Source organism: Aquarana catesbeiana, linkage group LG08 (genome assembly GCF_042186555.1).
Source record: "Aquarana catesbeiana isolate 2022-GZ linkage group LG08, ASM4218655v1, whole genome shotgun sequence".
NCBI lineage: Eukaryota > Metazoa > Chordata > Amphibia > Anura > Ranidae > Aquarana > Aquarana catesbeiana.
In genome coordinates, this window is record NC_133331.1 from 142,903,144 (window position 1) to 143,047,322 (window position 144,179).

Genomic DNA, 144,179 nt, shown 5'->3' on the forward strand with positions numbered 1-144,179 from the left:
GATAGTGCGAGGTACTAGTTGTATTTGGGGACATTGTGGATAGTGTGGGGTACTAGTTGTATTTGGGGACACTGTGGATAGTGTGACGTGCTGGTTGTATTTGGGGTTATTGTGGTTGGTGTGAGGTACTGGTTGTATTTGGGAACACTGTGGGGTTCTGGTTGTATTTGGGCACACTGTGGATAGTGTGAGGTACTGGTTGTATTTGGGGTACTGGATAGTGTGGGGTACTGGTTGTATTTGGGCACACTGTGGATAGTGTGGGGTACTGGTTGTATTTGGGGACACTGTGGATAGTGTGGGGTACTGGTTGTATTTGGGGGCACTGTGGTGTGAGGTACTTGGTGTATTTTAAGACACTGTGAGGTACTGGTTGTATTTGGGGACACTGTGGATAGTGTGAGGTACTGGTTGTATTTGGGGGCACTGTGGTGTGAGGTACTTGGTGTATTTGAAGACACTGTGAGGTACTGGTTGTATTTGGGGACACTGTGGATAGTGTGGGGTACTGATTGTGGTTGGGAACACTGTGGATAGTGTGGGGTACTGATTGTGTTTGGGAACACTGTGGATAGTGTGAGGCACTGCTTGTATTTGGGGGTACTGGTGTGTAAGGTACTGGTTGCATTTGGGGACACTGAGAGGTACTGGTTGTATTTGGGGACACTTTGGATAGTGTGGGGTACTGGTTGTGTTTGGCAACACTGTGAGGTACTGGTTGTATTTAGGGACATTGTGGATAGTGTGGGGTACTGATTGTATTTGGGGACATTGTGGATAGTGTAGGGTACTGGTTGTATTTGGGGACGCTGTGATGTACTGGTTGTGTTTGGGGATACTGTGGATAGTGTGGGGTACTGGTTGTGTTTGGGGACACTGTGATGTAGTGGTTGTATTTGGGGACATTGTGGATAGTGTGAGGTACTGGTTGTATTTGGGGACATTGTGGATAGTGTGAGGTACTGGTTGTATTTGGGGACATTGTGGATAGTGTGAGGTACTGGTTGTATTTGGGGACATTGTGGATAGTGTGAGGTACTGGTTGTATTTGGGGACACTGTAGATAGTGTGAGGTACTGGTTGTGTTTGTGGACACTGTGGATAGTGTGGGATACTGGTTGTGTTTGGGGACACTGTGAGGTACTGGTTGTATTTGGGGACACCGTGGATAGTGTGAGGTACTGGTTGTATTTGGGGACACTGTTAATAGTGTGAGGTACTGGTTGTATTTGGGGGCACTGTGGTGTGAGGTACTTGGTGTATTTGAAGACACTGTGGATAGTGTGGGGTACTGGTTGTATTTGGGGACGCTGTGGGGTACTGGTTGTGTTTGGGGACACTGTGATGTAGTGGTTGTATTTGGGGACACTGTGGATAGTGTGAGGTACTGGTTGTATTTGGGGACACTGTGGTGTGAGGTACTTGGTGTATTTGAAGACACTGTGAAGTACTGGTTGTATTTGGGGACACTGTGGATAGTGTGGGGTACTAGTTGTATTTGGGGGCACTGTGGTGTGAGGTACTTGGTGTATTTGAAGACACTGAGAGGTACTGGTTGTATTTGGGGACACTGTGGATAGTGTGAGGTACTGGTTGTATTTGGGGGCACTGTGGTGTGAGGTACTTGGTGTATTTGAAGACACTGTGAGGTACTGTTTGTATTTGGGGACACTGTGGATAGTGTGGGGTACTGATTGTGGTTGGGAACACTGTGGATAGTTTGGGGTACTGATTGTGTTTGGGAACACTGTGGATAGTGTGAGGCACTGCTTGTATTTGGGGGTACTGGTGTGTAAGGTACTGGTTGCATTTGTGGACACTGAGAGGTACTGGTTGTATTTGGGGACACTTTGGATAGTGTGGGGTACTGGTTGTGTTTGGCAACACTGTGAGGTACTGGTTGTATTTAGGGACATTGTGGATAGTGTGAGGTACTGCTTGTATTTGGGGACATTGTGGATAGTGTGGGGTACTGGTTGTATTTGGGGACATTGTGGATAGTGTGGGGTACTGGTTGTATTTGGGGACGCTGTGATGTACTGGTTGTGTTTGGGGATACTGTGGCTAGTGTGGGTACTGGTTGTGTTTGGGGACACTGTGATGTAGTGGTTGTATTTGGGGACACTGTGGATAGTGTGAGGTACTGGTTGTATTTGGGGACATTGTGGATAGTGTGAGGTACTGGTTGTATTTGGGGACATTGTGGATAGTGTGAGGTAATGGTTGTATTTGGGGACATTGTGGATAGTGTGAGGTACTGGTTGTATTTGGGGACACTGTAGATAGTGTGAGGTACTGGTTGTGTTTGTGGACACTGTGGATAGTGTGGGATACTGTTTGTGTTTGGGGACACTGTGAGGTACTGGTTGTATTTGGGGACACCGTGGATAGTGTGAGGTACTGGTTGTATTTGGGGACACTGTTAATAGTGTGAGGTACTGGTTGTATTTGGGGGCACTGTGGTGTTAGGTACTTGGTGTATTTGAAGACACTGTGGATAGTGTGGGGTACTGGTTGTATTTGGGGACGCTGTGGGGTACTGGTTGTGTTTGGGGACACTGTGATGTAGTGGTTGTATTTGGGGACACTGTGGATAGTGTGAGGTACTGGTTGTATTTGGGGACACTGTGGTGTGAGGTACTTAGTGTATTTGAAGACACTGTGAAGTACTGGTTGTATTTGGGGACACTGTGGATAGTGTGGGGTACTGGTTGTATTTGGGGACGCTGTGAGGTACTGGTTGTGTTTGGGGACACTGTGATGTAGTGTGATGCACTGGTTGTATTTGGGGACACTGTAGATAGTGTGAGGTACTGGTTGTATTTGGGGACACTGTGGATAGTGTGTGTGTGTGTGGGGGTGGGGGGTACTGGTTAGCTTTTGGGGATGACGGGGAACACATGATATCTGGGGTCACTGTTCTACCCTCCGCCTTGGTACTAGTCGCACATACTCCCCACAATCCTTTTTCTCTCTCACACTGAGCTGTATAATGATTTTACATAATCGGACTCTCCTCGTTCACAGCCTTCTGGGCTAATCATCAGTCAGAGCGCGTGACATACCGCCAGCCATCTACCTGTGTGTTAGAACAGGTATCCCAGCCCCCTCCCCGTCACTATACTGTGCACTTCCGGGATGCTGGCAGGAGGTGAGGCACTTCCGGTTTGTAGCTCCGTGGCCGGATGACGTGGCTGAGCGGCCGCTGAGGAGGCGGCGGGTGTCGGAGAACGGGCAGCTTGAGTAGTAGCGGAAGGAGAATCGAAGAGCCTCCGAGACATAAAGCCGCTGGGTGTTCCGAGCCGCCGGGACAGGATGAGGCCGCTACGACTGCTGCCCTTGTTGTGCGTGTTCGTGCTGGGTGTGCGGGCGGATGAACACGAGCACACGGTAAGGCGGAGAAGGGGACGGTGGCCGGTCAGGGGAGGGGGAGAAGCGGCCTGAAGGCTGTGCGATGAGCGCTGTATGTTCGGGCCTGCCTAGTGCGGAGGAGCCGCTCCGTCCAGGCCGCTGTCAGTGCAGCGTCAGGCCTAAGCCGGCTCTCCTCCCTCATACATATCTCCTCATCAGGAAGTGCCTAGTCTGGGAGATGATGGAGACACCGAGATCAGATCGGCTCTTCCTACTGACAATCTCAGCTGTGCTCTGCCCGGTGATAGAGAATCCCGAGGCTGGGTGTCCCCTATATGTAGAGAATCCCGAGGCTGGGTGTCCCCCTATATGTAGAGGATCCCGAGGCTGGGTGTCCCCTATATGTAGAGGATCCCGAGGCTGGGTGTCCCCTATATGTAGAGAATCCCGAGGCTGGGTGTCCCTATATGTAGAGGATCCCGAGGCTGGGTGTCCCCCTATATGTAGAGAATCCCGAGGCTGGGTGTCCCCTATATGTAGAGAATCCCGAGGCTGGGTGTCCCCCTATATGTAGAGGATCCCGAGGCTGGGTGTCCCCTATATGTAGAGAATCCCGAGGCTGGGTGTCCCCCTATATGTAGAGGATCCCGAGGCTGGGTGTCCCCTATATGTAGAGAATCCCGAGGCTGGGTGTCCCTATATGTAGAGGATCCCGAGGCTGGGTGTCCCCCTATATGTAGAGGATCCCGAGGCTGGGTGTCCCCTATATGTAGAGAATCCCGAGGCTGGGTGTCCCTATATGTAGAGGATCCCGAGGCTGGGTGTCCCCCTATATGTAGAGGATCCCGAGGCTGGGTGTCCCCCTATATGTAGAGGATCCCGAGGCTGGGTGTCCCCCTATATGTAGAGGATCCCGAGGCTGGGTGTCCCCCTATATGTAGAGGATCCCGAGGCTGGGTGTCCCCCTATATGTAGAGGATCCCGAGGCTGGGTGTCCCCCTATATGTAGAGGATCCCGAGGCTGGGTGTCCCCCTATATGTAGAGGATCCCGAGGCTGGGTGTCCCCCTATATGTAGAGGATCCCGAGGCTGGGTGTCCCCCTATATGTAGAGGATCCCGAGGCTGGGTGTCCCCTATATGTAGAGGATCCCGAGGCTGGGTGTCCCCCTATATGTAGAGGATCCCGAGGCTGGGTGTCCCCTATATGTAGAGAATCCCGAGGCTGGGTGTCCCCCTATATGTAGAGGATCCCGAGGCTGGGTGTCCCCCTATATGTAGAGGATCCCGAGGCTGGGTGTCCCCCTATATGTAGAGGATCCCGAGGCTGGGTGTCCCCTATATGTAGAGAATCCCGAGGCTGGGTGTCCCCTATATGTAGAGAATCCCGAGGCTGGGTGTCCCCCTATATGTAGAGGATCCCGAGGCTGGGTGTCCCCCTATATGTAGAGGATCCCGAGGCTGGGTGTCCCCCTATATGTAGAGGATCCCGAGGCTGGGTGTCCCCCTATATGTAGAGGATCCCGAGGCTGGGTGTCCCCCTATATGTAGAGGATCCCGAGGCTGGGTGTCCCCCTATATGTAGAGGATCCCGAGGCTGGGTGTCCCCCTATATGTAGAGGATCCCGAGGCTGGGTGTCCCCCTATATGTAGAGGATCCCGAGGCTGGGTGTCCCCCTATATGTAGAGGATCCCGAGGCTGGGTGTCCCCCTATATGTAGAGGATCCCGAGGCTGGGTGTCCCCCTATATGTAGAGCAGTATTTCTCAACTCCAATCCTCAAGGCACCCCAACAGGTCATCTTTTCAGGCTTTCCATTATTTTGACCAGGTGATTTGATCAGCTTCACTGCCTTAGTAATTACACAGCTGTTTCATCTGAAGGAAATCCTGAAAACATGACCTGTTGGGGCGCCTTTAGGACTGGAGTTGAGAAACACTGATGTAGAGGATACCGAGCATGGGTGTCAAGGCTTCCAATTTACATACGGGCCACAGTCATCACCTGCTGCATTTATCTGAATCTGTAATATTCTCCATGGTTCCTAACTTACCAGGCTGCTGTCCTAGGTCTGATTAGTGTCAGAAAGAAAGCCCAGGCAGCATAACCTTCTGGGCTTTACCCAACCATTCTTAAAACTGCTCTATTCTAACACCTATGCTAACCTACCTTTGGAAGGATCTGTATTCTTACTTATTTTTAGTCAGGAGATTCAGCTCTCCTGTGTCATCCAGAGGTGGCTGCAGGGGAGAAGAGGAAGTACCAACAACAGATGGGCCATTGCAGCCTACTGTTGAGCCTACCTACTGTTGAATGCTCTGTCCTTTCGCCTGCATCTGGCTGACACAGGAGATCACATAACCATAGCGGCCCTAAAATAGGGTACGTTTACAGATCGATCTTCCACTGATTAGAAACTATAGGTGTTGGGATAGAGAGGAAGCAGTACGCAATTAAAAGGGATTTATACTCGCCTTTCCTATAACAGTCCCCATCCAGTGCTGGCATTATCTATTGTCAGGATTCAGCCATCTTCATTGGCTGGTGCGGGACAAGGGCACGCCTGCTTATGTGTAGGAGGCCATCAATCTGGCATACAGGGATTGGGGCAGCTGCTGTGAACTGAACTGCACATGCCCGGGGATGCTGCAACAAGGCAGATGAGTGTATCTTATTTTAGAAGAGATATTTTGGTGTCTCTAATACAAAGAAAAACAACCTGCCTGCAGTGAACAACAGCGGAACTTTAATTCTGCCTTAAGAATACCTATATCCCGAAAATTGCAGGTACTTCTATAGCACCATCAATTTACACAGTGCTATACATATATAGTAAAATCTTGGATTGCGAGCATAATTCGTTCTGGAAACATGCTTGTTATCCAAAGCACTTGTGTATCAAAGCGAATTTCCCCATAAGAAATAGTGGAAACTCAGATGATTTATTCCACAACCATTTATTCATAAATCCTTCTGTTTTTAATCCATATAAAAAGATTATAGCAATGTGATAGGTTGTGTAACCATAAAATGTCCATCCACAAATGGCAGCCTCCACAAGGGGATTAGACGCAAAAGCCAGCAGGAGCTCCAGAGTATAAAAGAGAAGAGAGGCGCCTCTAATATGGTTACATTTAATGAAGATACAACATTTACCAACTCACATGGTTGATTGAAGAGGCTCATCTAATTTATGCAGGCATCCGAGGTAAAGCTGTCCGCATAGACTGTCCTCCGCACCGCCGGCTCTCGCCACTGGTCTGTCTGTAGTCATGACCAGGAAGACTACCCTGCAGTAGAGCGATGTGGAAGGGATGACATTGATGGTGGTGTGGAGGATGATGTATTTACCCCAGATGCCTGCATACTTGGATGTGCCTGTTTTAATCATCAACCAGGTGACTTGCTGAATGTTGTACCTTCATTAACCACTTCTTCCCTACCGCGCATAGTCATATGACGGTGGCAGCAACACTTTGTCCCTCCGGGCCGCCATCATATGACGTCTTTTACTTCCTGATCCTCCAGGGGGCGCAGGCGCCTACCGCTTCACTAGGCACCCGATGCAGGTGCCTGGCGGCCGTGATGTCTGCTAGGGCACCCTCGATTGCCCGTGAACACAGCAGGATCGTGGATCTGTGTTTACATCCTGTCAGAGGAGAGGAGACCGATGGTGTGTTCTCAGTACAGAGGAACACCGATCGGTCCCCTCACCCTACAGTTTGAATCATTCCCTAGGAAACGTAATTAACTCCTCGATCACCCCCTAGTGTTAACTCCTTTCCTGCCAGTCACATTTACACAGTAATCAGTGCATTTTTTTATAGCACTGATTGCAGTATAAATGTGAATGGTCGGAAAATAGTGTCCGAAGTGTCCGCTGCAATATCGCAGTCACGATAAAAATCGCAGATCGCCGCCATTATTAGTAAAAAAAAAAAAAAAACAATAAAAATGCCATAAATTTATCCCCTATTTTGTAGACACTATAACTTTTGCGCAAACCAATCAATATACGCTTATTGCGTTTTTTTTTTTTTTCCAAAAATATGTAGAAGAATACACATCGGCCTAAACTGAGGAAAAAATTTGGTTTTTCTTTTTTTTAATGGGATATTTATTATAGCAAAAAGAAAAAAAATTGTTTTTTTTTTCCAAAATTGTCGCTCTTTTTTTGTTCATAGCGCACAAAATAAAAAACGCAGAGGTGATCAAATACAACCAAAAGAAAGCTCTATTTGTGGGGGAAAAAATTATCAAAATTTCAAATGAGTACAGTGTTGCATGACCGCGCAATTGTCATTCAAAGTGTAACAGCGCTGAAAATTGGTCTGGGCAGGAAGGGGGTGAAAATGCTCTGTATTGAAGTGGTTAAATGTAACCATATTGCTACACTTGGAGGCGCATCGGTTCTGTTTTATACCCAGTTGTGACATGACGCTACTTGTATATCAAGTCAAAATTTGTTTAAAAATTTTGCTTGTCTTGAAAAACGCTCTCAAACTAAGGTTTTACTGTATATTGTACATTCACATCAGTCCCTCCCCTCAAGGAGCTCACAGTCTAAGGTCTTCTCGGTGACTGAACTGTAATTTCCCCACCCCAGTTACACAAAGGGACATTTAAATGTATTATTATTTCTAATACCGTTTTTGCAGCTCTGGCCCTGCATCTCTAACTTACTCATCTAGGTAAAGCCCCATACATACTATTAGATTTTCTGCAGATTTTTATCAGATTTACCAAAACCATATAATGTGAGGTCACAACTTAAGAGTTTCATTTTGTATGCAATCGGGCAGGCACTTGCACTACATGGTTTGGGTAAATCTGAAGACAAAAATATGCAGAAAATCTAATAGTGTGTATGGGGCTTTAGAATGCCCCCTACCCTCCATTGAACATCTCCTGGAATGCTCACTTTGTGCATGCAAGCAGACTTTGGGACAATCTTTTCCACCACATTGCAAATCATCAGGGAGCCAGCAGCAAGAACCAAGAATAGACAGCCATCCCTCTGATGTAAGAAGAGAAGATGGCAATGCAGCACCCAGGGTGCAGCAATGGAGTGGTTGGTTTCACCAGACAATGCTGGATTCACGTATGCCTTGTTTCACTGAGCGGTTCGGGTCGGTACAGTTTGAATGGCCTAGAATGGTCCGGTCTATTCTGGTGAGCGTTTCCACTGCAAGTGGGACCACAAGGGGCCATACAGGGTTTAGAAAAAATGCCTCAGCATAGCACAGCAGAGGGTTTTCTGTCAGCCAATCAGTGGAATGTATCGTAGCTCCGCCCTAACCGAACCATTTTCTATGGCCCCACATCTGAAGCAGGACCCTGAATGGAACAGTTCGGGTGTATGGGCCGCTTTCATAATGGAAACACCCAAAATAGCATACCGAACCGATCCACTCAGTGGAAACAAGGCATTAGTATTTGAGTATTTATTTCAGGGGAATGAAAAAAGTATACACGGGTTGGTGGGAGAGTGACGTTGTTTCTTAAACTAATCACCATGGAATGTGTGGGTGATAGTTGTCCAAGAAAAGGCTGGGAGGTGTGAAACTTGTGGAACCACCATAATCTAGTTACATCACCTCCATAGTGCCAGGAAGTCTGCATAGGTGTTAAGGCTCTGATGGCTGAAGGTGTTTTTAAATTATTGGTAAAGATGTTAAACGGCGTTCTATCTGGAAGAGGAAATATGGTGTTGAGGGGTCAGTAGCTCACATAAAAGGCAATATACAGTCTCACAATGATATGTGGCACTTATATTGAAGCGTCATCACCATGAGAGATACATGTAAAGTTTAGCCTTTACCCTGGTGTAGATTTTTAAAATTTCAAATTGGTATTAAACCCTCCTCAGCTTTTTTTTTTTTTTTTTTTTTTTTTTTTTTTTTTTTGGCGTAACACATTGAGCACAGTAAAATAAGCTTTCTCAAGTAAACTATTTGTTAAAATTCGTACCCAAAGCACTTGCAGTTTACAACTTTCAGTGCTGCTTCCCAGAATTTCTGGTCTTCACAGGAACGTATCAAAATTGGATAGAGCAGTCTTGAGTTTGTTAGTCAGTTTGTTAGCTTGGGAACATGGAACTAGAAGTAGGAAAGTGTCTTGCTACTCTGGGCCAAGGGGCTGTTTGTTTCTATTGAAGCATGCAGTTTGGGAGACACAACTCTAGTTCCTGCATGCAAGGGGTAGGTCCATAGGATGCCACAGGAGAAAGGGACCACTCTGAAACTGGAACCCTGGGGCAGCGTTCATGGCTCCAAATTAGACTGGAATATAGGCAAAAATTGAATGATAAAGAAGCTTTTGAAAGTGCCTAAACACAAAGGGTTTAATACCCCTTTTAAGGTGAGAAAGGTCAGTATACACTTTGCGAGTTACAATATCCCTGGGCTCAAGCTGAACAACTGCAATCCCCAGCATTCCTCCGGTCTTGTAGCAGGGAAGATGGCACCACATGGGGAGAGATCCCTGTTGGTCAGAGTCACTGAAGCCCTTGGTGAATACATAAATGAGATGAAATCATGCAAGTACAAGGAGCTCTGATGAATAACAGTCAAGCTTTTATTTAAAATGTATAAAATCACAATACATATTATTGCTGTCACCCTGTGAGTTGCACAGCACGGAACATCAGAACCTCTGGTCTCTATCCACTGCATTTAGTCTTAACGCTTGCTTACTCAGTGTTCCAAAATCTGTCATGTCCTAACAATCATGCTTTTATTGGCAGGTAGTTTTGCATGTGCTCCAGTAGAGCACCTAGTGTCTCAGCAATGCAGATTGAGCAACACTGACGTGTAGAAGATTGTTGTGGACGTTTCCTGATACTAAGTCTCATAAAACAGTTGTCAGCCTTTACTCTATAGCAGAGGTCTCCAAACTGCAGCCCGGGGGCCGGATGCGAACCTTTGCTTGCCTGTATCCGGCCCTTAGGGCAACTTTCCTTCCACTGATACAAGACCCTATTTCTCCCATTAACACCAACAATGGCGCACTAATTCTCCCAATGACACCAATGATGGGGCACTATTTCTCCCACTTACACCAGCGATAGGGCACCATTACCCCCCCCCCCCCCCCCCCCGCAAACCTTTAGTGGAAGATTAAGGCTAGGTTCACACTATTGAGGACTGGATGCAGGTTCCTCACATCCAATTCACAATAGCAGGAGATTTTGACCGGATCTCTTTGGAGCCTGTTTACATATCCACGGTAAGAATTTGCACAGGGGTCCTGTGCGTCTTTTGGTCCGTTTCAGTTCCGAATTTGGGCTGAAATTGGACCTGAAACAGTGAACGGGGACGCACCAGACCCCTGCTGTGAACCGCATGCGAAGATAGTGTGAACCCAGCCGAAGGGCTTGTTCGCACTGTCTGCGTTGAGTTGTACACATCAATGATAGAGCACATAGAAGTCAATTGTACAGTGCAACTCCCTTTACTGTATGTTACTGCATCAGAGTATGTTGCATTCCGCTGTGGTGTATAGAATTTATTGGGGTGTCGTTTTGTTACACTTGAATGAAGTTAGACCGGCCATACACTGTTCGAATCTCGGCCGGTTCAGGAGGAACCAGCTGAGATTCGATCCATTAATGGGCAGGTTGAATGTACTTATAGCCGCTAGCAATAATCCCTGTCTTCTCCCGACTAGGATGAATTTTTAGACATTAAGACATTTACCAGGTGCATTTCAACAGGGCACACGTTTTTTATAAATAAATGCCTGCTCTGTGCAGTGGTATTGCACAGAGCGACCCCGAACCTCCTTTTTCTAGGTCCCCTGCCAATGCTCTAGGCTCCTCCTCTTCTCCGGGAGCCACTTTAGAAAGTTGCTTCACAGGATTTGGCTAAAATCAGCAGGAGCCAGTGGCTCCTGTGAGGAGAGCGCATTGCTGCTGCACTCGGGCACAGCACTGGATCAAGATAGGCTTCAGGTAAGTATGAGGGGGCGATACCACAGGGACTTTATTTGTCCTACCTTTAGAACCACTTTAATGTGTATAAATACATACCTGCACTATTTTTGACAACTGCATGTTTTTTTGCATTATAACAGGTGCATTTTATTTTCTTCTCCGTATGTACATTGGGGCCCTAGAACATGAGTAGGCTAAAGTGTGACTCCAGACCTAATTGCCAGTTTATCTTTTTATCTGGATGGTTCCATTGGAATACTTTTTTTATTATTATTATTATTATTATTATTATTATACAAGAGTTATATAGCGCCAACAGTTTGCGCAGCTCTTTACAACATGAGAGCAGGCAGTACACTTACAATACAAATCAATACAGGAGGGATCAGAGGGCCCTGCTCGTTAAAGCTTACAATCTAGGAATTATCATGCCTTTAGATGTCTCTGCAGTAGGAGGAGTAGATATTTGGTCTAAAAGATTCTATTGTAAAGCTCTGCGCAAACTGTTGGCACTATAAATCGTGTATAATTATAATAATATATAATATTACAGGTAATAGCCTTTCACCCAGTAGATGTCTTATACCATTGTAGGTATTCAACAGACAGCTAAATCGCTGGCCCATGTCAACAAAATTGCAGGTGGAGTCTATGTTAAAGTGTACATAAAATGTGAATAAAGCATATCCCTTCTATATTGTGTACAACCACTTTAGGCTATGGCTGGCTACCTCCCTTTTTTATTTGTAATCCAGCAAGAAGAAACCCTATATTGCTAGATTATAATGGATTGGAGTGGTTGTTTTGCACATAACTTTTTTGTGCTTGTCATCACAATAAATCTGTGTGTGTGTGTGTGTATATGTGTGTATATATATATATATATATATATATATATATATTCAGGTCCATAAATATTGGGACATTGACACAATTCTAATCTTTTTGGCTCTATACACCGCCACAATGGATTTGAAATGAACAAGATGTGCTTTAACTGCAGACTTTCAGCTTTAATTTGAGGGTATTTACATCCAAATCAGGTGAACGGTGTAGGAATTACAACAGTTTGCATATGTGCCTCCCACTTTTTGAGGGACTAAAAGTAATGGGACATTAACTATCATCCATCAAACTTTTCACTTTTTAATACTCAATTACAGCCTGAAGTCTGGAACGCATAGACATCACCAGACACTGGGTTTCATCCCTGGTGATGCTCTGCCAGGCCTCTACTGTAACTGTCTTCAGTTCCTGCTTGTTCTTGGGGCATTTTCCCTTCAGTTTTGTCTTCAGCAAATGAAATGCATGCTCAGTCGGATTCAGGTCAGGTGATTGACTTGGCCATTGTTAGGGCTGGGGAAAAAAATCGATTTTAAATCTTGAATCGAGTTGAGAGGTCAAATCAATTCAAAATTTAAGTAAATCGATTTTTTTTTTTAGATATTATTATTATTATTATTTTTTTTTTTTTTCACTGCGCCGGTCCTGAGGAGCTGCGGGCAGGAGTTTTTAGGTGAGGCCACGGCTTTGGTCTAGTCCACGAGGCCGGACGCCGCGGCCTCACCTGAAAACTCATCCTGCATGCAGCTCCCCAGGACCGGCGCTGACACCGCGCCGGTCCTGAGGAGCTGTGGGCAGGAGTTTTTAGGTGAGGCTTCGGCCTAGTCCGCGAGGCTGGACGCCATGGAATAGGCCGAAGCAGCGGCCTCGCCTAAAAACTCCTGCCCGCAGCTCCTCAGGACTGGTGCGGTGAAAGGGAAAAAAAAAAAAAACTTTTTTTTTCAGAAAATCTCCCAGCCCTAGCCATTGCATAATATTCCACTTCTTTCCCTTTAAAACACTCTTTGGTTGCTTTCGCAGTATGCTTTGGGTCATTGTCCATCTGCACTGTGAAGCGCCGTCCAATGAGTTTTGAAGCATTTTGCTGAATATGAGTAGATAATATTGCCCGAAACACTTCAGAATTCACCCTGCTGCTTTTGTCAGCAGTCACATCATCAATAAATACAAGAAAACCAGTTCCATTGGCAGCCATACATGTCCACGCTATGACACTACCACCACCATGCTTCACTGAGGAGGTGGTATGATTTGGATCATGAGCAGTTCCTTTCTTTCTCCATACTCTTCTCTTCCCATCACTCTGGTACAAGTTGATCTTGGTCTCATCTGTCCATAGAATGTTGTTCCAGTACTGTGAAGGCTTTTTTAGATGTTGTTTGGCAAACTCTAATCTGGCCTTCCTGTTTTTGAGGCTCACCAATGGTTTACATCTTGTGGTGAACCCTCTGTATTCACTCTAGTGAAGTCTTCTCTTGATTGTTGACTTTGACACACATACACCTACCTCCTGGAGACTGTTCTTGATCTGGCCAACTGTTGTGAAGGGTGTTTTCTTCACCAGGGAAAGAATTCTTCGGTCATCCACCACAGTTGTTTTCCGTGGTCTCCTGGGTCTTTTGGTGTTGCTGAGCTCACCGGTGCGTTCTTTCTTTTTAAGGATGTTCCAGACAGTTGATTTGGCCACACCTAATGTTTTTGCTATCGCTCTGATGGGTTTGTTTTGTTTTTTTCAGCCTAATGATGACTTGCTTCACTGATAGTGACAGCTCTTTGGATCTCATATTGAGAGTGCAAATTGCAAATAGCACACTTGAAATGAGCTCTGGACCTTTTATCTGCTCCTTGTAAATGGGATAATGAGGGAATACCACACCTGGCCATGAAACAGCTGAGCAGCCAATTGTCCTATTAAAAAGTGGGAGGCACATATACAAACTGTTGTAATTCCTACACCGTTCACCTGATTTGGATGTAAATACCCTCAAATTACTGCTAAAAGTCTGCATTTAAAGCACATCTTGTTTGTTTCATTTCTAATGGACCTGACTTTTATTTATTATTATTCAGGATTTATAAGCTCTGCGTAAATTGACGACGCTATATAAGTACCGGAAATAAATAAAATTTATATAGCGCCAACAGTTTACACAGCGCTTTACAATATAAAAGGGAGACAATACAGTTATAATACAATAAAATACAAGAGGATTAAGAGGGCCCTGCTCAGAAGAGCTTACAATCTAATAGGGTGGGGCAGGTGATATATCAAAGAAAAATTTCTAAAACCTTAGCAGCGCTAGTGCAAAAAAAAAACATCAATACTATGTCAGTCGTGCATTCCCCTCTAACCTCTCACCGTTCTCGCGGTGTTCCTGGGAAGGACTGACGAGGATAAGCCGACTCTGTAGATAGCTGCGTATAAGGGCGTTGCTACGCAGCTATCTACACAGTCGGCTTATCCTCGTCTGTCTTTCCCGGGAACACCGCGGGAGCGGTGAGAGGTTAGAGGGGAATGCACGACTGACATAGTATTGATGTTACATGCCCTTATATTATGCAAACATTGTGAGTGTTTTTTTGTGGGATAATTTTAAATTAATAAATAATTATTGTACTGGATTACGCTATGTGGAATTTTTTTATCTATTGCTTGCAATGAGCAAAATACAGATGAAAAGTGTCCAGTGAACAGTGATTATCCCTTATGATTGATAAGCGTGTTAACCAGCAGGGTCTAGTAAGTGGATTACCTACAGGGCTGCGGCACAAGTGGTGTGGTGATAGAGACTTGGGATCGCTGCTAATATTTTCTTCCACGATCGTCTAGTTTATACTCACCTGCCTTTTCTTAATGGACTTTCACTGAGTGGATCACCATTTGATACTTTGTTTAAGTGGACTCTTAAGCAATTTCATTGATATTTTTAAATATTTGCTATTTTTGCACTAGCGCTGCTAATGTGTTAGAAATTTTTCTTTGACATATATTTGATGCATCTCATTTTAGTATAGCAGCTGCTGACTATTGTTTTATCAATATTTTCTCTGTGTGCGCTGAGGGAGGGATACTGAACAGTTTTTTATCTCTCATTTATATATATATATATATATATTCGTTAAAGTAATCTACGGCTGCCAGTGTTGATTGTTAATCTCAGTATTGTAAGACAAACGTTGATTTTGTGTTAGTGCTTTCAGTGCCCTCTATGCTTTAGTAAGTCTGGTGAAGTTGTAATGTCTTCAGTCTTTACTGTAATTTACAAGCCGGTTTATAATCCTAATAATTATGCACATAACAGACACCCTAGTGCTCAGTTTTCAGTAGTTGGGCAGTATGACCGCAGGGAGAGGATATCCTACACACCTGAACTGATGCACTTCCTGGTTTAGTGTAATAGGAACTGCCACATGCACAAGTCTCAGTCATTCATTTTCGACACTGCAAGCTAGTGTTGAAGTTTTTATATTTTTGGCTCTGTACTGTAGTTTTTTTTTTCCTGCCTTGAATTCATTTGTTTTAGTTGACTTATTTGATATACATATTGGGTGATCAGGTTACCATTTAGAATATTGTTAATGTTTGGGAAAAATAGGCTCTTCGTTGTACCCATGTGTGTTTCTTGAGGATTTTTTTATTCTATTCAAATGTGCATACATTCTATAATTCTGTTATTAATAATTATGTATGGGGGAGGTAGATTAAATTCTGTATTTGGGGGCTACAAAGTCAAATCGAGGAGCCATAGAACGTTTTAGTGAACTGCATACTGTATAATGCTCACTTCAGCTTCATCAACAAGTAAATTACTTTTAAAATGTTTTTCATATAGTGAACAGATAAGTTCGTTAGACCACCCAAACATAATTAGAGGTATATAACTGATGGTCTGCAAGTTTAACACGCCCACACTTGAAGCCCCACCACTGCGCCAATAGGTGTTACTCTAATTCTTCCACCACACCGCATGTGAAAGTGCTTCCGCCCCCCTTAAAAAACGCACTCTCCAACTTCAGGTGTCTTGCACTCTCATGCTGGACATATACACTTTTACCCTCAAAGGGTTAAAACATCCCACCGATATCCAACCATGCATAGGGTAAAAGTTCGCTCCACATGAAAATAAAATAAGTGCTCCAATAGTGTGATATCATTGAAAACAATTTAACCACTTGCTGACCATCCGCCGCAGTTGTACTGCGGCAGAATGGCACGGCTGGGCTAATTGACGTTATGTAACGTCGCTTCGCCCTGTGGCCACTGGGGGGGGGCGCGTGCGCCCCCTGCTCGCTCATGGAGCTGATGTGAGTGCCCGGCGGTCGCGATCACTGCTGGGCTCCCGCGATCGCTTGGGGCACGCGGAGAACCGGGATCTGTGTGTGTAAACACACAGTTTCTGGTTCTCTGAGGGGAGAACAGAGTATGAACAGACGATCTATCATCAGTCCCCTCCCCCCTTCAGTTAGAACACACAATAGGGAACACATTAAAGCGGGGGTTCACCCACACCGCCAAAAAAAAAAAAATATTAAAAGCCAGCAGCTACAAATACTGCAGCTGCTGACTTTTAATAAATGGCCACTTACCTGTCCCGGGGTCCAGCGATGTCGGCAGGGACGCCGAGAACCTGCTCGGTTCTCGGCAGCTGCCGCCGCCATCCTAGGTGAGGGAATCAGGAAGTGAAGCATTGCGGCTTCACTTCCCGGTTCCCTGCTGCGCATGCGCGAGTCGCGCTGCACGTCCCTAGTGGTCCCCGCTCTCTCCTGGGAGCTGTGTGTTCCCAGCAGACAGCGCGGTCGGGACGGGAAGAGGCATAGACTCCCATGGGAGTCTATGCCGGAAGTGGGTGCAAATACCTGTCTTAGACAGGTGTCTGCACCCCCCTCCCCCCTGAAAGGTGCCAAATGTGACACCGGAGGGGGGGAGGGTTCCGAAAAGCGGAAGTTCCATTTTTGTGTGGAACTCCGCTTTAACCCCTAATTGCCCTCTAGTGGTTAACACCTGTAGTGCCAGTGACATTTTTACAGTAATCAATGCATTTTCATAGCACTGATCTCTGTAAAAATGCCAATGGTCCCAAAAATGTGTCAAAATTGTCTGACGTGTCCGCCATAATGTCGCAGTCCCGATAAAAATCTCGGATCGCCGCCATTACTAGTAAAAAAAAAAAAAAAAAAATGTATAGTAATGCCATAAAACTATGCCCTATTTTGTAGACGCTATAACTTTTGCGCAAACCAATCAATATACGCTTATTGCGATTTTTTTTTTTTTTTTTTTTTTACCAAAAATATGCAGAATACATATCGGCCTAAACTGAGAAAAATATTTTTTTATACATTTTTGGGGGATATTTATTATAGCAAACAGTAAAAAAAATTGCGCTTTTTTTTTTTTTGTTTAGAGTGCAAGAAATAAAAACTGCAGTGGTGATCAAATACTAGGGCTGCTGAAATTAATCGCAGCATCGATGCATCGCGATTCGGGTGTCCCCGATGCGGCATCGATGCATGCGACCCGAAAAATCGATGTCTGGCCCCGCCCCCTCCCGGGAGAGCGCTCCGTACGTAAAGCTGTTACTAGTGTGTGTATTTTCCGCTCATGTGACTCTCGGCCGCGCCTCCCTCCTCTGAGTCCCCTGATTTCAGCCCCGCCCACTGACTGGAGCTATCAGGTCAGAAGAGAGGCGGGCGGGGCTGACATCAGGAGAGACGTGAGAGGAGGGAGGCGCGGCCGAGAGTCACATGAGCGGAAAATACACACACTAGTAAAAGCTTTACGTACGGAGCGCTCTCCCGGGAGAATTCCCTGCTCAGGAAAGATGTGACAACCGGCGGAACACCGGCGGCTGGAGTGGAGATCGGGGGGAGATGGTGAGCAGGCAGATCGCCCTGCTCATTACAGGTTGCCACCAGCACCGGCGGAGCAGCATGTAAGTACAGAGGGGGAGGGGGGGCGCTGTGACACAAGTCCATATCATACAATTGTCTTCTATGTGCATTCATCACACCACAACTCTGCATTATTGTCCCCAGTCTGTGACCATCTCCTGTGCCATGTCCCCAGTCTGTGACCATCTCCTGTGCCATGTCCCCAGTCTGTGACCAACTCCTGTGCCATGTCCCCAGTCTGTGACCAACTCCTGTGCCATGTCCCCAGTCTGTGACCAACTCCTGTGCCATGTCCCCAGTCTGTGACCATCTCCTGTAGCATGTCCGCAGTCTCTGATCATCTCCTGTAGCATGTCCGCAGTCTCTGACCATCTCCTGTAGCATGTCCGCAGTCTCTGATCATCTCCTGTAGCATGTCCGCAGTCTCTGATCATCTCCTGTAGCATGTCCGCAGTCTCTGATCATCTCCTGTAGCATGTCCGCAGTCTCTGATCATCTCCTGTAGCATGTCCGCAGTCTCTGATCATCTCCTGTAGCATGTCCGCAGTCTCTGATCATCTCCTGTAGCATGTCCGCAGTCTCTGACCATCTCCTGTAGCATGTCCGCAGTCTCTGACCATCTCCTGTAGCATGTCCGCAGTCTCTGATCATCTCCTGTAGCATGTCCGCAGTCTCTGATCATCTCCTGTAGCATGTCCGCAGTCTCTGATCATCTCCTGTAGCATGTCCGCAGTCTCTGATCATCTCCTGTAGCATGTCCGCAGTCTCTGAACATCTCCTGTAGCATGTCCGCAGTCTCTGACCATCTCCTGTAGCATGTCCGCAGTCTCTGACCATCTCCTGTAGCATGTCCGCAGTCTCTGATCATCTCCTGTAGCATGTCTGCAGTCTCTGATCATCTCCTGTAGTCATTTGGGGGCAGTCTGGAGCTCCTCTTTAAGTTGTCTGCACTGTTTACACTTTGCTACATGCAAGGAGTGTTGTCTTTTTTTTAAGAACAGATAAAATTTAAAAAATGGAGTTCTTCTGACTACTTAAATTTTTTGGATGAAAACCGCGCGCAGTAATCGTGATGCATCGTTAATCGTGGACCTGATAATCGTAATCGAATCGAATCGTGAGGCCAGTGAAGATGCGCACCCCTATCAAATACCACGAAAAGAAAGCTCTATTTGTGGGGGGAAAAAAGGATGTCAATTTTGTTTGGGTGCAGCGTCGTACGACCGCGCAATTGTCAGTTAAAGCGACGCAGTGCAGAATCGCAAAAAGTTCTCTGGTCAGGAAGGGGGTAAAATCTTCCGGGGCTGAAGCGGTTAATGAATAAAAACAAACCTCCAACTATTACACTTGCATAGTTCCAAGTAAAGCAAGCATAAAACAATCCTCCTGTTACTAGCAAGTGATGGTGTATTGTGGTCACAGCGGACCTGCGGTGTTTGACCAGAGTCTCACCCACACTGACTCATCAGACTCGGATCGTCACTTCTGGTTTGACGTCAGATGCCACTGCTGGTTGCCGTACAGCCACTCTCTGACGTGTTTCGTTATCACGACTTATTCATGGTATTGGCTGTATGGCACGGCAACCCTTCCCTTTATAGTCCTCGCGTCCATTACTGGCGGAAGTGTTTTTACTGCGCATGAACACACTACATGTCCCCGCAACCACAATTAACCAGCCTTTACATTGTTTAGTGTGTCACACCAAATATGCAGCAGAAATCTCCCTCCACTAAGTCTGACTGCAGTCATTTTAACTGTGGGCAGCTGAAGCTGCTGCCTGTTCAATTCCTGGATTTAGAGGCACACCTCTAGCTTTCATTGGCCCTCTTTTGACTCATCCCCCTCCCTTCCTGGCAAACTCTCACGAGAGAGAGAGCTGTGCATGATGTCATTAATCCTAGGCTAGTGACCCTACAAGAAATAGGAAGTGGGCTGTATAAGGTATTTAATGGCAGAAAAAAAAATGTTTTACTATCCAAAGTTAAAACAAGAAGGGCAAAAGATTTAATAGATGAAAAAATGACACAAGGTCCATTTTAATTTGTGGTTTGGAAATGTTAAAGTAAGCCTATCGCACCCACTAACCTGCGTTTAGGAACAAATGTCTGAGCCTACCGCTGCTAATCGCAAGCTCTGGTCATCCCAACTGCAAGAATCTGCTGATTCTCCCCCTAGAATCTGGTGGCTGCATGTAACCGGCTATGTGAAAGAGAGGCCTAAAGCCCAGTTTTTTTTTTTTTTTTTTGTTTTTTCAATACCTTTTAATTACCCTTCCCCGTTGCAGTGGGGAAAAATACACCCAAAAGCAAACATTTGTCGTGTTGCAGTTTACCAATTCTTGTGATGGCTGCATTTGTTTTCTTTTTTAGGCTTTCTTTTATTTATTTTTATTTATTTTTCACCTTGTGATCCCGCCAGTAAGGCTGGTCATATATGTTCAATTTTCTTGTACAATTTTTCCTTTAGATTTACCAAAAGACATATATAATAATATGAGGTCAAAACTAAACAACTCCCAATTGTATCCAATTAGGCAGGCCCTTGCACTACATACAGTGGATATAAAAAGTCTACACACCCCTGTTAAAATGCCAAGTTTCTGTGATGTAAAAAAAAATGAGACAAAGATAAATAATTTCAGAACTTTTTCCACCTTTAATGTGACCTATAAACTACAACTCAATTGAAAAACAAACTGAAATCTTGTAGGGGGGAGGGAGAGTAAAATTAAAAAACTAAAATAATATGGTTGTATAAGTGTGCACACCCTCTTATAACTGGGGATGTAGCGGTGTTTAGAATTAAGCAATCGCCTTCTATCATTTAAAGTACCTCTGATTAACCCCAAATAAAGTTCAGCTGTTCTAGTAGGTCTTTCCTGACATTTTCTTATCTTACAGCAAAAGCCATGGTCTGCAGAGGGCTTCTAAAGCATCAGAGCGGATCCCATTGTTAAAAGGTATCAGTCAAGAGAAGGGAACAAAAGAATTTCTAAGGCATTTACATATACCATAGAACACAGTGTACTGTAGACAGTCATCAAGTGGAGAAAATATGGCACAACAGTGACATTACTAAGAACTGGATGTCCCTCCAAAAGTGATGAAAAGACGAGAAGAAAACTGGTCAGGGAGGCTGCCAAGAGGCCTACAGCAACGTCAAAAGAGCTGCAGTAATATCTGACAAGTACTGGCTGTGTGGTACATGTGACAACAATCTCCTCTATTCTTAATATGTCTGGGTTATGGGGTAGAGTGGCAAGACGGAAGCCTTTGCTTACCAAGATACATTTTCCAAAAACACATCTCAAGTCTCCCAAAAGCATGTGGGAAAATGTGTTCTGGTCTGATGAAACCAAGGTTGAACTTTTTGTCCATAATTCCAGAACACCATACCCACCGTGCAGCATGGTGGGTAGCAGCATAATGCTTTTGGGTTGTTTTTTCTTCAGCTGGAACAGGGGCCTTAGTCAAGGTAGAGAGAATTATGAACAGTTCCAAATACTACTTAATATTGTTTATAGTTTTGCAATGGCCCAGCCAGAGCCCAGACCTGAATCCGATTGAAAATCTGTGGGGCTTCAACAACGTATTAGTTTAAGGGTGTGCACACTTATGCAACCACATTTTAGTTTTTTATTTTTACTTTCCACCACCCAAAAGACTTCAGTTAGTTGTTCAACTGAGTTGTACAGTTTATAAGTCACACTAAAGGTGGAAAAGGTTTTGAAATGATTTTATCTTTGTCTCATTTTTTTTTTTTTTTTACATCACAGAAACCTAACATTTTAACAGGGGTGTGTATACTTTTTACATCCACTGTAGTTTAAGGTAAATCTAAAGGAGCATTGTACAAGAGAATTGAAAATGTATGGCCAGCCTTAGTCTGGTTTTTCAAAAGATCAAGCTGTCCTGCAGATGTAGCAATTTGAAGGTTGAGACCACTTCTCACTGACGGGTGCTTACAATGGTCAGGTAAAACCTTTATGCTGAAAAGAACAAAACTGTTTGCTGTAACTTCTTAACCACTTCAGCCCCGGAAGATTTTACCCCCTTCCTGACCAGAGCACTCTTTACAATTTGGCACTGCGTTGCTTTAACTGACAATTGCGCAGTCATGCAATGCTGTACCCAAAAGAAATTTGCGTCCCACCCCCCCACCCCCCCCCACAAATAGAGCTTTCTTTTGATGGTATTTGATCACCTCTGCAGTTTTGAAAAACAATATTGGTGGCCGAAGAGGGGAAGCACGTACCCATACGGGATTTCTCAGCAGGGGATCTGTCCTCTAATCCACTGATGAGTGGAGCGGCCAAATGACAGGTCCGTATCTGCTCCACTTATGCAAAGCATGTAATGAAATGTCAACAGCACACCAAGGATGCCTTAAAATTGGTCCAAAGCTTTACTTTCATGGTAAACATAAGGCAACGTTTCGGGGCCCATCAGGGGGCTGACAACATTTCTTCACTTAGACTGTCTACGGTTCCCAGCCTGTGGTCATTACAGCATCCAGCAATACCAAATAGCCATTTTCAGAAACATGTACATGGGTAATATTACACTTACACAGAGCAGACACGGACACAGCTCACTCTCTGCTCTATGGACAGTTGAATGTAAATGGACCAGCTGTCTGTTTACACTTGACTGCCCTCTGATTTGATACAGCCAGACTGGGGGTGGGGAAACGGATCCTCTTCCGTTTTGTTTTTATGGGATCTGAGGTAGCGGGGTGTAAATGGTCACAAGTCAGTTTACATCCGACTACTCATAGAGGAGAATGAAGGGTTCCGATCGGTTCCGCCTGAAATACAGACAGGTGGACCCGTTTGGACCGATCGTCTGAAAGGGACCCTAATAAGGAGGTCTGTTACTAGAGATCACCAGGTGAAAACAGAGGGGTAAAAAGCCTAAAGAAAATGAATGCATCCACCACACCTAATGATTGGTAAGTTGCAATATAAAACATTTTTGTTTAGTACTGTTTTAAGCACTGCTTGCCCTCTTCATGCTCCATCATTGCCCTCTGTGTCATGCTCTGCTACTTGGTGTCATTCATTCATTACCTGTGCATCATGCAGCTACCATTAACAGTGGAATGTATATAGAACAGTGCTCACATATCAAAATATGAGTGTCGTACTCGCTGGGAGAAGACAGCGACTATTGTTACCGGCTATAACAGCCGCTAGCGATAATCGCAAGTGAATCCAGCAGGCTGGTTGTACCCAAGTTGAGCGATTAATAAACTTTGTACGTTCAGCCTGCCCACAAACAGTTCAAATCTCGGCTGGCATAAGTGTCTCTAATTTTAAATGTAACCTCCCCCTCCCTACCACCTGTTCTGCCTAACTTGCTCAAAAAAAGATGTGTACTTATCTTTAATTTACTCCAGTCCATTCACATGATCCTGCAACTGGCTCAGGGAGCGGTTGAGAGCGCCAAGAAGTCCCATGTGCCGTGACATCACCCATAGGCTTCCATGGCCCACCTGTTGGCACTCCCTCCTCTTCCTTGCAGCAGCCACTTGGTGACGCCTGGTTGCTGGAGCATACTTACCTAGGTGGATGCAACATACTTACCTAGGTGGATGCAGCATCTGTCCCCCATTGCCTCTTCACTGAGAAAGGAGCCATCGAACATCACCGATGGCTCGGTTCTCACAGATCCCCGAGCAGAGAGCTGCTGCCTATCAATCACCAGCTCTCCTGCTCTGCTCCTCCACGCTCATTGGAGCGCTGAGCTGTGGAGGGGCGGGGAGCGCCTGTCTCAGCGGTTCGCTGAAAGGCTGAGACTGCCAACAGTCCAGGCACCTGGCGGATCCAGACTTCCAGAGTCGGGATGGCGCGGTGCCTGGACTGATCTTGGTGCTGTCAGTAGACTTCAGTCCGCTCTATGCTGAAAACGGGTCACAGGAGTGCAAAGCGTATTACACTCCTGTGACCCATAGGAGAAGCCCAGCTGAATGAGCTCAGGCTTTACTTCTCCTTTTAACATAGCATGCATAGTATACAATTATCCACTTATCAAACATGGCCTTATTATAGGCTTACCTGTAGGTAAAAGTGGTGTGTAAGGGTTTACAACCAGTTTAAGGCCTCGTGCACACTGGATGTTAAAATAACATTATGAAAACGACAGTAGGTTTGCAGTGAGCTTTTCAACGTTTTTGCAATAGCGTTTATTCGTGTTTTTCCACAATAGCGGGTTTTTTTTTTTTTTTTTTTTTCTTTTCACTGAATCAAAAACGTTAAATGCTGGTGAGCCACGTCTTTTGGCGCTTGTCTATGTTTATTAGCGTTTATCGATGTTTAACGTTTTTAAGTGTGTTTTGTGGTCATAAAAAACAGCTCCTGAATGCGATTTTAGGGTGTTCAGACAACAGCTGATAAACATCCAAAAAAGTCCATGTGTGCACGGACACATAGGATAACGTAGAGGGGAGTTTATGGGCTGTTAAAAAAAAAAAAAAATAAAATAAAAAAAAAATTAAATTAAATTAAAAAAAAAAAAAACACCCAAACTCCCAAAAATGGTTGTTTGAGCTTCAGTGTGCATGGAGCCTAAGCCCACAGAGCAAGAGAACTGGATTTCTGACAGTGCTGAGAACAGATGTGGATAAGTTGGACGCATGCATTTTGGCACATTAAAGCGTGTACGTTAAAACAAATGGGCCCTGAGGGTTTACAAGTGAACCTGTTGTTTGCCTGAAATGTGCAAAACACTGGGGTTGATTTACTAAAGGCAAATCCACTCTGCACTATAAGTGCAGTTGGAAGTGCAATTGCAAGCTAAAATGCCGTTTTTTTTTTTTTTTTTTTTTTTCCTTGCATGTCCCCCTCAGATCTACAGCGACTGCACTTCTAAGTGCACTTGTAGTGCAAAGTGGATTTGCCTTTAGTAAATAACCCCCACTGTGTTACTAACGGTAGCCATAGATGGATCGAAATTTGTCCGGTTTAGCAGGCACCGCACACATTTCTATTCATGTGTGGTCACTGCAGTTTAACAGAAGTCGATCTACCAATCAACTTCTCTTCAACTGCCCTATCGTATAAAAGCCGCTCATTGGCTGCAGTGTGTATTCTGACAGCGGGAAGGATTCCCCCATTCACCTCAAATGTGTGGATGGGATAATCGGTTCAGTTTTTTTTTTTTTTTTTTTCCTTCAGCACAGTGACTGATCAAAAGAAACTGATGCATGTTAATATATCCTTTTTAACTCTTTATCTCTTATATGCTTGTATGTAATCATAGCAGTTGTGATGGCTGACCTTTTCTAGACTTGCTTAAATGAAGCTTGCACATTTGGCAAAGTTTCTCATTCTGTGTCTGATATCGGCTGGCTGGCACACAGATCTTCAGTTTTGTATCCCTTGTGCAGCTTTTGGAAGAGTTAAAAAAATATTTGAACACAGTTGGGGTGGAATTTTGTGTGCAGTGCATTAACTGATTATAATTCTAGGTAGAAAGTAAATAATATAAAGCTAACATCAATGAGTATTACTGTTGGCGAACTCTAGCTGTTCAAGGATGAATAAAAAATAGTAGGAGGTAAACTTTGATTAAATATTGACCATGCAAATGAGCCCAGTAGGGGTGATCTGAACTACCTTTTATAGCAAATCATTTTGTGAAGGTTTAAATATAGCTGCACTACCATCCCTCATGTCAATACGGTGATCCCTCCTTTTTTTTTTTTCTTCAATCGTTTAACCTGCTGGGTTGAACGAAAAAAAATTCTAGTGCATACCAGGCTTTAGAATAAAATGCTCCATGTCTTAAAATGGACCTTTCACCTTTCACTAAAACTCATATCGGCATGCAGTTCTGCACACTTAGGTTCTTAAGAAAAGAATAGCTTTTACATTGTAATCCCTCTTCCTGTTTGTTGTTGGGCACTGGCAAACAATCTCATACTCTCTCAAAGACCTTTACAGTTAGTTGAGTATGTTTACCACTTGCCTCCTGCTGGCATTAAAAATATTCTGGTTTGGTAAACGAATACTGTGCTGCTTTGTAACCTGGAAGTTAAAAGTTGAACTTTGAGCAAGCAGCCAAATAATCATATAAGGAAGCCAAAAGGACTTTAATTTATGTCCATCCAGTCCTAGAATGTACACATGTCCTGCCTGTCAGGTACCTGATCTTTTTCTGCTGCAGGTTTCCTTTTTACACACAGGTCTCTTTCCTTGCACTGCAACACAACCAATTACTGCCTTGTGCTGCTGCTTCTTCCCTCTTTCTGAGCTCTGCTGTACAGGAACTTTAGAGGCTGGTGTCAAGTCAAATTAAGCGCTTACACTTCCTTGCCTTACCTCAGATAGATGGTATTAACTGGCTCTAACAATTTTGTCTTAATAGAGTAATCAGGGAAAAGTAGCAATTTCCCATTGTGGTAGGATCTATCACCAGCAGCATGGGCAGCTCTAAAGATCTTGTGCTGGCCCCAAAAGTTCAGCAGGCAGAGTATCAGGCAATTCTTACCAGCTTCACGTCATGCCACGAGTTTGATGCATTCGGAGCAGGCACTTCACCAAGGGAATGAGGAAGGTCTCAGTAAAGGAAAAAATGTAGATCGCTCTCCAACAGAGCTCTGGGCGATGCATCAGCTTAGCTTGCCATCTTGGCCATGCCCCAAACTATTTTGGCTTAGAATTCAGTTACTGTGGCTTTTGGCTTGTACATGCTGATTACTGAAATCCAACATTAACCCTTTCATGACTAAGCCTATTTTTGAAATTTGGTGTTTACAAGTTAAAATCCGTTTTTTTTTTTTTTTTGCTAGAAAATTACTTAGAACCCCCAAACATTATATGTATTTTTAGCAGAGAATCTAGAGAATAAAATGGAGATTGTATCAATATTTTATATCACACGGTATTTGTGCAGCAGTGTTTTAAACGCACATTTTTGGGAAAAGGGACACTTTCATGAATTTTAAAAAATCCAAACAGTAAAGTTACCCCAATTTTTTTCTATAATGTGAAAGATGATGTTACGCTGAGTAAATAGATACCAAACATGTCACGCTTTATAATTGCACACACTCGTGGAATGGCGACAAACTGCGGTACCTAAGAATTTCCATAGGCGATGCTTTAATTTTTTTTTTTTTTTTTTACGGTTACCAGGTTAGAGTTACAGAGGGGGTCTAGTGCTAGAGTTATTGCTCTCGCTCTGACGATCGCGGCGATACCTCACATGTGTGATTTGAACACCGTTTACACATGCGGGCGCGACTTCTGTATGCGTTTTCTTTGCTGCACGAGCTCGCGGGGACGGGGGCACTTTAAAAAAAAAAGTTTTCTTTCTTATTATTTTTATTTATTTTTATATTTATAAATTGTGTTAAAAAAAAATAAAAATTTGATGACTTATATTGCTGTCACAAGGAATGTAAACATCCCTTGTGTGACAGTAATAGGTGGTGACAGGTACTCTTTATGGAGGGATCGGGGGTCTAAAAGACCCCCGATCCCTCCTTTGCACTTCAAAGTATTCAGATCGCCGTTTTCGGCGATTCTAAATACTGTGTATTTTTTTTTTTTAAATCCGAGTAAACAGGAAGTGACGTCATGACGTCGCTTCCGCGTTTACAATTAGAAGGCTAGACCGAGGCCGCCCACAGCTTCGTTCCAGCCCGCCCCCGGAGGCAGCCGGTTGGTCACTGGGCCTCCCGATCGAACGGGAGGCCCGGTAAGAGCGGCGGGAGGGGGGACGTTCCCTCCCGCTGCTCCGGTATAACAGCCGAGCGGCTTTTAGCCGCATCGGTTGTTATACCCGGAAAGCCGATCGCCCGCTGTAAAAATTGGTACCAGGATGATGCCTGCAGCACATCAGAAGCGAACAATAGCAGTTAGGACAGGTCTTCTAATTTTTAATTTTCTTCTGAGAGCCATTGGCTGATGTGTTCAGAGACTTCCTATACCCGTGAGCTTGTTGTCATCTGTCTGTGCGTTTGCAGACAGTGTACATGTATGGATTATTCCTTGCATTAGCCATACGCTCAATCATAAAGGGAAGGATGTTTGTCACCCATGTGACTGTATTTTCACCCCTTTGGACTCTGAACCCTGAAAATAACTGCCACTGAAAAAAGGGATACCTTCCTCCTGATTGGCTGAGGTGTAAATAGTGATGTCAGCCACCTGCCTCTCCACCTCCAACAAAAAGAGGAAGCCCTGGTATTTGTTAGGGCTGAAACAACTAATCGATTAATCGACAACTACTCGATTATGAAATTAATCGATTACTATTTTCGTAATCGATTAATCGGCCAGTAACATAATGGAGTTAAAAAAAAAAAATGAGCCCTTTATAGTAAAAAAGAGCAAATAATCACTACTATAAATATTACTTTCACAGTTCTACAGTAAACAAAATTAAACCCTTACAGTAGTGGTTATCTGCTTTTTTTTTTTTTGTTTTTTTTTTTTGTTTTTTTTTTGTACTATAAAGGACTAATTTTATTTTTTTAACCCCATTATGTTACTAAACGTCTTAGACCTGGTTAACATCTATGTGTTTTTTGGTGTTTCTTTGAAGAAACACACTACAGTTCATTTACATGGCTTCCTATGGGACACGTTCATCTATGCTTTTTTTTTTTTTTTTTTTTTTTTTTATGCAAAACTGTGCTTTTTTTGGTTCAATATACTTCAATGGAGAAGCTGCAGAAAAGCATGTAATGCGTTTTTGCAGCAATTTGTGTTTTTAATCTGCCCAACAAATTTGCCAAAAAAAAAAAAAATTGAAAAAACGCAAATTGCAGCAAAATCACGTGCGCAAAAAGCAGTGCAGAAACAGATCACAAGCAACCTGCATAGGTGTGTACCAAGCCTTATGCTGGCCAAACAGATCTATTTTTAGATGAGAATATTCAAACCGGAAATCTTTGTACAGTCGCTGAATGAAAGAATGTTTGAAATTTTCACTATTTTTTAACGTTCTGTTTTTAAAATGAATGGAATTTCGGAACGAAAACCGCATACACTGTCTGAAAATTCCTTAGACCAAGAAGTTTGCTATTATTTCCATATTTTCCCGTCACTGTGGTTGAAAATGAACGTTGATTTGACCCCACAAACGTTCTTAAAATGACATTTTCTTTGAAGGAAGACATTGTTTTTTAAATAAAAAAATTTGATCTCTGAGTCTGATGATATTTACCAGATTCACCCTTAAATAGTGTGTACAGTATATCTCCCCTTTAATAGTATATACAGTATATCTCTTCTGTCTTTTATTCTCAGAGTGAATTAGATATTTTGCTCCCTAACGATATAGTTGGTTATTTATATTTACCACTGAATAGAGATATTTAAGCATAAATTGCCTTTTTTTAAAAACTTTACATATTAACTAAATTATATCACACTTTTTAAGGTTATTAATCGAAACAATAATCAGCCAACGAATTGGTTATGAAAATAATCATTGGTTGCAGCCCTATTCGTTGATGAAAAATACAAGGGTTCTCCTGAATGGCAGAGAGGCACGCTGCCCACCTTCTTAATTCCGGCAGCAGGAATTTGCACATACTAACACCACACCTCTTACTGTACATAGCTTATGCTACCAGTGCAATAAGCACACCCTAGTTGGCTCAAACTATTTAGGCTACATTCACACATCTGTAAAAAATTTACAGATGCTTCTTTGGCAAAAGTTCCTGTGTAAATGTTACATTCAAGTCCTGCATCACTTGATAGCTCGCATATGCTGGTTGCTTATATTGGTTTTCAACCAAACTTTCAAGTCTTCAGATGCTTGGTGTCATAGCTGATCACACGTGCAGCATGTAGATGTAAATGGGGACTAAAATGATGCCATTTTTAGCCACAAATGGATGGGAGGGCTTCCTTCTACTTTAAAAGCTGTGTTAAAGTGGAACTACCCCCCCCCCCCTTTTCATTCATTACAGCCATGGAAGCTGCCATCTTAGCATTTGTTTTTGTCATGATGCCGCTCATGTGTGGTGTGTTAAGCAACCAGCTATTTGATGGCTTGGCAGTTCAGTTGAGAGCACAAGTAACAGTTGTCATTCACTGCATTCCTATACTGTAACCCAGCCATAAAACTTGGAGTGCCACTGCAGGATGTCCTAGTGTCGCTCACAGCATGTGGTAAATCAGCCACAATACACAAAAGGCGAGAGATGGCTTCGGCCTGGCTCCCCTCTGACTATGCTGTCTGATATGGGTGGGGCAAAATGTCGAGGTTGCACCAAGTTTTCGCATTCCTCTGGATCAACTGTGGGTATAGGATTATGTATATGGGATTGTATGATATTTTTTATTTTATTTTATTTTTTTTATGGTTGAACTAGATGGGCTTGTGTCTTTTTTAAACCTGACTAACTATGTAAGTAAATCTATACCCAATATGTCAAACCTTATGTAGCAAAGTCCTGGGCTTCTTTAGGCCTAATGGTGACCTCCAGAGTTGGGGACAGCTGACATACTTCTGTGTATAGTGGGTTACAAGGAATGGTGGGTGTAATGCAAGATGGATTGATGGGCGCCAGACACTTCTTGAATGCAAAGAGATTTATTCTCTCTTAAACAGAACTGTGGGAGAGAGGGTTAGGGCCAGGACACCCTTAAGTAGATGCAATGTTAATTGGCAGACTGAGACTTCTATAGGCAGACAGTCACTCAGGGAAATGTATCCAGCCAGACACCACATCTGCATGAGTAGGAACGCCGTCTCCTGTGGCAACAATTTCTAACAAAGGTTGCAATGAACTCTTTCACTTCAAACTTCTATTGTAGAACTCAACTCCATAGAGCTCTGTCTTTCAATAGACTCCCTGATCCACTGCCAGTGGATCCCCTGAGCTCTTCCAATCTTCTCACTCAGTATCTTCCTCAAGCATCACCCCCACTTCCCCGCTGGGTCCCTGGCTTGACACTCAGATACTCTTCAAGATTCACCCTTGCTGACACTTTAGGTTCCTGGCTTGGCACTCCACAAGAGGCAAGGGCTTCCCCTCTACCTCCGACCACAACTGGTTCCACAGGCTGGTGTAACCGTTGCTCCTGGTTGGACTACTAGCCCCAGTCCCAAACCTGCACTACTTCTGGATAGGCTCTCAAATAGCCTAGCAGCCAGACGCCCCCGGGATAGGTCTTAGGTTTCTGGCCTAGCAGCCTGGAGCAATACAACACACGCCCACCCAGACAGCTGTCCAGGTGGCACAGAACCCCGATCACCTGACTCCACCCAAGTAAATAGGGTCTCCCAGCAGGCCAAGGGACCCAAGAAAATCCCTGCCTATTGGCTGAGACCCCCATTCATTCCTAATCTGTCCTTACAGTGCCCTAGTCTTATCTAATGTCACCAGACACCAGGCCATCTAGTGACAGAAGTGCAGCAATTCCAGAATTGGCGTGAAATCAATTGACCTCCTAACAATTGGCCAAGGCAACTATCACTTGGCAAATAAATTTAATAGCAACCCTACCTAAACATCAGGGTGCTACACTTAAATTTGTGTGCGCCCATGAAATGACCACTAACTTCAGTACCATATATTTTCTATAGGCGATGCTAAGCCCTCTATAGGTCATCAGTTTAGCGTTACGAAGGAGATCTGGTGCTAGAATTATTGCTCCCATATTGGTATGCGCAGCGATATGTAACAAAAATACTTTTTTTATTCCCTATGACATAGGGGACAAAAAGTCCCATGTGTTTTTTTTTTTTTTTTTTTGGTGACAGATTCTCTTAAAAGACCCTGCATGTATCCCAGGGAAACTGTAAATGGGGACCAGAGGTGACGTGTGACAACAACAAGACGGGGAGGAGAGCGGACGTCCGCTCTCTTCCCTTCCCTCTACCTGTCAGCACCTGCTATTCCGGTCCCGGCTCCGCAGATAGGCAAGATTAGCTTGGGATACATGGGGGGGGGGGGGGGGGGGCACACGCAGAGTGTGGGGAGCACTTGGGTGGCCGCTCAGGCACCGAACGAAATCTCTTGTTGCAAATGGAGACCTGGCGCTTAGGATTTGTTGAGCCCTGCTGTAAAGGATACCTCTGTACACTAGTGATCAGTAGTAGCACCATTTCCTTTGGAGTTTACCTCTGCTTGGTGCAAATATATCCATAACAGACAAATGGAGATAAGGGAGAGCTTGAGACCACCTGAATTGTCATGACAGGTTGATTGACTTGAAGCTTCAAGAACAGAGTTGTTGCCATTTCAGTCCCCAAGAGATAAAAGAATGTAGCAGGAAATTCACCTCGCCCACAGTAACATAAAGCCTGAAATACCAGTTTTTGTTCAAAGTGACAATTTTCAGTTGAAACTCTGCTCTTTAGAAACTGAGACAGGCCCTTCTAGATTAAAGATACTGAAAGACTGCTAAGTGACATGGTCAGTTTGCTATAATTATATGATGATGTAATAAGAGAGAAGCAACGAACCAGTTACAAAATGGCTTGTGTAGCAGTATTTATGAATAAAAGTATTTTTTCTTTTATGTGGTAAATGGATACGAAAAAAAAAGGTGAACACTGTTCTTTGTTACTGTCCAGTAATGAAGTCATATTTTGTTTTTGTTTTTTATCCAGAAGGGTTTTATTTAAAGTGGTATGCCAGGCAAACGGCTAATACTTGAAATGTATGTTTACCATTTTATTTATTAGGATTACTAAGCTCGTTCATTGAAATTTACACAAATCTGCTGCAATGCACAGCCATTAAGATTTTTGTATTTTTGGTTTTAGCTTCACATCTTCCTAAATCACCTTTCTGCACAGAGTTGATAATGGGGGCTGGACAATTTCCAGTCTTCATGTCAGATTAGGGGGGACCGGGACTTTGTTGGTAGGGAGGCTGGCACTGAGCTGTGAATTCACAGGTAATTAAAAGAGAGGTATGGGTTTTTTTTTTTTTCCTCCATTTTACTTACCTAGATGGATTCTGCATCTGTCCCCCCCCCTCCCATCTACACTGAGAACCGAACAATCAGACCTCGCCGATGGCTCGGTTATCACAGATCCCTGAGCAGAGAGCTGCTGACTGTCAATCAGCAGCTCTCCGCTCTGCTCCTCCTCGCTCACTGGAGCGCTGAGCTGTGGAGGGGTGGGGAGCAGCCGTCTCAGCCTCTCAGCGGCTCGCTGAGATGGTTGTTAGTCCAGGCACCTGGCGGATCCAGACTTTATTGACGTGGTGCCTGGACTGATATCCGTGACATAAGCAGAGAGGGGACTTGCACTCCTGTAACCCATAGAAGCCCAGCCAAACGAGCATTGGCTGGCCTTCTCCTTTAATCAAACAGCCTGTATGGAGGAGGAGCTCACATGGGACAACTGGCCACCTGCAGGTCCCAGAGCTTCTCCGCCTGCTGCTCTGCACCCACTTGGTGATTCATCAAAACTGGAGCAGCTGTGCATGGTGAACAATCGGCTTCTATCCACAGCTTGTTCAGTAAGAATCCTTTCACGTGACCACAGCAATTGTGAACCCAGCCTCAGGGAAGGTATGTCCACAGACAAGTTTTATAAAGATATGCATGGGATCACACAGCATGTTTTATCATGATTTGCATCTACCCAATGGCATGTTTTACACTTGTACAGAGATCAGCAGTTTTCTGCAGTAGAAAACTACCAGTCTCTGCAATCTTTGGGTGAGCTATAGTAGCAGCATGGAAATTTGCAACAAGTCTGCAGTTTTTTGCCCCATTCCACAGCTCACCCGTAGATCCATTTCCGTCTGTATTTCTGCACCCCGCAGCTCCGTTACGGTGCATGGGAAAGAATAAATGTCACACTGTTGTGACACTTCATTAAAAAATAAACAGTTCTGCCCTTTAAAAGCAGAGCAAATTAGTGGTGAAATAAGTACCTTGATTCAATAGATTACAATAGCAGATTTGTTTACCCTTACTGAAATCTTGCTTCTCTGATCACATATAGCTTGATATCACATTACTGCTACTGTAAAGCAGGATTCCATTAAACAGCCTTTTGCTTTTCAAATTCGCCTTCACAAAGTGTCAGTTACGCTGCTAGGAAATGTGGACATTAACATGGAGTGTGGCATATGCTCTACTTTTTAGGGTGCGGCCATCCTGATTTGGTTTTCCTTTTGTTTTGTTCCAGCTACCTGATATTTGCAATAGGTGGGAAGAAACCATTTTCATGTCACACATGTGTGTTTGTTTTTTACCTGAACTTCTCTTTTAAATAGTGTAAGGGCATGTGTCCCACAAACACAGCAATGACATTTTTCTTAAGAGGATAGCCGGAATGATTAAAGTTGAACTCCCTTATGCAATTACACATAGGTAGACTGATTTATTTGAAGTTAGACCAGTCCTTCCTTTTCACGATCAAGGCCGGACTTTCAAATAACAGCTTTTGTGTCCCTGCAACCGAACATTATCTTGCTATTCTATAAAATCTCTAAATAGTTAAATCCGTTTTTGTTAAAATGTTTGTCAAGGAAAAATTAAGTCAAAGCAAGTGTTGTACATCTATGGAATGCTTGCAAATTCCCCATGTCTTATCCTTTAAAACATGTGGCAAGTACAGAAGAATAACTGATGTGTCTGAACAGGGTGGATAAAAATCAGTGATTTAAAAAAAAAAAAAAACAAAATACGGATTTGTTTGATTTTAAATCGGTTTGGATAAAAATCTTTTTTTTTTTTTTACATAAAAATCTAATTATTTAGGTTTAAATTTGTATTTTTTTTTTTTTTTTTTTAAATAAAATGCGGATGGAGTAAAAATCCATGTCTAGCGAATTCTATTTAAGATACATTAGTTTACTCAAATGGATATACCGTAGTTTTATATAAATAGATATATTGCTAGATAGATAATGCGCTGGAAAGGAGATAAGGGAAGGGATGGAAAAAGGGGGAAGAAAGAAGAAATATGGGCAAAAAAATAAAGGAAAAGGGAAGGAAAAGGAATAGGGAGGGGAAAGGGAAGGAGGGAGAAAGAGGGGAAAAAAAGAATATAGATAGTCCAATAGTTAATGTGAAAACACAAACTCACCTGATACAGGTGGTATAAAAGGTTGGTTCAAGATGTGCGTATGACCTCCTTAAAAGAGAAGTATGGGTTGGTTTTTTTTTTTTTTTTTATAAAGATTCACACTTCCCGATGTGGATGCAGCATCAGACCGATGCTGTATCTGTCCCCCGCTGTCTCTGCACTGAGAATCGAGCCACCGAACAAAGCTGATGGCTCGGTTCTCACAGATCCCCATTAGGAGAGCTGCTGACTGTCAGCACCTCTCCTCTGCTTCTCCACGCTCATTGGAGCGCTGAGCTGTGGAGGGGCGGGGAGCGGCTGTCATAGTGGCTCGCTGAGACTGCCATAAATCAAGGCAGCTGGGGATCTAGACTTTGAAGTCGGGATGACGAGTTGCACTCCTGTGACCCAGAGGAGAAGCCCAGCCTAAAAAGCTCAGGCTGGACATCTCCTTTTAATGATCCAGAGAAAAGGAAAGCTGGTTGAAATAATTGCCAGATGCAACAATGTATCAGCACGATAGCTGAACCATCAATTGGGATATACAGATATACATATACAAGGCTAAGTAAGGATAGGCAGCGGTAATGTACTGCTGTCCTAGTACGTATTAACATTAAGAATAGTGGAGGCCATGTGCCAAAATAAAAGCTTGCTTGAGATATTGATACACAGAGTATGCCCCCCTGGTGCAGGCATCCATTGTGCTTACAAGCAGGCTGTAGCCTGCTTATATGCTCCCCAACCGATTAATGTAAACACGCGGACGGAGGGCAGTTTGTGACATCATCGGGTCTGGCTCCCCACACTGCGCATGCATGACAATTTGCGTGCTGGGCACAGCCATAGGGCGGAGATAGCCCAAGATGTGGTCGGTGCAAGTGCGGGGCCATCCCCGACCTGACAGGGAAAGGCACGCCCCCACCAGGGGAGTCCCATATCTGCCAAGAAATACAAGGTATTGCTGGCCATGCACTCTGAGCACAGAGCAGCCCAGGAACGCAGATGTGCATTCATTACTGAGTAAGAGCCCTATCACACTGGGGCATTGTGGACGGTAGCGGTAAAGCGCCACTAGTTTTAAGCAGCACGCTTTTAACCCCCGCTAGCGGCCAAGGAAAGGGTTAAAAATGCCATGTCCACTGTCCACACCGCTCACAATCCACCTCAAAGATGCTGCTTGACTGACTTTTTTTCCTGTCCTGCAAGCACACCGCCCCAGTGTGAAAGCACTTGGGCTTTCCTACTGGGGAGGCATGAGAGGCGCTTTTCAGGCACAATTTGTAGCGCTAAAACGCCTGAAAAGTGCCCCAGTGTGAAAGGCGTCTAAAATGTAAAGTGGAGTTCCACCCAAAAGTGGAACTTCCACTCATTGTACTCCTATATGTACAAATTTTCCCGTCACTGTGGTTGAAAATGAATGTCGATTTGACCCCACTAACAATTAGAAAATCGAACAAACGTTCTTAAAATAACTTTTTTTTTTTTTTTTTTTTGAGGGAAGGCATTGTTTTTTAAATAATAAAAAAATGATCTGAGTCTTCTGATATTTACCAGATTCACCCTTTAATAGTATATACAGTATATCTCCTCTAATAGTTTATACAGTATATCTCCTCTAATAGTATATACAGTATATCTCCTCTAATAGTATCTCTTCTGTCTGTTATTCTCAGAGTGGATTGGATATTTTGCTCCCTAACCATATAGTTGGTTATTTATATTTACCACTGCATAGAGATATTTAAGAATAAATTGCCTTTTTTAAAAACTTTACATATTAACTAAATTATACACCACACTTTTTTTAAGGTTATTAACCGATCAGCCACCTAATCGATTATGAAAATAATCGTTAGTTGCAGCCCTAGTTCCCTTGCTCGCAATAGGCGGCGTGCACCCGGCAGCTGATGGAAACATCCGCTGCGGTGCCGACATCGCTGGACTCCAGAGCAAGAAAGTGGCTGATTATTAAAAGTCAGCAGCTGCAGTATGTGCAGCTGCTGGCTTTTAGTTTTTGCGGCATTGGGCGGACCTCCAACAATAAAGCAAAAAATAATTAAATTATTACTAATATCAAACCAAAAATGTGGGGTTTCGGTGAGGCTTCAAGCGAGCTTTGCTATAGACTTCTATTGAGGTTTTGAAGCACAACTAAAGTGACATTGAGTATTATTTTTGAAGCAAAGCAAAAGCAAGATGTAAACAGGACTGTAAGCTAACCATTTTATTTAGTGACAGGAGCTTTGACTAGCATTCATAGATCTTTTAACAAAGCCTGTTTGAAGCAAGTGTAAACTAGCCATTAATGTGTGTTAAAGCAGAAGCAAGTGTAAATGAGACCTTGAAGGGAAGGGACCGTATTTACAGGTAATTGAAACAGGCAGATATATTTGTCCACCATTGATGTATGACATGTCCACCAGTAGCAGGTAGCAATAATGCCAGTACTTACCTTACACTTGCGTCACAAGGGTCAGTGTCATCAGGTTTTTATCCCCTTTAGATCTGACAAGTCCATTAAGCTGGATACACACTATACTGCTTTTTGTTGTGAGATTTCCTTTAGATTTACCTTTAACGATGTGGTCCTGTCTGATTGCATACAATTGAAAGTGTTTAGATTTGACCTTAAATTATATGGTTTTGGTAAATCTAAAGGAAAAAAATCTAAAGAAAATTGTATAGTGTGTATCCAGCTTTAGAACGCAAAATCATGACAAACACAGGTCAACTGCTTATGCAATTCAGTCTGAATATTCTCAAAGGCATCTTAAACTGATTGCAGACGCTTGCTGCTTTGCCTATTAAAGCTTGTTGACACAGACCCCCTCAGTATGTTACGGCAAAGCAAGGCCTTTTGGGCACCTTGACAACCGGATGGGATCCTTGCCATTAAAACTAAACACTACAGTTTTGAATGACTGTTCAGGTGTGCTAGCATATATAGCACCAGTATGATGACCTATAGCGCAGGTACACTAACTTAATAGGAAGTGCTGCAAAACGTGTGCAGTATTAAAGCAGACTTTCACACATGCAGCCCCTTGTATATGAAACCATTCAATATGCAAGTTGTGTTGAAAACAAAGCATCCCCTTAAGACTCAAATATTTTCTGATTTTGCTTATTTCGTATGCTTAGAACTAAATAAGTTTTCCTTCACATTACCATGTGTGTCCACATGTTTGTCTAATCAGTCTCTTGTTTAATTATATTGCAGTATCAAGAAAAAGAGGAGGTGGTTTTATGGATGAACACAGTGGGACCCTACCACAATCGGCAAGAGACATACAAGTACTTCTCCCTTCCATTCTGTGTTGGAACAAAGAAAAGTATTAGCCACTATCATGAAACATTAGGAGAAGCTCTGCAAGGAGTTGAATTAGAATTTAGCGGTTTAGATATTAAATTTAGAGGTGAGTATTTGTCCTTTTTTCTGATGTCTGTTAGGTCTCTCAACTGATTTTTCTTTTGGGAATGATAAACCGTGAACATCATGTGGAACTCCTGGTAATTTGAAAGAAAAATATCTTTCGTGTTTTTAACTGCATGTTATGTTGGGGGTTAACCACTTACCGACCGGCCACTGTATATATACGTCATTACTTTAAAGATGGATATCTTGGTAACGGCAGCAGCTGCTGCCACAACCGAAGTATCCATCTTTAGGGCCGGCGGTTCTGTATACGATAATGGTGGTCTCTGCGGCGGGTTCGCCGCGAGATCACCGTTATCGGCGGCGGGAGAGGTGCCACTCCCCAGCCCCCCCCCTCGCCGCTCTCCTGTGCCCTCCGCCGCTTACCGGAGCCGTCGGTAGTGGCGGAGGCGATCGGGTCCTCTCACTTCCTCAGTATGGAGACGAGTGAGGCTAAGATGGTGCCCACCCGTCTCTATACCATAGGACGGCCGGAGCGACATCATTACGTCAGCTCCGCCCACTTGTCTTAAAGGCACATTTTTTTGTGTCATTTTTTTTAAGTGACTTTTTTTTTTTTTTTTTTTTTGCATTAAAGTCTAAATATGAGATCTGAGGACTTTTTTTGACCCCAGATCTCATATTTAAGAGGACCTGTCATGCTTTTTTCTATTACAAGGGATGTTTACATTCCTTGTAATAGGAATAAAGGTGATCCAATTTTTTTTTATTTTTTTTAAAACAGTGAAAAATAAATAATAATTAAAAAAATTTTTTTTAAAGAGCCCTGTCCCGACGAGCTCGCGCGCAGAAGCGAACGCATACGTGAGTAGCGCCCACATATTAAAACAGTGGTCAAACCACACATGTGAGGTGTCGCCGCGACCGGTAGAGAGAGAGCACTAATTCCAGCCCTAGACCTCCTCTGTAACGCAAAACATGCAACCTGTAGAATTTTTTTAAACGTCGCCTATGGAGATTTTTAAGGGTAAAAGTTTGATGCCATTCCGTGAGCGGGCGCAATTTTGAAGTGTGACATGTTGGGTATCCATTTACTTGGCGTATCATTAGATTTCACAATAGAAAAAAATTGGGCTAACTTTACTGTTGTCTTATTTTTTTATTCAAAAAAGTGCATTTTTTCAAAAAAAAAGTGTGCTTATAAGACCACTGCGCAAATACGGTGCAAAAAAAATTATTGCAATGACCGCCATTTTATTCTCTAGGGTGTTCGAAAAAAAACAATATATAATGTTTGGGGATTCTAAGTAATTTTCTAGCAAAAAAAAACCTGTTTTAAACATGTAAACACCTAAAATCCAAAACGAGACTGGTCTTTAAGTGGTTAAGTAAATAAAAGGTGTCTTTATAGAACTGTTGGTGCCACATTTGCTTTCATATGGCAAGGAAAGTTACTCTATCCTCTGAGAACTGATATAAAGGCATCTCTAAATATGTAGGTCCTTTAGTTGCGATTCAGTTAGCAGAATGTACACAACCTAAGATAGTCACACATCATTCTAGCTGTATTGATTTATTAATTTTGAGTAGTATAGCAGTCTCGACACATTTTATACCCAAACACCTAATAATGTATGAGAAAAGAATTCGCAATCTTTAGATCCCTAACCAAACTCAAATCCTACAGTGAGCTGAAAACGCCCAACAATTAACCCTTCTAGTGATGGCGCTTCAACTTTAACCTTTTCTGGACCAAGCATCTTTTTGAAGTTTGTTGGTTACAAGTGAAAATCATTTTTTTTGTGTGGAAAAAATACACTTTTTTTTAATTAAAAATAAGACGACAGTAATGTTGGCCCAGTTTTATTTATATATTGTGAAAGATATTGTTACGCCAAGTAAATTAATTCCCAACATGTCATGCTTCAAAATTGCGTCCGCTCGTGGAATGGCAATTCAACTTTGGCACTTAAAAATCTCCACTGGCAACGTTTAAAAATTTGAGTTAGAGGAGGTCTAGTGCTAGAATTATTGCTCTTGCTGGACAGGACACTTTAAATTTTTAAATTTTTTTTCTCATTTTACTTTTAATTTAATAAAAAAAGTCACTTTTATTTCTATTACAAGGATTGTAAACATCCCTTGTAATAGGGAAAAAAAGCATGACAGAGCCTCTTTAATGTGAGATCTGGGGTCAAAAAGACCTCAGATCTCACATTTAGACTTAATTCTTCTGGGAGAAAAAAAAAAAAAATCCCCTTTTTAAGAGCATTGGGCAGAAGTGCGTTTGACGTTGCTTCCGTCATCCAATGTTATGGAGCTGAGTGGGGGCAATCTTTCTCTCACTCGGCATCCAGTCTCATAGGGTAGAAGACACAATCGTCTCCGCCGCTACCGACAGCTCCGATAAGAGGCGGAGACAACCGGAGAGCAGCGGGGGGCTTACCTCTCCTGCTGCCAATTAAAAGTAATCTACCTGCGAATCCACTGCAGAGACCACTCTTATCTGAAAGCCAGTCGTCTGCGGTTAAAGAGGATACCGGGGTTATGGCAGCTATTTGCTGCTATAACAACTGTATTCCACGTCAAAGTACCAGCATATAACGACAGCGGCTGGTCGTTAAGTGGTTAAAATAAATCTATATACAAAATAACACATTGGTCTTTATCTGTCTCCTCCCATCATTTCATCATTTCCATCTATGCGAAAATGTTTTTTTTGTCCTAATCGTACAGTATGGGACACAAGACTTTGTATTTATTGACAAAGGGTTATATGCAGGCCTGGATATTTAAAAAAAAAAAAAAAAAAAGTTGAGGCTGCTCTTAAGCTGGCTATACATTATACAATTGTCTTGCTTAACCGCTTCAGCCCCGGAAGAATTTACCCCCTTCCTGACCAGAGCGTTTTTTGTGATTCGGCACTGCGTTGATTTAACTGATAATTGTGTGGTCGTGCGATGTTTTACTCAAACAAAATTGACATCCTTTTTTTCCCACAAATAGAGCTTTCTTTTGGTGGTACTTGATCGCCTCTGCGGTTTTTATTCTCTGCACTATAAACATAAAAAGCGACAATTTTGAAAAAAAAAAAAGCAATATTTATTACTTTTCTTTCTTGTACATCACGGGACACAGAACCTCAGTAATTACTGATGGGTTATATAGGGTATCACTAGGTGATTGGACACTGGCATACCCTAAACAGGAAGTTCAACCCCCTATATAATCCCTCCCCTTACAGGGATACCTCAGTTTTTTCGCCAGTGTCTTAGGTGTTGGTCACATGTAAAGATGTCCTGTGCTGAGCTCCAAAGGGAATATCCTATATTCTATACTGGGGCAAGCCAGGCGAACCAGATCCATTTCAAAGTGTCCTTTCTAGGCCGAATTGGATGGTACTCGGGCCTCGTGTCCGAATGATTCCTCCTCTGAGGAATCAAGTGGAGAAGGGCCCTCTTCAGCTTCTCAGGATGAGAAGGTGTTAGTGCAAATTCTTGCTGGATTGGTCCGCTCCACATTTAAATTACCCGTATCTGAGTCAGTTAAAGAACCCTCTTCTTCCTTAGGTTCACTGAAGCCTCCTCAAACAATACATGCTTTTCCTGTTCATAATTTACTAGAAAAGCTCATTTATTCTGAGTGGGATCACCCAGATAAACGTTTTTTTCTGCCTAAAAAGTTTTCAACACTTTATCCTATGGAAGAAAAGTTTATAAAGATGTGGGGGATACCGGCTGTTGACGCCGCCATTTCCTCCATAAATAAAAGTCTGACTTGTCCTGTAGACAATGCTCAGAGATCCTGTTGATAAAAAAATGGAATCCCTGTTGAAAGATATTTTCTCCTTTGCAGGTTCAGTAGCTCAACCTGCAGTGGCAGCGATCGGAGTCTGTCAATACTTAAGAGACCATGTTAAGCAGGTCATCAAAGTTCTACCTGAACAACAGGCCCAGGGGTTGGCTAACCCAAACCTCTCGTCTTTCACTTGGGTTGGTGCATATGCGTAGAATCTTATGGTTGAAAAATTGGTCAGCTGAAGCACCATGTGAGAAGCTTCTGGCTGTATTTCCATTTCGTGGTGCAAGGCTGTTTAGAGAGGATTTGGACAATTATATCCAAAAGATCTCTAGTGGGAAAAGCACTCTCTTTTCTGTTAAGAAAAGGAGTAAGCGTCCCTCTTTCAAATGGACTCTTTCCCCAGTGCCAGGGGCATCAGCCTCCAGCCAGTCGCGACGGCCTCCTCTGTCAGGGTCCAGAAATACATTTCAGAGTCGACCCCAGGGACAAAAGAAGTCCTGGGGGAAGAAGCCTACTAGACAAGACGCTAAAGCCTCTCTATGAAGGGGCGCCCCCGCTCTCTCGGGTGGGGGTAAGACTGCTACGGTTCTCAAAGCTCTGGCAGGAGGATTTCCAGGACAGATGGGTAATCTCCACGGTAACTCTAGGTTACAAACTGGAGTTCCAAGAATTCCCCTCTCCTCGTTTCCTCAGATCAAATGTCCCCAGAGATCCAGAGAAAAAGCAGTCGCTCCTTCTAGCATTAGAGCGACTATTGTCGCAAAAAGTCATTGTGGTGGTTCCCACGAAAGAACAAGGATTGGGATTTTATTCCAACCTTTTTACGGTTCAAAAACGAAATGGAGATATCAGACCCATCCTGGATCTAAAGGATCTAAATCGATTCCTAAGGATTCGATCCTTTCGCATGGAATCAATCCGGTCAGTAGTCTCCATCCTACAGGGAGGAGAATTTCTGGCATCAATAGACATCAGAGATGCATATCTGCATGTACCCATATTTCCTGCTCATTAAAAGTACTTGCGCTTCGAAATAGGACGCCATTTTCAGTTTGTGGCCCTGCCTTTCGGGCTAGCCACTGCACCTCGAGTGTTTACAAAGATCTTGGCTCCTCCTCTGGCCAGATTAAGGGCTCAGGGTATAACTGTCATAGCATACCTAGATGACCTGCTCTTGATAGACCGGTCGGTAGCCTGTCTGAGCTTGAACTTGATGACCACAGTCAACTACCTGGAACACCTAGGTTGGATTCTCAACCTAGAAAAGTCTTTCTTAAAACCAGTAAGAAGACTAGAGTATTTGGGCCTGGTCATAGATACAAGCCAAGAGAAGGTATTTTTACCTCAGGCAAAGATCAGTGCCTTAAGAGAGCTGATTCAGGTAGTCCGGACCAAAAAGGGTCCTTCTGTCCGTCTTTGTATGAGGCTGCTGGGAAAGATGGTGGCTTCATTCGAAGCAGTTCCCTATGCTCAGTTTCATTCAAGATTGCTACAACACAGTATCCTGTCTGCTTGGAACAAGAAGGTACAGGCATTAGGTTTTCCGATGCACCTGTCTCCTACAGTGCGTCAGAGCCTCAGTTGGTTAATACCCGAAAGCCTGCAGAAAGGGAAGTCCTTTTTACCGGTTACCTGGACAGTGGTAACAATGGATGCCAGTCTTTCGGGTTGGGGAGCAGTTCTGGAGCAGTCTGCAGTCCAGGGGGAATGGTCCAAAATGGAGAGGACCTTACCCATCAACATTCTGGAGATCCGTGCAGCGTATCTAGCCCTAAGGGCCTGGACTCTCAGGCTACAGGGTTGCCCTGTCAGGATCCAGTCCGACAATGCCACAGCAGTGGCTTATATCAATCATCAGGGAGGCACCAGGAGTCATGCAGCTCACAGAGAGGTGAACCAGATTTTAGTCTGGGCAGAAAAGCATGTGCCATGCATATCGACAGTTTTCATTCCAGGGATAGAGAACTGGCAGGCGGACTATTTGAGTCGCCAGCGGTTAAATGGTCTCTTCACCCCGATGTCTTTTCGGCCATATGCCAAAGATGGGGGGATACCAGATGTAGATCTCTTTGCGTCCAGGATCAACAACAAGGTCGACAAGTTTGTGGCAAGAACAAGAGATCCTCTTGCATATGGGACAGATGCGTTGGTGATTCCGTGGCATCAGTTCTCACTGATCTATGCGTTTCCTCCGATTATGCTACTGCCACGTCTCCTTCGCAGGATCCGGCAGGAAAAGAAGTCGGTACTTCTGGTGGCCCCAGCGTGGCCCAGAAGAGCTTGGTATGCAGAGATAGTAAGAATGACAGTGGGTTCCCCGTGGACCCTACCGTCACGTCCAGACCTATTATCTCAAAGTCCAGTATTCCATCCTGCCTTACAAACGCTAAATTTGACGGTTTGGCTGTTGAGACCCACGTTCTGAGGCATCGTGGGCTTTCAGGTCCTGTGATCTCTACTTTAATCAATGCTAGGAAGCCAGCTTCCAGAGTGATTTATCATAGAGTTTGGAGGACTTATGTATCCTGGTGTGAAGCCAGGGGTTGGCATCCCAAAAAAATATGTCATTGGTAGAATTTGCGACTTTCTACAAATGGGATTAGAGATGAAGCTGGCCTTCAGTACCATCAAGGGCCAGGTCTTGGCCTTATCAGTGTTATTTCAACGACCACTTGCTTCTCATTCTTTGGTCCGAAGCTTTATGCAAGGGGTGACGCGTCTTAATCCTCCAGTTAAAGCGCCCCTAAACCCCTGGGACTTGAATTTGGTTCTGTCGGTTTTACAGAAACAGCCTTTTGAGCCCATACGTCAGATTCCCTTGGTCTTATTGACAAGGAAGTTAATTTTCCTGGTAGCCATTTCTTCTGCTAGAAGAGTATCAGAGTTAGCAGCCCTTTCCTGTAAAGAGCCTTATTCGGTCATGCATAAGGATAGAGTGATATTGCACCCTCATCCTAGCTTTCTACCAAAATCTGGTTTCAGATTTCCATCTAAACCAAGATATTCTGCCTTCCTTTTTTCCAGATCCCTGTTCCACGGAAGAAAAGTCACTACATTCTTTGGATGTAGTTAGGGCAGTCAAGGCCTATCTGGAAGCAACTGCTCAAGTTCGCAAAACGGATGTTTTGTTCATACTACCAGAAGGTCCCAATAGAGGGCACGTAGCATCAAAGTCTACCCTTTCTAAGTGGATTCGACAAATGATTATTCAGGCTTACAGTTTGAAACAAAAGATTCCACCTTTTCAAATCAGGGCACACTCCACAAGGGCGATTAGTGCCTCTTGGGCGGTGCATCACCGGGCCTCCATGGCTCAAATCTGCAAGGCCGCAACCTGGTCTTCAGTCCATACATTCACCAAATTTTATCAGGTGGATGTGGGAAGGCATGAGGATATCGCCTTTGGGCGTAGTATGCTGCAGGCAGCAGTACGAGGTCCTCAGGTCTGATTACACCCTACTTGTGTGGTCCCCTCCCCTCAAATAGCATTGCTCTGGGACGTCCCATCAGTAATTACTGAGGCTCTGTGTCCCGTGATGTACGAGAAAGAAAATAGGATTTTTTATAACAGCTTACCTGTAAAATCCTTTTCTTTTGATGTACATCACGGGACACAGAGGTCCCCCACCCCTCTTCTAATACTTATATTGCTTTGCTACAAAACTGAGGTATCCCTGTAAGGGGAGGGATTATATAGGGGGTTGAACTTCCTGTTTAGGGTGTGCCAGTGTCCAATCACCTAGTGATACCCTATATAACCCATCAGTAATTACTGAGGCTCTTTGTCCCGTGATGTACATCAAAAGAAAAGGATTTTACAGGTAAGCTGTTATAAAAAATCCTATTTTTGCTATAATAAACATCCCCCAATAAAATATAAAAAAAATTTTTTCCTTGGTTTAGGCCGTTACGTATTCTTCTACATATTTTTGGTAAAAAAAAAAATCGCAATAAGTGTTTGGTTTGCGCAAAAGTTATAGCATCTACAAAATAGGGGATAGATTCGTTGCATTTTTATTATTTTTTTTTTTTACTAGTAATGGCGGCGATCAGCGATTTGTTTTTTTTGTTTTTTTTTGTGTGACTGCGACATTATGGCGGACACATCGGACACTTTTGGCGCTATTTTTGGTCCATTCACATTTATACAGCGATGCATGTTTGTGGGAATCTCTTGATGACTTCATCAAGGAAGTCACTGGGAAAAAGGTACTCCTATCCCATGAGAAAAAGCTTAAATGAAAAATAAGGGAATTTTTTTTTTTTTTTTGCAGTTTCATACTTGCCTAGGTGGATACAGCATTGGTCCGATGCATCTGTCCCCCCGATGCCTCTGCACTGAGAACTGAGCCATCGAACACTGCCGTTCGCTCGGTTTTTAGAGCTCCGTGAGAAGAGAGATGGTGACTGTCAGTCACAGCTCTCTGCTCTTCTCCCTCCTTGCTCACTAGAGAGCTGGGCTGTGGAGGGGACATCTCAGGCTCTTAGTGGCTTGCTGGGAGGCTGAGCTGGATGTCAGTCCAGGCACCTAGCAGATTCAGACTCCATGGTCTGGATGACACGGTGCCTGGACTCACATTGCTGACGTTGGCAGAGAGCAGACTTTAGCCCGCTCTCTGCTGAAAATGGTCACAGGAGTGCACTCCTCTGATTCATAGACGTACAGCCAAACGAGATTTGGCTACACTTCTCCTTTTCAAGTCTCCTTCAATTACGGCTACTCCTACTTGACAGGACCTTTTCACTCTTCTCAGGTTTAACACCTCCTTGTGTCGCAAGCCATGGACTTACAAGCCTGCTCAGAAGTAAAGGAGTGCCCCCACTCTTGGGGGGGGGGGGGTGCCTAATGGCTTCTGCACCCATCTGGATCCAAGCTGTCCTGGTCCTTTGGGTTTTTTCAAATGGTTATTCAAGATGGAGTTTCTAGCCCAGCTTCCTCCTTGTTTTTTTTCCTTTACCAAGGAGTGGTTGTACCAGTTCATTTAGAACAGGGATATGCAATTAGCGGACCTCCAGCTGTTGCAGAACTACAAGTCCCATCATGCCTCTGCCTCTGGGTGTCATGCTTGTGGCTGTCCGTCTTACTATGCCTCATGGGAATTGTAGTTCTGCAGCAGCTGGAGGTCCGCTAATTGCATATCCCTGACTTTGAAGAACCTTACTCAAACATATCCACAGTCCCAAAACCAAACGGGGGCATTTGTCTTACACTGAACTTAAAATTTCTAAACCGATTTCCTCATGTACCAAAATTCCAGGTGGAATCGTAAAGATGTCAGTGTTTCTGTTTGACAAGAGAAATTTCTGGGTCAGTAGATATACAAGATGCCTAGCTACACATCCCACTTTTCCCCTCGTATCAATGCTTTTTGCGTTTTGCTGTGAGAGACCATCATTCTGACTCTCTAGTGCACCCCGAGTGTTCCAGCCCTTCTGCAAAGCCAGGACATTCATGTCATAGGTTACTTTACAACCACCTACTGAAGGATTTGTATGTCACAACCTTGTCTGCCAACATCCAAAGGACGATTCGGTTCCTTCAAACCTTTGGCTAGATAATTAACTTTCCCTCAGGAGAAAGTTGCTTCCCAGTGGTACTTCTAGTCAAAACTTCCCTTCTCAGTTTGCTTATGTATAAGGGTTCTGGCCCTAACGGTAGCCTTCTTTCTGAAGCAATTCCCTTTGCCCAGTTTTACTTGGACCTATTCAATCCAACATTCTCATGAGTCGTCAATGCCTAGAACAAACTGAACAAATTAATTGCAAACACCAGGGATCCTCTAGCTTTTGAAGGTAGGGGCTCTGTTGATTACTTATGACTCAGTTCGAGCTGTTTTAATGGTGTCCCTTTGGTTAAGATTCTACTTCAACTGCTATGCAAGATAGAGGAATAAAGGGTTGTGGTAATTTTTATTGTACAAAATTGACCCAGAATGAAGGGGTACAAATCTCTTGATGTGATTATTTGCATCTGCAATGTCACATGCTTGTTCTGCAGTTTCCCTGTGACTAGCAAGCTTCCTCTTTTGTGTACTTGAACAGTAAGGTTAATTGGTTTGTAGCTCACTATTTCTGTTTTCAAAAAACCTTATTAATTTGTGATGCAGTAGTCCTAAATGAAATGTATGAGGGCTGTAGACCCTTCCACACAGAAAAAAAAATCTAGCAATGAGTAAAGTAAAATAGTTAAAGTGGAGCTCCAGTCAGGTTTTTTTTTCCCCTCAAAACCACGTGATAGTTGCAGCTTATCTAATGCAATCTGCTGTATATGTAATCGTTTTAGTTATTTAGTTATCTAATGTACTCGCTGCACCCTCTGTAGCACGCAAGCTCCCATCTTCAGTGTGAGCATCTGAAGCCCATTTGGAGTTTCTTCTTGGATATGGTGCAACTGGCTAGCCTGCTATAATGTTACTAAAAATAAAATGGTCAATTCTATTACAACTGCTAAAAAAAAAATATATAAGTAGTCTTGTCTCTGCGCTACCGGTTGCTGCCATATTGCGGATAAGCCACCACTGGAAGGGTCTTCTGAAGCCAAAACTTCATAGAGTGCCATATTTCTGTAATCCTCCCCCACACATGTGCTCTGTGGTTGCTCCCGCTGGCCCCTACATCACTCCTGTGTCTTGTTGCTACAAGCAGGCTAGCAAGAGGAACCACAATGCCCTGTTAAGCCCCTTTCACACTACCGTGACTTGACCGCGATTCTGACACGATTTCAGGGAATGTCTGTGTAAACTTGAGGTCTATGGACCTCAATTCCATCAAAGTCGGACCAAAGTAGTACAGGGACTACTTTGAAGTCGGTGCGACTTGCAGTTGCACAGATGTGAATGGTTATCATTGGGAATCGTGGGGTACATCTTGTCATGCGACGCTGATGTCCAAAGTCGCAGGAAAAGTCACACAAGTGTGAAAGGGGCCTTAGAGACTAAGCATTCAGCACTCCCAGAAGTGTCTGATTCAGAAGATCCTAGTTGCAGCTTCCCTGCAGTACAGCAGCAATTGGTTGTTGCTTTCAAAACTAGGATGAGGGTACTGCAAAAGAAAAAAGTAAATTTGATTTCCGGAAATAACTAAAGTGCAATTTTAAGAAGAAAATTATTCATAGTTATCTGATCTATGTTGTGAGCATGCATTTGTCTAAGATTGGTTATAAGTTTAATGGTAATGTATAGGTTCTTTGTTTTTTTTTTACCGTTTAAAAATGTTGAATTCTAAGACTGCTGGTATATTTAAAAAGAAAATTACTTTTGGTTTAACGTAATCATTTTCAATGTTTGAGAATTTGTTTTCTTTTCAACAGAGGATGTCATGCAAGCAACATATTGTGATATAGAGCTGGACAAGGCGAAGAGAGATGCGTTTGTTTACGCAATAAAGAATCACTACTGGTACCAGATGTACATAGATGACTTGCCAATATGGGGTATGGATCTAAGCTTTTTAAAACATTAAAGCATGAAATACAGTTTTATTTGTTAAAAGTATGTCATAACCAATCTGGTAGATCAGAGTCTCATGCAGTATTCTCAGTATACACAAGCAAGGCCCGTTTTGCTGATGATGGTGTTCTGTCTCTTGGGGACTGTGTTGGTGAGATCCCCGGATATTTACACATGCCACAGGAGTTACATGGAGCACTTGTTCTACCTGCTTTTGCAGCAGGTAGACTAGAAGCAGGAGCAGTGTAAAAGCAAGGTAGTTGGGAACAACTAGAACCTGGAGGAGGAGGATCTAGCTCCTAGGATCTCTGAGAAATAGTTGGCTCCGCCAGTAACTACAATGGTTTTCCTGACACCAAGAGATAGGTGACAGGGGAGGGAGCTCCAGCTGATTGACAGCCTCAGCTGTGTTCCTGTGTGTTGTATGAAAGGGGGTGTGTCCCTTTCCTACAATCAGCTCTCAGAGCTCTCCTCAGCCCTCCGCCCCCTTTTTTCAGACAGCTCAGACAAGCTTTATAAATTGTGGACTTTGAAAGGCTGTAGAGAAGAGAAGACTTTAAACGGGTACAGCTTATGTAGGAGGATCTGTTTCTGTGTATCACCTAAGGATAGTCACTTCATGGGGTATATTTAAAGGTTTACACTTTCAGCAGTACGTCATTTGGGATATTGACTATACGACGTTCAATACTTTAATACTAAACCTCACTGCCTAGATTGAGTATTTGTTCTACTTAAGTTGGCATGTAATACATAAAAGAATTGTGATAGGAAGGGAGATTATAGAACAAGACATAACAGTCTGAAGGCAGAGTGTTTATTCGTGATGAGCAGTTTAAAAGTTTGCTCTTTAATAATCACATTAATATCAAACCTTGTCCAGTGGTATTGAAAAGTTAAGGTAGTTACATGTGGTTTTCATCAGGGAATACATATTGCCACAAGCTCTGCAGGGAGCAAACAAATACATGAGATTTATTTGCTGAATTTAGCTGTACTGTAGTAGCTTGTGCTGCCTACCTGCCTAGGAGAAGCTGTGAACCATTTAGCAAGCTACTATAGTATATTACAGCCTATGCAGCAACCAGTTCGTTCTGGCGTGTGTAATTATTTTGTCCAAGCTGGCCTAAACAAATAATTTAAAGAGGAGCTTCAGGCTCCTGCAGAAAAAGTTAAGTCAAAATTAAATACTGTAGCTGCTGATTTTGAAATTAGGACATTTACCTGTCCAGAAATCCAGCGGTGTCTTCACCCGAGCTGATTTTTAAAAAAAAAATTTTTTTTATCGACTTTCAGGTGCTGCTGCCTCCATCTCTACTCAGGGAAACGGCAGTGAAGCCTTGAGGCTTCACAGCTGGTTCCCTACTGCGCTCTGGGCCTGCTGCGGGGGAAGGAGGAGGGGTGAACTTCTGGCTGAGTTGTGAAAACCAGGGCCCCCCCCCTAAACGAGCAGCGCTTCCCCTTTTGGGTAAAGCTCTCCTTTAAAGTGCTAGGAAGCCTATAATAGGATGCATTAGCAAAAGTGTGCCTATTTGTTGAACAGGCTGAATACAAAGGGGTGCATCACTGCAGTGGTTGGAAGCGCAAAAGCATGCATTGGTTTAGTGGTGGCAAGAGAGTAGAGATTGGTGGGTGGGGGTGAAGGGGCAGGGGGACCAGCTGTGTTGGTTAGAATAGGAGAGGAAGGGGGGGGTTGGCTTGCAGGCGGGACTGCAGGCTTTTAGGCATGGTGCCCAGGAGACCTTTGCCAATCTAGTGGAGTGTGTTCCTGGATGGGAAGGGGTGGCACCTGATCCTTGAGACCATAAGATTTAAAATTGGTCTGTCTGACCAACCCAGAAATGGTGTAATGCGCAGCTGGGTCACCATTGGGAGAAATGTCAGGAATGACAGTTTGGGCCTCAACAGCACCTTTTCCCTGTGTAACACGAAAAAGTGGTTTTTATAGGATTGGACTGCTAGCTCAGAAACTTGCCTCAGATGTGAGGCAACCCATCTATGACCAGCTTAAAGGATGACTACGACAACCTTTCCATGCTCTAGTTATGACTGCAGGCATTTCCAAATGATCTGTGACCTAAGGATCAGAGCTTTGGCCCTACTTCTTTAAGGAGTGATTTAACAGGAATATTGAATGCAGAGAAACTTGAGAGAAGATTAAACTTAGCCGATGGAAAACTGAGATATGCTGGGAGTTGAAGGGTAGTCTGAACTGACTTCCAATTTTTTTTTTTTTTTTGCTTAGAACCCCCAAACATTATACTTTTTTTTTTTTTTATATATAACGCGCACTTTTTTTAAAAAATACACTTTGAATTAAAAAATAAAACAGTAAAGTTACCCCAATTTTTTTTTTATATTGTGAAAGATAATGTTACGCCGAGTAAATTGATACCCAACATGTCACGCTTCAAAATTGCGCCCGCTCGTGGAATGGCAACAGTTTTGCTCTTAAAAATCTCCATAGGCGACATTTAAAAAATTCTACCTGTTGCATGTTTTGCGTTTACAGAGGAGGACTAGGGCTAGAATTATTGCTCTCACTCTACCGATCACGGTGATACCTCACATGTGTGGTTTGAACACTGTTTTCATATGCGGGCGCTACTCACGTATGCGTTCACTTCTGCACGCGAGCTCGGCGGGACAGGGCGGGTTTTAAAATTTTTTTTTTTCTTATTTATTTTACCTTTTTATTTTTACACTATTTTAAGAAAAAAAAATGTCACTTTTATTCCTATTACAAGGAATGTAAGCATCCCTTGTAATAGAAAAAAAGCATGACAGGACCTCTTAATTATGAAATCTGTGGTCAAAAAGACCTCAGATCTCATATTTACACTAAAATGCAATAAAAAAAAAAAATTGTCATTTAAAAAAATTTAAAAAATTAAAATGGCCCTTTTAAGAGCTATGGGCGGAAGTGACGTTTTTGACATTGCTTCCGCCCTGCAGTGTCATGGAGATGGGTGGGGGCCATCTTCCCCTCACTCATCTCCATGCACAGCTAGGAAACAGACCCGATCGCCTTCGCTGCTGCCGACAGCTGCGGTAAGCGGCGGAGGGCACCGGATCGCAGCGGGATGGGGCGAATCCTCTGCAGAGACCAATTTTATCTTGTAGCAGACCGCCGGCCGAACACTGGCATAGAGTGCATTAAGATAAAAAAACCTTGTGCCTTTGCAATCACATTAATTCTTGCCAGTTCAGCTCTCTGTTCCCTGAGTTGAGATTGTGATGCAGACAGGTGTGCAGAGTCCCTAATCCTTTAACAGATAAACCGATATACAAACAGTGTGTGTGTATTTAGATGTTTTACCCAGAGTTTCTATTTTGTTTTATCCCATTGTGGTTATGCACAACTGAATTTTTTTTTTTCTTATCCAAGTTTGTTCAGCTCTTAGCTATTGTGTGGTAATTGCAGGTATTGTTGGAGAGGCTGATGAAAATGGAGAAGATTACTACCTTTGGACATATAAAAAGCTTGAAATTGGTTATAATGGAAATCGTATTGTAGATGTAAATCTCACCAGTGAAGGCAAAGTTAAGCTTGTCCCCAATACCAAGATTCAAATGTCTTACTCTGTAAGTAAACTATACAGCTTACATACCTGTTGTATTTCTTTCTAGAACAAATACTTGTTACATTTGGGTGTTGAGTATTTGCTAAATGTGAGACATATATTTACCTAACTCACCAGTCCTTCTTTTTTTTTTCTTCTTCTTTTTTTTTTTTTACTAAGATTGTTTGCTGGAATAATTTTATGGAGTAGAAGTGTATTTTATGCGTTTGCACTAATTTTGTGCCTTATTAGGCAGTAGATGATAATAGTTCAGGGTTTATCAACCAGAGTTTCATTTAAACCCTAGGGTTCCTCCAGAGGTTGCTAGGGGTTACTTGAGCAATTTATCTCTTTTTAAGATACGTTCCCGCTGACACCATTGATTTTTTTTTTTTTTTTTACCCATCTGTAATGGGGTAGTTACTCCCACTAACCATCACACTAATGTATCACGAGTTGTAGATATAGTGGTTTTTAGCAGTGTTAATTTTGGCAGCAAATTTTGATTTAGTTCTTAGGACTAAAATGGCATTTTAGTTTTAGTCTCATTTTAGTCTTCTGCAATTGTTTTAGTCCTATTTAGTCGACTAAATCTCCAGTACATTTTAGTCGACTAAAATGTCCTACGTTTTAGTCGACTAAAACCTCCAGTACATTTAATCGCCTAAAACTCATTTTAGTCTTCTAAAATCGAATGGGTGTAATTAACCACTTCAGCCCCGGAAGGATTTACCCCCCTTCCTGACCAGAGCACTTTTTACAATTTGGCACTGCGTCGCTTTAACTGCTAATTGCGCGGTCATGCAATGCTGTACCCAAACGAAATTTGCGTCCTTTTCTTCCCACAAATAGAGCTTTCTTTTGATGGTATTTGATCACCTCTGCCGTTTTTAATTTTTGCGCTATACACGGAAAAAGACCGAAAATTTTGAAAAAAATTATATTTTCTACTTTTTGTTATAAAAAAAAAAAATCCAATAAACTCAATTTTAGTCATACATTTAGGCCAAAATGTATTCGGCCACATGTCTTTAGTAAAAAAATGTCAAATACTATACTATACTATACCACTAAGAGTGGCGTATGCTGCGTGCGTGGGTGTTAGCGGTACTGGCGCTAATCTGACGCTGCCTGGGGCGACGCATATCACCGCCGGGTGATCAGGGGGCTAAACCTTTATTCGGTAATAAACGGCGGGTGCCCTGACACTGAAAAAAATAAACGAACTAACCAGCGTCACCCGTAACGGTTATACGGTGATCAGTGGTGAAAGGATTAACTAGGGGGCAATCAAGGGGTTAAAACATTTATTAGGTAGTATATGGGGGTCCCTGTCGCTATAAAACACTGACGGCGAACCTAAATATTTACCTCCCTAACTAGCGTCACCAGCGACACTAATACAGCGATCAGAAAAATTATCGCTTAGCGACACTGGTGACAGGGGGGTGATCAAGGGGTTAAAACTTTGTTAGGGGGGTATCCTAGACACCTAAAGGGGGCTAACACTCACTGCCCTAACACGCTAACTGTCACAAACTGACACCATGCAGTAATCGGGGGGGGGGGGGGGGGGATTGATGGTGTCAGTGTGACGGGGGGGGGGCTGATTGAGTTGTGATCGGGGGTGTAAAGTATGCCTGGCATGTTCTACTGTGAGGTGTAGTGTTGTGCAACTCACTCAGATGTCTTCTCTCCTCGGCGCCGGAACGGAAACTGCTGAGCCGAGGAGAGATATCACATCCCCTGCCTCTGTGTACTATACAGAGGCAGGGGACAATTCTCATTGGCTGGGAGCGATCGCGGGGGGGGGGGGGGGCACGAATGGATGGCCTCCCCCTCATCTCTGATCGCTGCCAGACCAAAGCCGACCGCCTCTGGCACCAGACCCCCCCGCCCGCGGGAAGACAATCACGTACCAGGTATGTGATTTTGCCTGCCCGTGCCATTCTGCCGCAGTATATCTGCGTTAGGCGGTCGGCAAGTGGTTAAATTGTAATGCATTAGTTAACATTTCTCCACAATTTCCAAACTCATTATATACTGCTGGAGTGAAAAATGTAATATGCTATTATTTATGGTATTGCATTATGAACATGCACTACAGACCACTGTTAATTTTGAAGTCAAATTTAAATTTAGTTTTAGTCTTAGTCGTTTGACTAAAATGCCATTTTAGCTTTAGTCGTATTTTAAATGACTAAAATAGTATTCATTGAGTCAACTAAAATGTTTTAGTCGACGAAATTAACACTGGTTTTTAGCAGGAGTTCCTCGAGACCAGAAAGTTATTTTAGCCACTTCCATACTGGGAACTTTCACCCCCTTCCTTCCCAGACCAATTTTCACCTTTCAGGGCCGTCGCCCTGAATGAGAATTGCGCACTGTACCCAAATTAAATTTTTATCATTTTGTTCACACAAATATAGCTTTCTTTTGGTAGTATTTACTACTTTTTTTTTTTTGAGAGTTAAGCGGAAAAAAGAGCGACAATTTAAAAAAAAAAAATTCTATTTTTTAAATTTTATTGGATTTCTTTTAATTTTGTCATAAATATAGGCCAAAATGTATTCTGCTACATGTCTTTAATGAGAAAAAAAAAAAAAATCCTGATAAGTGTTTAATAATTGGTTTGTGTGATCACGGACAGATGTACGCAGATAATGTACAGATGTGCGCAGATAACAGACATATGGGGACAGATAATCACTGGGACAGATGATTTTACTGGGACATATGTGGGACAGGTGTTTTTTTTGTCTTTTGGGGATCGGTGTGTAAAAAACAGCTCGTACACACTGATCACCACTGGCTGCAGCGATCCGCTCTCCCTCTCCTCACTGACAACTTCTGTGTGAGGAGAAGAGAGCCCTTCGTCTAGCAACTGGCTCTCTATGTGCATCACATAATGGCTGTGATTGAACACAGCCATCATATGATCAGGAGAGCCAATCACAGAGCCCTCCTGCCAATCTGAGATGTGCCGTGCCCGGGTGACACAAGCACATCGGGATCACGCAGCTGCGTCGGATCCCCCTCCTTCTGAAGGACGTTCCTGAGTGTCCACTCAGGAGGAAGCTCCCACCCAGCCGTTTATGTGCAGTGGCTGGATGGGAAGTGATTAAGGGGGGTTCTGTGTTTATATAAGTTGAGCGGCTGAGTTTGTTGCTGCTGGCACCCAGTGCAAACTTATTATGATAGTGTTGGGTGCTAGGGTAACATGTAAACAGTGGCGTTATGTAAACCCGGCAAGCGTCACACTGCCCTAATCCCTTGATGAAGTCATGTGATCTATTATGCAATGTGTCGGACAGAGCCGGGTAGCGGCATTTCTGGTGCGGAAATTGAAAGTGAAACGGTGTGTTCTCAGATTCCTCATGGTATTCTTTAAATGCTGACACGTTTTTAAATAGATGTTAACGCATTATATTTTAAATAAAGGGCAGATGTATGAACCTACTACACTATGGTGGCATATTATGTGCTTGGAGTTTGAATTTATCTAACAAATAAAAGGGTTGATACCTTAAAGGGAACCTACATTATTCTGATAAATTCAGTGGGGACGGAAAGTATTCAGACCCCCTTAAATTTTTCACTCTGTTGTATTGCAGCCATTTGCTAAATCATTTAAGTTTATTTTTGTTCCCCTCATTAATGTACACACAGCACCCCATATTGACAGAAAAACACAGAATTGTTGACATTTTTGCAGATTTATTATTAAAAAAACCTGAAATATCACATGGTCTTAAGTATTCAGACCCTTTGCTCAGTATTTAGTAGAAGCACCCTTTTGATCTAGTACAGCAATGAGTCTTTTTGGAAAGATGCAACAAGTTTTTCACACCTGGATTTGGGGATCCTCTGCTATTCCTTCTTGCAGATCCTCTCCAGTTCTGTCAGGTTGGATGGTAAACGTTGGTGGACAGCCATTTTTAGGTCTTTCCAGAGATGCTCAATTGGGTTTAAGTCAGGGCTCTGGCTGGGCCATTCCAGAACAGTCACGGAGTTGTTGTGAAGCCACTCCTTTGTTATTGTAGCTGTGTGCTCAGGGTCATTGTCTGTCTTGTTGGAAGGTAAACCTTGGGCCCAGTCTGAGGTCCTGAGCACTCTGGAGAAGGTTTTCGTCCAGGATATCCCTGTATTTGGCCGCATTCATCTTTCCCTCGATTACAACCAGTCGTCCTGTCCCTGCAGCTGAAAACACCCCGACAGCATGATGCTGCCACCACCATGCTTCACTGTTGGAACTGTATTGGACAGGTAATGAGCAGTGCCTGGTTTTCTCAACACATAACGCTTAGAATTAAGGCCAAAAAGTTCTATCTTGGTCTCATCAGACCAGAGAATCTTCTTTCTCACCATCTTTGAGTCCTTCAGGTGTTTTTTTAGTAAACTCCATGCGGGCTTTCGTGTGTCTTGCACTGAGGAGAGGCTTCCGTCGGGCCATTCTGCCATAAAGCCCCAACTGGTGGAGGACTGCAGTGATGGCTGACTTTCTACAGCTTTCTCCCATCTCCCGACTGCATCTCTGGAGCTAAAGCTACAGTGATCTTTGGGTTCTTCTTTACCTCTCTCACCAAGGCTCTTCTCCCCAGATAGCTCAGTTTGGCTGGACGGCCAGCTCTAGGAAGGGTTCTGGTCGTCCTAAACGTCTTTCGTTTAAGGATTATGGAGGCCACTGTGCTCTTAGGAACCTTAAGTGCAGCAGAAATTTTTTTGTAACCTTGGCCAGATCTGTGCCTTGCCACAATTCAGTCTCTGAGCTCTTCAGGCACTTCCTTTTGACCTCATGATTCTCATTTGCTCTGACATACGCTGTGAGCTGTAAGGTCTTATATAGACATGATATGTGTGGCTTTCCCAATCAAGTCCAATCAATATAATCAAACCCAGCTGGACTCGAATGAAGGTGCAGAACCATCTCAAGGATCATCAGAAGAAATGGACAGCACCTGAGTTAAATCAGTGTCACAGCAAAGGGTCTGAATACTTAGGACCATGTCATATTTCAGTTTTTCTTTTTTAATAAATCTGCAAAAATGTCAACAATTCTGTGTTTTTCTGTCAATATGGGGTGCTGTGTATATGTTAATGAGGAAAAAAAATGAACTTAAATGATTTTAGCAAATGGCTGCGATATAACAGTGAAATATATAAGGGGGTCTGAATACTTTCTGTCCCCACTGTATATATAAATTATCGTACATCATGGGACACAGAGCCTAAGTAATAACTTAATGGGTTATAGGCCACCTTCAGGTGTTGACATTTTAATAGCCTCCATAAAGACCAGATCCATCCAAAGTGCCACTAAGGCCTAAAAGGATGGTACCTGGGGCCTCGTATCCGAAGCACGAGGTTTTGCCTGTAACGCCTCTTTGTAGGGCTGGACCCCAGGAACCCAGGGCTTTGGTCTTGCTACATTACGTAGCTTTCTTGGTGGGGTGCTTTACAGGTCCAAGGGAGTTGGAAGCCCGATATTTAGTGACCCGGTCCTTGAAGGTTTGCTAAACGCAGCCCGCCGTGATGGGTGAAGGTTGGATTGTCTGTTCAGCAAATCCTGCAGCGGGGATAAAGTAAGGGAAGAAATTTAGTTTTTAAAAATACCTATGTATTCTTCCTTTAGGGAAAAAGTGTTGTCATGTCTTAATTCTCCACTAGAGGGAGTCTATGCATATACCTTACTCTGTTGTCTTCACTGTAAAGCTCAGTCTGTGGTCGCAGCAGCGTGTGCAGGGACATTTTTATCAAGGTAAAAGAAAAATGCAAAACGTTCTCTTCTTTCCCTCCTGGAGGGACATCAGCACTGTACCCCCCTTACATTAATCATTCCCCCACCCCCCCCCCCGAAAAGAGCAGCCTGCAACACAGGGACACAGGAGCTGTGGGACACGTGAGGGTTGCAAACTGGCATTCCTGATACAGGAAAGACACCTTTTTCCCAGCGCTAGGCTGAACTTTATAGCGGCTTTAAATGTCATGACTATATTCAGCGATTAAAGCGGGGGTCCACATATCTATCGTTTTTTTTTTTGTTTTTTTTTTGGAGTTCATTCACAAACTTTTCTTCTCATGATTATCTACTCACATGTTCTGTGTAATAAGTCCGCCTGTGTCCGATTTCGTTGTAAAGAATAACTTATAAAATTCACTGAAGGCGGTTTCCATCTTCATTGTGGGCATTTGAAGCCCACAAGCATGTATTTCCTGGATGCGGTGAATGCTGTGCTCCCAGCATTCACCGAGATGTTGTGATGATGCTGTTGCACAATGCATGCTGGGAAGCCTGAGACTAGCTCCCAGGGGTCTGTGGGAGGTCTGGGAGAGGCTAGAAACACGCCTACTCCCATGGGAGGAAAACCAGGAAGTGCTAAGAAGATTAGAAAAAAAAAAGGTAATTACAGCGATTTAAATTTTTTTTACACAGCATGTCAGCATCTAGGCAAGGAAAGAGAATGCATAGAGATAATGTTCAAAATTTGGGTGGAACCCCGCTTTAAGTGCAATTTGTATAGTGCCTCTGTTTTTGTACTTAGGACTATGCCTACCAAAAAAGACACCATAAAAACCAAAAAAGTAAAGGTTTCACCCCCCCAGGCATTAGGATCTCGAGTCGCATTTCCACGCTCTCATCCTCGCCTGAATTACCAGTTATGGCAAGCCAGGGTAAGCCATTGGAACAAATTAATGGTGCAGCTGCTTCTCACATCTCAGCCCCTGTATACGTGACTGAAGATGTCCTTTCCTCCTCCCTGCAGGATCTGGAAGGAAGATTAGCGGCTTTAATCGCATCCTCCATTCAAATGGATAGGAAGCGTGCTAGATGTCCCTCCCCACTTCAGAACCTTTGCAAAGGGAACAGTGGGACCAGGATGAGGTGTTACCCTCAGTCGATCAGGAGGAAAAACAAACCGATGATTCCTCTGTGGAGGAAACAACGGTAGACGAACCTTTTTCAGCCTCACAATCTGAGAAATTGCTGATACAAACTCTTACAGAGATGGTTTGTTCCACTTTCATGCTGCCCCTAACGCAGTCTCCTGAAAGCTCGATTTCTTCCTTGGGTTCCTTAAAACCTTCTCAGCTTCATGCATGCGTTTCCTGCAGATGCATTACTAGAACAGATTATTTTTGCTGAATGGGATCACCCGGATAAGCATTTGCTCTCTCCTATCAGATTTTCAATTATCTGTCCCCTGGAGGAGAAATTCTCCAAAAAATGGAAAGTACCACGCTGCGATTTCCAGTGTGAATAAAGGCCTAACTTGTCCTGTAGACAATGCAGAAATGCTTAAGGATCCAAGAGATAAAAAGTTGGAATCTCTGTTAAAGTCTACTTTTTCCTTGGCAGGTGCCGTTATTCAGCCTGCAGTCGCTGCAGGCACTAAAGGATCAATTTAAACAGGCCCTTAGAGAGATTCCTGCACAACAAGCTAAGGAATTGGCTGAACTGCCAAAAGCATTATGCTTTGCCATAGATGCCTTTTAAAGATTCTATTCGCCAGGCGTCCCGCCTTAGCCCCCTTTCACACGAGGCGGACTCGTTTCTACGGAGCCTGCCTCGGTCCGCCGGCTCAGCGAGGGATCAGTCCGTTGATCTCCGCTGAGCCGGCGGATGACAGGTCCCTCTCTGCTCACTGAGCGGGGAGGGGCATGTCAGGCGCCGCTGCGGCCTATGGAGGGATCAGACGAAAACGGACAGCATGTCCGTTTTCGTCAGATCTCATCCGATCCGCCAGCGACGGACCTGGACGTAGGGCCATCCGTCTGCTTTTGGCGGATCGGACGGGGTCGGATGTCAGCGGACATGTCTCCGCTGACATCCGACGCTCCATAGGCTAACATGGATCGCCCGTTTAGGTCCGCCATCAAAACTGACAGGCGGACCTGAACGGTCCGATCGTGTGAAAGGGGCCTTAGGCTTATGCTTGTGCATATGCTTATGCTTAGAATCCTGTGGTTAAAAAATTGGTCAGCTGAAGCACCATGTAAAAACCTCCTAACTGGGTTCCTTTTCATGGGGAGCGACTATTTGGAGAAGACTTGGACAAATATATCCAAACAATTTCTATTGGGAAAAGTACTCTTTTCCCAGTCAAAAGGAGGTATAAACGCCCTTCATTTAAACAGGCTCTTTCCCCTGTGCCAGGGGCTTCCTCTAGGCAGTGGCAACGGCCTCCGCTGTCAGACTGTAGAGGAAAACCTCTGGGTCAGACCCAGGCTCAAAAGAAGTCCTGGGGTTGGAAACCTGCAAAGCAGAATCCTAAAGCCTCATCATGAAGAGGCAAGCCCCCTCACCAAGGTGGGGGGAAGACTAATGCAGTTTTCAGAAGTCTGGAAAGAGGACATTCAGGACAGATGGGTCCTCTCCACGGTAACGCTGGGGTACAAGCTGGAATTTCGTGACTTTCCGCCGTCTTGCTTCTTGAGGTCAAGCGTTCCCAAAGATCCAGAGAAAAGACAATCTGTTTCAGGCACTAGACCGATTAATATCTCTGCCGGTGGTGCTATTTGCAGGTCCAGGATTGTGGAGGATCCCCGGCTCCTGAAGGTTTAACGGAACCCACCGTGAATGTTTTAAAATTTAAAATTTTCTTATGAATTGTCTCCTTTTAAAGTAAATGTTATGCCTAAGTGTCACCACTGGGTGCTGTATGGAGCACGTACCTTCTCATGCTTTGATCAGAGATCACGCTGTGTCACAGAAGCAGCAGACTTTTTTTTTCTCCAGCCAGCAGGCAGACCTCCGGTAAGTTTGGGGGGTTTTTGCTTCCTCCAGACACCCCTACCTGGGCTGAACTCTTCCCCTCTTCATGAGGCTGAATATAAGGGAGAACTGAAAACTATCAGCAATGCCGTTTCCTTTCACCGCCTCTACACGGGGTGGCTTCCAGGTCTCCTCCACGCCATCCCTCCCTCCCTCACAAGCCGATCCCGTCGGATCGGAGGCCCTTGCTTGCGCAGGAAAACCCTTTTTGAGAGAGAAAGGAGGGGGCATAATGCGAGGTGGGGGCGAGGCTTAGCGCGGTGTTGGCGTCCTGCAACGCAGGAGTGTGTTTTAAAAAAAAAAAAAACTCCATTTGTGCTGGCTACAAAATTGTTGCAGAGACATGAGAGCAAAGGGAGCGTGAAAGAGGTTTTGGTGACACCGGCATTTCCTGCTTAACACATTTACTATTTGCATGAGGCTGAGCATTGATAGCAGTTGCTTTACCATTGCTCAAGCAGTGGATGCGATTTCTTCTGATAGTACCTCCTGCTTTGTGCATCAGGCTAAGGTCAGAAGGGGGGTTAAAACGCCCCCAAAATAGAACTAAAAGGGTCCCCCTCAAAACTCTGGAAAGCCTACTCATCTCTACAAATGGCATTTAGCGACTTTTAGGTTCTCTTCCATTGCCCAGGACCCTCAAACTGAGGAACCTTCTGAGGTGTCAAATGTGGGAGAATCAGCTGGTTTCAATCTTAAGATTGATGGTGCAATTTCTTGCTGTATGGTCCGCTCCATATTTATGCTCCCTTAACTGAGTGTTTGGGTTCACTAAAGCCTCCTCAAACTGTGCTTGCCTTTTCCTGTCCATTATTGTTGGAAAAGCTTTTTTGTATCTGAGAGGACCTCCCAGATAAACATTATTTTTCCTCCTAAAGTTTTTTACGCTTTATCCTATGGTGGAGGAAATTCACCAAGTAGTGTATACCAGCAATTAATGCTGCTATATCTGTGAATAAAAGCTTTTGTTCGGCAGACAGTGCTCAAATGCTTAGGCATCCAACTGATAAAATGTTGGAATTCCTGTTAAAAAAAACAAAAAAAAACTTTTTTCTCTGGCAGATTGAGCAGCCTGCGCTGACAGTAATTGCTTAATCATTGTGATGCCAGTTTAACAGGTGTTCAGGTATCCTGCTCAGCAGGCCCAGGATCTGGCAGCTTTGTTTGCAATAATTGCTTTGTGAGTTTCTATTGTAGAACCTCCACACGGTCCTCATGCAGAGAGAGTGGGGAGAAGGGCCTCATCCCCACAACCCTTGCTCGGTGGTTGTGGGGCTGTGCGCGCGGGGGGCTTATCGGAATCTGGAAGCCCCCTTTAACAAGAAGACCTCCAGATCCTGCCCCCCCCCCCCCCGTGTGAAATGGTAACGGTGCACCCCCCCTTGCCCCATCCCTCTCCATTCGGTCCTCCCTGCACAGTGCCCATTTTAATCTCTGCCTCCCCTGCAGCCTATGTCTATTCTCTCATGCTTCAGCAGGAGGTGAGCCCTGTCACGGACTGTGGTATAGTTGGTAGTCTGTGTCTCCTGTGTGTATGCTGTCATTTCTCCCAAGCGGCCGCTGCTGTCAGCCTATCGGCAAGGCAGGGGGTGGGACGGCTGCAGATCGTGACAGAGCGAGAGCTGCCAAAAATACACACAGGCTGCTAACTAACCTGTTCTGATGGCGACCCGGTCAACAACAGGCCACGTACCGGTCCGCGGCCCGCAGGTTGACGACCTCTGCTTTAGAGTGTAAAATAACTTCATTTTAGTTTCTGTTTTGAAACTACATTGTTTTTATCAGCAGTTTTCTGCTGGAGCCAATGATGGACAGAATTTATATTCAGAGCCCTTTCACACCGGGGGGAGGGGGGGGGGGTTGGGGTCGAGGTAAAGCTCCGCTAGTAGCGCCCGTGTTGAGCTGTTGCCAAAGCAATTTGCAGGCTTTTCAGCAGCGCTGCTTGCAAGACTTTTTCTAACGTCCTGCAAGCGCACTGCCCCAGTGTGAAAACACTCAGGCTTGGGAGGGGTTTTTCAGGCACTTTACAGGCGCTAAAGCACCTCAAAAATGACCCAGTGTGAAAGGGGTCTTTTGGCCTTCTGATCCTGCTCCAGAGTCCTGTTTAAGCTCTTTGCAGCAAAGTGTCCTTGCATTTCCAAGTTGTGGTTACATGAGAAATCTTAGTGATGCCTTTTCTGACATCCTGAATTTTCTCTGAACTTCAGAAACCATCTTTGGGGTGAGCAGGGCTGATCCAATGTAAACTTTTATTAATCAGTATGGGGACTGTAGATGTGTGAACACTTATTAGTCTGTGACACAATCGAGTGGGGCAAATCCCAGGAGTGAGGTAGCTAATTGGGACTGTTGCTTTGCACAGTGCCCTCTGTTTTAACTTGTGAGCATGCCGGGAGGAGATGTCGTCTGTGTGTTACTGGTGCAAGTCCTAGTGAAACTGTACTGCTCACTATAATAGAGGTCAGGCACCTTGCATTTACTGTCTGGCATGATGGTCTGGCTCCACAGAATTGCACATCTTTTGGACAGTATGACCGTTTAAACTTTAGGCCAATGTTGACTTAGCTTTTGATATGCTAAGAACCGCTTCTCTCCCTATATACGGTATGTCCTTGGGAATAGAAAAGAAGCTTGAAGCAGGACAACTGCCTCCACAATGAGTTCTAAATTTGCTCAAATGAAATTCAAACTTATGTCAGAGGCACACTGTATTTGCCCATCAAATTTAGTCAACATGGACCCCTTGGCTGTTTGCCAGGAATTCAGACTTAAAATGGAACTAAATCCATTTTTTATTTTTTTTTTTCATGTTGGGTCCCCCAGGAGCTTTTGCCATAATGTGCAAGCATGCTGCGCATATATGAATATTATGGCACACTTACCTTGCATTTTCATCTTCACCCGGTCTCCTGAGTTTTCAGACATATCAATATGGTGGGTGGTGGAACTCCTGCACATGCGCATGGGAGTTGCTTCGTACTGGCACAGCACAGAAACATGACAAGTAAGGATGAGCTCGGCTGTGTTCGCAGCTCCACTTTCCCGAACCCGCCAGGAAGCTTACACTGCACAGCGCTAATCACAGGTAGTGAGACATTTCTCAATCTCTGCAGCCGCGGATCGGCAAAGGTCTCACTGCCTGTGATTAGCAATCTGCAGTGTAAGCTTCCTGGTGGGTTCAGGCATGTGGAGCTGCGAACACGCCTGAGCTCATCCTTAATGACAAGTATGTGCTCTGAGCTTCACATGTGCAGCTCAGTGTACACTTGGGGGGGAGGGGGGATAAAAAGCTGACCAGCAAAGAGAAGCATTTATGATAGAAGAGAAATCCAGAGAGTAGTCAGAACTGCTTATTCCTTAGTTTTTTTTTTTTTTTTTTTTTTTGATGGAAAAGAATTTGACAAGCAATTTTCCACAAAGGTGATAATATTCCCTGAACTTTATTCTGGGATGAACCACATCATATACCTCCTGGTGTAAGTCTTTTTTATTTATTTATTTTTTTAATTATTTCTAGTGGCGTGGAAGCGACTCCCCCTTTTTTTTTTTTTTTTCCTGGCAAATTTCCCTTGCTCTTCATCTCCCCATCCCTTGCTCTTCGCCTCCCCATCCCTTGCTCTTCGCCTCCCCATCCCTTGCTCTTCGCCTCCCCATCCCTTGCTCTTCGCCTCCCCATCCCTTGCTCTTCGCCTCCCCATCCCTTGCTCTTCGCCTCCCCATCCCTTGCTCTTCCCCTCCCCATCCCTTGCTCTTCCCCTCCCCTCTCCATCCCTTGCTCTTCCCCTCCCCTCTCCATCCCTTGCTCTTCCCCTCCCCTCCCCTCTCCATCCCTTGCTCTTCCCCTCCCCTCCCCTCTCCATCCCTTGCTCTTCCCCTCCCCTCCCCTCTCCATCCCTTGCTCTTCCCCTCCCCTCCCCTCTCCATCCCTTGCTCTTCCCCTCCCCTCCCCTCTCCATCCCTTGCTCTTCCCCTCCCCTCCCCTCTCCATCCCTTGCTCTTCCCCTCCCCTCCCCTCTCCATCCCTTGCTCTTCCCCTCCCCTCCCCTCTCCATCCCTTGCTCTTCCCCTCCCCTCCCCTCTCCATCCCTTGCTCTTCCCCTCCCCTCCCCTCTCCATCCCTTGCTCTTCCCCTCCCCTCCCCTCTCCATCCCTTGCTCTTCCCCTCCCCTCCCCTCTCCATCCCTTGCTCTTCCCCTCCCCTCCCCTCTCCATCCCTTGCTCTTCCCCTCCCCTCCCCTCTCCATCCCTTGCTCTTCCCGTCCCCTCCCCTCTCCATCCCTTGCTCTTCCCGTCCCCTCCCCTCTCCATCCCTTGCTCTTTGCCTCCCGTCCCCTCCCCTCTCCATCCCTTGCTCTTTGCCTCCCGTCCCCTCCCCTCTCCATCCCTTGCTCTTTGCCTCCCGTCCCCTCTCCATCTCTTGCTCTTGCCTCCCCTCCCCTCTCCACCCCTCCCCTCCCCACCCCTCCCCTCCCCATCTCTTGCTCTTGCCTCCCCTCCCCTCCCCTCCCCATCTCTTGCTCTTGCCTCCCCTCCCCTCCCCATCTCTTGCTCTTGCCTCCCCTCCCCTCCCCTCCCCACCCCTCCCCTCCCCATCTCTTGCTCTTGCCTCCCCTCCCCTCCCCACCCCTCCCCTCCCCATCTCTTGCTCTTGCCTCCCCTCCCCTCCCCACCCCTCCCCTCCCCATCTCTTGCTCTTGCCTCCCCTCCCCACCCCTCCCCATCCCTTGCTCTTGCCTCCCCTCCCCACCCCTCCCCATCCCTTGCTCTTGCCTCCCCTCCCCATCCCTTGCTCTTGCCACCCCTCCCCTCCCCATCCCTTGCTCTTGCCACCCCTCCCCATCCCTTGCTCTTGCCACCCCTCCGCTCCCCATCCCTTGCTCTTGCCACCCCTCCCCATCCCTTGCTCTTGCCACCCCTCCCCTCCCCATCCCTTGCTCTTGCCACCCCTCCCCATCCCTTGCTCTTGTCACCCCTCCCCTCCTTCCTTTCTTCCTTCCTTCCTTGCTTCCTTCCCTACTTTACCTGGATAAGACTTGTTGCCAAACCCAATCATTTTGCGTATATTTTTTTTTGAACAGCAAAGCATTCCTGTTTGCAATACTGACTTAGGAAATTGAAATCCCTTTTGCATTACCCAAACATGGGGAAAACAAATTCTGGAGAGCAGTAAACAAAGGCATTGGCAAGAATTTACCATAGGCTAGCCTTGTGATCATTACTAATACTTTCTTTGTGAAACTTCCTTCACTAATCTATTCTTTTTTTAAATTTTCCTAGTGATTTCTTTTATGCAGTCTTCACAGATCTGATGAATCTTACATTTGTATGTTGTTATATTGTAGGTTAAATGGAAGAAATCTGATGTCCGGTTTGAAGATCGATTTGACAAATACCTTGACCCTTCATTTTTCCAACACAGGGTAAGCCATTTTTACTTTTTCCTCATACAGGCAGTCCCCGGGTTACAAACCAGGTTCTGTAGGTTTGTTCTTAAGTTGAATTTGTATGTAAGTTGGAACAGGTGCATTTTTAAGTGCAACTCCAGCCAAAAAGTTTTTTTGGATAGCATAGGGAAGGGTTAACACCCCTGTAAAATTTTGTTTTGCTATCTCTGCCCCTGTTCAGAAAATTTCACCTCACTTTCTGTCCCTGTGACAATTGAATTTTGAACATTTAGGGTTGTCATGGAAACAGAGTGGTGATAAAGCCTCAGTGGAGACACTTTTTTTCTCATGATAACTTACAGGTGTGAGTTTCCCTTCCTAGGGGTAGATTTCCTCTCACTTCCTGTTTCCCTCCATTTGTATGAGTCGTATATAACTCTGATGTTTTTAACTCAGGGATTGCTTGTATAAGCCATTGTTTTACCAGTGATTGCATGTGTTTATGTAGTGATCAGTGTGTGGTTATCAAGGTTTTGCATACCTCTTACAGATTTATATTGAATAAATACAGGGGCATACATAGTCATGTTCAATTTTTAAATTGTGATTCCAGCCAAATCCTGTGTGTTTTGTTTTTTTTTTTTTTTTTTTTTTTTTTAAATGTACTTTGCAGTGTGACCTACAAATTCAGTGTGTGAATTTGTGTTCCTTTTCTGTTTCCATTTGATAGTTTCCTCATGTCTTCCAAATTTTTTTTTCCCCCCCAGATACACTGGTTTTCGATCTTCAATTCTTTTATGATGGTTATTTTTTTGGTGGGATTGGTATCAATGATTCTTATGAGAACCTTAAGGAAGGATTATGCCCGATACAGCAAAGAGGAGGAAATGGATGACATGGTAAGAGCTTTGTATGTCTTGCATATTCTTCTGCTAGTACATAACAGCAGACTACATTTAATTCTCTTACTGCTTGCTCTTTGCATATACCCATCGCTGGTCAGTATTCATGGAATCAGATTGTTTTAATTTTTTGAACACTGGAATATCACAGTGCAGCCGGCTCTACAAAACCCGTACAAGCTGATGGCTGCTACTGCAGATTAACACTGCAATCTTCAGGATGTACATAGTACCCCAAAGAGCTGAACTTGTTAAAGGAAAAAATGGTCTTAAAAAACAAACAACCTCCCATACTTACCTGCTCTGTGCAGTGATTTTGCACAGAGTAGCCCCGATCCTTTTCTTCTCGGTCCCCTGCTGGTGCTCTGGGTGCTTCCCTTTTGGCGAGTGCCCCCGTAGCAATCCGCTTGCTGTGGGGGCACTCATGCATGCTCACTCCCAGTCTGGCTCTCTGTGTCCATAAGAGACAGCGCAGCTCAGCCCCGCCCCCCCTCCTGCCTCACTAGCTGTGATTGATAGCAGCGGGATACAATCAGGAGGAAGAGACCCGGGAGAGCGGCGGGTCTTGTGCACATCTCGGGATTGGGCTCCGGTAAGTATTAGGGGGGAACTGCACACTGAAGGTTTTTTACATTAATGCTTAGAATGCATGAAGGTAAAAAACATTCAGCCTTTACAACCACTTTAAGGTTGCCATTGCACCCTGAAGATTGCAGTGTTAATCTGTTTAATACTTTAAAATAGACATACATACATACTACTTTGCAAAGATTTTAGGCAGGTGTGAAAAAATGCTGTAAATTAAAGTGGATGTATACCCTCACATATACCCAGTGAAGTGAACAGCTTCAGATGATACACAGAGATGAAACAAATCTCCCTAATATAAGTTTCACTTGTATATCTGCTGTCTTCAGCTTTATATCCTGTTAGAATTTTCACTGCATCATTCAGCAGTATGCGTGGATTCTTTGCTTACATTGGGAGACAGCTCATTGGAGGAAAGGCGCACCCCTACCCCCCTCCACATAGGCTAATACTTGCAGAACTGTGCTGTGACAAGTCAAGCTCTCTGCTAATCTTTTTTTATAGCATTCACCCTGACACAAAATTCAGCCTGGATTAATCAAAGTTGACAGAGAACTTGTGAGAATTTATCGTGCTGATAACAGAAGAATGGAGCAGGAGAAAGCCATGGGACTTAGTGCTTTGAAGGGATATAAGAAAGCATTACAGAGATATGTGCCCAGCTCAAATTTCATGAATCGGATTTACATCCACCTTCAGAATGCTTTTAGAAATAGAAGTGTTAAGTTTTATTTTTATCAATAAACAAAGTAGAAAGTTAATCAATATTTGGTGTGATCACCATAGTTGAGTCGCTTAGCCTTGTTTCCATGTCATATGCACGAAAACCTACAAACTGTGGCGCAGAATATATATTTAGTGTGTATGTGTATATAGTGGATATAAAAAGTATACACACCCCTGTTAAAATGTTAGGTTTCTGTGATGTAAAAAAAACGAGACCAAAGATAACTTCAGAACTTTTTCCACCTTCAATGTGACCTATAAACTGTACAATTCAGTTGAACAACAAACTGAAATCTTTTAGGTGGAGGGAAGTAAAAATAAAAAAACTAAAATAATATGGTTGCATAAGTGTGCATACCCTTAACCACTTCAGCCCCGGAAGAATTTACCCCCTTCCTGATCAGAGCACTTTTTGCGATACAGCACTGCGTCATTTTAACTGACAATTGCGCGCTCGTGCGACACTGTACACAAACAAAATTGACGTCCGTTTTTCCCCACAAATAGAGCTTTCTTTTGGTGGTATTTGATCACCTCCTGTGTTTTTTTTTTTTTTTTTGCGCTATAAACAAAAAAGACCGACAATTTTGAAAAAAAAAAAGTTATAGCGTCTACAAAATAGGGGATAGATTTATGGCATTTTTATTCATTTTATTTTTTATTAGTAATGGCGGCAGTCGGCGATTTTTTTTTTTTTTTCTTTTTAATTGTGGCTACCACAATATGGCGGACACTTTTGACACTATTTTGGGACCATTGTCATTTATACAGCGATCGGTGCTATAAAAATGCACTGATTACTGTTTAAATGACACTGGCAGGGAAGGGGTTAAACACTTGGGGGCGATCAAGGGGTTAAGTGTGTCCTAGGGAGTAATTCTAACTTGGAGGGGATGAGCTACCACTGACATGACAGCGATCACTGCTCCTGATGACAGGGAGCAGTAGATCTGTCATGTCACTAGGCAGAACGGGGAAATGCCTTGTTTACATAGACATCTCCCTCCCCTTTCTGCCACTCCGTGACAAGATCACGGGACACCCGTGGGCCTGGTCACAGAGTACGCAGCGTGCGCGCACCCACAATGCCGTGTCTTAAAGGGGACGTACCTTTACGCCCATTTGCGCAGCCGTGCCATTGTGCTGACTTATATCATCGTGCACTGGTCAGCAAGCGATTAAACTAATACTTTGTTGAAGCACCTTTTGATTTTATTAGAGCACTCATTTTTTGGTATGAGTCCATCAGCATGACACATCTTGAAAAACGCTCCAAATCTGTCAAATTGCAAGGGCATCTCCTGTGCACAGCCCTCTTCAGATCACCCCACAGATTTTCAATCAGGTTCAGGTCTGGGCTCTGGCTGTGAAATTCCAAAACTTTAATCTTCTTCTGGTGAAACCATTCCTTTTGTTGATTTGGATGTATGCTTTGGGTCGTTGTTGCGCTGAAAGATGTTCAGCTTTCTAGCAGAAGCCAGAAGGTTTTGTGCCAATATTGACTGGTATTTGGAACGGTTCATAATCCTCTCTACCTTGACTAAGGCCCCTGTTCCAGCTGAAGCAAAACAGCTGAAAAGCATGATGCTGCCACCACCATGCTTCACTGTGGGTATTGTGTTCTTTTGGTGATGTGCAGTTTTGTTTTTGCGCCAAACATATCTTTTGGAATTATGGCCAAAATGTTTAGACCATAACACATTTTCCTACATGCTTTTGGGAGACTTCAGATGTGTTTTTGCAAAATTTTGCCAAGTTTGTTTTTCAATTGAATTGTCCAGTTTATAGGTCACTTTAAAGGTGGAAAAAGTTCTGAAATTATTTCTTTGTCTCACTTTTTTTTTTTTTTTTTTTACATCACAGAAAGCTGACATTTTAACAGGGGTGTGTAGACATTATATATATTTTTCAGAGAATATGAATAACACGAAAACTTTTTTCTTACTCATGGTTAGTTTGGCTGAAACCTTTTATTAGTCAACTGTGTTTACTCGTTTTTTAAATCATAATGGCAGCAGAAACTACCCAAATGACCCTGATCAAAAGTTTACATACCCTGGTGATTTAGGCCTGATAACATGCATACAAGTTGACACCAGGGGTTTGAATGGCTATTAAAAAGGTTACCATCCTCTGAAAAATGGTAAGGGGTAAAAAGGGTAAACACAGTTGATTGTTAATAAATGGCTTCAGCCAAACACTAACCATGAGTGAAAGAAAAGTGTTTGTGCTTATCATCCATATTCTCTGAAAAATGACCAGGAAAGCCATACATTTTGCCAGGGTATGTAAACTTGTGTGTATGTGTGTGTGTGTAAGCAACTGTGTTGCTTTAGCTGACAATTGCGCGGTTGTGCAAAGTTGTACCCAAACAAAATTGACGTCCTTTTTTCCCAACAAATAGAGCTTTCTTTTGATCTAATTGATCGTCTCTGCGGTTTTTATTTTTTGCGCTATAAACAAAAGACCGAAAATTTAGAAACAAAAGCAATATTTTTTTACTTGTTGCTATAATAAATATCCCCCAAAAATATATATATATAAAAAAAAATTCTTCCAGTTTAGGCCGATATGTATTCTTCTACATATTTTTGGTAAAAAAAAATCGCAAGTGTATATTGATTAGTTTGTGCAAAAGTTATAGCCTCTACAAAATAGGGGATAGATTTATGGCATTTTTATAATTTTTTTTTTTTACTAGTAATGGCGGCAATCTGCATTTTTTTTTTTTTTTTTTTTTTTATTGGGACTGCGACATGGCGGACAGATCGGACACTTTTGACATTTTTTTGGGACCATTGACATTTATACAGCGATCAGAGCTACAAATAGCCATTGGTTACTGTATATATGACACAGGCAGGGAAGGAGTTAAACACTTGGGGGCGATCAAGGGGTTAAGTGTGTTCCCTGGATGTGTTCTTACTGTAGGTGGGATGGGCTCACTACAACATGACAGAGATCACTTCCCCCGATGACAGGAGCAGTAGATCCCTGTCATGTTGCTAGGCAGAAAAGGGAAATGCCTTGTTTACATAGGCATCTCCCCGTTCTGCCTCTCCTTGCTGCAATTGCGGGCCCCCGGCAAACATCAAGTTCGCGGGACCCACGGGCAACCTCCCCCGGCGTGCGCACCTGCTATGCGGCAAATTTAAAGGGACGTACAGGTACGCCCTTTTGCCAGCCCGTGCCATTCTACCGACGTAAATCGGCAGTCGGCAAGAAGTCGTTAAAGAATTGGATCACGATTCTCCCCCCCCCCCACGATCTTATCAAAGCATTTTCCCAATTCTATGCAGTGTACTTTGCTCACAGCCGGCCAATTTTTTGACAACATCGCTTAGACGGAGATAAGGAATAACATTGTAACACTTCGTCCTTAGATCAAAGGAATGAACTTTGGTCTGTAAGGCCACTTCCACACTTGGGCTAGCCCAAGCGTTAGCGGTAAAGCCCTGCTAGTTTTAGCGGCGCTTTACAGTAGTTTTAGAAAGGTTTAAAAGCGCCCAGGTTGCACTTCGGAATCGCGGCACATTGTGTTCACAGCGCTCCCAAACCACCCCAAAGATGCTGCTTGCAGGACTTTTTCTAACGTCTAACTCAGGGGTCTTCAAACTATGGCCCTCCAGTTGTTCAGGAACTACAATTCCCATCATGCCTAGTCATGTCTGTGAATGTCAGTTTTACAATGCCTCATGGGATGTGTAATTCCGCAACAGCTGGAGGGCCGTAGTTTGAGGATCCCTGGTCTAACTGATATGAATGGGAGGTGGTTTTCGGGCATTTAGAGGCTATTTTTAGCGCTAAAACACCTGAAAACCGCCTCAGTGTAAAACTTGCCTAAAATGAGGGATGTTTAACCACTTAAAGACTAAACCTTTTCTGACAATTGTTTACAAAAAATCAGTATTTTTTTCTAGAAAATTACTTAGAATCCCCAAACATTATAGATTTTTATATATTTTTTTTTTTTTTGTTAGCAGAGACTAGAGAATAAAAAGGCAGTTGTTGCAATAGTTTGTCACACTGTATTTGAGCAGCAGTCTTTTAAATGCAATTTGTTGGGAAAAAACACACTTTAACCACTTCCAGCCCAAGGGCATCATATGACGTCATGGATTTTGAGTGGGGATATCTGAATGATGCCAGTAGCTACAGGCATCATTCGTATATCCACTTTTTCGTCCGGCGATTCTGTGCACCGTAAGAACAATCCTAGCGGCAGTTCAGCTGCTTGATCGCTCTTACAGGCTGCTGAAGGGGACACCCCCACAGCCCTCCGGTGCTTCTCTGGGCTCGCCAGTGCGATTGGCGAGCCAGAGAATGAATCGGTTGCCGCTGGAAGTTGATCATAGAGATTTCTGGTGACCAGATGGTCCCCAGTCATCTCTTTAACCCTCGGAGTCCGGGGCGCGACATTATGACATTACGTTTGAGCCGGCGGTTGTAAACATTGCCGGGGACGCGGCTGAAAAGGCTGAAACAGTTCTTCCTTTTTTCTTTTTCTTTCTTTTTTTTTTTTTTTAATCTCAGCCCTTCCAGCCCGAAGGAGATCTATAAGACCTCACATTTCTCCATAAAGAGGACCTATCAAGCACTATTCCTATTACAAGGGATGTTTACATTACTTGTAGTAGGAATAAAAGTGATAAAGAAAATTTTAAAGAGAATGGGTAAAAAAAAAAAAAAAAGGTAAAATAAACAATAAAAAAAAAAAAAAAAATGTAAAGCGCCCCATCCTTGCGCACAGAAGCGAACGCATACGTAAGTTGCGCCCACATATGTAAACAGCGTTCAAATCACATATGTGAGGTATCACTGCGTGCATTAGAGTAAGAGCAACAATTCTAGTCCAAGACCTCCTCTAACTCTAAACTGGTAACCTGTAAAAAAATTTTAAAGCGTCGCCTATGGATATTTTTAAGTACCAAAGTTTGGCACTATTCCACAAGTGTGCGCATTTTTTTTTTTTTTAATTCTTTATTTTTTAGAGAGGTAATCATGTGAAAACAGATAAATTCCCGATGAAATGTACAAGAGAAACAATAGCCTCCCCAAAGGCATTTCATAATACAGTCATTTTAATCATACAGAAAACTTTCGCCCTCCTTGGAGTATCAGCAATTTGTAGAAGGATAGGGAGGTTCTGCCCCACACATGATCACTCTTTAAATGGCAAACACTGTATTTTATGTAAAAAGAAAGGTAATGGGGACCGTATTGATCCTGGGGTCTGATGACCCAAAAATGGGAAAAGGAAAAGAAAAAAAAAGTACAAGGTGAGTAATAGCTTAGGGAGAGAAGCAGATAGTAGAACATGAAGCGAGACGGGATAATAGGGGAAGAGGGAGCAGAAGGGGGAAGAGGAAAAGAAAAAAAAGGGGGGGAGCCTCCCCTACACAATGTGAGGAGGGTCGGTGAAGATGCATATACCTCTGTCCAGCTCCCATCCCCATCCGGGGAGCAATATATCTCTGGGAGGTTAGACTATCGGCTCCTTATATTCCTCGGAGTATACAAAGTGTGCACATTTTTATCACGTGGGTATATATTTACTCAATGTAACCACCTCTGTCACATTATACAAAAAAATTGGGCTAACTTTACGGTTTTGTTTTTTTTCATTCGTGAAATAAATATAATATATATATAAAAAATGTTTGGGGGTTCTGAGTAGTTTTCTAGCAAAAAAATTATGATTTTTACATGTAGGAGAGGAGTGCCAGAATAGGCTCGGTATGTAAGTGGTTATTGAATTAATAACAAAACTAAACGGTAAAGATAGCCCAATTTTTTTTTTTTGCATAATGTGAAAGATGTGACACGCTTTTATACAATTCCTCATACAAGTAAAAGAAAGAGTCCCATGAAGTGGTTTGAGGTGAGTGAATCAGATTTTTTTATAGGTGATAAAAGTTCATAAATTCGTACACCCCACACCTAGGCTTGTCACCACGTGAGAAGAAGCTTGCCCCTTTGGGGTTAAACTCACCAGAAATCTGATAAAATCAAGCATCACAAGTATATCTTTTGTTGCCACTTCTCGGGAATATCCACTGACTTTTCTAGTATTCCTATTAGGTATGGGCAGCGCCAATAAACCAGGATCATGTGAGAAGATAAAAATCACATAGCGTAATCTCGTTTGATATACTTTATTGAAGCCAAACAGACCCACTTACAGGTTATACGTACAAGATAAAGAAATTTAATGGAGCATTAAAAGCAAACCATAGCATTGCCACTGATCGCCAGGTACAGGGAGACATCAGCGTCAAAAGGACCGGCGTGCTTGGCTGCTTCCTGGTGTTCCCAACTGTCGGTGACCCACAAACGTCACTTCCGGCTATCGTGGAGTTCATGCACCTCTGATTATCTATAATTTTCAAAAGTACTGGGACGCCTGCCTTTTGCACACCCACGTGAACTTTATTAGCATCCCAGTCTTAGTCCGTAGGGCTAATATTGAGTTGGTTCACCCTTTGCAGCTATAACAGCTTCAACTCTTCTGGAAATGCTGTAATTTATATATAATGTGTGTATACGGCATTACAATATTTAGATATGCAAATTAGCCATTGAGCTATAGTTATGGTAACTAATGCATTTTAAATTTGGTGTCTCGGCTTCTCTGGCCTCTTCATGGGTGGGCTAAGAACACCGTTTTCATTGCTCAGTGCTCGGAAATGTTCTGTATCAATTGAAACATCCTTTATTTGAGCAACTGTGCTCTCTGGGATGTATTTTTTAAATGTCCATCTTGTCTGTGTTTTTACATTTTTTTTTTTTTTTTTTTTTTTTTCCCTCTTTAATGTAGGATCGAGATCTGGGTGATGAATATGGTTGGAAACAGGTCCATGGGGATGTTTTCAGACCCTCCAGTCACCCTCTTATCTTCTCATCACTTATCGGGTCAGGATGTCAGATCTTCTCAGTTTCTCTTATTGTAATTATTGTAGCAATGATTGAAGACTTGTACACAGAGTGAGTACAATCTTTTTTTTTTTTTTTTTTTACACTTTATTTTTAGTAAGATTAACCTTGTGCCTCTTTCAGACAAGCTCACCACAATAAATGAAAATGTACTAGATTCACCAAAAAACTGGCGATCTTAGTTATGTTGCCTCTGATATCTTGCTCAAAGTGGTGTCATCCTGGGATCTTCTGTTTTCAAACTAAGGGACAGATGGCACCATAATTTGCATTTTTCATTTTCCCCCGTGAGCTTTGTTTTGTGACTACAGCTTGAGATATCCATTTGTGGTGGATTTGCCTGTAAGGCCTGTGTACACAGGCCTTTGTTAACCACTTGCCGACCGCCGCACGCTGATGTACGTCCCTTTTTTGAGGACAGATATCATTATGGCAACAGCTAGCTGCCATAACACCGGTATCCCCGTTTTCGTCCGGCGGTCGGCTACAAAATAAGTGGTCTCTGAAGCTAATTCACCGCGAGATCACTTTTATTGGTGGCGAGAGAGGGCCCACCTCCTCCTGCCGCGATCCGGTGCCCTCCGCCGCTTACTGGAGCCGTTGGCAGCGGCGGAGGTAATCGCGTCCATTCCCTAGCTGTGCATGGAGACGTGTGAGGAGAAGATGGCCCCCACCCGTCTCCATGACACTGCAGGGCGGAAGCGACGTCAAAACGTCACTTTCGCCCAAACGTCACTTCCGCCCATACCTCTTAAAGCCACATTTTTTCAATGTCATTTTTTCAAATGACATTTTTTTTTTTTTATTGCGTTTAAGTCCAAATATGTGATCTGAGGACTTTTTGACCCCAGATCTCATATTTAAGAGGACCTGTCATGCTTACATTCCTTGTAATAGGAAGAAAATATAAATATATATATATATATATATATATATATATATATATATATATATATATATATATATATATATATATATATATATATATATATATTTATATATTTATATATTTATATATTAATATATAAATATATATATATTAATTTTTTTTTTTTTTTTTATGTGTAAAAATAAAATAAATGAAAAAAAAAAATGTTATTCTTAAAATGCCCCGTCCCGATGAGCTCGTGCGCAGGAGCGAACGCATAGGTGAGTAGCGCCCGCATATGAAAACGGTGGTCAAACCACACATGTGAGGTATCGCCACGATCGTTGGAGTGAGAGCAATAGTTCTAGCCCTAGACCTCCTCTGTAACGCAAAACATGCAACCTGTAGAATTTTTTAAACATCGCCCATGGAGATTTTTGAGGGTAAAAGTTCGACGCTATTCCACGAGCGGGCGCAATTTTGAAGCGTGACATGTTGGGTATCAATTTACTTGGCGTAACCTTATCTTTCACAATATAAAAAAGAATTGGGCTAACTTTACTGTTTTATTTTTTTATTCAAAAAAGTGTTGTTTTTTTTGTTTTTTTTTCCCCCCAAAAAAGTGCGCTTGTAAGACCGCTGCTCAAATCGGTTTGAAAAAAAGTATTGCAATGACCGCCATTTTATTCTCTAGGGTGTTAGAAAAAAAAAAAAAAACAATATATAATGTTCGGGGGTTCTAAGTAATTTTCTAGCAGAAAAAACTGTTTTAAGCATGTAAACACCTAAATTCCAAAATGAGGCTGGTCTTTAAGTGGTTAATATGAGAACTGTTTTTTCTAACCATACAGGTCAGTATAATTTTCAAAGTGGTTTGATACTGCTCGGGAGGAGGTCAGAAGCACCTGTAAAGAAGTTTAGAAGGATCTTAGAAGAATTTAAAAGTTATCTTTGCGTCAAGTGGAATGCAGCTGAAAGCACACTGCATTTGCCCAGCTACTTGAAGCCTGTAAATTGCACTTGAAAATCCTATGAAGTAATACTCACTTTTTTCCCCTTCTTAGTTTTTTTTTTTTTAGAAAGCTTCTATGCAGGAATGCCTATGTGATACTTTTCTCTGTCCAGCAAGACTGAGTATTACTTCATAGGATATACTGCCCTTATTGGTCACTTGTATTGGATTAGAAAGGGTTGGGTACCTTCGTCCCAAAATCCAGGAGTAGGTCAGATTGGCACACAGAGGAGGCTTTTCTGGATTATTGGATCAGCAGGGTAAAAAATGTTAATTAGAGAGATGCAAAAAAAAATCCAAAATTGATTGAAATGCAGTGCCTTGAAAAAGTATTCATACCCCTTGAAATTTCCCCCATTTTGTTTTGTTACAACCAAAAACCTAAATGTTTTTTTTGGGGATTTTATGTGATAGACCAACACAAAGTGGCACATGATTGTGAAGTGGAAGCAAAATGATAAATGGTTTTTAATTTTTTTATAAATATCTGAAAAGTGTGGCGTGCGTTTGTGTTCAGCCCCCTTTACTCTGATATCCCTAACAAAAATCTAGTGGAACTAATTGCCTTCATAAGTCACCTAATTAGTAAATGGAGTCCACCTGTGTGTAATTTAATCGCAGTATAAATACAGCTGTTCTGTGAAGCACTTAAGAGGTTTGTTAGAGAACCTTAGTGAACAAACCAGCGTCATGAAGGCCAAGGAACACACCATACAGGTCAGGGATAAAGTTGTGGAGAAGCTTAAACACTTCAGCCCCGGACCTTTTGGCTGGGAAAAGACCAGAGCGTTTTTTGTGATTCGGCATTGGCATATCACATGTGACCATTTCCCAACCTGCAGATGACAGACCCTACTTCAAAAGATATCACTCCCAGTTACTCCCCCACCCGCTGATTGATATCCCTCCATGACCACCTCACACCCCCCTGCTGACAGACCTCTCAACTGACAATTGCGCGGTCGTGCAGCGTGGCTCCCAAACAAAATTGACGTCCTTTTTTCCCCACAAATAGAGCTGTCTTTTGGTGGTATTTGATCACCCCTGCGGTTTTTAATTTTTGCGCTATAAACAAAAACAATAGAGACAATTTTGGAAAAAAACGCATCATTTTTTACTTTTTGCTATAATATCCCCCCCCCCCCCCCAAATAAGTAAATATAATTTTATATATATATATATATATATATATATATATATATATATATATATATATATATATATATATATATATATATATATATATATATATATATATTATATATTATATATTATAATTTTTTTCCTCAGTTCTAATACATATTTTTGGTAAAAAAAATTGCAATAAGCGTTTGATTGGTTTGCGCAAAAGTTATAGCGTCTACAAAATAGGGTATAGTTTATGACATTTTTATTAATAATTTTGTTTTTACTAGTAATGGCGGCGATCAGAAATTTTTATCGTGACTGCAACATTATGGCGGACAGATTGGACACTTTTGGGACCATTCACATTTATACAGCGATCAGTGCGATTAAAAATGCATTGATTACTGTGTAACTGTGACTGGCAGTGAAGGGGTTAACCACTAGGGCGTGCTGTAGAGGTTAAGTGTGTCCCAAGGGAGTGATTCTAACTGTGGGGGGGGGGGCGCTATGTGTAACACGACACCGATTACAGGGAGCTGTGATCAGTGTCACTAGGCAGAACGGGGAAAAGCTTGTTTACATCAGCATTTCCCCGTTCTTCCTGAGACTATTGCAGGTATCCCCCTCACACTCACGGAGCTCATGAGTGTAAAGGGCAATTTACAGGTACGTTAATATGCCTGTACGTGCCCTTCTGCCAACGTATATCGGCATGAGCCGGTCGGCAAGCGTTTAAAGCAGTATTAGGTTATAAATAAATATTCTGAGCTTTGACCGTCTCACGGAGCACTGTTCAATCTATCATCGGAAAATGGAAAGAGTATGGCACAACTGCACATCTACCAAGACATGGCTATCCACCTAAACTGACAGGCCGGGCAAGGAGAGCATTAATCAGAGAAGCAGCCAAGAGGCCCATGGTAGCTCTGGAGGAGCTGCAGAGATCCACAGCTCAGGTGGGAGAATCTGTCCATAGGACAACTATTAGTTGTGCACTCCACAAATCTGGTCTTTATGGAAGAGTGGCAAGAAGCTATTGTTGAAAGAAAGCCATAAGAAGTCCCATATACAGTTTGGGAGAAGCAATGTGGGAGACACGGCAACCATGTGGAAGAAGGTGCTCTGGTCAAATGTGAGACCAAAATTGAACTTTCCTTCACCGTCTTTCAGGACCGCCACAATGAGAGACCTTGGCTCCTCCCCTTCCTAAAAAACACTGCACCAGCCCATAAAATTCCACTTCCCCCTGCTGGACTTCAGTTGTTTGTGTTTCCTCTGGTGGGGAGATACTGTTGGGAACTTGGCTAGACAGTCAGGCAGACTGTAGCTTTGAAGCCCTGTAGGGGAGGGCCGGGGCACTCCCAGGGACGCGGTGAGGTACATACCTGACCGCACAGTTCGTCACCCCATCTTCACCGAGTGCAGGTGAAAGATTCCGGGGCCCACAATCTCATTCACAGGGATGCAGCAGGGAGTCCGCTCCGCTCTCCCTGTCCACGGGTGCAGGCAGCATTGGAACCAGGCGGGCCTGAGTGATGGGGACATAATTTCTGGCGGAGGGCGGATGTTTCCCTTTTGACCCGTGACATCCGGGTCGCGGTGCTGATAGTGGACCGGGTGCAGTCTGGAGAGGAGTCGGGAACGCGGCACAGGCAGCATGAGACTTCACAGCAGCAACCACCAGTGCGGCCATGTCTGAAGCAGATGCCCAGATAGCGCACAGCGATGCTAGCTCCAACCATCCAAAGTTAAGGGTACCCTGGGGAAGGGTCCTCTTTATCTAGGATTTCCCCCCTCCATGGATGGTTCCTTGTAGTGGGTGGTCAGAGGGGGGGGAGGCTCAGGTCCTTACCTTTTTTTTTTTTTTTTTTTTTTTTTTAAAGGCCCGCAGCACTCCCCAGGGTTGTAACCTGTATGACTAGGGGTGATGTTATTTATTGGTTCTTGCATGTATTTCAGTGAGCTACTGAAAAATCAAGATCGTTGCATAGTTCTAGGAGAAAGTGCGTCTCTTGTAGGGATACCCTAGGGGAATCTTGGACAAAAGTATTATGCAAAGGCTGTATAGATGCATTAGTCAGAGAAAGGGCATCAGAGCAGGAATCTAGATTAGCGGCTTCAGTGAAGGAACTTTCCTCCACCTTTCAGTCATTTTAAATGCTTGTTTTGAAGGGTTTCAGCTTCCTCACCTGCACCCTAAATTAAAACCCCTCCACAAGCACAGACTCTGCACCTTCCCAGCTGGCTGCCACTGCCATGGCAGAAGGAGCTACTGGGGCCTCCAGAGAGGAGACTAAGGAAGAGCCGGATAGTGCGACCTCAGGTTCCCAGGTGGAATCAGAGGGAGAGGACTGGGACGGGGAGTCCAGGAAACATTCAAGATATAAGCTTTCCCTGGAAGAGGCAGAGTACCTCTTGGTGGCAATTTACACCACCCTTGGAATTCAGGCGGACAAGAAACCCCTGGCATTCCACGACCAGTTGTACAGGGGCATGGGGGAACAGGAAAATGTTTTCCAAGTCCATGATGTCCTGGTGGAAACAGTAAAGAGAGTGGCAGGATCCTGAACTGAAGCCTTTTTTTCTAGATCGTTGAAAGTGTTTACATTTTCAGAAGATCCATCATCTATATGGAATAAAAACCCCGAACTGGATGCTGCCTTCTCTCAGGTCTCCAGACATACAGATATGGCCTTTGAGGATATGGGAGCTCTAGCAGATACTATGGATTCCCTCCTAAAGAAAACCTGGGAATCAACCGTAAGAAATCTGAAACTGGAAATGGCTGTCACAGTAGTAGCCTGTAACCTGGAGCATTGGCTTTGCCAAATTCAGGCTCATATTGAAGCAGGAACCGCCAAGGAAACTATATCGTCATCTTTTCCTACTATTCTGCGAGGAGTGGCATATATATAGCGGGTGCGTCCGCAGAGTCCATCCGCATGTCTGCCAGAACCACGGCTCTAGCCAACTCGGCCAGAAGAGCCCTCTGGCTAAAAACGTGGCCGGGCGATAGTGCCTCTAAAGTTAAACTGTGTGGGATCCCATTGACAGGAGATTTACTTTTCGGCCCAGGTCTGGATCTGAGCTAGACCGCACAGCGGACAAAAAGAAAACCTTCCCGGTTAAACGCAGACCCCCAGTTCAGACAAAGCATTTTATCTACAAAAATGAAGGGGGGTCCCTAAGCCTCAATGGGAATAGAAAGCTTGGGGCCAAAGGGGGCAGAGGAGGCTTGATTTTTCGTCCTACTGAACAGCCTCGAAAAAGCCAATGATGATCCAAACATGGTGGGCGGAAGACTGGGGGCCTTCCTCCCACAGTGGGAGGCGGTCTCCTCCAGTCAATTAATCTTGTGGCTTGTAAGGAGGGGGTACCGCATGGAATTCACAAGACCACCCCCACAAAGACTCCTAGTCACACACCTTCACAGGTGTGTGGAGAAGGCTGAGGCCCTATTGGGGGCATTAAAAGAATTGGAGGAACAAAACGAGTACACAGGGTTCCAAAGGGGGAGGAAGGTAGGGGATTTTACTCGCACATTTTTGTAGTGCAAAAACCCTCAGGAAAATACAGACTAATCCTGAACCAAAACCCCTGAACCAGTCCGTATCCTACAAGACGTTCCGTATGGAATCAATCTTTACGGTCAGAGCCTTGCTACCCCATAATTGCTACATGGTGTCGCTAGACCTCAAGGACGCCTACCTCCATGTCTCTATCAAAGAAGCTTTCCAGAAGTTTCTCCGTCTAGCGGTGAGCATAGAAAGAGAAACAATCCAGCTACAGTTTCAGGCGCTTCCATTCGACCTATCCTCATCACCCCGAATCTTCACAAAGGTCATGGCAGAAGCCATGGCCTTTCTGTGGCTCAAAGGAGTCTCAATAATGCATCTCCAGAACAGTTAACCAGGAATCTGGAACTGACAAAGAAAATCCTGACAGGTCTGGGGTGGCTGCTGAACGTGGGAAAAGTCCAGCTCGATTCCATCTCAGCGCATTAACTACCTGGGGTACTTGCTAGACTCCACTCAGTTCAGGGTTTTTCTCCCGGCAGAAAAATTACAGAAATTGGACAAGTCAGTGGCCTCTCAAGAGCAACCAGCAGGTCTCCTATAAGGTCAGCAATGTCAACTCTGGGTCTGCTAACTTCATCACCATCCCAGCAGTTCAGTGGGCAGGGCTACTTTTCGTCCCCTTCAAACCTTTGCCCTAAAAATATGGGACCACAGTCAGTCGTTAAACACCTTGGTATATATTCCACCTCAGGTAAAAAAGATCCCTCTGGTGGTGGAGGAAAATGGGAAACCTGTGGCACGGTTGTCTGTGGCTCATCATGGTCTCCAGGGTGGTGACTACGGACGCAAGCAGCAAAGGCAGGGGTGGACACTAAGGAACCTTACTGGCACAGGGCACCTGGAGGGACGAGGAGCTCAAAAGGTCATCCAATTGGAAGGAACTGAAAGCTGTTGGGCACTCAGGTCCTTCAGGAGGGAACTACAACAAGCAAGGCGGCATAAGGAGCGGAATCCTGTTGACCCTGGCAAAAGAAGTCCTGAGCTGGACCGAGACCAACGCACTCTCCCTTTTTGACGGTTTATCTAAAAGGGGAAAAGAATGTGGTGGTAGACTTTCTCAGCAGATAGCAGCTGAGAGAGGGCGATTGGGTCCTCAACCAAGAGGTCTTCGATCTTATATCCAAAAGATGGGGATCCCCGGAGGTGGACCTCTTCGCATCAAAGGACAATGCAAAAAAACACCTGTTTCTTCTCCTTTAAACAGGTGGGAAGACGCACTAGGGGTGGATGTGCTGGCGTTTCACAAAATGCTATGCCTTCCCACCACCAGTCCTGCTACCAGCAGTGCTGAGAAAATTCCAAACTGAGAACACCTCTGATCTTGGTGGCACCAACTTAGCCCAAAAGGTCCTGGTTCTCGGTCCTCTAACAATTAGCAGTAGAACCCCCATGGTTCCTGTCACTCCAGGAGGATCTCCTTTCACAGGGCCCAGTCCTTTGTCCTCAGGTACATCGATGGAACCTAGCGGCCTGGCTACTGAGGAAGGGTTATTAAAATCCAAGGTAGTTATAGAAAGGGTATTATCCACTCTCCCCAATAGCAGAAAGGAGACGCACCTGATCTACAAAAAGGTCTGAGTACGCTTTAATGAATGGTGCTCCGGAAACTTCTTTTGAGGTGCAGAGCCCCATAGCAGTTTGCGGGGCAGATAAAGGGTTAGCCACGAGTACCCTAAAGAACCAGGTATCGGCACTTAGTGTATATTTGGAAAAGCCTCTGGCTGCCAACCCATGAGTGGTCAGATTTTTCAGAGCACTAGGGAGGCAGAGGCCAGTTCAAGGCCCACCCTTCCCCAAGTGGGACCTGTCTTTCGTCTTACAGGCCCTAACGGAGCCACCATTTGAACCTTTAGAAAATTGTTCATTAAAGGATCTTACTTTCAAGACAATATTTTTAGTTGCAGTGACAACTGCCAGGAGGGTAAGCGAAACAGAGGCCTTGTCAGTCAGACCCCTTTTTTGTGTTGTATTTCCGGACTGGCAAAACGGATCCGGCATTCTTACCTAAAGTGGTTTTGAAGTTTCATAGAAGCCAGGAGATAGTTTTACCCACTTTTTGCCCTAATCCCTCAGGAGGAAGGGGAGTTTAAATTTCACACTTTAGATGTAAGGATATGTATCCTGCATTACTTGGAACTGACAAAAGCAGTAAGAAAGTCAGATTCCCTGTTTGTTTTTTGTTTTCTGGGGCAAGAAAGGGGTATAAAGCGTCTCAACGCACGATTGCTAGATGGCTCAGGGTAACCATTGGCAAGGCCTATACATTAACAGGAAAAGAAGTTCCTGTTGGTATAAAAGCACACACTACTAGGGCTATGGCAGCTTCTTAAGCGGAAAATGCTGGCGCTTCGCCATAGCAAATTTGCAAAGCAGCAATGTGGTCCAGTTTCGCCACCTTTGTAAAACATTACAGGGTGGGCCTGGTGTCGGCATATGAGCAAGCCTTTGGGTGAAAGGTTTTGCAGGCCGTAATCCCACCCTAGGTGGTAAGTGCTCGTCAATCCTCTCATTATGGCTGTCCTGAAAGGCGGTGAGGGAAAATTAGAGTTACGCTTACCGGTAACGTCTTTTTCAGTAGTCTTACAGGACAGCACTAGTTACCCACCCAAATTTATGGGGGGTCTCGAGGAAGACCTCAACACAGGCACGGTAGTAATATATGATGGTATGTTATTAATGTGTTCTTGTGTGTGTCTGGGCATCTTGTGTGTCTCCCCAACTGGCCGAAGGTACTCTTAGGAAAAAAAGCAGTGTTTCCTAGGAAGGGGAAGAGCTAAGGCCTCTCATTGTGGCTGTCCTGAAAGACTACTGGAAAAGACGTTATTGGTAAGCATAACTCAAATTTTTTGGCCTAAAACCAAAACTCTATTTGTGGCAGAAAACTAACACTGCACATCACCCTGAGCACACCATCCTCCCCATGAAACATGGTGGTGGCAGCATCATGTTGTGGGGATGCTTTTCTTCAGCAGGGACAGGGAAGCTGGTCTGAGTTGATGAGAAGATGGATGGAGCCAAATACAGGGCAAACTCGAAAGAAAACCTGTTGGAGTCTGCAAAAGACTTGAAACTGGGGCGGAAGTTCACCTTCCAGCAGGACGACCCTAAACATACAGCCAAAGCTACAATGGAATGGTTTAGATCAAAGCAAATTCATGTGTTAGAATGGCCCAGTCAAAGTCCAGACCTAAATCCTATTAGGAATCTGTAGCAAGACTTGAAAATTGCTGTTCAGACGCTCTCCATCCAATCTGATAGAGCTTGAGCTATTGTGCAAAGAAGAATGGGCAGAAATTTCACTCTAGATGTGCAAAGCTGGTAGAGACATCCCCAAAAAGACTTGCAGCTATAATTGCAGTAAAAGGTGGTTCTACAAAGTATTGACTCAGGAGAGCTGAATACAAATGAACACCACACTTTTCAGATATTTATTTGTAAAAAAAATAATTGAAAACCATTAATCATTTTCCTTCCACTCCACAATTATGTGCTGCTTTGTGTTGGTCTTTCACTTAAAGTTTTTTGGCAAATTGTAGAAAGTTTCAAGGGGTTTGAATACTTTTTAAGGCACTGTACGTAATACAAGTTCCTATTTGCATGACAACGTCACCTTAAAAAAAATCCCACTATGTAGTTACAAATATGGCAACGTTGTCAACACTCCTTGGAAATACCCATGAAGCCCAAAATGTCTGTAAACACTACAGCTTGAGTTGCACTGATAACGATTCTGGTATCGGTGGCGATACTAGGCATTTACACAAGTATTGGTACGCGTGAAAATGCTCCGATACTTAAAACCGATACCTTCTGGCTCAGTTGGTCCTCGTATTTGTGGGGCCAACAGTACTGAGTGGGTGCTGTGTTTCTTCATTACTTGGTCTCATCCAGATGGTAATATTACACAGCACACTGATAGATGATGGAGACCACCCCTGCTCCCCCTAATCTTGATCTCCCTAAATTGGTATTGGCGAGTACTGAAAAAAAAAAAAGTGTAATCTGTCGCTTGAGGATGAGTTCTGGCGGAGAGTCTGCTAATCCCTATTTTAGTTAACACATGGTTTGTACATTAATTCCGTAGCACCTGTTTTATTTTGATACTACCCCAATTCCTAAAAAATTAGGATGCTGTGTAAAATCTACATAAACACAGAATGCAATGATTTTCAAATCTCATAAAACCGTATTTTATTCATAGTAGAAAATCGAAAACCTCAAATGTTTTAAATTGAGAAAATTTACCTTTTTAAGAAAAAAAATAAGGTGACTTTGAAATTGATGGCTTCATCACGTCTCAAAAAAAGATAGGACAGGGCAGCGGAAAGCTGGAAAGGTACAACCCCCAATTCCAAAAAGGTGGGAAAGGGCCATGTTTACGATGGTGTAGCATCCCCTCTTCTTTCAACAATACTCTGTAAACATCTGGCAACGAAGGAGACCAGTTGCTGGAGTTTTGGGAGAGGAATGTTGTCTTGCCTGATTGTCAGTAATGTAAAGTGATATCACTTGTATATTTGTTATTTAGGCATATGGTGTATTAGGTCTATGATTTTTAAATGCGTTTTCTTTTTTTTTTTTTTCTAGGAGAGGTTCAATGCTGAGCACAGCAATATTTGTTTATGCTGCAACATCCCCTGTCAATGGTTACTTTGGAGGAAGTCTTTATGCCAGACAAGGAGGTAAATTTATTTCTGCGTATTTCTTTTGTTATGGTTACATTAGAATACACCATTTCCATCCCCGATCACCCATAACATAAGACTCTTATCAAGTCATTCCCACTGCTCTGTGTAGTAAAACTTTGTACTCCCAGAGGTTTGAAACTCAGTCTTACTATTTACAAGAAGTATAGCTCTTTTTTCTACTAAGAAATGTTATCTCTTTTTAACTGCAGTTATCAGTCTGCAATTGGTCTAAATTGACCAATTGCACTGTCAAGAATTGCCTGTACACTGCAAAGGTGAAACCTGAGTTTACAGCTCTAGGTTCTATGAAACTTCGGCAGCTGAAAGGATATGATTGCAGCTCATGTTTCTATTGAGACGCCGCAAAATCCTTATTTTTTACTCTCTAATTTTTGTAATGAATTTAAATCTTACAGCGGCTGGGTACAAAATACTATCAGTTCTTTACACTTTGGATTTTTAGGTGGGTTATTGTAGTAAAACTGAATGCAGAGATGTAAATGGTTTCCTCCACCATTTAAAGTGGAGTTCCACCGAAAAATGGAACTTCCATTTTTTGGATCCCCCCCCCCCCCTCTGGTGTCACATTTGGCACCTTTCAGGGGGGAGGAGGGAGCAGATACCTGTCTATCACAGGTATTTGCTCCCACTTCCTGGCATAGATCACCGTGGCGCTTGCGGTGACCTACGCCACTTCCGGCGCCTATACTCTCCTCCACCGCTGTATTCTGTGAGACACAGAACACAGTGGGAACCTGAGAGGACGCGCAGCGCGACTCGCGCATGCGCAGTAGGGAACCAGGCAGTGAAGCCGCACGGCTTCACTTCCTTGTTCCCTTACTGAGGATGGCGGCGGCAGCAGCCGAGAGCTGAAGGACGGATCGGCTTCGGCTGCCGACATCGCGGGCTCCCTGGTCAGGTAAGTGTCCATATATTAAAAGTCAGCAGCTGCAGTATTTGTAACTGCTGGCTTTTAATTTTTTTTTTTTTTTTTTTTTTTTTTTCAAGCGAACCTCCACTTTAAATTTGCTGTTGTGTTTGTTTGTTTTTGTTTTGTTTTTTATATAATTTAGTATGTAGAGCTGTTAGTATTCATTCATTTTTTGAAATTTTAATTATGTAATTAGATTTTACTGATTTGCATGTTTAGCATGTTTTAATTGGCTTAACTATTAATAAACAAAATAATTTGTTGTTGGGCGTGATGATTTAATTTAACATTAGTAAGGGTGATCCTACACAGCCCCATAAATGCAGGCAGAAACATATGTAAGCATGACTTGTGACAAGTGAACCAACTGGGGGTTAACCGTAAAGTGCTAATGATTCCTGTCTTCAAAAGAGCTCATTATTGCAAATAGATTTCTGCTTAAATTGGAAAATCTCTGTAATATGGAGCACCCAACATCCCCTCTCAGTGGAGAAAAGAGGATGATTTCTTTGTAGTGTTGCTGTGTTGAAGGGGAAGATTCCTTTGGATGGTTGCAGTGTAATCATTAGAGCAAAAATAGGTAGATGATGGTGAGACATCTACTATCCTGAACCTCCATGTTCAACTTTACAAGTATGCAGTATTTTCCTACTCTGTTAGACAAGCAAGGAGGAAATCAATCAACATTTCAGTACCTGCAGATTGCAATGTAACTAATAAATTGCAGGTCTCATTCATGTGTTAATAACAGCTATGATTAATCCATTGTAGGTCGACGGTGGATAAAGCAAATGTTCATTGGAGCTTTCCTAATCCCAGCAATGGTTTGTGGGACAGCATTCTTTATCAATTTCATTGCCATCTATTATCATGCTTCCAGAGCAATCCCATTTGGAACAATGGTAAGTGAGTAGAATTTTGAAGTTGCCGTCACTGATGTTTAAAAGAGTTCATGCGGCCTGGCAGTGTGCTTTTGAATGTATTGCTTAATGGCTCGGTCACATTAGACCAGAAAGATTTTTGATTTAATATAGCAGAAGAGAAATCTAGGAGACGTGTGTACGTTTCCTTTTGAGTAAGCCATTGCTTTTAGTTTGCCAGCTTTTACTTTGCTTTACACCTGATCAGGCCTTCAGTCAAGTCAAAACCATTTATTGCCAGCCAAACACATCACAGATCTATTATCACACTGACAATACAGTAATAGATAATCATTTACAAGATGAGTGATAACAGACATGCTAATTTTAGGTAATCCTAACACATTTTATATGAATATTAACTTATTCATTGTTTTGCTCTTTTTGCATTTCATGGCTTTATTTATAATGCCAGCAATCAGCTGGGGAGTGCAAAGTATATTGGTATACTTTAGATATTCAGTCCCCCACCTCCAGTTTATTTTTTTAAGCTGCTGAGAGTGAGAAACAAAGTGGATGCTTTGGATTACTGACTTTGAAAAAAAAAAAGAAAAAGAATCATTATTTCTACTATCTTATTGTGAACTTCCAATTTCTTAACTTCTAAACTCAGTTATTCAGGGCCCCATACAGGTCACAATGTAGGGTTGAGTAATTTTGCTTGGCAAGCTTAGTATTGCGCAATTCACTACATCCTAAAACCGAATATAGAACTGGAGCTGGGCATTTTTGTTTTGTGTGAAAATAGTAAAGCACTTTTGCTATTCTGGATTGCTTACAATTTGGGAACTTGCCTAAAGCTGTAATCTGGTCTTTTGTCCCTAGATGGTGCTGCTGAGCTGATTGTTTATGGGAAATGCACTACCTATTTCCCTGAGGCTTTTATGTGTGTCTTGTTTAGATAATGGATTCATTACTCTCTAACATAAGTTTGAAAGGTCACCAATCTGTGTTCAGATCTCCTTTTATTAATGTACTAATTCTTATAAGGAAATTAATATTTGCACACATGGTACTGATCGTGGAATGTGGTAATTGCTGGAACAGTTATTTAAATCTCTTGTTTTTATAGCCTAATTTCATACTGAAGTGGTAGGGAATCTTATTATTTTCTGTATAATACCAGCACAAATCCCCTGTCCTGTCAAAGTTCTGAAGCTGATTTTTTGACATGTGCTGAACATGCGTTTTACCAATAATTCATTTCTTAGTAGTATTCTGATTCACGCTTCAGGAATGCTGACAGCAGGGCATTCCACCTGCATTAAAGATTACTTTTTGGTTCTGTGACTCTGCTTAATCCCTCTCTTCATTTTAAGTACACAACTTCATGTCCAACCTAAAGCACCATGCTTTACTTTGCATGTTAACTGGGGTCACCCAAGGATTTGCCTTTTCTAAGAAAGGCATAACTTAAGCTCAGCATTTTACATGTCTGGATGTTGTCCAAAGTAATTGTGTATGGGCACTCTGCTTACAAATTAAGCCTGCTCTGACTTGTTAGATACAGTTTATATTCCAAGCGTGTTTTTTTGAATTTCTGCACCAGGATTGGAAATACCTCTCTGTGTTGAATTTTTTTTTCCTTACTACATTCCTATAAGTAAATTTATTGTGATTTAGCAAGGTTTTGTATTTAATGTGTTTTTGATTTGAGACAATGTGGTAGTGGTTTGTTGCATTACTAATTTACATTCTTAGAAGCTTTTTGATAGGCCACTTTCGCTGACAGCTAATGAAAGGCCTTTCAAAAGTTGCATGCCTGATATATCTCTATATCTCGATCTAATAGAAGTATGTAGAGAACATTGAACTTTTTTAGAGGGAAATCAGGCTTCAGTATTCTCCCCCCCCCCCCCCACCACACACTAGCATTGTGTGTCGCTGATTAATGTGTAGAGCTAGTGAGAGATTGCAGTACAGAAAATGTTAACCCTGAATCAGTAGGGAGCTGGTGGTGCTGCAACTCCTAAATCATGCTTTTTCAAAGATAACATAATATACATCAGTGTTTTCACTGATTCAGACAAATATTCATGTGTTTTATGCTTCTCTTAAATTATGTGAGTGTGATTGGCATCAGACCCATTTAGTGACGGTGAAAGAGCAGGGTAATCTCTGTAGCTGTCAGTGATTGATCCACCGGAAATCTACAGAATGCCCCTGGAATGAATATAGCCCTGATCTCCTCACTGAATGACTGCTTAGTAATTCATGTGACTTTGCTGTCCTAGGTTGCTGTATGCTGCATTTGTTTCTTTGTGATCCTTCCATTGAACCTAGTGGGAACAATACTTGGTCGAAATTTGGCAGGACAGCCCAACTTCCCCTGTCGTGTCAATGCAGTTCCGCGACCCATCCCAGAGAAAAAGTGGTAAGGTTTTACCAGCACAAAGTACATTTTGCATCTGAAAAAGTTAACAGTTTTAAGGGGATGCAAGAACATTTTAGGTTAAATAAGTTTGTTTTCTAATGGAGTTCTGCGTCAAACTAATTCAGAGAATGACATCAAAAGTATAAGAAAAGGGCCTGGGAGCAAACGCAAACTGAGCATGGGTTCTTGGGGTAAAGCATACCTGTCTGAAAAATAATAATGCAGCTGCCACTGCATACTTGTTGTTTTTTTTTTTTTTTTTTTTATATAAAGGAGACCTGGTAAGAGAAATGCAGCTGTTGCTAACATGAAAATGCTAGTTGCCTGACTGTAATACTGATAGAGTGATTTTATACTTTTGAGTTTTTGGCCTTATATGAGAACATTTTTCGCATGGTTGTTTTGCATCTGTGGCTCAACATATTGGAACCAGAGACATTCCCGATAGCTAGTATTTTTAGGAGGACGTTAACAGTGGCAACCTTCATATTTCTCAGTATAGGCATCTTTGAGGTGCAAGCTCCAAACTTTCAACCTTATTTATGTCTTTTTGTTGAGTCAGTGATTCAGAATACCTAACCATTGATGTTGGACTTCCAGACTTGTGTGCTTGTTCAGGGCCAGCAACGCACAATGCCTACTTCTGCAATTTCATCTATAGTAGTACCCCTATTTTCCAGATATATTTCTTTGTAGATTTTAACCCTGTATGCAGCAAAGTTTATGCAATGTAATTGACTGACCCTTTAGATGCACACCCAGCTTTTTATGTTAAGGAAGAATAAATGTATCAGCTGTACTCTGTGCTAAATACTCATTCCCTTTATTCTGCTTTCCACAGGTTCATGGAACCAGCTGTCATTGTATGCCTTGGTGGAATACTACCATTTGGATCCATTTTTATTGAAATGTAAGTTTTTTTGTCTTTTTTCCACTTTTGTTTATAACTGTTGAGAAGCAGCTCACATTGTTGATGAGAATGTTAGCAAAAATGAAAGTCGGCTAGGTGTAAAAACACAAGCTAAACCTGGCCGTGCACAAAATGAAATTTGGCTGGTTCCTGATGAACCAGCTGAAATTCGCTCAGTGGCTAACCCTGTCCGCTGCCTGTCTCACCCAACACCCTTTGAGCAAAAAGTCAAAGGAGTCAGGGGCAGATAATTGTTAGCCGAACAACATTTGGAGTATTTTAATAGGCGGGGCTGACTGTCAAATCATGGATAAACCGCTGCAGCAGGAGACTATTGGTGTTTTGCCAGATTAAGCAGCTGATAAATGGTCGATGAGTTTAAATACTTTGTTTCAGCTGAAAGGGGACTATACATTACAGAACAATTTTTGACTTTTTATTGTTTTTTGTTTTTCAGGTATTTCATATTTACCTCTTTCTGGGCATACAAGATCTACTATGTATATGGCTTTATGATGTTGGTTTTAGTCATCCTCTGCATTGTGACTGTTTGCGTAACTATTGTTTGTACATACTTCCTTCTAAATGCCGAGGATTACAGGTGGTAAGTGACTTGGTGAATATTATTGGCTATATGCATGAAAGACTAGATCTTGTAAAATTTGGTCATCTGGCATTCAGGTTGATGGATAGATTTGCTGGGCAGGGCCACCTTGAACGTTACACATGATGGATAGGATTATCCAAGATGGCATTACTGACTGCTTCTTCTGAAAATGCTAATGGACAGGCTGTCAAGCTGATTCACTTCTGTACTTTGAGTCACTGACCGGAGCAAGTTTTCTTTTAAAAAGCAGAGATGATGAATTCCAGAGAAACTCCCTTTCAAATTTGTTTTCTATCATTGTAGAAATTTGAATATACATTTTTCTGCATAATTTTAGCACTCGGGCAAGTTTGACCAAAATACCTTCTTAGCACTGATTATTTTAGGATGTTAAGTAATCTAATTCTTTATGAAATTGTATGCAACTGCTGCTTTCAGCAAATCTTGACAATAATAAAGGATGCAAGTGAGTTTTTGTTTCCTTTTGCAGGCAATGGACAAGTTTTCTTTCTGCTGCCTCCACTGCAATCTATGTTTACATGTACTCATTTTACTACTACTTTTTCAAAACAAAGTAAGTGTCGCGTTTTCTTTTGCATGTGGAGTTTTTTTTTATTGTCGAAGTTTATTTGCTGTGCATTCCAGCTGGGAATAGGGAGCTCAAGAGTTCAAAATCTCACCAGGCTCATACCTTGTAATGTCCCCTGTTAAAGAATAAGTTCACCTTTTTAAAAACATGTTACACTCATACAAAGCATAGGAGGGAGCGGGCATTAAGGGGATTTTAGCGGTGTCTGATATAGAAGTACACAACTAATGTATTAAAAGTAAAATGAAATTTTTTATTTATTAACATAGCATAGTTAAAAATTGGACATAATTTTACAAAACATTGAAAGATTATGAGCAATTGGTGGTAGAAAATCGTTTACAGGTGAGTAGAGAGTCCCAGCAAGACAAATTGCACATTAACCCTACATGTTTCGCTTTTATAGCTTCCTCAGGGGATGTGCAAAGGATTTTAATGTTTTAATTTCTACTGAGACCACTAAATAAATGAAAAGAAAAAAAGTTACAACAAACAATTGAAACAGTGCAAAAAAGTTCAGTACAAAGGTATAAATATGAGTGTGAACCCAGTTGCCTACACCGCTCAACACTTACCCTGTACAAACTTTATACCCAAGAATCACCCGGCCGGGTCCCTACCCACGCCCCACAAACCGAATCCAGGGGGGGGTCAATTTGGCACAGCCATAGAGGGCAGATAGGGAGACACTGAAGAACAACAAGATCACCATAAGGTTATACTGTTGTGCCAATGACTTTAGATGAAAGCAGAGAGATATAGCAATGACGTGGTATAGTATTGATAATTATATAGAAAAAAGGGGGGGGGACATAAGTCTCCTAGATTAGATTAAATACTTACATCAAGGTCACTGATTGTAAAAGTATTCTAATTGTCTGTATGGAAGGTAAGACTTCAATCAGAAGACTGTGTGGAATTCAATATAATGGCAAACTAAAAAGATGATCAACGAAGTATAATAATTAATCATATGTAGAGTTAGTTTTGGTAATTAAATGAAATATTTAGGTGCTGTGGATATTGTAGAAAGTGGTATGGGCAAAATTTTAAAGGATGGTGATAGAAAACCGAAAGGCTGTGTAAACAGCAGTGGTGACTAGAGAGAGTGGATAGTAGCCAGTTAGCCAAGCCAGGGCACTATCAAGCCAGAAAGACTGCTTAGTTATATACACATAAGGGAAACGAGGAAAGAAATAGAAGAAACCCCAAGGGTGAAGCAATGAGGATCTGGATATCCTCTTACCAAGCAAACAAGGGCGGATTTAAACCGGCTTGTCAGGCTGTTCATTCAGCCTGAGCCTGAAGGATACACCTTACTGTGGCCGTCTCTATACTGGTAAGTTGCTATCAAATACACCCATCTACGTTTATATGCTTTGTCCATTATCTATTACCACTTGTTTGCTTGGTAAGAGGATATCCAGATCCTCATTGCTTCACCCTTGGGGTTTCTTCTATTTCTTTCCTCGCTTCCCTTATGTGTATATAACTAAGCAGTCTTTCTGGCTTGATAGTGCCCTGGCTTGGCTAACTGGCTACTATCCACTCTCTCTAGTCACCACTGCTGTTTACACAGCCTTTCGGTTTTCTATCACCATCCTTTAAAATTTTGCCCATACCACTTTCTACAATATCCACAGCACCTAAATATTTCATTTAATTACCAAAACTAACTCTACATATGATTAATTATTATACTTCGTTTATCATCTTTTTAGTTTGCCAATGAACAGATCCCGGCCCCCTACACTATGTGAATGAGTATGGGGTACATTGTACCCCTACCCGTTCACCTAAAAAAGTGTCAAAAATAAAACACAGTACACAGGTTTTTAAAGTAATTTATTAAGGCAGCTCCGGCGTCGCTTCCGATTTCTTCTCCCCTCTCTGGTTCTTCTCCCTCCTCTGCTGATATCTTCTGCCCTGCCAGTTCTTCTTTGCTCTCCATTGATGTCTTCTAGCCCTCTCCAGTTCTTCTCCCTCTGTCCGCTGTCTGCCTCTGCCGGGTCTCCTCTCTGTGCTGTCTTCTCCCTCTGTTCTTCTGATGTTGCCTTGACACGCTCTCCTGATGTAATGCCCAATGTGCTATGACTTATAAAGATATGGGGCGGAGGCCATCCGGTGATGTCATAGAGGCCACGCCCCCTTATGACCCCACCGCCCGGGGCATGGTGGGGTGGTGACATCATAAGGGGGTGTGGCCTCTATTATGTCACTGGATGGCCCCGCCCCATGTCTTTATAAGTCATAGCACACGACGGATCTGGCAATACACCGGGAGAGCGCGTTGAGGCAGCATCAGAAGAACAGAGGGAGGAGACCAGGCAGAAGACAGAGGTGGACAGAGGGAGAAGAATCGGAGAGGGCTAGAAGACATTAGCGGAGAAGAAATCTGAAGCGACGCCGGAGCTGCCTTAATAAATTATTTAAAAACCTGTGTACTGCGTTTTATTTTTGACCCTTTTTTTAAGTGAATGGGTAGGAGTACAATACAATGTACCCCATACTCATTCACATAGGGTGGGGGGCCGGGATCTTGTTAAAGGGGGCTTCTAAATTCTGAAAAGCAAGCCCCCCCCCCCCCCGTCCGCAGCCCCTGACAACCAACAGGCATGGTTGTCGGGAAGAGGCCCTTGTCCTCATCAACATGTTGAGGGCACGTGGCCTGGTACGGTTCAGGTGGGGGTCACGCTCACTCATCCCCACCCCCTTTCCTGACCTGCCAGGCTGTGTGCTCGGATAAGGGTCTGGTATGGATTTGGGGGGGGGGGGGGGGGGACCATGCCTTTAAAGGATTCAATACAGCAGGTTTCTCGTTTGGCTCTCTCGTCTGTACATATGTGCAGACTCTTGTGGCTTAAGAAAGAAAAAAAGCCCTAAGGCTAACGCTGCACTAGATGATAATTAGTAGCTAAAGTGAATATATGAAAACAAAAAAATAAAGCAGCCAGCACCTAAAGTTCAATACAAAAAACTTAAATGAAATAAATAGCAGAGTGAGTGCAGCACTAGATATGGTGTGAAATTGATTATTATATCAATAACGTGATAAAGAATTGAATGATCAATATATTAAAGCGGGGGTCCACCTATCTATGGTTTTTTTTTTTTTTTTTTAAGTTCATTCACAAACTTTTCTTCTCAGCATTACATACTCACATATTGTGTGTAATATGTCCGCCTGTGTCAGATTTCGTCGGAAAGAATAACTTATTATTCACTGTAGGCGGTTTCCATCTTCATTGTGGGCATTTGAAGCCCACAAGCATTTATTTCCTGGATGTGGTGAATGCTGTGCTCCCAGCATTCACCGCTCGTTCCCGCACATGCTCAGTGGCATCCTGGGAAGCCTGAGACTAGCTCCCAGGAGTCTGGGAGAGGCTAGAAACACGCCTACTCAAACGGGAGGAGAACCAGGAAGTGCAAAGAAGAATAGAAAAATAAAAGGTAATTACGGCGATTTAAATTTTTTTAAACGGCATGTCAGCATCTAGGCAAGGAAGAGAATACATACAGATATTGTTCAAAATTTGGGTGGAACCCCGCTTTAATAAACAATAAATTAATTGAAAAAAATTATGTAAAAAAAAAGAAAGAATATTTAAAAAAGAAAAGAGAAAACTAATGCAACGTCCCATTCAAATAATGATCAGTGAAAGAGTCCGTACCTCCAGAGGGGAAAAGATAGATTGCAGGGAAAAAAAAAAGTTGTGACACCAATCTTCCCAAAAATCAAACGTGTATTCCGGTCAACACCCGAGTGTAAGGTAGCCTGCTTACCAAAAAGCCAAACTGTTTGTCTAAGGTACAATGGCCACCTGACATCAAGAAGACATGTGGCTGAATACATTTCTATACATACTATCCTTCTGCGACGGTGGTGAGACGAACAACATAGGAAATAGGGAGAAGCTAATAGAGACGCCGCGGCTCTCATATGACACAACCGCTTGTTACCATACTTCGTTCCTGTAAGTGCAAACTCTTCTTTTATTAAATTATTTGAATTGATATACTTCACTATGGGAGTTTTTGTTTTCTATCTTTGAACAGCAATAGAACATCAACGGCTGTTCCGGATGCCACATTGGTTTTGGGGAGACCGTTAATTCCCTGTGCTGGGTGTTGACCTGAATACACATTTTTGGGAAGATTGGTGTCCAAGATTCTTCTAAACCCAGCACCAAGCCCTCTTTTTGAGGGGACGCCCCCACTCCATCAAGTGGGGAGAAGGCTGCTGCACTTTGCAGACATTTGGAGAACTATAATTCAGGACGAGTATGTCACCTCAATTATATCTTGCGGTTACAGGCTGGAGTTGCCAGGGGTTCCCCTTCAGAGGTTTTTAAGATCCAGCGTTTCCTCGGATCCTCCAAAAAAACTTATTGCTTCAGGCACTACATCTAGTGCATCAAGGAGTGATTGTAGAGGTTTCGGTATCCGAAAGGGGCACAGGGTTTTACTCAAACCTGTTTAGGGTTCAGAAACCAAACAAGGACACAGGGCCCATTTTGGACCTAAGATCCCTGAACAAGTATTTACGGATACAGCCCTTCGGATGGAGTCTGTCCGCTCAGTAGTAGCCTCACTCCAGAGGGGAGACTTTCTAGCCTCCATCGATATAAGAGGCGCATATTTACACATACCTATCTTTTTCAGCCTCATCAGAGGTTCCTACGTTTTGCAGTAGAGGAATGTCATTTTCAGTTTGTGGCTTTACCCAGAGATCACTCATTACAGGCTCTAGAACAGAGCGTAATATGCACAGTGCGGTATCTGAAATACTTAGGCTGGATCGTAAATACCGAAAAGTCAACCTTGAAACCAGCTCAAAGTCTAAAGTATTTAGGTCTGATCCTAGATACGATTCAAGCAAAAGTATTCTTGCCACCTGTAAGAATCTGTGCCCTGAAGGTTCAGGTGAGTCAGATAAGGGGCACCAGACAACCCTCCATTCGGCTCTGTATGAGTCTTCTAGGGAGGATGGTATCCTCCTTTGAGGCAGTGCCCTATGCCCAGTTCCATTCCAGGTACAACAAGACATCTTGTTGGCCTGGATCAGAAGAGGAAAAGCCCTGGATTATCCAATGTGCTTATCTCCTCAGGCACGCTTAATTCTAAACTGGAAAATCCTTTCTCCCGTTAACTTGGAGAGTACTGACTACAGATAGTCTCTCTGGCTGGGGAGCGACCCTAGAAGGGCTCACAACTCGGGAAATGGTCAGGGACAGAACAGATCCTCCCCATCAACGTCCTGGAATTACGGGCAGTACTTCTGGCCCTGCAGTCCTGAATGGTGGAGCTTCAGGACTGCCCTTTCAGGGTTCAGTCCGACAATGCCACTGCAGTGGCCTATCTAAACCACCAAGGCGGTACCAGGAGTCGTTCAGCTCTGAAGGAGGTGAACCACATACTAGCCTGGGCAGAGGGACATGTGCCGATTTATATTGGCAGTCTATATGCCGGGAGTAGAGAACTGGAAGGCAGATTATCTCAGCCACCAGCAGATCTGCCCAGGGGGGAATGGTCCCTACACCCAGGGGTGTTCCAGGAAATTTGCCAGTGTTTGGGATGGCCAGAGGTCGACCTATTGGCATCCAGGTTCAACAACAAGCTACAGCAACTTGTGTCCCGAACAAGGGATCCTCTGGCATTAGGAGCAGTACTCCCTGGCTTATGCTTTCCCTCCGATCCCTCTCCTTCCACATTTGTTGCTCAGGATTCGGAAAGAGGGTGTTCCAGTCATTCTGGTGGCACCAGCCTGGCCCAGAAGGCCTTGGTTCCCGTAGATTGAGACTGACAATAGACAGGCCATGGACGCATCCACGTTGCCCCAATTTACTGTCTCAAGGTCCTATATTCCACCCCAGTTTACAGTCTCTAAATTTGACGGCATGGCTATTGAAGCCAGGGTGTTAAAGGACCGTGGCATCTCGGGATCAGTAGTGTCTACCCTAGTGAATACTAGAAAAGCTGTCGCTAGGAAAATTTTAAAGGTCTGGAAGACTTGTATTGCTTGGTGTGAAGCCAGAAAATGGCACCCTCGGAAATACGTGATTGGGAGAATTCTCTTTTCTACAGTCAACTGTGGAAATCAAATTGGCTTTGAGTACAATCAGAGGTCAAGTTTCGGCCCTATCAGTATTCTTCCAAAGGCCTTTAGCCTCCCATTCACTGATCCGAACCTTTTATGCAGGGGGCAACTCGCTTGCTTGCTTCCCCCCATTAGGTCACCTATGTGTCCTTGGGACTTGAAATCGGTGCTGTCTGTGTTACAGAAACAACCATTTGAACCTATCAAGGAAATTCCATGAGACTTGCTGTCACGCAAGCTAGCCTTCCTGATGGCCATCACCTCGGCTAGAAGGGTGTCGGAGTTGGCGGTAGAGTTGCCACCTCATCCCTTTAAACCCGAACACCTTTGAATTACACAGGTTCTGAGGCTAATTAAATGCAGATAAGGCACCAAGTGAGTTTAATTACCACCTTAATCAGCCACAGAACCTGTGTAATTAATATGTGTTCGGGTTTAAAGGGATGAGGTGGCAACCATAGTTGGCGGCCCTTTCGTGCAGGGAAGCATACTTGATCCTTCACCACGACAGGGTCATGTTACGACCTGTTCCATTCTTTTTGCCAAAAGTGGCATCGGCCTTTCAGTTAAAGCAGTCGAGGTTTATTTGTTTAGATCTGCGGAGATCCAAGGATCAGACTCCTTTTTTTGTTTTACCAAAAGGACCCAAGAATTGTCAGGCAGCTTCCATTAGCAATTGGGTCCATCAATTGATCATTCAGGCCTACGGTCTGAAACATAAAGCTCCTCCCTTTTAGGGTGAGAGCTCATTCTACTAGGGGTGTAGCTCAGAATCTGTAGCTCAGATTTGTAAGGCTGCTACCTGGTCTTCAGTTCATACGTTCACAAAATTTTATCAAGTGAATCTTCGAGCAGCCGAGGATTCGTCTTTTGGCCACAGTGTAAGTTCTGATGGCTATCGTTTGGCAGGGTGTCTCCCTCCCCTCAAGGCTATTGCTCTGGGATGTCCCAGCAAGTTATGAATATTGGCCTGACTTTGTGTCCCATGATGTATGAAAAAGAAAATAGGATTTTTTTCGTCATACTTACCTGTAAAATCCTTTTCTTTGAGTACATCATGGGACACAGATCCCTCCTTTTTTGAGGATTCAGTGCTTTCTACAAAACAGAAGTGCTTCCTGTGTGGGAGGGGTTATATAGGGGATCACTTCCTGTCTAAAGACCTTTGATCTGCCAGTGTCTATTCACCTGGAGATGGACTATAACCCAGCAGGTAGTGAATATTAGCCTGACTCTGTGTCTCATCATCATGTACTCAAAGTAAAGGATTTTACGGGCAAGTATGACGAAAAATCCTATTTTTCACATGTCATGAGACATGAGCTCCCTATGTCGGAAAGTTTGTTGTACAAGTGTGAACCCGGCCTTATTGGCAAAGCTTAATTGAACAAGCTGAAGTTAGAAGCGAATTGGTTACTATGCACAGCTGCCCCAGATTCTGTGTGCTTTAGTAAATCTTCCCCAGTGTATCTAATGACTTTTTTGGATAGACAGGCTAGTCTAAATATTTGGTGTTTTTACTTTGTTTTATTGTGAATCCTTTTTAAGGTAAACCTATATTTATTTTAAATCATGGAAATAGAATATTTAATATTATAAGTCCCTAAAGCGTTTGTTACATGAAAGCAGGAATCTTCTAATATATTTAAATTGTAATATTTTACATTACAAAATACAATTCCCAAAATCTACCGACACATTTAAATATGTCTACATCACATATTTATATATTGCATGAGAAGTTCTTAATTTTTTTTTGCAAATGTTTACTTTAATTTGTTTGCACTGACTTAACATCTGGGAGATGTCATTGTCCATTGATACTCACTGCAGTAATATGTTTGATGGGTGTTGTGAATCTTTGTCAGTTTTGAGTTCTTAGCTGTAAGCAATATGAAGACTCTTTCAATACTAACCTGTAAATCATTTTTCCCCTTTTTTTTGTTTTATTCAGAATGTATGGATTGTTTCAGACATCATTTTACTTTGGATACATGGCAGTTTTTAGCACTGCTTTGGGAATTATGTGTGGTAAGTTTGTCCTACAATATGTGTTAGAAATTAAAAATGTTATCACGTGTAAGAAGAGATTTTTGCAGTGTATTTGTTGCTTTAAAAGCAATTTACAGTAAAGGTAAGAGCGCACTGGGCAATTTGGGGACACTGTTTAAGCTGCAATTATAAAACCTCTACCGCTATGTATCCATTTCCTATTAAATTGATGGAGTCTGTGTTTTACACAAGACATTTGCATAGAAGTTTACTTGGGCAGTAAACATGGGCAGAAAATAAAACTAACACCCGTTAGTTTTCGTTCAAATCTTATTAGTGTACTTTAAACAAAGGGATGAAGTGCACGCTTAAATAAAAAAAAAAGACCCAAAAAAACTTTGGTTTTTCTCTAAAGGGTCTACAGATTATAATATTGAGAATCTAATTAATATAGCATCTCAAATTCTTAAGCACTTTCTGAGGTATATGCAGTCATATAATTTCCTATTTAAAGCCAAGCTCATAGTCTGTTCTTCTTACCTCATTTATATTCACTGCTCACACTAAGACCCCATACACACTGTTAGATTTTCTGCAGATTTTTGTCTTCAGATTTATCAAAACCATGTAGAGCAAGGGTCTGCCTAATTGCATACAAATTAAAACTCTTAAGGTTTGACCTCATATTACATGGTTTTGGTAAATCTGATGACAAAAATCTGCAGAAAATCTAAAAGTGTGTATGGGGCTTTAGGCTTACGTGGGTGTATTATCTATTGACATGTGTTTCACCTGGGAGGGGAGGGTGTGAGATACTAACCGCACACTTAACCATGGGAAGGACCTACAGATTCAATGCAGGTACTGATATGTATGGCTGTCCAGCACTATCCACTGTCAGGTAATGAATACATCTGCGCTCCTACACAGGAAGCATGGGTTGTGAGCAATATATTATATGGTTGGGAAATAATAACATAGAGGTAGTCAATGGAAGCCCCAAAGTAACTTGCAATCTGTAGTTTTTAAAATGGATGTGCATAAGGGCAAAGAAACAAGTTCACCAGAACTGATTTTCAAGCCTCAGCAAAAAAAACTTTCAACTGAAGCTGCATGAAAATGCATTTATACCTGTCTTATGCTTATCTTTACAATCGAGCCCCAACACTAGTCCAAGCTCCTCTTCCCTCCACTACAGAGGAAAACTGCTGACAGAGCGCTGTAATCAGCAAAGCTCACACGGATTGCAGAACTCTAGCTTGGACTCAGCAGAAGGCACACCTAACTGCTGCAGAGAGATGCTGTTTTAACACAGAGCAACAGTCCTTCTCTGCAGCCTACGGGAGAGGAGTTTGGACTGGTGTTGGGATCCAATAGAAAGATGTATGTAAAAGTAAGTTTTCATGCAACCTTAGTTGAAATGGTTTTCTTTCTGAAGCTTTAATTGACTTCTACATACTTCTGTTAACTCTGTTCACTCCCCCTATATGCTGCCCGATGCCAGAGCAAAGCCTGGTGGAATTTTCAAGTTGATAGGGCCAGAGCTTACACAGCTCCAAAAAATGTTGCTCCCCACTCTACTGCATTCAGACCTGGTGATTGGCTTCTCAGCTACCCAATGCTGCATTGTGGGAGGAAGGTGTGAATTGCAGGTTTTCCCTTACCCAGAATTGCTAGGTATTTCACACTGCTGCTTGCACTGAGGAAATGACACACAAAATCTTGCTGCATTGTTTTACAGTATATTGTGCTGGTGAATTAGAACCATTTTCTTAATTATTTGCAAATATACTGATTACTGAAACTTCCGACTAATTATTTTTTTTTAATCTTGCCCTCCAATAGGAGCGATTGGTTACATGGGAACAAGTGCCTTTGTCCGGAAAATTTACACTAATGTGAAAATTGACTGAGAGATCCAGGGAGAACGGGAACTGTGGATCAGTTGCTACTTTTTTCCAGGGCTGGGGGTGAAATATGCACATTAGTGCCAGAAGAGATTGGGTTTGAACACTGGGTACTGTGTTGGTCTCCGTTCTGTGGATGGCTTAAAATGGCATCTCTTTCATTGATCCTAGTTTTCTTACAGACTGCTCTTTCCAACTCCACAGCAAATGCTTGGATTTTATGCAGTAAGCATTACTACAGTACATGGCTAATCTCCCCCCCCCCCCCCAACCCCACCTCCCGTCCCAAAAAAAAAAAAAAAGAAAAAAAACTAGCTCATAAAAGATGAATAGACTAGCTCTCTTCAGTGAAGAGGACACGCAGTTTATTTAAAGCATTTGTTCCATTCAATAAATAAGAGGGAGTCTTGGCTGCTCAAACTAGTTGATTAGTAGTCTTCTTGGTACCTTCTAAACACTCTATAAGATGGCTGTTCCAGGAATCTTCCTTTTTTCTTTAATTTTTGTTGGCGCTTTAGAAATGTCTGTTTATATTTTGCCTGTGGGTTTCCTACCAGTTTGTGGCGTGCAGTAAACCTGCCTCCATTTTGTATTCTCAAGGCAAGAATGAAAACTGAAAACAACTGCATGTAAAATAACAGCTTTCAATGTATTTGGACCAATTCCCCACATATTTATCTCTGAAAGAAGAAAATGAAACTGCATTTTAAGAATCCATCCAAAGAGGGCTGAAAACAGCTGTTCTCGGCACTAACTCACTGTATAGTAAAATATGTTTTTATGACCCATATGAGGTCTACAGAAGACATTTTAACGGAAATCTGAAAGTAACCCCCATCTTTTCAATGTTTTGTTTTTTTGTTTTTTTTTGGAATAATTTTATGTTTATTTTTTTCCAGATTTTTTTATTTTGTCGGGGTTTCAATGAAGGCTTTACGTAAATATGGGAAGATGTGTATATAACATTAAATAATGTAACTTAGGTTTAGATCCCAAATGTATTTGGATGTACAGGTTTATTAAGGAGTTTTTTTTTTTCTGATGATTCTTTGATGTACAAAATCTGTGGCGTCAGGTGGCTTTTCACATCTTGCCTGCCATTGCATGATTTTTTTTTTTTATCTTTTTTTGTTTTTCCCTCCCATTGATGTGTGTGTCTAATTTCTGTTCTTCCTCTGAAGCTCTTACACATAAAAGTCAAATTTGTAATTTAGAAACATAATTTTTTTTTTTTTGTTAATCCTATCTGGACACTTGTGTAACATCTGAAGCATTGTGGCTTTAGAGTGTTCAGAGAACTGAAATAAAATTTTCAGACAAAAAAAAGTTCTGGATGTCATCTTTGTGAGTTTTTTTTTTTTCCTCTTGATGTCATCTCAGCCTTGGAAAGAAATATCCTTGCATTTGTCCTCAAACAATGGTGATTTTTCAGTACAGCACTTGATGTTCCAGTGAACAAAAGGTGGAGTTCTTTCAATACAGATTGCTTTTTCTATTTATTCCCTCCTCTACATTTATTAGACATGATTGCACTGATATATTCAACACAATGACAATGCAGAAATCTTTGTTTCACCTATGTTTAGCTGATTGAAAAATGTTAAGATGTGTCAGATTGAGAAATAAAAATACAATTAAGCCAGTAAATCAGAGTGTATAATTGAAGTATGTCTATACTTTTAACATGGTGTTAACCAAATTTTTTATGGTGTGCCCTTGCAAAGTTTTAGTACCGCTTGCTGTTCTGGTACCTAAAACCAGACTCCAACCCCCCCCCCCCCCCCCCCCCCCAAAAAAAAAAAAAAAATTAATTCAGCAGCTACAAATACTGTAGCTGCTGACTTTTAATATTAGGACACCTACCTGTCCAGGGATCCCACGATGTCTGCACCCCAGTCGATTTTTTTTCAATGGGCTCTCCTTCTGCTGCCACCATTCCTTGTAAGGGAAGCACGGTGAGGTCACCTGACAGTTGGGAGGGGTACCTGTCAAAAAAGGTAGCAAACAAGCGAAGCTTCCCTCTTTGGGTGGAGCTCCACTTTAAGCTTTTTCTGCATGGCAAACCTTTATTTGGTGAACCTTTTTAAAAGGCAATTCTGCATATAATGTAAATAGAATATATAGTAGTGAATTGTGTATCTGCCAATTACATTTATAAAGTAGCCTAAGGTGGGTGTCCATGGAATGATTTAGGGTAACATGTTTTAGTTGCAGTTTTTCAAACTGTTGACTTAGCCATTTCAGGGACAACATCACCACATTGAATGATGTGAGAAAGCATCCTGTGAAAACACATACATGGTTGACAGAGGTTTTTGAAGAACTGACAATTTCTTAAAGCTGATAGGAAGTCTGCAGCTACTCACACTTTGCACATTGGTGTTCACAGGGGCATCCTTTAAACACACCTCAAACAGTGAAAGATTAGTTCGGATCCCATTCTTGTTAGCAGTGTAAGATCACTCCGGATCCCATTCCTGTTAGCCATGAACAGGCAAATTAAGCTACAGTGGTAACAGGACCCCTAAAACAGAAACTTTTCAATGGTCATCACTAAAATTAGATGACGAGGCAATGGTCTGACAAATTTTAGTTGCTGGCATGCATTTGACATGATAGGTTAAGAATGAGGCATACATACCACAAATCCATGGGTCTGTCTTGCATGTGTATGGTGGTTAAATGGCATGAGGAATGTTTTTGCTCATGTTTGGCCCCTTAATACTAGCTGAGCATCATTTGAATGCTACGGTGTACCTATTCATTGTTGCTGACCGTGCGCACTTTAGAGCTAAGTTACATGGGTACTTTTAATGCCTTGCTACTAGGATATTTAAAGGATAAGTTCACTTTTTAGAAAAAATAAAGGCGCATTTTTTGCAGGTAAAATGTGCATTTATTTTTTTTTTTTGGAGCCTGTAAAGCATTGCACAAGCGATCAGTCAGTGTATCTGTGTGCCCGTTCATCCCATATGGGCAAGCAGATACACTGACAGGGAGAATCAATGAGCTACTACAGCGCTCCACAGCACCATGGTAGTTCATTGAGAACTACAAACCGATAGCTGCAAAGGATGCCTGAGCTGCTTGTTCATTCACACACACAGCTGTGTGAATAAATGATGCGACTGTGGGGGCAGAGCCCCGCACGGCTCCTCTGATTTCAAAAAGTGACAGCTAGTATGAGGGAATAAAGGCAAACGTATCTCCCTGTACTACTGTAACTTGGGGAGGGAGGGAATGGGGCAGTGGCTGCAGCATTGGAAAAAAAAAAAAAACTGGTTTAACATGTTCCCAAAGCTGAACTTTGTGCCTTGAAAAGGTATTCATAGCTCTTAATTTTCCACATTTTGTCATGTTACAACCAAAGAAGTAAATTTATTTTATTGGGATTTTATGTGATCGACCAAAACAAAGTGGCACGTAATTGTGAAGTGGAAAATGATAAATGGTTTTCAAAATTTTTTGCAAACAAGTGTCTGAAAAGTGTGGCATGCATTTGTATTCAGCCCCCTTTACACTGATATCCCTAACTAAAATTTAGTAGAACCAATTGCCTTCAGAAGTCACCTAGTTAGTAAGTAGAGTCTAAAAATGGAAAGACTGTGACACAACTGCAAACCTACCAAGACATGGCCGTCCACCTAAACTGACAGGCTGGGCAAGGAGAGCATTAATCAGAGAAGCAGCCAAGAGGCCCATGTTAACTCTGGAGGAGCTTCAGAGATCCACAGCTCAGGTGGGAGAATCTTCCACAGGACAACTATTAGTCACGCACGTCACAAATCTGGCCTTTATAGAAGAGTGGCAAGAAGAAAGCCATAAGAAGTCCCGTTTGCGAGAAGCCATGTGGGGGGACACGGCAAACCCCTTAGCTTCCACAGTGATTATAACCAGCATGTTTTACTGCATATACAGACTGATTTTACTGGTTGTGGGTTTAGTACCACTTTAAGCCATTTTGCAAAGAATGAGCAAAAATTTCACACTCTAGATGTTCAAAGCTGGGAGAGACATACCCCAAAAAAACTAGCAGCTGTATTTGCAAAGAAAGATGGTTCTTTAAAGTATTGACTCGGGGAGGGGCTGAATACAAATGCATGCCACACTTTTCAGATATTTATATGTAAAAAATTTTGAAAAAAATTTATAATTTTCCTTCCACTTCACAATCATGTGCCACTTTGTGTTGGTCTATCACATAAAATCCCAATACATGTTTTTTGATTGTAACATGACAAAATGTGGAAAATTTCAAGGAGTATGAATACTTTTTCAAGGCACTGTAAACTATAACCACTTTTTGACAGGTACTTCATAAGGCTGCAGCTATACAGGAGATTTATATTTCCTCAGTTATGCTATTAAAATAGCCAGCATTGAAGAAATTGTTTCCTATGGAATAAGCTACACAGCATGAAGCAGCAGCCACACTTGCAGGATCATACAATACTTCAATGGATCATTACAAGATGATATTTTTGTAGCTTTCTCTTTAAGAAGCAATTTGTTCAATACATTTGTTCTAAGTGTATCATGATCATTTACTATCCCTAGCAATTACAAGCAAATTGAATTGCTAAAAAAAAAAAATCAAAGTTTAGCTCAATTAAGGTGGTCATATACTAGTACATTCGATGAATTGACAAATGTCAATGTTTAACATTTGATTTTGGGATGAATGTAATTTCCCAAACAAAAACCACATACATAGATATCCGTTCATTTGAGAAAAATATTTCATCCTGCTCGTGCCACTGTGGTCAAAAATGAACACAAATTTGACCCCACTAACGATTAAAAAAATGTGAATGTTCTTAAAATGAAAAAATAACTAAACAAAATTCAACTAGTGTATGACCTGCTTTAACGGTCAAACATTTTTTAATATATAGAGATAAAAATTTCCCACGTATCTTCATTAGATGGGTATATTTAATGAATCTTCAAGTGTATACGTTTTAGCTGTACCTCCCTCCTGCTTACCTGGAGGCCATTAACACACTTTTAATTGTGAGAACACCTTTATCAACCATTAGGATGTTTCTGCACATGTGACTACTAAAATACATAAAAGACACACATTTTACATTGCCACATCTGTTTGAAAACAATCAAGGTGGTGGAAAGTTAAAAAAAAATGAATATTTACAAACACACACTGTGTGTATGTATGGACAGTCCCTTGAAAAAGTATTCATATCCCTTGAAATGTTACACATTTTGTCATGTTACAACCAAAATTGTAAATGTATTTTATGTGATAGATCAACACAAAGTGGCACATGATTGTGAAGTGGAAGGAAAATGATAAATGGTTTTCAAATTTTTTTTTAAATGAACATGTGAAAAGTGTGGCGTGCATTTGTATTCAGCCCCCCTGAGTAAATACTTTGTAGAACCAACTTTCGCTGCAATTACAGCTGCAAGTCTTTTTGGGGATGTCTCTACCAGCTTTGCACATCTAGAGTGATGTTTTTGCCCATTCTTATTTGAAAAATAGCTCAAGCTCTGTCAGATTGGATGGAGAGCGTCTGTGAACAGCAATTTTCAAGTCTTGCCACAGATTCTCAATTGGATTTAGGTCTGGACTTTGACTGGGCCATTCTAACACCTGAATATGCTTTGATCTAAACCATTCCATTGTAGCTTTGGCCGTATATTTGGGATCGTTGTCCTGCTGGAAGATGAACCTCTGCCCCAGTATCAAGTCTTTTGCAGACTCTAACAGGTTTTCTTTTAAGATTGCCCTGTATTTGGCTCCATCCATCTTCCCATCAACTCTGACCAGCTTCCCTGTCCCTGCTGAAGAAAAGCATCCCCACAACATGATGCTGCCACCACCATGTTTCACGGTGGGGATGGTGTGTTCAGGATGATGTGCAGTGTTAGTTTTCCTCCACACAGCGTTTTACTTTTAGGCCAAAAAGTTAAATTTTGGTCTCCTCTGAACAGAGCACCTTCCATATGTTTGCTGTGTCCCCCACATAGCTTCTAGCAAACTTCAACTTTTTATGACTTTCTTTCAACAATGGCTTTCTTCTTGCCACTCTTCCATAAAGGCCAGATTTGTGGAGTGCACGACTAATAGTTGTCCTGTGGACAGATTTTCCCACCTGAGCTGTGGATCTCTGCTGCTCCTCCAGAGTTACCACGGGTCTCTTGGCTGCTTCTCTGATTTAATACTCTCCTTGCCCAGCCTGTCAGTTTAGGTAGACGGCCATGTCTTGGTAGGTTTGCAGTTGTGCCATGCTCTTTCCATAAAAAAATTGAAACCCATTTATCATTTTCCTTCCACTTCACAATTGTGTGCCACTTTGTGTTGGTCTACTCTATCCTGTAATATCCCAATAAAATACATTTACATTTTTGGTTGTAACATGACAAAATGTGGGAAAATGTCAAGGGGTGTGAATACTTTTTCAAGGCACTGTATGTGTGTGTGTATATGTATGTATATATATATATGTGTGTGTATATATATATATATATATATATATATATATATGTGTGTGTGTATATATATATATATATATATATATATATATATATATTTTCGTATGCAAAAGTTTAGGAACCCCTGACAATTTCTATGATTCATTTATAAATATTTGGGTGTTTGGATCAGCAATTTAATTTTGAGCTATCAAATAACTGAAGGACACGGTAATATTTCAGTAGTGAAATTAGGTTTATTGGATTAACAGAAAATGCGCAATATGCAACCAAACGAAATTTGACAGGTGCATAAATTTGGGCACCCCAACAGAAAAATCACATCAATATTTAGTAGAGCCTCCTTTAGCGGAAATAACAGCCTCTAGACACTTCCTATAGCCTGTAATGAGTGTCTGGATGAATGTATTTTGGACCATTCCTCCTTACAAAACATCTCCAGTTCAGTTAGGTTTGATGGTTGCTGAGCATGGACAGCCCGCTTCAAATCACCGCACAGATGTTCAATGATATTCAGGTCTGGGGACTGGGATGGCCATTCCAGAACATTGTACTTGTTCCTCTGCATAAATGCCCAAGTAGATTTTGAGCAGTGTTTTGGGTCGTTGTCTTGTTGAATAATCCATCCCCGGTGTAACTTCAACTTTGTGACTGATTCCTCAACATTATTCTTAAGAATCTGCTGATATTGAGTGGAATGCGACCCTCAACTTTAACCAGATTCCCAGTACCAGCACTGGTCACACAGCCCCACAGCATGATGGAACCTCCACCAAATTCTACTGTGGGTAGCGAGCGTTTTTCTTGGAATGCTGTGTTCTTTTGCCGCCATGCATAACGCCCCTTGTTATGACCAAATAACTCAATCTTTGTTTCATCAGTCCACAGCACCTTATTCCAAAATGAAGCTGGCTTGTCCAAATGTGCGTTTGCATACCTCAAGCAACTCCGTTTGTGGCGTGTGTGAAAAGGCTTTTCGCATCACTCTCCCATACAGCTTCTCCCTGTGCAAAGTGCACCATCTGCAGCAAGTTGATGTAGGTTTTTGGAGGTGGGCTGTTTTTGAACGTTCTCACCATCCTTCGCCTTTGCCTCTCCAATATTTTATGTGGCCCCCCACTTCTGGCATTAACAAGAACTGTGCCTGTGGTCTTCCATTTCCTCACTATGTTCCTCACAGTGGACACTGACAGCTTATATCTCTGCGATAACTTTTTGTAGCCTTCCCCTAAACCATAATGTAGAACAATCTTTGTTTTCAGGTCATTTGAGAGTTGTTTTGAGGCCCCCATGTTGCCACTCTTCAGAGGAGAGTCAAAGAGAACAACAACTTGCAATTGGCCACCTTAAATACCTTTTCTCATGATTGGATGCACCTGTCTATGAAGTTCAAGGCTGAATGAGCTCACCAAACCAATTGTGTGTTCAAATTAATCAGTGCTAAGTAGTTACAGGTAGTCAAATCAACAAATTGACATGGGTTCCCAAATGTATGCACCTGTCTAATTTTGTTTTGATGCATATTGCGCATTTTCTGTTCATCCAATAAACCTCATTTCACTACTGAAATATTAGTGTCCTTCAGTTATTTGATAGATCAAAATGAAATTGCTATTCCAAACACCCAAATATTTATAAATGATAATCATGGAAATTGTCAGGGGTTCCTAAACTTTTGCATACGACTGTATATATGTGTGTATGTATGTATATACAGTTGCAATAAAAAGTATGTGAACCCTTTTGGAATGATATGGATTTCTGCACAAATTGGTCATAAAATGTGATCTGATCTTCATCTAAGTCACAACAATAGACAATCACAGTCTGCTTAAACTAATAAAACACACAGAATTAAATGTTACCATGTTTTTATTGAACACACCATATAAACATTCACAGTGTGGGTGGAAACAGTTCTGTAAAGAGGAATGGTCAATAATTACTCCTGACTATTATGCATGTCTGATCTGCAACTACAGGAAACATTTGGTTGAAGTTATTGCTGCCAAAGGAGGTTCAACCAGTTATTAAATCCAAGGGTTCACATACTTTTTCCACCTGCACTGTAAATGTTTACATAGTGTGTTCAATACAAAATGGTAACATTTAATTCTTTGTGTGTTATTCGTTTAAGCAGACTGTGATTGTCTATTGTTGTGACTTAGATGAAAATCAGATCACATTTTATGACCAATTTGTGCAGAAATCCATATCATTCCAAAAGGGTTCACATACTTTTTATTGCAACTGTATGTGTGTGTGTGTATATATATATATATATATATATATATATATATATATATATATATATATATATATATATATATATATATATATAAAATAAAATCTCAGAACCCACCTTTTGTTGACAGTAACCTCAGATTAATTATGTTGCTGTTAAAGCTGAGCTCCATGGTAAGCATATTTTTTTATTTGAATCTTGGTGTGCTTTGTGTATTTCTTTAAGATCTGTACAGGGATGCAATGTTAATCTTTGCCTCTGTGCTGGAGCTATTGTAATACACCAGTCACTGCTGCTTTCCCTCTTTATGCAGGGTAACTGGTCTTGTATCTGCCACTCTGTAATTTTCTGCAGGCAGCCTGTAGTGGGTGGTCTCCCTGGGTCTCTCCCACAACTCTTCTCACTGCATAGACTATGTGCAGCATACAGAAAAATCTGTAAGGTGAACTTACACAGGACTCTCTCCTCACCCCCCCCCCCCCCCCCCCAAGTCCCGCTGACCTGCGGTGCAGCGATCTCCCATTCTGAGGCCTGCTATAGCCATGTAACGGGTCTGAGGCTTAGAAATCCCCTCAGCATTCACACGTCTTCTTCCCTGCTGACAGGACAGGCTACGTAGGTTATGATTGGTTGGCACCGACCAATTAGAATGCTCCTAAACATCTCTCCTGTCGGGGTAAATTTTGGAGATTAAGCTGCGAGGATTTCTAAGCCCCAGACCCGTGATGCGGCTATAGCAGGACTCAGAACAGGAGATCGCTGCGCTTCAGGTCAGCAGGACTGGGCGGGGGAGGGAGAGGGTCCGGTCCTGTGTAAGTTCACCTTACAGATTTTTCTGTAAAGGTGAACTTACCCTTTAAAGCAGGGGTCTTCAAACTACGGCCCTCCAGTTGTTCAGGAACTACAATTCCCATCATGTCTAGCCATGTCTGTGAATGTCAGAGCTTTACAATGCCTCATGGGACGTGTAGCTCTGCAACAGCTGGAGGGCTGTAGTTTGAGGATCCCTGCTTTAAAGTATATGTAAAACCACTCATTCAGTTGAAATGCCCATCGTGATGAGTGACGTCTGGACTTTATATACAGTCCACCATCCTAGACAGGGTCACTATCTCTGACAATTACTGTAAAAATGGGGCGATATTTGAAATGTATTCACTTCACAGTGCAAACTTTTCAGACTTGGCACTAAAATTTAAACCAACTAGAGATAAGTCCCCGTTGGATGACCAGGTGTTACATCAGGCTACTTGGTTGCACACTTTAATGCTACTTCTTCCTAGAGCCCTTATAAGGTACTTGGGCACTTCCTTTTACCATAAGGATTCAGTACAGGGCAGTCTACACCTGGGTTACCCCGTATACGCTTACCCTATTTCCCACAATCCTCTGAGGTAATGCACTCACTTGTAGCTATGGTGGAGACCAGGCAAACGGGAGCAAGTTAAAAATCACAGGTGCACATTTACTCTCCCAAAGGCCCACGCAACCCTCAAGCTTAGTTACGATGCATCCCTTGCATTAGAGCAGGACCCATCTCTAACACCAATGTCTGTCAGCATCCAAGTATAGCTTTTTTTTTTTTTTTCAGGCACGCGAAATACTGCCTATCCAGTAAAAGAAGAATTTTCTGCTCCTATAGTGGATATTAAAAGTCTACACTGGTAGGAATCTATCAGCGTGGCACATCATGCCTTGGGAATTTTTGCCCACTCTTACTTGCAAAATTGCTCCAAATAAATTTGGATTCAGGTCCAGGCTGTAGATGGGCCATTTCAAATCTTTGATCTTCTGGTGCTTACAAAGCATCAAAGGTATCTCCTTGTTGGAAGGTGTTAGAGGAATTGTACAAAAAAATTCCAAGGCAATAGATATACACAGACAAGGTGGTCATCAACAAGTGGAGCAAATGTGGTGCAACTTACCAGGGACTGGACCTTCCTACAGCACCATTAAAGGAACTGGAGGAATTTCTAGCAAGTATTGGTATTGTATTACATGTGACATCGATTTCCCTTTTTCTTTATATGTCTGGGCTAGAGGTCGACCGATATGGGTTTTTCTCTGGCCGATGCCGATATTTAGAAATCGCGGTGGCCGATTCCGATATGTGATGCCGATTTTTTTTGGGCCGATATATTTGGCCGATTTTTTTTTTTTTTTTTTTCCCTTCATCTCATAAAATCTAACAGTTAGACCCCTTTCACACTGGGGCATTTTTCAGGCGCTTTTGGGCTAAAAAGAGCGCCTGTAAAGTGCCTGTAAAACGGCTCCCCTGCAGTCTCAGTGTGATATCCTGAGTGCTTTCACACTGAGGTGATGCGCTGGTTGGGTGTAAAAAAAAGTCCTGCAAACGGCATCTTTGGAGCGGTGTATACCACCACTCCTGCCCATTGAAATGAATGCGCACCGCTGCCGAAGCGCCTGCAAAGCGTTTTGGCAGCGGCGCTTCAGGGGCGCATTTAACCCCTTCCTCGGCCGCTAGCTGGGTTATAAGCGCCCCGCTAGCAGCCGAATAGCGCCGCTAAAATGACGGTAAAGCGCCACTAAAACTAGCAGCGTTTTACCATCAACGCATGCCCGCTCCAGTGTGAAAGCAACCTTAAGTGATAAGTGATACAGAAAATTTTTTACATTTAAACATTAAACAAAACAAACCTCCAATCAGTTCACTTGTATGTAGAATTTAGAAAAAAAAAAAAAACTATTTTAAATATTAAATACACAAAAACAGGTAATCAAAACTTTTGGATGAAAAAAAAATGGGCTAACTTTACTGCTTAGTTTTTTTTTTTTTAATTCATTACTGTATTTTTTTTTTTTTAAATTGCGTTTGAAAGACCGCTGCGCAAATACCGCGTGACATAAAATATTGCAACAACCGCTATTTTATTCCCTAGGGTCTCTGCTAAAAAAATATATATATATAATGTTTGGGGGTTCTAAGTGATTTTCTAGCAGAAAATACAGGATTTTTACCTGTAAGCAACAAGTGTCAGAAAAGATTTAGTCTTTAAATGGTTAAACTGAGAATTCCTACAAGGAGTTCAGTCTATTGATAAAAAAAGAACTTGAAGAGATACAATGTATCTTCTTATCAGACTTGGCAGGCTGCCCAGAGGAGGAGAGAAGATAACTTTCAGGCAACTTGCATTGACTCTATTACAGAAGTCATTTGCAAGTCACGGCTGAAGTTACAATCGGCCTTTTTTATCAGCACAATCGGCCGATGCCGATTAATTAAAAAACGCCAAATATCGGCCGATATATCGGTCGACCTCTAGTCTGGGCTGTGGGGTAGGGTGTCAAGACAGAAGCCCTTTCTTACTAAGAAAAACATCCAAGTCTGGCAGTCTAGGTTTTGCAAAAACCTACATTGTCTGCCAAAGGCATGTGGGAAAATGTGTTATAGACTGACTCCAAGATTGAACTTTTTGGACAGAATTCCAAAAAGTATGTTTGGTGCAAAACTAACAATGCCCATAACCCATACCCAGTGTACAAGCATTATGCTTTCAGGCTGTTTTCCTTCAGCTGGAAGGAAATTTCGGCACAAAACTTTCGGGCCTCTGCAAAAAAGCTGAAGAGGAATTTCACCTTTCAGAATGACAACGAACATACCTCCAAATCGACAAAAGAATGGTTTCACCAGAAGATGATCAACAAAGTATTAGTTTTAGGGGTGTGCATATTTATGCAGCCACATTATTATAAGTTCACACCACGTTATTTTTTTTTTTTTTTTATCACCCCATCCCCCCCCCCCATTTCAGTCTCTTTTTTTAATGGAGTTGCAAACATTAAAGATTATATGGTGCATTAAAGGTTTTGAAAACTTCAGAAGTTAATTCTCTGTCTGAATTTTTTTTTTTTTCACATCTCAAAAATCTGGTGTTTTTACATATGTTTATATGCGCTGTATGTCATAATTCCTTGGACAAACCGTGGCCTTAATACACCCATCTTCGCCCAGGGCTTCCCTGCCTCTATTCCTACTCCTTTTTCTCAACCTGAGTGAGATCCTGATATGCCAACCCTAGAGGATGCAGACAGAAGGGAATGAAGAGGATATTGAGGCAGTATTGGAGGAAGCTGTGGAGTATGTTTCTTCCCCACATGGCTCTTTTGTTGAGGGAGCTTCACGCACCATGCTTGCTAATGGTGAGGGGGTCATTGCCTCTGTCCACAAAAGCCTTGGCATTGTTCAGTCTGATTCTCCTCTTGTTTCACCGTGCCTCTATGGTTACAAAGATACTTGCAAAATTTTGCAAAACATTCCATGTTCATGAACAGGTAGAATGTGCAGTCTTTGATGATTGTGTCAGTCCTGAAAGGATTTTTTTGTTTTTCAAATTTTTTATTTAGTCAAAAAGACAAGACCCACAGGGTCAACAAAATGAAGATACAGAGGCATATTATAATCTATAAATGCAGATAGTGATACACATCACAACAGTTTGTAATAATACAGAAGAGGTGTGCTCATTGACAGGGATAGCTCTAGGATTTTTTTTTTGGCACAACAAACAGTCTAGGTGTATAGATGCCCTAGGTATAGTATGTATTCTACATCCCATGATAGCATTTCTGTATACGTGATGATAAAATAAAGTGTTATTCCATGAATCTCATCTCTTACCATTTTCTTGTTACTAAAAAACAGAGAACAGGTATAAATGGCTATAGACAGCAAACAAAGTGAGATGGAAAGAGGGAGAGAAAGGGAGTAGTAAGGGGGGAAGAAAAATCAGAAGAGTAAAGGGTGCAAGACCAGAATGGACGGGGTGGGACCCTGGTTGACTCAGGAAGGCTGTAGCACGCGGACTTGCAGGCATGTCTGCGCTGTCAGGGAGCCAGAAGGGCAACACCCTCTGGGAAGAGAATGAATCGATTCCATAGCGCCCACGTCGTGGAGTATTTTTCCTGTTGGTGTCGTGCGGTAAGCTGTCCAGCTTGTTAATATCTTCCACCTTCCAGAGCCAACTGGCTATAGTTGGGGATTGCTTCTTCCAATTAAGTGAGATACACGATTTTGCAGCATTCAATAGGTGACTCACAATGGATCTTTTTTACATCTTAGCCGAGATGGTGGAGACATGTAGTAAGAAGGCCAGGTCATCTGGAACAGTGTATTCTTTGAATTTCTGGATGGTCGTTCGGACTGTGGACCAGAAGTGGGATAATTTCAGACAGGGCCAAAATACGTTCATTAGCATTCCCCTGTCCCCTTGACATCTCCAGCAGAGTGTTGACGGTTGTTCTATCGGGGAGGACAGGAGATTATATGTTGTGGATAGAACCCTTGGAAGGGTACTGTCTGTCGAGCAATGTTCCTCGAATGTCGTTAAAGGTTGGCCAAATCGTTGCGGGTTTGGTATGGTTGTGAGGTAGTGTTGTAATTGGAGGTGGTCCAGAAAGGAAGCTTGAATGGACCCCTATCACTCCTCAGTGTCTCCAGAGAGGGCCACGAATCATTTACCAGGAAGTTTTGTGGCCAGGTACGGTTTGCCGCGTTGAGTGTTGCACTAACACGGGGGTCCAGTCAGGGAACTGTGGATTTCCTATAGTATTTCTTTACATCAGGGATCGCCAGGCCACCCCTGAGTTTGGGAAGGGACATAAGGTAGCGGGTAGGTGAGGCTTCTTGTTTGCCCAGATTAATCTAGTGAACAGAGTATGTACCTGTCTGAAATACTGAAGAGGGATTCGAGTAGGAAGTGCCATGGAGCAGGTAGAGGGCAGCATACTCATCTTAATTAGGTTACACCTACCGAACCTCGAGTGAAGGCCCTTGTACCGGGATTCCAACAGGTTTCTTGTTTTAGTTAGTAATGGTGGAAAATTTAGTGCAAAGGCACGGGACAGGTTGGCTGGTGCAAAAGTGCCCAAGTATTTCAGGGCAGTATTAGTCCATTTAAAATTGAAATTGGAGCGAAGCGATAACATGAGGGCAGGTGGCAATTCTACACCCATGGCTTCTGATTTGCAGTTATTTATATTCAGGTTGGATTTAGCTCCGTAGAGCTTGAATTCCCAGAGGAGGTTTCGGGAGTGAGATGGGAGAAAAGTTGTCTGCCTATGCTGAGACCTTATATTGGGTTTCCCCGATAGTGAGGCCTTGGATGTCTGGGTTTAGTCTGACTTTACAAAGGAACTGCTCCAGGGATAGGGAAAATAAAAGGGGCGACAGTGGGCAGCCCTGTCTAGTACCATTGGTGATTGGGAAGGGGCCTGAGAGGAGACTGTTGACCTTGACCTGTGCTGTAGGGATTGAGTAGACTTGAGCAATCCACCTAATTATGGTTTCCCCTAGCCCAACCTGTCTAAGGACTGCAACCATGAATTTGCACTCGGCGTGATCAAACACCTTCTCTGCGTCAGTGCTAAGAAACACAGAGGGCGTGTGGGTCTGATTAGCGATGTGTAGCAGATTCAGGACTTTAGTTGTACTGTCCCTAGCTTCCCTAGTGGGAATAAATCCCACTTGATCTAAGTGGATCAGGTCTTGGACATTTCTGAGGCGGGTTGCTAGGATCTTGGCAAACAACTTGAGGTCAGTGTTTTAGGAGGGAGATGGGTCTATAGCTGTTACATAACGTCGGGTCCTTGCCTTTCCTCAGGATGATGGAGATATGTGCCCTTAGGGTGTCACTGGGGAAGGTTGCCTCTGTACCCAAGTCATTGAAGAAGTTTACCATACGAGAACCTAGTATCGGGAGTAAGGTCTTATAATATTGAAGGGTAAGGCCGTCCGGGCCCTACCCGCCTTGGTCGAGCTAAGAAACTGTGCCAGTTCTTCAGAAGTTATTGGGGCATCTAGTTTATCTCTACTTTCCGTTGATAGTGTAGGGATCTGAGTGGATGATATGTCTTCATCTAGAAATCCCGGAACACCTTGGTGATTTAGGTAGGTAAGCTAATCTTCGGGTCAGTCGGTGTTGTGATTTGGGGGATATATGTTAGTAATTTATTATCCCTGACCATTCTGGCTAGTTTTCCCGCACTTGTCTCTGGATTCATATGTTGTAAGGCGGCATTTTTGCAGCGCTGCCGTGGCTCTGAGCAGTTCAGCTCAGCGTCTAAGGGGGGGGGGGGGGGGAGCATTTATGTTGGGACTCGACGGTGTGAAGTTTGGAAAGGAGCAGCTCTAGTTGTCTTTCCCTCTTGATCCGTACCCCGTGTTTTATAAGGATACCAATGACAGGTTTGTGAGCCTCCCACACTATTCCCGGGTTGCAGTCTGCTGTCGCGTTTGGAAATAGAAATGTCATTTCCTAGTCACTTCCTCTAGAACCTTGGGTCTCTGTAGGAGGCTTTCCTTTAGCCGCCAGATGCGTGTCCTCTGGGAGGGGGCGTCGGTGCATAAGTCAGTGAGATGGGGGCATGATTGGACCATTTCCTTTGTCCGATGGAGGAAGTGCGTACTGTGTGAAGCTGTCCATGGGGGATAAGGAACTGTTCTCGTATAGATTTTGTGGGGGGAGGAATAGAACGTAAAGTCCCTCTCCCGAGTGTCGAAGACGCCACACGTCGACCAGTTGGGCTCTGTGCGATCCGCTTGCGAGAGCCTGTGGGGACAGAGAAGGAGCCCGAGGACGTGTCTACTGTTGGGGGCCAGGGGGATGTTATGATCTCCTCAGAGAATCAGTTGGCCTTCTTGGAAGTCTGAGAGTCTGGCTAGAGTACAGCGAATAAAGGTATCCTTATGCTCATTCGGGGTGTATATAGTTGCTATGTCAATTGTACGTCACCCATGAGATCTTTGATAAATGCATAAGTCCCTCTCCGTCTATCATGGAGCCTCGCAAGGTCCAGGGCAGTTTACTGGATAGGAGGATAGAGACTCCTCTAGACTTAGTTTTGTTAGTAGAATGATAGGTGGTATGGATGCAGGGGGTCGGCAGGCAGTCAAGGAAAAGGGAACGTGTGTGGGGCATTTCTCTGCAGGCAGTCATGCACAGTACAGGGGTCCCCCATCAGTATGGGGTAGCAAGAGATTCGCACCGGACCAGGTGTGCACCAAAGCCGTGGGTAAGAGTAGGGGGAAAAAGGTTAGTGTACATGAGAAACGGGGGGGGGGGCTCCAACGGGGGCTTCACATCAGAGCTGGTGTAACTGTCGAGCAGTAAGCTGCCTTCCAGTCGGGTCAGCAGTAAGGGCAGAGGTAGTCAGGGGGTGAAGCAGAACATGGTGGTTGGCTTAGGACTCACCTGACCATTCCAGGGGAGGCGCCCGGGATCTTCTGTTTCTCTGTGGATGGGCTTGCTGTGCGCCCTGGTGTGTGAGGAGGCCCAATCTGCCAGTGGGGCGTGGGAAGGAATTGGTCTGGGACCTGTATGGGGTCCAATTCGAGGGAGGAGAAAAGAGCCGGCAGTTCCACAGGCGTGTGCAGGGTGAAGGAAACTGCGTCCCTCTGGAACATGACTGCTAGCGGGTAACCCCAGCGGTATGTACAGCCTCGTCGCTTCACCAGTTCCAGGACCGGGAGGGCCCATCTTCGGAGTGTCGCCCTAGAGAGGTCTGGCAGGATTTTGATTCAGGCTCCATCATGGTCTACGTCTGCGTGTTCCCAGGCACCGCGCAGGATGTCCTGCGTGTAGTGGTGGAGTCTGCATACCACATCCCGCTGTCTGTCCAGGTCCGTCGACCTTGGGCCCAGAGCTCTGTGGACTATTGAGCTCAAGCTGCATGGGAGGGTTGTCCAAGACCCTGCGAAAGATTGCATCAACCGTCTCCCCCAGATTCTTGGCACCCGTGGCCTCCGGGATACCACGGAGCCACAGGTTGTTGTAGCGGCTCCGGTCCTCGATGTCCTCCATGTGGAGCTGCACGGCGATGGCCGTGTCACGATGGGTGTCTCGGACTTGCTCCAGGGCCGATACTGTGTGCCAGAGTGGAGAAAGACGCTTCTCCTGCAGTCACACCATCTGAGAGCGTGTTCACTTTCTCTCTCACCTCCTGGTGAGTTTCCTCCAGCCAGAGGATCAGGGCCTCAATGTCTGTCCTGGTGGGGAGGGCTTGTAGTAGCGACCATATGTCCTGGTCAAGTTGGCTTGCGCCTTGTAGTTGTGGTGAGGTAGACATCTTGGGTCGAAAGGCTGCCGGTGTCTCTGGGAAACAGTCCGAGATCGTAGAGGGGCTGGGAGACGGAGACCGCGAGTCTGGGACTTGGGCCTCCTGGGGGGATGCCGCGTGGAGCCGCCACTAGCACCCCGGGGAGAGTCCCTGAATCTGTGAGAAATAGTGCTGTATATCGTCTTTAGACGTGCTGCAGCGGGTCACCCGTGTCGAGGCTCTCGGTCTATGTTGTTTTGCCGATAGCATAGTGATGGAAGCAGGTTGATTTAACCGGGAAGGGCAGGGTGAGGCTGGGAGCTCTCTAAACATGCAACTTCACTCGGCTGAAAGGATTTTAACTCTCCAAAATCTTTGCTGAAATCTATCCAAAGGAAAGAGAGTTGGTTCCAATGACAGTTCAAGGAACATGGTCAAGAGAGAAACCATACCCCCCATCAAAATCCTGGAGCTCAGAGCAGCCGAGATGTCCCTGCAGCACTGGACACCCAATCTGAGTGCAGTCACGCAATGCCACCATGATGGCATATATCAACCATAAACGGGGCAAGAGGAGCCTGGCTGCTTTGAAAGAAGCGAGACAGATTCTCTTGCAGACAAACTCCCTGTCCATTGATCTCTTGGGTGCACATCCCAGGAGTGGACAACTGGCAGGCAGATTATCTCAGCCGCCACAGCTTGGACCAAGGGTAATGGTCTCTTCATCCAGATGTGTTAAATCTGATATGCTAAAGATGGGGGATTCCAGATGTGGACATCCTAGCCTCCAGATTCAGCAAAAAGCTACTTCTGTTAGTTGCCAGAACCAGGTATCTTCTAGCCCTGGCTTCGGATGCCCTAATAATCCCCTGGTCTAATTTATGCCTTTCTTTCAGTTCAAATTCTGCTTAGCCTACTGCACATAATAGGGCAAGAGAGGAAAGCAGTGCCCAGAAGCTAGCCAGAAACTAGCCCAGAAGAACCTGGTACACAGACATACTTGGACCTCTTGCAGATAACCGCTGGCCCCTTCCCAATAGGCCAGATCTGCTATCCTAAGGTCCTTTATGCCATCTTGCATCTCAGTTTTTGGCTTTGATGGCATAGCTGTTGAAACTCAGGCCTTAAAAGATAAGTTCACCTTTGGTAACATGTTAAGTGTGTGTTACACCCATATTTAGGGTGTACCATGTTACCAAAGGGCACCTTCCCGCACTCCCCCAACCCGATCCCCCTCTGTGACAGCGGGCAGAGGATCTTCTTCCTGCATCCGCTGTCACAATTTTAAAGCAGCGTGGCTCCACCCACAAATCCACATTGTTCCTTTACAAAGTTCTGTGAATGAATGAGCTACAACTACTATCTGCCATTGCCGCAGACAACTTGTAGTTTATTGATCTTCCTGCTCTCCAGTAACTGCCTGTACGGGAGATACAAGCAGACAGCTATAATGACAGGCTGCAGGAGCCTGGCATTGGACCCGTGAGCTGCTAATCATGGGTGCAATGCTCTGCAGGCTTCAGAAAAAAATGACATTTTTTTACCTGCAAAAATGTGCACTTATTTTTTTTAAAGGTTAACTTTTTTTTTTTTTTAAACCAACAAACTTTTATTGCAAAATGTACAGAGGTAAGAAAAATAATACAGTGATCTCTAATACATAATGTTAAAGATAACACTCAGAAGAAGCAAGGGTTTACAGACATCAGTGAGTATCAAACTAGGAGACTGGTCCAAAGATATTCATGCCACATTGGGTGACTGCCATAGGCCTGGTGAGAGGAACGTTAACAAAGAAAGTGTAATCCAAACAAAGGTCCATGAATAATACCTGGATAAAACAAAGAAGGCTATGATGCATGTATTGCAACTAATCAGTCTGTAACTGGATCTTCCCCTATGGAGGTGTATGTGTGCATATATATATATATATATATATATATATATATATATATATATATTATACATACAGTATCTCACAAAAGTGAGTACACCCCTCACATTTTTGTAAATATTTTATTCTATCTTTTCATGTGACAACACTGAAGAAATTACACTTTGCTGCAATGTAAAGTAGTGAGTGTACAGCTTGTATAACAGTATAAATTTGCTTTCCCTTCAAAATAACTCAACACACAGCCATTAGAGCAGAACTCCGGGATCGGCAAAAAATTCCCCATTAGTACACCACACACACACACACACACACACAACACTAAACAGTTATTACATTTGTGAAATTCCTTACCAATCAAGAGAAACGTTGAATTGAATTTTCAGGAAGTCAGCTTTGTAGTTCAAAAAATGCAGCATGTTTTCTACTAGAAAGGAGGTGTTAGAACAGTGATTGCAATATATCCTGTCCCCTCTCTTTACACTATCATTAAACTACATTTCCCATCATGCTTTGAATGTGGTACACTAGGCTTGTGTACACTAAATGTGAACAAGCCCACTTCAACATAAATCATGCCCCTCATTCTGCAGCCCCACTACTGAGCACAACAGACAGGGGAAATTCTTTTAACTGTAAAGCATGTCTGTTCTCTCCCCTCCAGCCACAACAGATAAGCATATTTCTCTTACATGCTTTATGTAATCATTACAGAACTGTCAACACTTTGTAGGGGTGGTGGAAACCTCTCCTACAGATATTTGGCAGTGGACGGTGCTAATCAGTGCAGCCTCATCAGTGCGTTTTAGTGCCCATTAGTGCAGTTTATCAGTGCAGCTTTTCAGTGCCCACCAGTGCAGCCTCATCAGTGCAGTCTCATCAGTGCCCACCAGTGCAGCCACATCAGTGCAGCTTATCAGTGCTCATCAGTGCAGCTTATCAGTGTCACCAGTGCAGCTTAGCAGTACCCATCAGTGCAGTGTCATCAGTGCAGCTTAGTGCAGAGCAGGGAGAGTTACAGATCATCAGACAGAGCAGATTCCGGGCTGACAGTATGTAAAAACACCGCTTGTTGTACAGCCCCGACTCCCTGCACCAGAATTGTGATAGACAGCACAGAGCGCACTGTTCTAATGCCGGTGCAGGGAGGCGGGCTGTGTGGCGAGAGGTGCTTTCACATACAGACCTGTCAGCCCAAGATCCGCTCTGTCTCTGGATGATCTGTAACTCTCCCCGCACTGGAGAGAGATGGCGGGTGGGTGACGGGGGCGGTGCTGGCAGGGAGGAAGAGAAGGGAGCAGAGGAGGAGGACACCACCTCTATGGGCGGCACAGACCGGGGAATGAGACCCCCTCCGCCCACTACAGCAAGCCAGACGGAAATAGAACTCCCTGCTCGCTTGCAGAGGCCTACTAGGGGGAGTGTCAGACCGCTGGCTGAGGTTACTGGAGGAATAGCAGTCAGCAGTCTTACAAACAGGAAATCACCAGGCAATAACGGTTTTTTAACAAGTTCAGCAGGCTATTGCAGAGGAACTACAGAGCTCAGAAGAACATAGATGACATAGTTGGTGAAGGTAGGAGATCAGCATCGAGAACATGAAAAACAGTTTTAGCCCGGAGTTCTGCTTTAATGTCTAAACCGCTGGCAACAAAAGTGAGTACACCCCTAAGTGAAAATGTCCAAATTGGGCCTAAAGTGTCAAGATTTTGTGTGCCCACCATTATTTTCCAGCGCTGCCTTAACCCTCTTGGGCATGGCGTGCACCAGAGCTTCACAGGTTGCCACTGGAGTCCTCTTCAACTCCTCCATGACAACATCACGGAGCTGGGGGATGTTAGAGACCTCGTGCTCCTCCACCTTCCGTTTGAGGATGCCCCAAAGATGCTCAATAGGGTTTAGGTCTGGAGACATGCTAGGCCAGTCCAAAAAATATATAAAATAAAGTGTAGCGCTAATGTGATATAAATGTCAGCCCTCAATAAAAGGGGTTACGATAGGAGAAAACTATTGGTAATCACAACAAAGAGTCGTGACCTCCACTCCTACCTGAAAGATTATATAACTTTAACATCGAATAGATTAAAGTAACTCATTCAGAGGTAACTTTACACTAATCAATACAATACAGTGAACAAGTGTATGTAAAATCCCATGTGAAAGGAAAAATGTATACAACTATCCCTTATATGGGTGGACATAAATCAATATGTAAATCAACATATAAAAAATGGTGAAGTGAATAAAAAAATATTGAAATCATATAATATTCAAATCAAGTGCTAATCACATCCAAGACGTGTAAAAAACAAAATAAAATATAGTGATACAATCTTGTTAATTAATCAACTGGAAAAACGACGGTCCCAAGTGCTTCATATACCGCTCAAAAAAAGGATCAATGGTTATAAAGTGGCGGTCCCATAATATTCTATATGCCGCTCAAACCAAGAACTAGCAATAAGCCCAAGGTGGAATAGTGGTCTCCCCAAAGCCGGTCCCCAATATAAAGAGAAGATGAGGTACTCTTACCAGCGTTAGTGGACTCACAAGCCAAGGGCGGTGAGTCATCAAGGCTTAGGCTGTCATACACTCCGTGACAGTATAGGTGCGTTATATGGACGCAAAATCCTCCTCCTCCGTTGGAAATCTGGTCACGAACCAGGTGAATGGAGAGGTCTTCTAACTTAGCCGAGTAGCCGCCATATGTGGAAAGAGAAAAATGGGGAGCCTCCACATCGTGTAAATCTGGAAAATCAATTTATTGAATGCATAAAAGACATCAGATCCTCAATACAGGCATATCCAAATAGAAAACAGTTCCAAAAAGTATTTAAAAGATATGATCGATCATATAAAAGCGTGGTGAATAGGTGGCTGGGTACAGCAAACGACCCTAGGTTTGTTTGTTAGGGTCGTTTGCTGTACCCAGCCACCTATTAACCATGCTTGGCCAGTCCATCACCTTTACACTCAGCTTCTTTAGCAAGGCAGTGGTTGTCTTGGAGGTGTGTGGGGTTGTTATGTTGGAATATTGCCCTGTGACCCAGCCTCCGAAGGGAGGGGATCATGCTCTGCTTCAGTATGTCACAGTACATGTTGGCATTCATGGTTCCCTCAATGAACTATAGCTCCCCAGTGCCGACAGCACTCATGCAGCCCCAGACCGTGACACTCCCACCCACAGGACATGGTCCCAGTGAGCCATGTCTCTAGTCTGCTTGTCTTCAGCAAACTGTTTGTGGGCTTTCTTGTGCATCATCTAAAGAAGAGGCTTTCTTCTGGGATGATGCAGTGTGCGGTGTATGGTCTGAGCATAGACAGGTTGACCCCACAAACCTTCAACCTCTGCAGCAATGCTCGCAGCACTCATACGTCTATTTCCCAAAGACAACCTCTGGATATGACGCTGAGCGCATGCACTCAACTTCTTTGGTCGTTCACGGCGAGGCCTGTTCTGAGTGGAACCTGTCCTGTTAAACCGCTGTAGGGTCTTGGCCACCATGCTGCAGCTCAGTTTCAGGGTCTTGGCAATCTTCTTATAGCATAGGCCATGTTTATGTGGAGCAACAATTCTTTTTTTCCGATCCTCAGAGAGTTCTTTGCTATGAGGTGCCATGTTAATTTCCAGTGACCAGTATGAGAGAGTGAGAGCGATAACACCAAATTTAACACACCTGCTCCCCATTCACACATAAGACCTTGTAACATTAACGAGTCACATGACACCGGGGAGGAAAAATGGCTAACACTATCACTTTTGTTGCCAGCTGTTTAGACATTAATTGCTGTGTGTTGAGTTTTTTTGAGGGGACAGCAAATTTACACCCTAAGGCCCCTTTCACACATGCGGACAGTATGTCCGTATTTCATCCATCCGTTTTCGGATGAAATACGGACATACATGCATCCCTATGGGATAGCGGGTGTCAGCGGATGTACATCCGCTAACACCCGATGTTGTCCGGCTCCGCTCTCGTCCGATTCTGCGGACGGAAGAAAATCCTATTTTTCTATCCCTCTGCAGAGCGGATCGGAGGAACACGGACAGACGGTCCGTGTTCCTCCGATCCCCCATAGGGGAGAGTGGAGATCTGACAGGGCGGTCCCTGCACAGTGTGCGGGTCCCGCCCTGTCATCTGCCTGCTCAGCTGGGGAAAGCGGAGCGATCCCCGCTGAGCAGCGGATAAACACGGGCGGATCAACACGGATTCGTCCCGTGTGAAAGGGGCCTTATACAAGTTGTACACTCACTACTTTACATTGTAGCAAAGTGTAATTTCTTTGGTGTTGTCACATAAAAAGATATAAAACATTTACAAAAAATGTGAGGGGTGTACTAACTTTTGTGAGATACTGTATATTGTGGCAGAGCGTTGCCCTGCCAGGATCTAGAGGAGGTTGTGACCCAGAATCCAGGGAGCTTGTAACATGAAGAGGAAACTGGCTTTTCAGTTTCCTCCTTTGTTACAAAAGTCCACTTTGGTACCTGGAGCCCAGGGATTTCTGAGAGATCCGGGTGGGATGAAATCCCCAGTCCTGTTTCCTGATTTTGAAAACAGCCAGCATACTGATTGGTCAGGTGTGTGCAGGGCTTTTATTAGTAACCTGACCATCAGGGCCGGCCCAAGACATTGTGCTGCCTGGTACCAAGAATGAAATGCTGCCCCCCCCCCAAAAAAAATCACGCCCACCAAAATGCCCCCACAACCATTATTTTATATCATGGTAACTAAAGTGGACCTGTCATGGCTCTATACATGTATATAGAAGTATAAAGAGGACCTGTCATGGCTCTATACATGTAAAGGAGTATAAAGAGGACCTGTAAAAATACAAACTGCAGAGGTGATCAAATAGCACCAAAAGAAAGCTCTATTTGTGGGAAAAAAAGGATGTAAATTTTGTTTGGGTGCAACTTTGCAGGACCGCGCAGTTGTCAGTTAAAGCGATGCAGTGTCATATCGCAAAAAAAATGATTGAAGTGCAATATTTCTATTATTACATTGTTATATAAAATAAAATAGTTCAACTCACCATATGGCAGAATCAGTGGGAGCCCCGAGCGTGTCACTTCCCAACGTCACCTGCCTTCAGATGCGGATTGTCACTTGCCACGACACCACCCGCCACACATTGCGGATTTCCACGACGCCACCTGCCTCACATTGCGAATTGTCACTTGTCACAGCGCCACCTGCCACACATTGCGAATTGTCACGACGCCACCTGCCACACATTGCGGATTGTCATTTGCCACAACGCCACCCGACACATTGCAGATTGCCACGGCGCCACCTGCCACACATTGCAGGTTGTCACCTGCCACTACTCCACCTGACACACATTGCTGATTGTCACTTGCCATGACGCCACCCGCCACACATTGCGGATTGTCACTTGCCAACGTCACCTGCCTTCAGATGCGGATTGTCAATTGCCAACGTCACCTGCCTCACATTGCGGATTGTCACTTGCCAACGTCACCTGCCTTCAGATGCTGATTGTCACTTGCCACGACGTTACCTGCCACACATTGCGGATTGTCACGACGTCACCTGCCACACATTGCGGATTGTCACTTGCCACTACTCCACCTGCCACACGTACCGGATTGTCGCTTGCCATGTCACCAGGCACACATTGTGGATTGTCACTTGCCACTACTGCTGATCCCACTGTGAGGAGCCCGGTGTTCTGCCGAAAAAGGTCCCCCATCGCATAGTGTCCGCCCTGTGCTGCGCTTGCGCAGTACGGAGGACAAAGGAGACGCCGAAAGTCTCCGAACATCAACAGCGGGAGCGTGTGGCACAATCTACTCTGAAGCGCAGGCGCCGTGGAGAGCTCATGAACAGCTGTTCATGTTCGGAGACTTTCGGCGTCTCCTTTGTCCTCTGTACTGCGCAAGCGCTGTGCCTGCGCAGTACAGGGCGGACAGTTTCCGATGGAGGACCTTTCTCGGCGGATCCTCCCAGTGGGATCCGCACCGGAGCGGGTGGAACGGGTTGGCTGGTGGGCGGCAATTTGAATGTGCCGCCTGGAACCATGGCTCCATCGGGTCCCATGGTAGGGCCGGCCCTGCTGACCATAGTTCTGGGCTCCACCCCAGCAGATAGGAAGTCTGAGTACCAGGAGTAAGGAGGGCTCCACGGGGTAGCCAGTGTAGCAAGAGGCTGCTAGCTATATCCACCAAAGTGGTCAGGAGAACGGTCTGTATGAGACACACAAGGGCCTGGAGTGTAAGGCCAGAGCAGCAGTGCTGCAAGTGAGAGCCAACTAGGCTGATAGCCATTTTGTTGATGGACAAAGAAATGCTGAAAACCCCTGCGAGGGAAACCTATATTTGCTGAAAAAGAAGAACCAGTGAGTGGCGTTGTCCTTAACCACTTGCTGACCAGTGCGCGACAATATACGTCAGCACAATGGCACGGCTGCACAAATGGGCGTACAGGTACGTCCCCTTTAAGAAGCCGCATTGTGGGTGCGCGCCCACCGCATGCTCCATGACTGTGCCCGCAGGACCCGTGGACTCGATGTCCGCTGGTGTCCCGCGATCGTGTCACAGAGCATTTCCCCGTTCTGCCTAGTGACAAGAGAGAGATCTACTACTCCTTGTCATCGGGAGCAGTGATCACTGTCATGTCCTAGGTAGCCATCCCCCCACAGTTAGAATCACTCCCTAGGACACACTTAACCCCTTGATCGCCCCCTAGCGTTTAACCCCTTCCCTGCCAGTGTCATTTACACAGTAATCAGTGCATTTTTATAGCACTGATCAATGTATAAATGACAATGGTCCCAAAATAGTGTCAAAAGTGTCCGATGTGTCCACCATAATGTCGCAGTCATGATAAAAATCGCTGATCACCGCCATTACTAATAAAAAAAAATAATAATAAAAATGCCATAAACCTATCCTCTATTTTGTAGACGCTATAACTTTTGCGCAAGCCAATCAATATACGCTTATTGCGATTTTTTTTTTTTTTTTTTTACCAAAAATATGTAGAAGAATACATATCCGCTTAAACTGAGGAATAAATGTGTTTTTTATATATTTTTGGGGGGATATTTATTATGGCAAAAAGTAAAAAGTATTGCTTTTTTTCAAAATTGATGCTCTTTTTTTGTTTATAGCGCAAAAAATAAAATCCGCAGTGGTAATCTAATACTAGCAAAAGAAAGCTCTATTTGTGGGAAAAAAGGATGTCAATTTTGTTTGTATGTAACATCGCACGACCGCGCAATTGTCAGTTAAAGCGACGCAGTGCCGTATCGCAAAAAGTGCTTTGGTCAGGAAAGGGGTAAATTCTTCCGGGGCTGAAGTGGTTAATGCCCTACATTTGACACTAGTCCTTTACTATATATATATATATATATATATATATATATATATATATATATATATATATATATATATATATATATATGTATATATATATATACAGTGGGGCAAAAAAGTATTTAGTCAGCCACCAATTGTGTAAGTTCTACCTCAACTATGTGAAAAATGTGGAAACAAATCCAGACAATCACATTGTCTGATTTTTGAAATAATTTATTTGCAAATTATGGTGGAAAATAAGTATTTTGTCAATATCAAAAGGTCGTCTCAATACTTTGTTGGCAATGACAGAGGTCAAACGTTTTCTGTAAGTCTTCACAAGGTTGTCACACACTGTTGCTGGTATGTTGGCCCATTCCTCCATGCAGATCTCCTCTAGAGCAGTGATGTTTTGGGGTTGTCGCTGGGCAACACAGACTTTCAACTCCCTCCAAAGGTTTTCTATGGGGTTGAGATCTGGAGACTGGCTAGGCCACTCCAGGACCTTGAAATGCTTCTTACGAAGCCACTCCTTCGTTGCCCGGGCGGTGTGTTTGGGATCATTGTCATGCTGAAAGACCCAGCCATGTTTCATCTTCAATGCCCTTGCTGATGGGAGGAGGTTTGCACTCAAAATCTCACGATACATAGCCCCATTCATTCTTTCGTGTACACGGATCAGTCGTCCTGTTCCTTTTGCAGAGAAACAGCCCCAAAGCATGATGTTGCCACCCCCATGGTTCACAGTAGGTATGGTGTTCTTTGGTTGCAACTCAGCATTCTCTCTTCCAAACACGACGAGTTGTGTTTCTACCAAACAGTTCTAGTTTGGTTTCATCTGACCATATGATATTCTCCCAATCCTCTTCTGGATCATCCAAATGATCTTTAGCAAACCTCAGATGGGCCTGGACATGTACTGGCTTAAGCAGGAGGACACGTCTGGCACTGCAGGATCTGAGTCCCTGGCGGCGTAGTGTGTTACTGATGGTAGCCTTTGTTACGTTGGTCCCAGCTATCTGCTGGTCATTCACTAGGTCCCCCCGTGTGGTTCTGGGATTTTTGCTCACCGTTCTTGTGATCATTTTGACCCCACGGGGTGAGATCTTGCGTGGAGCCCCAGATCGAGGGAGATTATCAGTGGTCTTGTATGTCTTCCATTTTCTAATTATTGCTCCCACAGTTGATTTCTTCACACCAAGCTGCTTGCCTATTGCAGATTCAGTCTTCGCAGCCTGACACAGGTCTACAATCTGGTGTCCTTCGACAGTTCTTTGGTCTTCACCATAGTGGAGTTTGGAGTGTGACTGTTTGAGGTTGTGGACAGGTGTCTTTTATACTGATAACAAGTTCCAAAAGGGTTCCATTAATACAGGTAATGAGAGGAGGACAGAGCAGCCTCTTAAAGAAGAAGATACAGGTCTGTGAGAGCCAGACATCTTGCTTGTTTGTAGGTGACCAAATATTTATTTTCCACCATAATTTGCAAATAAATTCTTTCAAAAATCAGACAATGTGATTGTCTGGATTTGTTTCTACATTTTGTCTCTCATAGTTGAGGTATACCTATGATGACAATTACAGGTCTCTCGCATCTTTTTAAGTGGGAGAACTTGCACAATTGGTGGCTGACTAAATACTTTTTTGCCCCACTGTATATATATATACATATATATATATATATATATATATATATATACATATATATATATATATATATATATATATATATATATATATACGTATATATATATATATATATATACGTATATATATATATATATATATATATATATATACAGTTCTGCTCATACGTTTACGTTTACATACCCTGGCAGAATTTATGATTTCTTGGCCATTTTTAAGAGAATATGAATGATAACACAAAAACTTTTCTTTCACTCATGGTTAGTGTTTGGCTGAAGCCATTTATTATCAGTTAACTGTGTTTACTCTTTTTAAATCATAATGACAACAGAAACTAGCCAAATGACCCTGATCAAAAGTTTACACACCCCAGTTCTTAATACCGTGTATTGCCCCCTTTAACATCAATGAAAGCTTGAAGTCTTCTGTGGTATTTGTGGATGAGGCTCTTAATCTTCTCAGATTGTAAAGCTGTCCATTCCTCTTGGCAAAAAACCTCCAGTTCCTGTAAATTCTTGGGCTGTCTTGCATGAACTGCATGTTTGAGATCTCAATGATATTGAGGTCAGGAGACTGAGATGGCCACTCTAGAACCTTCACTTTATTCTGCTGTGGCCAATGACAGGTCGACTTGACTTTGTGTTTTGGATCATTGTCATGCTGGAATGTCCAAGTACGTCTCATGCGCAGCTTCCTGGCTGATAAATGCAAATGTTCCTCCAGTATTTTTTTATAACATACTGCATTAATCTTGCCATCAATTTTGACCAAATTTCCTGTGCCTTTGTAGCTCACACATCGCCAAAACATCAGTGATCCACCTCCATGTTTCACAGTGGCAATGGTGTACCTTTCATCATAGGCCTTGTTGACTCCTCTCCAAATTTAGCTTTTATGGTTGTGGCCAAAAAGCTAAATTTTCGTCTCATCACTCCAAATGACTTTGTGGCAGAAGGTTTGAGGCTTGTCTCTGTCCTGTTTGGCGTATTGTAAGTGGGATACTTTGTGGCATTTGTGTAGTAATGGCTTTCTTCTGGCGACTGGACCATAAAGCCCATCTTTCTTCAAGTGCCTCCTTATTGTGCATCTTGAAACAGCCACACCACATGTTTTCATCTGAAGTAATTTGTGGGTTTTTCTTTGCAGAAACATTCTCTTCTATGCCCAGAAACTGTCTAGTCCCTCTGCCCCCCAACCCCCCCCCCCCAGCTACAGCACAGCGTGCCATGCACTCTCCTGAGCCTAAAGACAGGGAAACTACAGACATGCTAGATGACACAGTGCATATGGAGTCCGTGCCTGATCCTATGCCTGATTTGTTTGATCTGCTTGCAGAGGAAACTTCTCAACCCACACTTAGTGAGATCCTGCATGCTGTACACAAATGCACTGCCTCAGTGGATGATTTGAAAGAGAGGTCTGGGGGGCTGAGGGAGACAGTGTCACTCCTCCGTCAAGATCTCCAGACGATCAGGGTGAGAACCACTTCTGTAGAGGGCCGAGTGAGTGATATGGAGGATCAGATGCCCCCTCTCACCAGGGATGTGAGAATAGCTACTCAGCAAGCCTTTCAGGCTCTTAACAAAACAGATGACATAGAGAACCACCTGAGATGCCACAATGTCTGTATCGTGGGGCTCCCGGAGAAGGTGGATGACAGGGACTCCACTGTATTTGTCGAAGGTTGGCTTCAAGAGGTGTTTGGCAAAGATGCCTTCTCGCCCATCTACACTGTGGAAAGGGCCCACAGGGTGCCCCCGCGACCTCTTCCACCTGGCAACCCACCCAGATCAATCCTAGCCTGTCTCTTGAATTATAAGCACCAGAAGGTTGTGTTGCGCCTGGCCTAGGGAAAAGGGGGCCATACACTTTAATGGCACAAAAATATAGTTCTTCCTGGATTTCTCCGCAGAGGTGCAATGCAGACGATCGAAATTCATTGATGTAAAAAAAAAAAGGCTGCAAAGGCTACAGTTACCCTACGCCATGCTATCCCCAGCTAAGCTGAGAGTGACAGCCAGAGGTCAAAACCAGTTCTTCGATAACGCACAAGACGCAGCTGCCTGGTTGGATCAGAATGAACAATATCTATGCCGCCGCAGCTGAGAGGAGGGAGCAGGGTGGAATTACAAGAAATGGCACTGATGGGCACTAATTTACCTTTACAGTTTAACCCCTTTTTTCAGAGGAACTGTACCTGTTGCTCACCCCCAACAGGTGATTACGCACTTTTCACTTTTCTTGGTTACACCACCCATATAGGCCCACACGTGAGATGCTGACATGTCTGACGCTTGTATACTATTTGTGGTCATGGGCTTCATGGCCTTTGTTTTGGTGCCCGGTTGGCACAACAAGAGTTAACAGTAATCTCATCATACACCATCTTGGAGGCCTTTGAGTGGTCCAGTTGACACCAGCCAATTCCCAGGAGGCTTTATGCTGCGTACACACGACCGGACTTTACGGCATACTTGGTCCGGCGAACTGGAGTCCGTCGGACAATTCGATCGTGCGTGGGCTCCAGCGGACTTTTTTTCCCCAAAAGTTTGACGGACCTAGAAATGAAACATGTTTCAAATCTTTTTGACGGACTCGAGTCCTGACGAAAAGTCCGCTCGTCTGTATGCCAGTCCGACGGACAAAAAAACTACGCTAGGGCAGCTATTGGCTACTGGCTATGAATTTCCTTGTTTTAGTCCAGTCGTACGTCATCACGTATGAATCCGTCAGACTTTGGTTGATCGTGTGTAGGCAAGTCCGTTCATTCGGAAAGTCCGTCGTAAAGTCCGTCGAAAAGTCCGCAGGACAAAGTATACCGTAAAGTCCGGTCATGTGTACGCGGCATTACAGTTCAGAATGCTGCTGTTCTTTTCAGTTCTATCTGCTGCGCAGTTGCGCAATACTGACTACCTCCTACTGCAATAAACAGGTCATGCCCTCTAGGAGGGCTGCACATCGGGAAGACATAGCAAGTAGGAGGTACAGTATATAGACGCTAAATACTCTTGCGCACAGGTGTATTGGCTAAATGATCCCCAGGGGTTCAAGAAGGACTATGAGTTTCGGCCTTGCTGCTCTTCAGGATGGGATTATCCTAGTAGTAATGATAAGAAAGAGAGAGAGTGCACCAGCCTAGTGCATTATCCTTGATACATTTATTAGTTAAAACCAAGATTAAAATTTACTCACAAAGGTAGATGAAAAAATCACATTGTATACAGACACAGAGGCGATTGATCCACTGGTAGCAGTTTTCCAGGTCCTAGGAAGAGGACGTACGGACTGCTGCTGGCTAACTCGTTTCGAAGGTGTCCCTTCTTCATCAGAGCCTTAGTGGTGCTAGTCTCTTACTAATCTTTATACATGTGTCCATCTGAGAAGCACTCTTCAGATTGGTGCTGAAACCCCTCCCTTAATTGATGGGCGGCCCTACAAAAAGGATGGGCCTTGGCTTCGTTATTGTAAGACAATAGTGTATTTGTATTATAATTTTATTTTAATTTTAATTTTAGTTTTAATTTTAATTACTTTGATTTAACTCAACAGCAATACATGCATTTAGAAGTGTAAGCATCCAATAGCAAGCAGGCCGAGATTGTCCTGCAGATGTCACTATGCAGGTGAGCCAGGGCATATCTGACATTGCTTGGAACCCCCCCTCTCTTTTAAATTACAGGCATCAGAGGACAGAGATCAGAAATCAATAATCAAAAATCAGATATCAAATTACATACCATGTAGTGTACAGGGCAAATGGCGGCTCTCTAGTTCTAGCAGGGTGCCCCTGTAGCTGTTCCGACGTCCATAACTGGCCATTTCTGGCCGGTTACATGTCCCAATGCTCCGCAGTGCCGAGTAGAACGCACGCCACACCATCGCTTCCGGGTTGCGGTCCACGGGGCGGAAGTGCGGTCATGACGTCATTTCCCGTGGGGAAAAAAACAAGGAAAAGAGAAGAGGAACACGAAGAGGAAAAAGAGGAGGGAAGAGATACAAAAACAGGCAGACTTTAGAAACCACTCACTCAACCATTAAAATCTATAACCTTTCCAGCTCTGTCTTTTCAGAAACTGAGCTGGACCTTCTTAGGAAGGGCCTCAACTTTGCCCCACCTAGCGTACCAAACTTGTTTGAATTATTCGTTGATCTTAATAAGTATATACGTAAGCTTACTATACAAAGATATTACATATAAAAGAAGCCAAGAATGAGAATAACACTAGCAATACTAAAGTGGAACCAGAAGGGTCACTATCACCTGACATTAGCATAGATGAAGACTCTATACTAAACATACTAGAAGATCTTTACTGAGAAGCACAATTTGAGGGACAAACAATTCTCGAACTAAAAATTGGTCCCCCATGTGAAAGTGCTATTGTCCATACCTCCTTCAGACCCAAATCCTCCTTTTTCCCTTACTGGGCCAAAGGAAGATTTATTTCCACCTTCTACGATATGGTTTTTAATACTTTTAAAACAAAGTTTAATAAGCCTACGAGTACTAATAACAATATAGATCCAAGTTTTATACCCTTAGATGCCCTTAAACAAAATCAAGATGTGATCATCCGAAGGGCAGACAAAGGTGGAAGCCTAGTCATCCAAGATAGAGACGAATATATATCTGAGGCAAGAAGACTTTTAGGTGACACTGAAACCTATGCCAAATTAAAAAGGGATCCTACATTTGAGTATACCAAGGAGCTCAAAGTACTTCTAGATGATGCACTATCAAAAGAAGTCCTTACTAAAAAAGAATATCTTTTTCTGTTTAACAGGCATTCCGCCACTCCACATTTTTATCATATACCGAAGGTGCACAAAAGCCTATCAAATCCTCCAGGTAGACCCATAATAGCTGGGATTGACAGCCTCTCTAGCAACTTGGGGTGCTATATTGACTACTTTTTGCAAGCTATAGTGGTCGGTCTGCCATCCTTTGTAAAAGATTCCGGCCACGTGCTAGAGATCCTGTCAAACTACAAATGGCTACCCAGCTACAGATGGCTCTCCCTGGATGTAGCCTCATTATTTACATCAATAAATCATACCTATGGTTTAAGAGCTATCAATCACTTTTTACTCAAGGACGATAGACTGAACCCTCAGCAGGCCAAATTTCTACTGGACTGTGTAGAATTCTCTCTTACACACAATTATTTTTCCTTTTTAGGTGAACACTACTTGCAAACAAAAGGTACAGCTATGGGAGCCAGGTTTGCCCCTAGTTACGCAAATATTTTTATGGGATTTTGGGAAGAATACTATATATGGAAAAACAATCCCTTTGGGGCAAACCTGGTCCTATATGCTAGATATATCGACGACATTCTGATCATCTGGGATGGGTCGGATTAAAGTCCAGAATTTCTTGGAGCACTGTAAAAATAATCCATTTGGGATAGAATTTACCCATGTCCTAGGCGAAAAATGCCTGGTCTTTTTAGATTTGGAGCTGCAGAGCGACCAAGATGGCGATATTTTTTCCAAAACTCATTTCAAACCCAGCGGGGGTAATTCATATTTACACGCCAAAAGTAACCATCATCCAAGGTGGATACAGAATGTCCCCTTTGGCCAATTTTGTCGCCTTAGACGTACATGTACCAAAAAAGAAGACTATTTAGAACAAAGTAAGCTTCTTATACAGAAGTTTAAAGAAAAAGGCTACGAAGCCAACCATATAGAGTCAGCCTTTACTAAGTACTTGGCTCTCTATGATGATCCATCAGGCGAAAACCCAAACAACAAGAAATCTCGATGCCAGACCACTTTGGATATCCAACAGGCTTGTTTCTCTACCCAATATACAAATAAGGCGTTCGAAATTCAGAATATTATTAAAAAGAACTGGAATATTCTGAAGCACGACCCAGTATTGGGTAAGACACTCCCTGATCACCCTAATATTGTTTTCCGGAAACCCCGAGATCTTAGGAACTTGGTAGCCCCAAGTAGGGTAAACCAACAAACCAACTAATAGTTGGTCAACAATATTTGACCAAAAAGGGTGCTACAGGTGCGGCGTAAAGAATTGTGGCACATGCATGTACATGTGGCACAGAAAGAAAACTGTAGTAGGGAGAGATGGAAAAACCATAAAATGAAACAATTTATAAACTGTGGAACAGAGTATGTGATCTATGGCATTGTTTGTCAATGTGGGCGCCTGTATGTTGGCGCCTGTACGCAACGTCCAATGCGAGTCAGAGTAGGAGAACATAAATGTAGCATCATAAATCTAAGAGAAAATACCCAGTCCCCCGACACTTTTTAGAGGCCCATCAAGGGGACCCTGCAGGCATGAAAGTATTCGGTATTGAGTCTATTGGAAGCGAGCTGGATACAGGAAGAAGACACCAGAGGCTATGTAAGAGAGAAGCCTTTTGGATCTTCACCCTTGGCAGTCTCTCCCCCGGAGGCCTAAACGAAGACCCGGAAATACACAAAATAGTATAATGCTAGCATAAAGCTAATGTAGTGGGCTAATCTCATATTCATAGAATATATTTATTATTATCTATCATCCATTTACCACCAAGTTCCCTCGTATCATCTTATCTATAGTGTTTTAGGTCATTATTTAATATTCAATATTTTTTATCAAATTAGGTCTTAGATCAATTGTTCAAAAGTTCGAAGATCATACTAGTTTAATGCCCTTCTTGCAGGATAGCCCCCTACGAATATGTTAAGTATACATCGACTATAAGATTAGACTACAACATGCATAGGTCCATACATATGTATATACAATCAGTGGCTCTATCCCATTTTACTTCTATTTAATTTAATTTAATTTATTTTAACTTACTTATTCATTTAATTTAATTTAATTTTATTTATTTTATTTTATTTTATTTTATTTTGTTTCGTTGTTTGGTCTGTGTACTTATCTTACTGAGAAAGTATATTGAAATTAGTGTTCATACTTTCACTGTATTCCTTTTTTTAGTGGGATGGGTGTGTAGAGTAGACAATGAAATAAAATATATACTTATCTTACTAAGAAAGTATATTAAAATTAGTGTTCATACTTTCACTATATTCCTTTTTTTTTTTTATTATTATTATTATTTTTTCATCATTTTTTTCATTATTTATTTTTTATTTTTATTATTTTTTTATTATTATTATTATCATTATTAGAATATCATCATCATTCTTAATTGTTGTTCATAACTATATAATTTCTTATAGCGATTCTGTTATCTCTTTCTTTGGTGTCTATTCAATAGCCTCTGTATGTACATGTAGCATGTAGGGGCATTTTAACTATAGCTACACCTGAAATAATGTGCAAAACTATTATATGTATTATTATAGATATGTGTTTTTAAAAACCCTTTTAAGTTACATTGGTAGTGTACATAGGGACCGGTCCTGATAATATACGGGAGTCCAAGTACACATACCTCTGCATATATGTACGGATACTTTTATTACTGCATTTTTATCACTGAACTTTTATCATTCATTTTATTTATACATGCATATATATATGTGTATATAGATATATGTATTTTTTATTACTAATTCCAGTGCACCTCTTGCTCATCTTCTAATACATGTGTCCATGGGTCTCTATAGCTATGGGTTAATTCCTATTTGCTAGTTACAGTCATGAATTTATTCCCCTTTCCTTCCTTTCTTTTGATAATAGTTCTTTTTTACATTTTTATTATCATCAATTTGTATAATATTTGTATAAAACTATATATGCCTAGCATCCGGCAATTGATTGTATCCTTTTTCCCCCACCCTTTTTTTTTTTTCCCCTTTAGAGGCTCCACTGTGAGTTAAGTGCCCCTCTTAATCCATCACCTAGACGCTTCTGTCCGGCTTTGGCCTCTATTTTTGTCTTTGGTAAAATGGAGGCTATAGTTTACTATAGTATGTCAATCCCGTGCGCCAGTGAGTGCACGGGAAATGACGTCATGACCGCACTTCCGCCCCGTGGACCGCAACCCTGAAGCGATGGTGCGGCGTGCATTCCACTCGGCACTACGGAGCATTGGAACATGCAACCGGCCAGAAATGGCCAGTTATGGACGTCGGAACAGCTACAGGGGCACCCTGTTAGACTACATGGTATGTAATTTGATATCTGATTTTTGATTATTGATTTCTGATCTCTGTCCTCTGATGCCTGCAATTTAAAATAGAGGGGGGTTCCAAGCAATGTCAGATATGCCCTGGCTCACCTGCATAGTGACATCTGCAGGACAATCTCGGCCTGCTTGCTATTGGATGCTTACACTTCTAAATGCATGTATTGCTGTTGAGTTAAATCAAAGTAATTAAAATTAAAATTAAAACTAAAATTAAAACTAAAATTAAATTAAAACTATAATACAAATACACTATTGTCTTACAATAACGAAGCCAAGGCCCATCCTTTTTGTAGGGCCGCCCATCAATTAAGGGAGGGGTTTCAGCACCAATCTGAAGAGTGCTTCTCAGATGGACACATGTATAAAGATTAGTAAGAGACTAGCACCACTAAGGCTCTGATGAAGAAGGGACACCTTCGAAACCACCTTCGAAACGCGTTAGCCAGCAGCAGTCCGTACGTCCTCTTCCTAGGACCTGGAAAACTGCTACCAGTGGATCAATCACCTCTGTGTCTGTATACAATGCGATTTTTTCTTCTACCTTTGTGAGTAGATTTTAATCTTGGTTTTAACTAATAAATTTATCAAGGATAATGCACTAGGCTGGTGCATTTTCTCTCTTTCTTATCATTACTACTAGGATAATCCCATCCTGAAGAGCAGCAAGGCCGAAACTCATAGTCCTTCTTGAACCCCTGGGGATCATTTAGCCAATACACCTGTGCGCAAGAGTATTTAGCGTCTATATACTGTACCTCCTACTTGCTATGTCTTCCCGATGTGCAGCCCTCCTAGAGGGCATGACCTGTTTATTGCATTTACTGCTGGATGCTCAAGGTTATCGAGGTGCCTGCCATGGTTCTTCCATTAGCAGAATACCAGTATTCACGGGGCATGCCCGATTATATTCATGTACATGTCTGCCACACTTATTGTATCTTGGAATGTCCAAGGGGTCAATGATCCACTAAAGCGTACCATAATCACTTCCTGTCTGCGCAAATTCCACCCAGCCATTATTGGCCTGCAGAAGACCCACCTCCTGGGGGACAATGTTGGGTTCCTGCAGTATGCATGGGTGGGTGAATCCTATCACTCCACTCACTCTGCTTATTCACGCGAAGTGAGTGTATTGATACATAAAGCGTTGGCATATCAGGAACTGGACTCTCTGGTGGATGCTGCAGGCAGATTTGTATTCTGGTATTGTAAATTATTTACTGTAACTCTGCTCCTAGCTTTTGTTTACATCCCACCACCGTTCTCACGAGAAGTGCTGCAGATGCTGTTGTTATACCTGGCAAATAAGCCTGATGTTCCGGTGTTGATTATGGGGGACTTTAATTGTTACCTAGACCCCAGAATAGATAGACACCTCCCGCTCACCCCCCCCCCGGAGAAAGCAGGGGTACTGCTCTCAGCCGCCTGCTTTCTGAAGTGGACTGGGCTGGCATATGGCACATCTGCAACCCTTTCTTAATATGCAGCTGCAGGCTGATAACAGGGGTATTAGGGCTCTATTATTCCCTGATGCCAACAAGGCATTCAACTTTGTCTGATGGCGTTATCTATGAGCGATGCTGTCCAGATTTGGTTTTGGTGACCGATTCATTGTATGGGTCAGATTGTTATATGCATCTCCACAGGCGACTGTAAGAATGGCTGATCGAATATCTCATGTGTTTGCTCTGGGCAGGGGAATGAGGCAGGGGTGTCCACTATCCCCCCTGCTCTTTGTTATCTCTATCAAGCCACTGGCAGCCCTGGTAAGGGCCAAATTGCAGATTACTGGATTCAAGTTTGGTGATCTACACGAAAAGATCATGTTGTATGCAGACGACATGATGCTTATTTGGGGGGGACACCACTACCTCTTTAACGGCTGTGATGGACATGATTTCCTGTTTTGGACATTATTCTGGCCTGACTATAAACTGGTCTAAATTGGTTTTAATTCTGCTTGATGAAGATGGGGGGGTGGACCTGCCAGGGCCCTCCCCTATCCCAATAATAACCTCATTTAAGTACTTAGGGTTACAAATAGGCTTGCGGATTACTGCCCACTAAATGTATAGCCTCTATTATCCCGTTTCCGGGACAAAATTAACACTTGGAATAACCTTAAACTTTCGTTGGCGGGTAAGGCAAACCTGATAAAAATGATATTAATGCCACAGCTGCTTTACTTTTTGCACAACTCCCCTGTAGTGATCCATCTAAAAATATTCAGAGTGGTTAATACCCTTTTTAATGCCTACTTTGGAATACGGCCCCCCAGGATTAAATTGAAACAGCTGCAGTACCCAAAGGACAGTGGAGGGTTGGCACTGCCCAACCCTTGGCTGTACTATCTGGCGGCCCAGCTGCAGCATCTGACTGGCTCCATGGCCCATGATCAAGTGGGCTCGTTTGCATGGTTGATGCTGATGGGCACTGGAGCGGAAACTGTTCTGATGGGCCTGGAGGCGCAGGTGTTTCACAAATCAATAAAACAGACCCTTTCACTACACTTTCACTAATTCAAAAAATATGGAACAAGGGCAAACAGATGCAGGGGGTGCAGGGGTTCACTGAATACAGCCCTGGAATCTGGAATAACCTCTCCTATGTTGAACTGGCTAAGCTACGTCAAGGGCCTAGGTGGAGAGCCTTTGGGGTGTCTCTTATATTCCGTAATGGCAAGCTGAAGTCCTTCCCTGAACTACAAAGTCAGTTTAATCTGCCTCCCACCATGTTTTATTCCTACCTTCAGCTCAGGCATGCAGTGGGCGCACAGGGATATGCAGGTAGCTGGGTTATGCCGTCTACCCCTATATTCCACCTATTGCAGTCTAGCACTGAAACTAAGGGCATTATATCACACTGTTACCAAATGTTGCTGACACACCATCTGAGGGCGCACCCCATTAAGGCAGTATCCCTGTGGGAAAGGGACCTGGGACCGTTCACAGGAGACCAATGGGATGAAGCATTGCAATCAATATCTACCTGCTCTTTAAATGTTGCACAAAAAATATCACAATTATACATTGTACTCAGGGTGCATTACACCCCGCAAAAGCTTCACAAGATGGGCAGGCTGGCAGACCCCTTGTGTGGTAGGTGTAGGCAGCACAATGGGGACCTTATCCATCTCCTCTGGCGATGCCCAAAGCTTCACCGTTACTGGAGTAAGGAACTTGTAACACTCAACTGGGTGTTCCAAACCTCTAAACCCAATTCACTGTATACTGGGAGTTCTGGAAGAGGTGATCCCAGAGGAGATGGTGAGGACCGTATTCACCAGGGCGCTGTTTCAGGCCCGAAAACGTATTCTGATGGGTT

The 144,179-nt window shown here is 43.2% G+C and overlaps 1 protein-coding gene across 2 annotated transcripts; it reads left to right on the forward strand.

Moving 5' to 3' along the window:
• The first annotated feature begins 3,110 nt into the window (after nt 1-3,110).
• Nucleotides 3,111-105,762, forward strand: TM9SF3 (transmembrane 9 superfamily member 3). 2 transcript variants are annotated; one of them, XM_073596511.1, is made up of 16 exons: nt 3,111-3,390; nt 20,921-20,979; nt 38,241-38,436; nt 49,507-49,629; nt 53,070-53,230; nt 67,324-67,401; nt 68,133-68,264; nt 76,399-76,565; nt 87,688-87,782; nt 89,491-89,621; nt 91,874-92,013; nt 92,855-92,923; nt 93,381-93,527; nt 94,021-94,104; nt 102,171-102,247; nt 104,054-105,762. In XM_073596511.1, exons 3-16 carry the CDS (start codon nt 38,271-38,273, stop codon nt 104,119-104,121), a joined length of 1,638 nt encoding a protein of 545 aa, XP_073452612.1. In that variant the 5' UTR covers nt 3,111-3,390; nt 20,921-20,979; nt 38,241-38,270; the 3' UTR covers nt 104,122-105,762. The 2 variants fall into 2 exon arrangements, with proteins under 2 accessions (XP_073452612.1, XP_073452611.1); XM_073596510.1 differs by lacking the exon at nt 20,921-20,979 and having other exon boundaries at nt 3,112-3,390.
• The last annotated feature ends 38,417 nt before the right edge of the window (nt 105,763-144,179 follow it).

What these genes read in the sequence shown, in the direction of transcription:
- TM9SF3 (XM_073596510.1), top strand. Translation starts at nt 3,316, where the DNA reads ATGAGGCCGCTACGACTGCTGCCCTTGTTGTGCGTGTTCGTGCTGGGT. An exon ending in CGGATGAACACGAGCACACG is followed by an intron (nt 3,391 to 38,240) that starts GTAAGGCGGAGA and finishes ATTATATTGCAG; the next exon opens with TATCAAGAAAAAGAGGAGGT. An exon ending in AGATTCAAATGTCTTACTCT is followed by an intron (nt 53,231 to 67,323) that starts GTAAGTAAACTA and finishes GTTATATTGTAG; the next exon opens with GTTAAATGGAAGAAATCTGA.